The sequence below is a fragment of the Balaenoptera musculus genome, chromosome 2 (genome assembly GCF_009873245.2).
Source record: "Balaenoptera musculus isolate JJ_BM4_2016_0621 chromosome 2, mBalMus1.pri.v3, whole genome shotgun sequence".
Taxonomy (NCBI): domain Eukaryota; kingdom Metazoa; phylum Chordata; class Mammalia; order Artiodactyla; family Balaenopteridae; genus Balaenoptera; species Balaenoptera musculus.
In genome coordinates, this window is record NC_045786.1 from 59994999 (window position 1) to 60109893 (window position 114895).

Genomic DNA, 114895 nt, shown 5'->3' on the forward strand with positions numbered 1-114895 from the left:
CTGGACACATAAAAAAACAAAAAACAAAAACAAAACAAAAAAACCTTTGCAGTGTTTTGGAAATTAGCCAAAGGCAAACAACAAATTGAGAAGCATTTATTCATGAAAAAATGCTAGAACTTTGAGCAAAAACAGTGGAATTTTGCAATCTTTTTGCCTAGGGTTGCTCCCATTACCCCCCAGCTTGGTCATTGACAATGACAGTGTTACCAGGGTGTGGGTGAAAACCCGAAGTATATCCACAAGAGGGGATACACTTGAATTGAAATAGGCAAAAACAAAAATTTTTTAAATTAATTTATTCATTTTGACTGTGCCAGATCTTAGCTGCTGCACACGGGATCTTTGCTGCTGCATGCGGATCTTAGTTGTGGCATGCAGTCTCTTAGTTGTGGCATGCAGACTCCCAGCTGCAGCATGCATGCAGGATCCAGTTCCCCAACCAGGGATCAAATCAAGGCCCCCTGCATTGGGAGCATGGAGTCTCACCCACTGGACCACCAGGGAAGTCCCCAAATAGACAAAAACGTAAGCCAGCAGCATCGTCTGTAAAAGTAGGAAACAAATTGAAAAAAACCTGCAGTTTTGCTAGCCTGGTTGGGAGAGCAGCACACCAGCAAGAAACTTAATGGGGAGATCCTGGAAATCAGACAGCCATAGAAGGGCTAGATCAGCTCTCCGTACATGCCTGGCTGACTGGGAAAGTATGCACATTCACAGAGGAGATCTACAAGAGCCCTAGCAGAAAGTGAAGGCCAAGGCAGTCTTGAGAACTAGATGAACTTTGAATAAACTCTACAATCCACACACAGATCAACTGGCAGAATGGAAATCTTACAGAGTCAAGGTATTTGAGCACAATCTCATATAAGTGGAATCAGACAGTATTTGTCCTTTTGTGACCAACACATTTCACTTAATTTCTTTTAGAAAGCATAAAATTATATAAAGCAATAATTATAACATAACATTGTATTGTTAAGTTCATAACATATATAAATTACATATGAAACTAATAGCACCAAACAGGGGAGAAGAAATGGAGCTGTATTGGAGGAAAGTTGCTATATTTAAGCAGAATTAAATCAATATAAAAGTAGATAGTGGGACTTCCTTGGCAGTCCAGTGGTTAAGACTTCGCCTTCCAATGCAGGGGGTGTGGGTTTGATCCCTGGTTGTGGAGCTAAGATCCCACATGCCTCATGGCCAGGAAGCCAAAACATAAAACGGAGGCAATGTTGTGGCAAATTCAATAAAGACTTTTAAAAAAAAATGGTCCACATCAAAAAAAAAAAATCTTAAAAAAAAAAAGTCGATAGTGATGTTAGGATTTTAATCCTTAAGCAACTACTAAGAAAATAACCTTAAAAATATAGTTAAAACAATCAACAGAGGCATGAAGGTAGTACACTAGAAATATTTATTTAACACAAATGAAGGCAATAAAGGAGGAACAGAGGAACAAAAAGGACATGAGACATAAGAAAATAAATAGCAAAATGGATTGACGTAAATCAAATCATATCAATACTTACATTAAATATGAATGGTCTAAACATTCCAGTAAAAAGACATAGACTGTCAGAATGTCTAATAAAGCAAAATCCAACTCTATGCTGTCTACAAGAGGCACATCTTAAATTCAGAAGTATAAATAGGTTGAATGTAAAAAGGATGGAAAAACATATATCATGTAAACAGTAACCATAAAAGAGTGGGAGTAATTATATTAATATCAGGCAAAATTAGACTTTAAAGCAAGAAACACTACTACAGACAAAGGGATACTCCATAATGATAAAAGAATCAATGCATCAAGAAGATAAAACAGTTATAAACAAACAAATAAATAAGCAGTTAATAACAGAGCCCCAACACTTATGAAGCAAAAGCAGACAGAATTGAAAGGAGATATAGACAGTTCAACAACTATAGTAGGAGATTTCAATATGCCTCTCTTGGTAACTGATGAGCAAATGCTAAGAAAATCAGTAAGGCTATAAGAGACTTGAACAATGCTCTCAAGCAATTTGACCTAACTTTGACAGAAAATTCAAACCAATAACAGTTCAATACATAGTATTTCCAAGCAAACATGTAACATTCTCTAGTCTCTAAGACTCTCTAAATTTTAGGCCAGAAAACAAGACTCAAGAAATTTAAAAAGACTTAGGTCACACAAGGTATGTTCTCTATACACATTTTTTGGATTAAATTAGAAATCTAAAAGAGAATTGAGAAATCTACAAATATTTGGAAATTAAGACACTTCTCAATAACTCATGGATCAAAAAAGAAGACAAAGTGGAAATTAGAGAATAAATTGAACTGAATGAAAATTCAAACACAGCATATCTATATTTATTGGATGGCATTAAATCAATGCTTAAAGAGTAATTTACAGTTTTAAATGCTTAGGTTAGAATGGGAGAAAAAGTGAATATCAATAATCTAAGCTTTTGTTTCAAAGAGTTTGAAAAAGAAAAGCAAATCAAACCCAAAGTAAGAAGAAGGGAGGGAATAATAAAGATAAAACCAGAAAGCTATGAAATAGGAAAAAAAAAAAAGAAAGGAAAAAATAGTCAGTGAAACCAAAAGTGGTTCTTTAAAAAGATCAACAAAACTGATAAAGCTTACTGGTCTGACCAAGAAAAAAAGAGAATACACAAATTACCAAAACCAGCAATGAAAGAGGAGACATCACAACACACCATTTACAAAAAGCCTGCAGCTGACTTGATACTTAATAGTGAAAACAGAATGCTTTCCCCCGAAGATCAGGAATAAGGGAAAGATATTCTCTCTCCCTCCCTTCTGTTCAGCCTTGTACTGGAGGTCCTAGCCAGTGCAAACAAGGGAAGAAAAAGAAATTAAAGGCATGCAGATTGGAAAGTAATAAGTAAAACTGTCTTTAACCACAGAGGTCATGATTCTGAATGTAGATAATTCTAAGGAGTGTACTTTAAAAATTAGTAGAATTAGGACTTCCCTGGTGGTCCAGTGGTTAAGAATCCACCTTCCTATGCAGGGGACATGGGTTTGATCCCTGGTCGGGGAACTAAGTTCCCACATGCCGTGGCAACTAAGCCCACGTGCAGCAACTACTGAGCCCACGTGCTCTGGAGCCCATGCACCACAACTAGAGAGAAGCCTGCACACCACAACTAGAGAGAAGCCTGCACACCACAACTAAGAGCCTGTGTGCTGCAACTAAGAGCCAACACAGCCAAAAATAAACAAACAAAATAAAATAAATATTTTTTTAAATTAGTAGAATTGATAAGCAAGTTTAGCAGGGTCACAGTATGCAAGATAATTATGCATAATAAAAAACTTCCCATAAATAAAAGCCAAGGCACAGGTGACTTCACTGGTGAATTCAATCAAACATCTGAAGAAGGATTAACACCAATTCTCCACAAACTCTTCCAAAAGTTAGAAGAGGAGGGAACACTTACAACTCATTTTATGAGGCCAGAACCAAAGACATCACAAGGGAAAAAAACAAAACAAAACAAAAACAAAAAAACTATATACCAATATCTCTTATGAATATAGATGCAAAAATCTTCAACAAAATACTATCAAACTGAACCCAGAAACATCTAAAACAGATTATACACCATTACGGAGTGAGATTTTTCCCAAGAGTGCAAGGTTGACTCAACATATGAAAATCAATCATGGAGTGGCCAAGATGGTGAAGTGGGAAGACCTTAAATGCACCTCCTCCCACAAGCACACCAAAATTACAACTATTTACAGAGCAACTATTGATGAGAAAAACTGGAAAACTAGCAGAAAAGATCTTCTACAACTAAATATATATAGGAAAAACCACAACAAGATGGGTAGGAGGGCGAAGACGCAGTATAGTCAAGACCCATACCCCCAGGTGGGCACCCCACAAATGGAGGATTTACAATTGCAGAGGTTCTCCCCAAGGAGCAAGTGATATCTGAATCCCACATCAGACTCCACAGCCCAGGGGTCTTGGACTGGGAAGATGAGTCCCCAGAACGTTTGGCTTGGAAGGCCAGCAGGGCTTAACTTCAGGAGAGCCAGAGGGCTGTGGGAAATAGACTCCACTCTTAAAAAGTGCACACAAAATCTCACATGCTCCAGGACCCAGGGCAGAAATAGTAATTTGAAAAGAGCCTGGATCAGACCCACCTGCTGATCTTGGAGAGCCTCCCAGAGAGGCAGGAGGCAACTGGAGCTCCCACTGGACACAGACACTGGCAACAGCCATTTCTGGGAGTTTGTTCTACCACTTGGACATTGGTGCTGGCAAGCGATATTTTGGAATCCTCGCTGGAGCTTATTAGAACCAGGACCTGGCCTCACCCACCAGCCTTTCTGGCATTAGTCCTGGGATGCCTCAGGCCAAGCAACTAGCCGGGAAGGGATGCAGCCCCACCCATCAGCAGGCCTCCTGCTTTAAGACTCCCTAAGTCCATCCCAGGTCCTGGTTCTGTCCATCAGAGGCCCAGGACCCAGACCTGCACACAATGCACAGGCACTAGACCTGGGACCCCCAGGGTCCTGCAGCCAGAGACCCTGGGACTCAGTTCTGTCCACCAGTGAGCCGGTACTAGCCCCAGGGCCCCCTGGGCCTTGGCCCTGCCCACCAGCAGGCCAACACCAGCTGTGGGACCCCCAGGCCCTGCAGCCAGAGACCCAGGAAACTAGCTCCACCCACCAGTGAGCCAGTACTAGCCCCAGGAACCCCTGGGCCCCAGCCCCACACACCAGCAAGCCAATATCAGCTCCAAGACACCTTGGACTCTTCAGTCAGGATCTAGCTTCACTCATCAGTGGTCCAACACCAGCTTTGGGTCACCCCAGACTCCACAGCCAGCTGTGTCAGGAACAGCCCACCAGAGGGCTGACACTAGATCTGGGACCCCCAGCGCCATAACCACCCACTCCAGAACCGAGCTTCACATACCAGTGGGCTAGCACTAGTCTTGGGTCCCCCCAAGAGCCCCAAAGCCAGCAGCCTCATGGCCCGGCCCTGCCAACCAGTGGCTGGCAGCCTCTGCACAAGGCAGGGCCTGGCAACTAACCTGACTGGGGGCCAGCCACAACTACCATACTGCCCATTATAGTCAGCCTGCCACAACAGAAGGATCCATGCAGCCAAAATAGGGGGTACCCCTAGAGCATATAGCTCTGGTGACCAGAGGGGAGTGTGCTGCAGGGACGCATAGGACATCTCCTAGACATAGGACGCTTTTCCAAGGTTGGGAAACATAACTGACTTACCAGATATGTAGAAATAAAAACAACAAATTAGGCAAAATGAGGTGACAGAGTAATATCTTCCAAATGAAGGAACAAGATAAAACCCCAGAAGAACTAAGTGAAGTGTAGATAGGCAATCCACCTTATAGAGAGTTCAAGATAATGACAGTAAAGATGTTCAAAGAACTCAGGAGAGGATTGGGTGAACAGAGTGAGAAGTTAGAAATTTAACAAAGGGTTAGAAAATATAAAGAAGAACCAAACAGAGATGAAAAATACAACAAATGAAATGAAAAATATACTAGATACACTAGAAGGAATCAATAGTAGATTAAATGATACAGAGGAACAGATCAGCAAGCTGGAAGACAGAGTAGTAGAGATCACTGAAGTTGAACAGAAAAAAGAAAAGAGAACAGTTTAAGAGACCTCTGGGACAATATCAAGTGTACTAACATTCGCATTATAGGGGTCCCAGAAGGAGAAGAGAGAAAGGAGTAGAGAACATATTTAAAGACACAATAGCTGAAAACTTCCCTAACTTAGGAAAGGAAACAGACTTTCAGGTTCAGGAAGCACAGAGAATCCCAAACAGGATCAACCCAAAGAGGACTACACCAAGACACACTGTAATTAAAATGGCAAATATTAAAGATAAAGAGAGAATATTAAAAGCAGCAAGGAAAAAGCAACAAATTACATACAAGGGAGCTCCCATAAGGCTATCAGCTGACTTTTCAGCAGAAACTCTGCAGACCAGAAGGGAGTGGCATGATATATTTAAAATGATGAAAGGGAAAAACGTACAACCAAGAATATTCTACCCAGCAAGGCTTTTGTTCAGATTTTATGGAGAGATCAAAAGTTTTACAGACAAGCAAAAGCTAAAAGAGTTCAGCACCACCAAACCAGCTTTACAGGAAATGATAAAGGGAATTTTCTAAGCGAGAAAGAAAAGGCCACAACTAGAAACAGGAAAATTATGAAAGGAAAAATCTCATCAGTAAAGACAAATATACAGTAAAGGTAGTAAATTAGCCATGTATAAAGCTAGTAGGGAGGTCAAAAGAGAAAAATAGTAAAATCATCTATATCTGTAATAAGTTGTTAAGGGATACGCAAAACAAAAAGATGTAAAATACAATGTCAAAAACAGTAAATGGGGGAGGGGAGGAGTAAAAATGCATGGTTGTTAAAATGTGTTTGAACTTAAGAGATCAGCAACTTAAAATAATCAAATATATATAATGCTATGTACAGTGTGGGAAAGATAGTCAAAACTATGTAATATCTTTGTATGGTGACATAGCATATCTAGACTTATCATGGTGATCATTTTGACACGTATAGAAATACCAAATCACTATGTTGTGTTACAGGAACTAACACAGTGTTGTAGTTATACTTCAAAAAACAAACTCATAGAAAAAGAGATCAGATTTGTGGCTACCAGATGCGGGGTGGGGAGGGAGAAATGGATGAAGGTGGTCAAAAGGTACAAACCTTAACTTCCAGTTATAAGATAAGTAAGTTCTAGGGATGTAGTGTACAACATAATAAATATAATTAACACTGCTGTATGTTATATATGAAAATTGTTAAGAGAGTAAAGCCTGAGAGTTCTCATCACAAGAAAAAAATTTCTTCTATTTCTTTAATTTTGTATCTATATGAGATGATGGATGGTCACTAAACTAACTGTGATAATCATTTCATGATATATGTAAGTCAAATCATTATGCTGTACATTTTAAATTTATACAGTGCTGGGACTTCCCTGGTGGTGCAGTGGTTAAGAATCCACCCGCCAATGCAGGGGACATGGGTTCGATCCCTGGTCCAGGAAGATCCCCCATGTCATGGGGCAACTAAGCCTGTGTGCCACAACTACTGAGCCTGCATTCTAGAGCCCGCAAGCCACAACTACTGAGCCCACGTGCCACAACTACTGAAGTCCTCGTGCCTAAAGCCTGTGCTCTGCAACAAGAGAAGCCACAGCAATGAGAAGCCCGCGCACCACAACGTAGAGTAGTCCCCGCTCTCTGCAACTAGAGAAAGACTGCGCGCAGCAACGAAGACCCAACGCAGCCAAAAATAAATAAAATAAAATACAATAAATAAATTTAAAAAAATAATAAACTTATACAGTGCTGTATGTCAATTATATCTCAAAAAAAGGGATTAAAAAATCAATCAATGTAATACACTGTATTAATAGAAAAATGAACAAAAACCATATGATCATTTCAATGATGCAGAAAAAGCATTTGACAAAATCCAACACCCTTTCATGATAAAAACACTCAGAAAACTAGGAATAGAAGGGAACTTTCTCAATCTGATAAAGGGCATCTATGAAAAGCCCATAATTAGTGGTAAAAGACTGAAGGCTTTCCCCCTAAGATCAGGAACAAGACAAAAATGTTCAATGTCACCACTCCTATTCAAACATGTACTAGAGATAATAGCCAGGATAATTACAAAAGAAAAGAGAGAAAAAAAAAAGAGGATTCATATTGGAAAGGAAGAAAGTAAAACTATCTCTATTTTCAGATAACATGATCTTGTATATAAAAAATCCTATGGAAGCCACAGTAAAACCTATTAGAAATAATAAATAAATTCAGCAAATTTGCCTTGAACAAAACTCAAGTGCGTACAATAGCAATGACCAATCCAAAAGTGAAATTAAGCAAACAATTCCATAAAAAAGAATAAATTACTTGGGAATAAATTTAACAGAAAAGTACAAGACTTGCACACTGAAATCTACAGAACATCACTGAAAGAAATTAAAGAAGACCTTTATATATTTATAGAAAGATATCCCATGTTTGTGGATTGAAAGACTTAATATTGTTAAGATGGCAATACACCCCAAATTGGTCTACAGATGTAGTGGAATCCTAACCGAAATCCCAGCTGCCTTTTTTTGCAGAAATTGAAAAGCTGATTCTAAAATTCATATGGAAATGCAAGAGACCCAGAATAGTCAAAACAATCTTGAAGAAGACAAACAAAGTTGGAGGAATCACACTTCCTGATGTCGAAACTTACAACAAAGCTACAGTAAGCAGGACTGTGTAGTATGGCATGAGAATAGACATGTAGATAAATGGCATAGAATTGACAGTCCAGAAATAAACCCTGACATTTGTGGTCAATTGATTTTCAGCAAGGGTGCCAAGACAATTCAGTGTGGAAAAAATAGTTTTTTAAAAAAATGATACTAGGATACTAGATAACTACATGCAAAAGAATGAAGTTAACCTCTTCCTTACATCATACACAAAAATTAACTCCAAATAGATTATATTCCTAAATGTAAGAGCTTAAAAATCTAAAACTCTTAGAAGAAAACATGGACATAAACTTTCATGACCTTGGGTTAGGCAAAGCCTTCTAAGATGCGACAGCAAAAGCACAAGCAACAAAAGAAGAAATAAATAAACTGTACTTCATCAAATTTTAAAACTTTGGGCTTCAAAGGATACTGTTAATTAAGTGAAAAGATAACCCAGAGAGAAAAATTTTTTGCAAATCATGTATCTGCTAAGGTACTTGTATTCAGAATACTTAAAAGCTCTTTCAACTCAACAACAGGAAGACAAAAAACCCAATTAAAACTTTGGCAAAAGGTTGAATAGATATTTCATCAAAGAAAGCTTTTTAAAAATTAAATATGTACCTACTATAAAATCAAGCAATTCTACTCCTAGTTATCTGCCCAAGAGAAATGAAAGCATACATTTACCAGACAAAAACTTGTTTATGAACATTCATAGTAGCATTATTTATAATAGTCTAAAGCTGGAACAATCCAAATGTTTATCAATTAGTAGATGGATAAAAAAATGTGATATATGCTTATAATGTAATACTATATATCAATAAAAAAGGAACAAACTATTGGTAAATGTTATAACATTAAAGAATCTCAAAAACATTATGCTAAATGGAAAAGAACAGAAATAAAATATTACATAGTGAACCATTTTATTCATACAAAATTCAAATAATGTAACTCTATAAAGATATAAAACAGATCACCAGTTGCCTTGGGGTGGGAGCAGAGACTGAGAACAAATGGGCACAAGGGAATTTTTGAAGTGATGAAAATTTTCTAAAACTATATTGTGGTGATGGTAGTACAAATTTATTTATTTTCTTTTTTTCTTTTTCTTTTCGTGGTTGTACAACTTTAAACTTAAAATGAGTGAGTTTGATGGCATGTAAATTAAAAATCCTCAATCGCAAGACAAAAAAGCCCACAGCTTAAAAAATATGGAAAATATTTTAACAGAAGCCTCACCAAAGAAGATACGTAGATGACAATAAGCACATTTTAAATGCTCAATATCATTCATCATTAAGAAAATGAAAATTAAAACTACAATATGATACCATTACATATCTATTAGAACAGATAAAAGAAAAATGGAGAGAAAGGAGAGTACCTGGAATTCTTATGCATTACTGGGTGAGACTGTAAAACAGCGCAATCATTTTGCTGGGTGGAATTATACAATGGTACAGCCACTTGGAAGACAATTTGGCAGTTTCTCATAAGGTAAAACATATACTTACCATATGCCCCAGCAATCTGACTCCTAGGTATTTACTCATGAGAAGTGAAAATATACACATACCCCTCAAAATCTGTATATTAATGTTTATACCAGAGTTGAGGAGACAGAGTTGAGAATTCGGGAAAGAGAGGTGGATAGAATTTGCAGGGCAGAGTATTGGAAAGAGAAAACTTTACAGAGAAAGAGAGCTCCAGTAATCTGTAGTCTTCAGCTGAGTACTGAATAGCACATATGTGTGAGAATGCTACCAAGGCCAGGGAAAGAGCCACTGAAGAGGACAGGAGGAACAATCACCAGAACTGACAAAACTGGGAATAGTTCATGTTCCCAACAGCTGTGTGCAAGGACCTCCTGACAAAGTACACAACAGAGAGAGGTTTCAGAAAGGTATTGCCAATGAGCCCTAGAATAAAGACTACTCTGGAGCCATGTAGAAAAAAAGCTCATAAGCAAGTCTCAAAAGGGTCACATTGTTCCCAAATAACTGCATGTAAGATCAAAGATCAAAATAAAAGAAATACAAAAAACTCCAGAACACAATTTAAAATTACAATATCTGGCATCCAATAAAAAAGTACCAGGTATAGAGGAAGATCCTGGGAAGATATCAGAGTAGGAAGCACCAGGAATCTGTCTCCCCACCTGGAATTGCACTGGCAGAATCTGTCTGATGTAACTATTTTGGAAATCTGGAGTCTATTGAAGGCTTGCAGCTTCCAGGGGAAGACTTGGATGGTGAATTGTAGCTAATTTCAGCCAACTTCAGCTCTTAGCACAGTAGCAGCTACCCATCTTCCACCCCCCAGCCACATGGCAGGCAGCTGTGTACATATTCCTGCAACAGCTTATGTGCAGTATGTGGAAGCAAAGGGACGCAAAAAGGACCCTGTCCTCCAAATATCAGGGATCTCTTTTCTTTTTTTTTTTTTTAATTTATTTATATTTATTTTTGGCTGTGTTGGGTCTTCGTTTCTGTGCGAGGGCTTTCTCCAGCTGTGGTGAGCAGGGGCCACTCCTCATCGCGGTGCGCGGGCCTCTCACTATCGCGGCCTCTCCCGTTGCGGAGCACAGGCTCCAGACGCGCAGGCTCAGTAGTTGTGGCTCACGGGCTTAGTTGCTCCGCAGCATGTGGGATCCTCCCAGATCAGGGCTCGAACCCGTGTTCCCTGCATTGGCAGGCAGGTTCTTAACCACTGCACCACCAGGGAAGCCCAGGGATCTCTTTTCTGATGGCTGATTGTGGCTTCTGATTACAGAGGTGGAGACAAAGAGGTGGGCAGCCATTGTTGCTGCACCTCTCCCATTGTTGCAAGCTCCTCCCTCTCTAGCTGAAATGACTTCCATGGGATTTAAAGGGATGGCACTTTTCATCCACCCTTGATTTTTATCTTTTTCCCCTTTCAGGAACCAGACATTGAAGACTAGGACATTCAAAAACAAATTCATATACAGGGAAAATTAGAAAGTGACCGTGAATGCCCAGGGAAAGTCTCAGAAAAGATATGAGAAGACATTAAATTCATAACTCAGGCTGATCTTCAGCACAAAGACAGCCTACAACAATCAAAAAAAGAAAACAATAAAACAAAACCCAGTAAACTCTGGGGAAGGGGATAATCTGATTTCCAAAATTACCATATTATTAGATTCAAATATCCAGTGTTCAAAAAAATGACAAGCCATACCAAGAAACAGGAAAGGAAAAAAATTAAATCAACAGAAACTATCTCTGAAAAAGACATAATGGCAGATATACTACACAAATACTTTAAAACAACTGTCTTAAAGATGCTCAGAGAACTGAAGGAAGATGGGATAAAGTCAAGAAAACGATGTGTGAACAAAATGGAAATATCAGTAAAGAGATAGAAAACTTACAAAGGAACCAAAAAGAAATTTTGGAGCTACAAAGTACAAAAACTGAAATGAAAAACTCACTAGAGTGATTCAAAGGCAGATTTGAGCAGGAAGAAGAAAGAATTAGCCAACTTGAAGATAGAACAATGAAAATTATTGAGTCTGAGGAAAAGGAAGAAAAGAGATTGAAAAAGTAAACAGATCCTAAGACACCTATGGGACACCATCAAGAGGACCAAAATAAGCACTGCGGCAGTCCCAGAAGGAGATGAGAGAGAGAAAGGGATAGAGAGAATATTTGAAGATATAATGACTGAAAACTTAATAAATTTGATGAAAGACATAAATACGAACATCCAGGAAGCTCAATAAACTCCAAGTAAGATGAACTCAAAGAGATTCACACCAAGACTCATAATCAAACTATCAAAAGCCAGACAAAGAGAATCCTAAGAGCAGCAAGAGAGAAGTGAATAATCACACACAAAGGATCCTTAATAAGACAACTGTCAGATTTCTCATTAGAAATTTTTGAGGCCAAGATAGTGGGCCCATATATTTGAAGTACTAAAAGAAAAAAAATGTCAACCAGGAGTCCTATATACACCAAAACTGTTCTCCAAAAGTGAGGGAGAAATCAAGAAATTCCCAGATAGATAAAAGCTGAGGGAGATTGTGACCAATAGACTTGTCCTGCAAAAAATCCTCAAGGCAGTCCTGCAAGCTGAAAAAAAAAAGGATACTAGGCAGTAACTCAAAGTCACATATAGAAAAAAGATATCAATAAAGGTAAATACATGGGCAAATAAGACGCTAGTGTTATTGTAACAATGGTTTGTAACTGGACTTTTTGTTTTCTACTAAAATATTTAAAGAAAAAAAGCAATTATTAGTATAAATGCTAGTATTACTGTAACTTTGGTTTGTAACTCCAAATCTTGTTTGCTGGATAATTCAAGAGATTAGTGCATTTAAAGAATTATTAGTTTATGTTTTGGGGCACACAATTTATAAAAATGTCATTTTGTGACATCAGTACCTGAAAGGGGTGGGGATGGAGATATAAAGGAACAGAGTTTTTGCATGTTATTGAAATTAAGCTGGTATAAATTCAAATCAGAGTATTTTAACTTTAAAATGTTAAATGTAATCCCCATGGTAATCACAAAAAAATAGCTATAGAATATACACAAAAGGAAATGAGAAAGGAATTCAAACATTTTACTACAAAAAAAGAACTAAACACAAAAGACAAGAATGCATAAAATAAGAAACCAAAAGGCTATAAGGCATATAGAAAACAAATAGCAGAATGACAAGTAATTCCCTCTTATAATTACATTAATATAAACACTCCAATCAAAGACAGAGATTGGCAGAATGGATAAAAACACATGATCCAACCATGCTGTCTATAAGAGACTCGCTTGAGATCCAAAGACACAAACAGGTTACAACTGAAAGGATGGATGGGCTTCCCTGGTGGCATGGTGGTTAAGAATCCGCCTGACAATGCAGGGGACACGGGTTCGAGCCCTGGTCCGGGAAGATCCCACATGCTTCGGAGCAACTAAGTCCGTGTGCCACAACTACTGAGCTTGTGCTCTAGAGCCCGCAAGCTACAACTACTGAGCCCACGTGCCACAACTACTGAAGCCTGCACGACTAGAGCCCGTGCTCCGCAACAAGAGAAGCCACTGCAATGAGAAGCCTGTGCACCGCAACGAAGAGTAGCCCCCGCTCGCCACAACTAGAGAAAGCCTGCGCACAGCAACGAAGACCCAATGCAGCCAAAAATAAATAAATAAAATAAATAAATTTATTTTAAAAAAAAGATTTAAAAAAAGAAAAAACAAAACTGAAAGGATTGAGAAAAATTTTCCATGCAAATTGTAACCAAAAGAGAGCAAGAGTGGCAATACTAATATCATACAAAATAGATTTTAAATCAAAAAAGTTTATAAGAGCAAATGAAGGACATTATGTAATAATAAATGATTTAATACAGCAAGAATATGCAAGCAGTATAAACATTTATGCACCTAATGACAGACCATCAAAATATATGAAGCAAAAACTGACAGAATTGAAGGGAGAAATAGGCATGATTACAAGAATTGGAGGTTTCAATATCTTCTTCACAATAATGGATAGAACAACCAGACAGAACATAAGTAAGGAAATAAAGGACTTAAACAACATAATAAACCAACTAGATCTAACACACGTATACAGAACACTCTACCTAACAACAGAATACACATTCTTCTCAAACGCACATGGGACATTTTTCAGGGTAGACTATATGTTAGGCCACAAATTGTCTCAATAGATTTGAAAAATAGATATCATACAAAGTATCTTCTCTGATCAAAATGGGATGAAGTTAGAAATCAATAAAAAGGAAATTTCACAGATTGTGGAAATTAAACAACACACTTCTTAAAATAAATTTATTTATTTATTTATGGCTGCTTTGGGTCTTCGTTGCTGTGCGCGGGCTTTCTCTAGTTGCGGCGAGCAGGGGCTACTCTTCGTTGCGATACATGGGCTTCTCATTGTGGTGGCTTCTCTTGTTGCAGAGCACGGGATCTAGGCACACAGGCTTCAGTAGTTGTGGCACACAGGCTCAGTAGCTGTGACTCATGGGCTCTAGAGTGCAGGCTCAGTAGTTGTGGTGCTCGGGCTTAGTTGCTCTGCAGCATGTGGGATCTTCCCAGACCAGGGCTCGAACCCGTGTCCCCAGCAATGGCAGGCAGATTCTTAACCACTACACCACGAGGGAAGTCCCTAGACAACACACTTTTAAACAACCAATGTATCAAAGAAGAAATCACAAGGAAAATTAGAAAATACTTAGAGATGAATGAAAATGAAAATACAGCATACAAAAACTTATAGGAGGCAGCAAAAGCAGAGCTAAGGGGGAATTTGTAGCTATGAATAATTACATTAAAAAAACAAGAAAGATCTCAAAACAACCTAACTTTACAACTTAAGGAACTAGAAAAAGAAGAACAAACTAAACCCAAAGCTAGCAGAAGGAAGGAAATAATAAAGATTAGTGCAGAGATAAACAAAATAGAGAATAGAAAAATAACAGAAAAAGCAATGAAACCAAAAGTTGGCTCTTTGAAAAAAATCAACAAAATTGATAAACTTTTAGCTAGATGGACTAAGAAAAAAATAGAGGACATTCAAATTACTAAAATCAGTAATGAAAGTAGAGATAACTAACAATTCTACAGAAAAAGCAAAAAGGATTATAAGAGAGTACAATTACAATTGTATGCCAACAAATTGGATAACCTACATGAAATGGAAAATTTCCTAGAAACAGAAAACCTAACAAGACAAAAGCATGAAGAAATAGAAATCTGAATAGACCCATACCTAGTAAGGGGATTGACTCAGGAATCCAAAATCTACCAATAAAGAAAAGCCCTAGACCTGATGGATTCACTGGTGAATTCCATCAAAGATTTAAAGAAGAACTAATACCAATCCTTCAAACCTTTCCAAAAAAGTGAACAGGAGGGACATTTCCTAACTCATTCTATGAGATCAGCATAACCCTGATACCAAAGAGAGACAACAACACTATAAGAAAAGAAAACTACAGATCAACATCCCTTATAAACATTGCTGCAAAAAATCCTCAGCAAAATACTAGCAAACAGAATTCAGCAGCATATTAAAAAGATTATATATCATGAACAAGTGGAATTTATTCCTGGAATGCAAGGATGGTCCAACATAGCAAAATCAATCAATGTAATATCCCACATCAACAGAATGCAGGAAAAAAACACATTATCTCAATCAATGCAAAAGAGAATTTGAAAATATTCAAGACCCTTTTATAATGAAAACAGTCAACAAACTAAGAAACTACCTCAACATAATAAAAGCCATATATGAAAAACCCACAGTGAACATCATACTCAATTGTGAAAGAAAGCTTTTCTTCTAAGATCAAGAATAGAGCAAGGGGGACTTCCCTGGTGGTCCAGTGGTTAAGAATCTGCCTTCCAATGCAGGGGAGGTGGGATCGATCCCTGGTTGGGGAACTAAGATCCCACATGCCGTGGAGCAACTAAGCCCACACGCTCTGGAGCCTGCCCACCACAACTAGAGAGAAGCCTGTGCACCGCAATGAAAGATCCCGTGTGCCACAGCGAAGTCCTGATGCAGCCAAAAATAAAAATAAATAAATAAATATTAAGAAAACACCTAATATGATTAAAAAAAAAAAAGAATAAAGCAAGGATGTCTGCTTTCATCACTTCTGTTCAACATAGCATTGGAAGTTCTAGCCAGAGCAATTAGACAAGAAAAAGAAATAAAAGCATCCAAATTGAAAAGAAAGAAGTAAAATTATCACTGTTTGCAGATAATATGATTGTACATGTTGAAAACCCTAAAGATTTCACAACAACAAAAGAGATAGGTCTAATAAATTAATTCAATAAAACAGGATACAAAGTCAACACATAAAAATCAGCTGCATTTTTATACACAAATAATGACCAATCTGAAAAAGAAGTTATAAAAACAATTCCATCTACGATTGCTTCAAAAAGAATAAAATACTTAGGAATTTCCTTAACCAAGGAGGTGAAAGATGAAAACTATAAAACATTGATGAAATAAATTAAACATATAAATACATCTCATACTCCAGGATTGGAAGACTTTATATTGTTAAAAATGTCAATACTACCTAAAACAATCTACAGATTCAATGCAATTCCTATCAAAAATCCCAATGACTTCTTTGTGAAAATAGAAAAATAAATCCTAAAATTCATATGCAATCTCAAAAGACCTCGAATGCCCGAAACAATCTTGAAAAAGAAAACAAAACTGGAGGACTCACAGTTCCTGATTTCAAAACTTAAAACAAAGCTACAGTCATCAAAACATGTGGTACTGGCATAAAGATAGACATATAGACCAATGGAATAGGATAGAGACCCCAGAAATAAACTCTCATATATATGGTCAATGATTTTTGACAAAGGTGCCAACACCATTCAATGAGGGAAAGTACAGTCTTTTCAACAAATGATGCTGAGAAAATTGGATACCCACATGCAAAAGAATGAAGGTGGATCCTTAACACCATATGTAAAAATTCACTCAAAGTGGATGGAGGACCTAAATGTAAGACCTGAAACAACAAAACTCTTGGAAGAAAGCATAGGACCAAAACTTCACAACACTGGATTTGGCAATGATTTCTTGGATATGACACCAACAGTACAGGTAACAAAAGAAAAAAATAGACAAATTAGACTTCACGAAAATTAAAAATTTTTGTGCATCAAAGACGCTCTCCACAGAGTAAAAAGGCAGCCCACAGAATGGGAGAAAATGTTTGCAAATCATACATCTTATAAGGGATTATTATCCAGAATACATAGAGAACTCCTAAAACTCAACAACAACAACAAAACCATCTGATTCAGAAACAGGCAAAGGACTTGAGTAAACAGACATTTCTCTGAAGAAGATATATGAATGGCTAACAAGCACATAAAAGATGCTCAACATCACTGGTAATTAGGAAAATGCAAATCAAAACTACAATGAGATACCACCTCACACCCATTAGGATGGCTACTATTAAAAAAACAACAACAACAGAAAACAAGTGTTAGTGAGGATGTGGAGAGATTGGAACACTTGTGCACTGTTGGTGGGAATGTCAAATGGTACAACTCCTGTGGAAAACAGTATGATGGTTCCTCAAAAAATTAAAAATAGAATTACCATATAACCCAGCAATTCTACTTCTGGGTATATACCCAAAATAATTGAAAGTAGGGTGTCAAACATGAAAGAATGCTCAACATCATTAATCATTAGAGAAATGCAAATCAAAACTACAATGAGATATCATCTCACACCGGTCAGAATGGCCATCATCAAAAAATCTAGAAACAACAAATGCTGGAGAGGGTGTGGAGGAAAGGGAACACTCTTGCACTGTTGGTGGGAATGTAAATTGATACAGCCACTATGGAGAACAGTATGGAGGTTCCTTAAAAAACTACAAATAGAACTACCATACGACCCAGCAATCCCACTACTGGGCATATGCCCTGAGAAAACCATAGTTCAAAAAGAGTCATGTACCACAATGTTCATTGCAGCTCTAGTTACAATAGCCAGGACATGGAAGCAACCTAAATGTCCATTGACAGATGAATGGATAAAGAAGATGTGGCACATATATACAATGGAATATTACTCAGCCATAAAAAGAAATGAAATGGAGGTATGTGTAATGAGGTGGATGGAGTTAGAGTCTGTCATACAGAGTGAAGTAAGTCAGAAAGAGAAAAACAAATACAGTATGCTAACACATATATACGGAATCTAAGAAAAAAAAAAAAGGCCATGAAGAACCTAGTGGCAAGACGGGAATAAAGACACAGACCTACTAGAGAATGGACTTGAGGATATGGGGAGGGGGTGGGGTGAGAGGTGACAGGGTAAGAGAGTGTCATGGGCATATATACACTACCAAATGTAAAATAGATAGCTAGTGGGAAGCAGCCGCATAGCACAGGGAGACCAGCTTGGTGCTTTGTGACCACTTAGAGGGGTGGGATGGGGAGGGTGGGTGGGAGGGAGATGCAAGAGGGAAGAGATATGGGAACATATTGTATATGTATAACTGATTCACTTTGTTATAAAGCAGAAGCTAACACGCCATTGTAAGGCAATTATACTTCAATAAAGATGTTTAAAAAAAATTTACAATAGCAATGGAAAATATAAGGTCATTGAAAATAAATCTAACAAAAGATGTGCAAAATATTTATGTAGAAAACTATAGCACTTTATTGAAAGGCAGTAAGAAAACCAAACACAGCAACACCATGTTCATGGATAGAAAGATTCAATATTGTAAAGTTGTTATTTCTCCCCAAATTGTTCTATAGATTTATTACTTTTCCAATCAAGTCCTAACAGAATTTTTCACACATAAAGCCAAAAAAAGATTAGTAGCCAAATCCTATAAATCAATTAGGAAGACAAACAATCCAATAGAAAAATTTTCAAAACCACAAACAGGCATTTGCGTTTTTCACAGAAAACACAAATGGCCCATTAAATTTATGAAAATATACTTAACCTTGTTAGTAGAAAGGGAAATGCAAATAAAACCACAAATTACCATTTCATGCCCACTGGTTTGGAAACATTTTTAAAGATTGACAAAATGTTGGCAAAATGTAACTATTAAACTACTGTGGGACTAAAAATTAGTACACTCACTTTGAAGAACAATTATACATTATTTGGTGAAGGTGAACATTCACATACCTTTTGACCCAGCAATTCCACTCCTGCAGACATGAACAGAATATTCCCAGAGCACTGTTTAAAATAGCAATAAAAATGGAAACAACCTAAATGTCCATCACAATAGAATGAATAAAAACTTATGGTTCAATCTCACAATAGAATATTGAAGTGAAATAAAAAACTATACCTCCATGCAACATGGATTGTATTTTCTAAAGATGACCATCACAATATATCCCATCCTACATGTTCTTCTCTCCTTCTTAGATGCCAGTGACATGAATATTAGATCTTTTTTTATAGTCCCCTGGGTCCCTGGGGTTCTGTTCACTTTTTTTTCCAGTTTATTTTCTCTCTGCTGTCCAGATTGGGTAATTTCTAGTGTTCTATTTTCCAGTTCATGGATTCTTTCTTCTGTCCCCCTCCATTTTGCTGTTGAGCACATTCACCAAGTTTTTTATTTGGTTATTGAATTTTTCAGTTCCAAAATGTCCATTTGGTTCTTCTTTATATCTTATATTTCTTTGCTGAGACTTTCTCTTTTTTCATTTGTTTCAAGTGTGTTTGCAGTTGCTTATTGAAGCATTGTATGATGGTTGCTTTTAAATCTTCATCAGATAATTCTAACATCTCTGACATCTTGAGTTTGGCATCTGTTTCTTTCTTTTTTCCTTCAGTGTAAGGTCTTCTTGGCTATTGGTATGACAAGTAATTTTCTACCAAAACCTGGGTATTTTAGCTATTATGTCATGAGACTCTGCATCTTATTTAAACATTTTGTTTTAGCTGGCTTCCTCTGACACTGGTCCAGCAGAGGAAGGGAGGTGCTACCTCATTATGGCAAGGCAGGGTTTGACATCCAGGTTCCCCACTAAGCCTCCATATTAGTCATCTCAGGCTTCCATAACTAAACACCACAGACAGGGTGGCTTAAATGACAGAAATTTATCGTCTCACATTCTGGAGGCTGGAAAGTCCAAGATCAAGATGTTGGCATTTGCTTTCTAGTGAGACCTCTCTCCTTGGCTTGCAGTTGGCCACCTACTCCCTCTGTCCTCATATGGCCTTTTCTCTGTGCACTTGCATCCCAGGTGTCTCTTCCTCTTCTTATAAGGACATCTATTGGATTAGGACCTCACCCTTATGACCTCGTTTAACCTTAATTACCCCCTTAACAGCCCTATCTCCAAACATTGTATCATCAGGGGTTACAGCTTTAACTTATGAATGGGGGAGGGCTGTTCATAACAGCCTCCATTGACTCTTGAGTGGGGGGTATTATGTGTTATTTCTGGGAGGGCATGGGAATTCTGGCTCCCATTAGACCTCCCTGGCTGTGAGGAGTAGGTGTGTCTCCTACTGCCCCCCGTATGTATGACCTCTACTTAACACTATACTATTCAGGATAGTAGTAACCTCTGGAGTGGTGAGAGCAGATATGATTTGGGAAGAGACATAGAAGGCTCCAAGGAATTGGATGTGTTTTATTTTCTAGTTGGGAAGTAAGTATATTGGTATTAATTATACTATTATCATTTAAACTTGTACATATATGTTATATAAGGCATATTCTTTTGTATATATGATATATTCCAGAATTCAAAAAATAAAAAGATAGAGAAACCCAGCCACAACAAAATAGAAATATGGTCTCTGTACTTAGAATATTTATAACATAGCTGAGGTCCTCAGAAATAACAATCTACCATCTGTGGTATTAAGCATTATCTATGTGCCAGGCATTATACTAAGCACTTCATAAACATCACCTTACTTATTCCACACAACTCTCCTAGGAGGTAGATATTAATCCATTTCACAGATGAGGAAGCTCAGGCTCAAAGAGGTCAGAATCACAGAGATGGAATTCAAGCCCAGGCCTGTCTGCAGAGTCCATACTCTTCAGCCCCTTAGCCCCCTGAATGAGGTTAAAACTAATTAATATCATTCATCCCAGCTGTCATGTGCCATACACCTGCCACAGCTAATAAAATCTCACAGAGAACATTAGACTCCAACAAGACAGATAATGTCTCTTGAGAGAACGTTGTGGACAAGGTGACTACTAGTGGTGGCTCTACCGAAACTAGCCCAGGTTATGACCTGGAGTGGGTCAGGATCTGCCCAGGTGAGCAGGGGTAAGGACTAGCCAGGCAGGCAAAAGCTGTTGCTGAGGCCTGTCAAACCATATGGGCAGGGCCTTGAAAGTTTGCAGAATTGGGAGGAAGGGGAGCCAGAGATGGAGAACCATGAAAGGCATCTCACCTCCTCTTTCAAATGGAGGGATCCCAACAGTGGGGCAGGAGCAGTTGGAGCTGGAGGGATGGAATGGTGCCAGAAGGAGGCAAGTGCTAAAGATTAGAGCTAGTAATTGAGGCAGGAGCCAGGCATACGGCCACAGACAGACCCAGACATAGTGTGGCCTACCCTGTCCCACTGCTTTCTCTGTGGCATAGAAGGGAGGTCACAGAAATTGAGAGATGATTGTTTAGGTATATTAGCCATGAACTGTGGCCCTGTTGGGGAGCTGCATGTCCTGCCCTATGCAGCCTGCCCAACATGTTGGTAGCAAAGACCTGCCTGTCCACTGGGGTGAGGGAAGAGGCTGAGCCACAGTCATGAGCCCACATGGTCACTGTCCATGAGAACGGTGGCTAAGGCCAAATAAGATAGGATTTTCCAGGGACTGTCAACCCCCACTATAAGGCCACGGGCTCTGGGATGGGGATCCTGGCAGGACTGCAGCTCAAAGTCAAGCTTGGAGTGTTGTACACCCCAGATTCAGACTGAGATCCTAGTAGCTGAGCACTTGCCTAGGATAAGGGAAGCATGGTCAGTCACACCTGGGTACCCTTTTGGACATTAAACACAGAGAAGTTAGGAGCAAACCAGAAGGAGTGGCAAGGGGCCCACACCTTCCTCCTTAGAGCTGCTGAAAGGGCAGCTCTCCTTAGCACCAGTACATCCTGGGGATGGGAAAGGGCAGTCAGTTCACAGCTAGTGGTTTATAACCTGGTCTGGCTGTACTAGTTGGGCCAAATAGATAGTACCTTAGGAATTTGATTATTATGACATAGTCTTCTTTTTCTCTCATAATACTTATTAACTTAAAATTTCTAATGTTCATGTGTCCATATCAGCTTTTTTGAGGATTAGTATTTATATGACATTGCCTTCTAACCTTTAATCTTTCTGTGTCCTTCTATTTAAAGTGAGCCTTTGGAGGAGCTTCAAGATGGTAGAAGAGTAAGACGTGGAGATCGCCTTCCTCCCCACAAATACATCAGAAATACATCTACATGTGGAACAACTCCTACAGAACACCTACTGAATGCTGGCAGAAGACCTCAAACCTCCCAAAAGGCAAGAAACTCCCGACGTACCTGGAACACCAAGTTGCACCCACATCAAAGCAGCTAATCTCCTGATGTCCCAAGATACCACATACGTTCAGAATGGCCCTGCGGACGAGACCCTGACAAGGTTGGCTCCAAGTGGTCTGGTTTGCACAAGGCTTTGGGGTGGTCACAATACCTGAGAGGGGTACGTACTATCACAGGAAGGCCCCAGGCAGTGCTACCAGGAAGAGGGTTTCTTCCCCGGCTCGCAGCGTCTCTCAGCCACCGTCTTGCAGCTCCTTGTGTGGACACAGTCCACCTTCCGAGACTGGAAGCCCTGACCACAGGCTGACGTACAGGGCCTCCAAGGGCCTGTGCACCAACATGCGTCACAAGCCCCTGACGAGCAGTTCCTCCAAAAGGAAACTCATCTGCATTGTTCCTGGCTGACTAAGCAAAGTGGTGGAGGAATCACAACCTCAATAGAGGCAAGAAAACCACGTGTTTCCATGAGCCTCTGGCACCACATCAAGGCACGCACCTCAAAAGACACACTCTCCTGATGAGCTGGAGCAGATCGATTTAGGCAAGGAAGAGAAGAATGACACATTTGTTGACAAACTGTAAGCTCCGTTTATATAAGCACTCGAAATATATTCTGCTATGAGTATGAATTTGTTTGTGAGCAATCTTCTCCGCTATGAGGAGTGCTCTAGTTTACATTTAGGACACACTATAACTCGTAGTGAGAGCTAACAAAGACCTTTTGGGGAGAGGGATCTCTCTCTAGCCTCCTTACCCTTTAAAACAGAACAGAAAGTTAATGTCCTCTGTTTTGTTGTTGTCAAAAAGGGTCCACTGTATGTGTATATTTATTTGACAACCATGTGCCAGAGAATTTTCCAAATACTTTACATAGATTGACTCCTTTAATCCTCACAACTACCCTACACAGTAGCTACTTAATTTTTTTAATTGAAGTATCATTGATTTACAATATTATATTAGCTTCAGGTGTACAACATAGTGATTCAATATTTTTATACTTTATACTCCATTTAAAGTTATTATAAAATACTGACTATATTCCCTGTGCTGTGCATTACATCCTTGTACCTTATTTATTTTATACCTACTGGTTGGCACCTCTCAGTCTCTTAGCCCTGTCTTGCCCCTCCTCCATGCCTTTCCCCCCCTGGTAACCACTAGTTTGTCTCTGTATCTATGAGTCCATTTCTGTTATAGTCATTCGTTTTATTTTTTAGATTCCACATATAAGTGACAGCATATGATATTTGTCTTTCTCTGTCTGACTTGCTTCCCTAAGCATATATACACTCCAGGTCTATCCATGTTGTTGCAAATGGCAAAATCTCATTTTTTATGGCTGAGTAATATTTCACTGTATATGTACCACATCTCCTTTATCCATTCATCTGTTGATGGCTACTTAGGTTGTTTCCATATCTTGGCTATTATAAATAATGTTGCTCTGAAAATTGTGGTGCAAAAAATAAAAAATAAAAATAAAGTGAGCCTTTTGTAAACAGCAGAGTTAGATTTTGTTTTTTACCTAGTCTGATAATCCTTGTCTTTTAATTGACATATTTATACTATTCACATTAATTGTAATTACTGGCATAGTTGGCTTTACCTTGCTATTTGTTTTCTATTTATCCTTTGTACTTTTATTCCTCCCTTTTGATTTTCCTTTGGGTTAATCAAGTTTTTTAATTTTTATTATTTCATTTTGCTCTATTAGCTTTTTAATTGCATCTTATTTTATTATGATTTTAGTGATCATCCTGGATATTACAATATGCATCCTTGATTTATGTCAATTTACTTTAAATTAGTATTTTTATAGTTAGTACTTAATGCAAATACCTTAGAACTGTTAATTCCCATCTTTGGTGCTATTGCTGACATATATTTACTTTTATTTTAAAAATCTTATGAGATATTATTCTTTTTAAGTTGGTTTTTATTTATTTTAAAAATTAATTAATTTATTTATTGGCTGTGCAGTTTGTGGGATCTTAGTTCCCAACCAAGATTGAACCTGGGCCCTTGGCAGTGAGAGCATGGAGTCCTAACCACTGGACCACCAAGGAATTCTCTATTGTTGTTTTAAATAGTCAATATTCATTTATAATTATATACATTTTTATCTTTTGCTATGCCCTTCATTCCTTCCTGCAGTTCCCTCAGGGATCATTTTCCTTCAGCCAGAAGAACTCCCTTAAGAATTTCCTGTAGTGCTGATGTGTACTAGTGACAAACCAAATTCTTTGAATTTTTGTCCACTTGAACACATTTATTTTGCCTTCATTTTTGAAGGATATTTTTCTGGGCATAGAATTCTAGATTGGTAGGGTTTTTTTCTTTTAGCATTTTAATGATGTCATTTCATTGTCTTCTGGCTTCCATAATCAGCCATCAGTACTGTTAACTGATAACTAACTCTCTCTCCCTCTCCCTCTCCTTCTCTCTTTAAAAATATGGTTGCTATTAGGATTTTCTGCTTTGTCTTTGATTTTCAGCAATTTACCTATGATAGGCCTAGGTGTAGAGTTTTCTTTACACTTATCCTTCTTGGAGCTCACTGATATTCTTGAATCTGTGGCTTGATGCCTTTCATCATTTTTGGAAAATTGTCAGTCATTATTTATTCAAGTATTTGAGCATGTCCCGCATATCTCTTATGCTCAGCTCTGTTTATTCCTCAATTCTTTTCCACTCTTGCTTCAATCTGGATAATTTCTATTGATTGGTCACTAATCTTGTCTTCTGCTGTATACAGTTTCCTGTTAAACCCATTCAGTGAGTTCTTAATTTCAGATATTGTATTTTGCAGTCTAGAATGCCAATTTTTTTCATTCTTATAGATTCAAGTTTTCTGTTTAAATACTCAAGTTTTTCACCCATTTTGTCCATCTTTTGCTCTATTCTCTTTAACATATTATTCTTACTTATTTTAAAACATTTGTTTGAGATGTCACCTCCTGCTTGGTCTAGCTCCCTGCATCTCAGTTTGGAAAATGGCCTCAGGAAGAAAAGTGGGTAAATATGGGGCTCACCTTGTGTGCCCTCCATCTGCCAAAGATCATAGCCCTGCTTTGCCTGCTGTCTAGTCCCTGCAAACTGTTGTCATATATATTTTGCTCACATTCATAGTTGTTTACCATGGAAGATTCCATCTAAAACCAATGACCCTACCATGACTAGAAGTTCCTCCCTTAGGGATTTGAGAGGTTGAGGCTAAGTTGAAAGGGTGCATGTCAGAGAGGCCATGAAGCTATCTGGACTCTGAGGTCATGCCCAGCAAGCTAAGAGATTAAGAGGTAGAAACAATGAGTTTGCAGAAGCTGTGAGGAAGAGAACAGCTGAACATATGGTGTGGGGGTGGGGAGGGGGCTGTGTAAGAGAAGGGGACAGGCCGTGAAGGAGATCAGGGGGTGCCACAGAACCATCCACCATGCCCTGTTGTCCTGACTCCATAGTGCCCTGAATCCAGTGCCACACTCCGGCCCCAGGGTCCATGCAGCAGGGAGAGCAGAGTGGGCAGGCAGTGGCAGGGGGCCTGAAGTGCCAAGCCTTAGGGCTCCAGTGGGCCACAGGGGCCTCTGCAGATGACTGGAAGAGGGAACAAGGAAGCAAGAACAGCCTTTGGGCCTGAGTCTCCCAGCCAGAGGGGCCATGTGGCCCCTGGGAGGAGGATGGGGCAGCTCTCTTGGAACTACCTTCCAACCAGAGGAAGCCAGTATCCCATGTCTACCAGGAACACTGGGGCCCTCACTACTGTCCTCATTTATTTGCATCTTTTTGCATGTCATTTGTCATTTGCATGGGGTCTCATTTTATGTCAAATTCACAGTCTCTGCTTATTCCTCCCTATTTGGGTGTAGGGAAAAGTGGACCTTCAGCTAAATGCCCCTTGGGGAATTTTATTTTAACTCTCAGTATACCATCAGGGTCCTTTAAACCCAATTTTAATTTTTAAGTTTCTTTTTTGAGCAGTTTTAACTCTTCATAAGGATTGATATTTTATGACTTTTATCCTTTCACAGGGGTCTTCCAAAAACCAAAGAGAAATTTCAATTATCTTTTTAATAGAATAAAGCTTGTTCTATCTTACAATTGCCATAACGATCCATTGGATCCTTTATATATCCAAAATGTATCAATTACCATATTGATCCATTGAATCCTGGATAAATTCAAAATTTATCCTGGATCTTAAAACATTTTGCTATTTCATCCTCCTAGGAACTATTTTTCATCATTACTCATTAATTATTCTCAACCATGCTTTTTAAAAACAGAGACTAAAATAATAAAAAAAACAGAAGAATGATGGAATTACCTGGAAGGATGATTCAATAGTGATATGAATCATTACTATTCCACCATCTTTCAATTTTCTTATTGTTTTGTCCAAAGCATTAGACATCTTTCAAGAAGATGGAAACAAGAAGCCTGGAAACATTATCTTTGTTTGTTTGTTTTAGTTTTCATTGTAGAAGATGAGAATTCAGAATATTTCATTTTCCTACAAAGAAGAAAGAGAGAAAAACACACATTTCATAGTTACCGAGGAATCATTAGATGAATGCAATGTGACAGATAGCAGCCACTCTAGACTACAATGATGATGGTAAAATTATATATAAGCAAAGTTGTGGACTATGAGTTTTCAGATATCTTAGATGAATTTTCTCAAATTCAAGAGTTGTCCCCATTTTCCCAGAGAGTGGAGAGCTAGAGACCAGAGAGGGATAGTTCTTTTCTAGGGTCACCCAGCTCTTGCTCTGTTCTGTTGCACAGAGATGTGCCACTGAGCCAGCCTTTCTCATGGCAGGCATACGGTAGGTGCTTCCCTGCAGGCCTGAACAGGGCTGGCCCTTGAAGTAAGGAGGCTGTCCAAATCCCCGCTCCTGAGACCTGGCACTTGCCCAGCTCATCTGCCACCCTTCCTTGGGCCTTGGGGCTCTTGAAGCTGTGGTTTTCCTCTGGGTGGTGACTCAGTGCCCGCAGCCCACCCTGCATGTGAACCTCCCTTCCCCTGGGCCTCACTGACCGCCCTAAACCACAGGCAGCTGTGGTTTTCCCTAAAACAGCAACCACTAACTGCCAAGCCCACCCCACCTACCCTCCACTCCCCACTCCACCCATCAGTGCCCTAGCCCCAACCTCAGGGCATCAACTGAAAGAGAACTAAAGGGAGCTGCATACATCCATGGGACATGGTGTTTATAATGAGCTTTGCCTTTTATAGCATGAGTGTAAAAGATATACCCATTTAATAGATGGGGAGAATGAGGCCAAAATGTTTTAGGGGCTTCTTTCAAAGCAATCTATGCATTCCTTCAACTAGCATTCCTTAAAAGCCCACTAAAACACAGGACAGTAGACACTGAGATGCAATGCCCATTTTCCCCTTCAGGGAAGGACTTGGTACCCAGGGGCAGGAGTACTGTGGGCTGTCAGCCCCTCGAGGGATTGCTTCAGCTGTAGATACCTGCTTTACCAGAGGTCATGCCCTTCTCTGGGTGTTCTATACACAAAGACTAATCTAGTTGGGGTATAAAGGCCCAGCTATTTCAACCCAGTGTGGGACTGTGACAGGCCATTCTGCTCCAAGCTCCCAATGAGGCAACCAAGGCTGGGGTGGGGCCTGCAGTGCAGCTCTGCCCAGTTCTGCCTCTTCCCCCTCCCTTCTACAGGCATCAATCTCAAGAGCTCTCCCTAAAGAACATCCAGCATGCTAAACCTTGAGTCATAGTCTGCTTCCCAGAGAACCCACCCGCAATACTTGGCTTTCAAAGAGCTGCCAGCCTAGTGGCAGAGAGACACGTAAACAACCAAAGTGGAGGAAGGATGGCCCCAGGGTGACACAGCCACCAGAGGCCCCCAAAAACAGGCTTTGGTGCACAGGCAGGGAGGATCTGGGAGGCACTGGGTAGCAGCATTGAGGCAAGAGCCTAAGCACCTCTTGCCACCCTAAAGCGGCAGCACAGACCCTTGGCTTGGAGGAGGGACAGGGTTCCCACCTGCTACCATGATTTTCTCTGACCTAGTCTGCTCCCATAAGCAACACCCCCCAGGGTGGCCCTCTCCCAACTTTCCTCCTCAAATACATATTCTTACTATGGGTCCAGGTGCCTCTTACAGCCCCAGTGCCTTGTGGCCAGCCAGAGGCAGCTGCAGAGCTCCAAGGCTGCTCAAGGGAGCTGTTCTGGACCTTGAGGGCTCAGGAAGGAGAGCAGACCTTTAGGTCAAGCAAAGGAACCCCAGGATTGTGGGGAACACAACTCGGTTCCGGTCCCACAAAAAGAAACATGGACAAGGGAGCAAGCAAGCTCCCCTCACTGTGGGCACATCCTCATACCACGGTCCAGCCTGTGTTTGCTATGCTTCTGATGATGAGGAGCTCTGACCCTACGTCCCCTCCAACCAGAGGTCCCAGGGCTGGACAACTCAGATAATAAGGAAGGTCTTCCTTCCCTGGAGCCCTTCCCTCTGTCTCCCTGGGCCTTCTGCAAGAGTCCTCTTCTGGCCTTAGGGGTCATGGAGTTTGCCCCCTCTGCCCAAGGCTAATCTTCAGCACAAAAAATCCACAATTTGGGCCCCCAATCTGATCCCAAGTCATTGTGGGATCTTGGGAACATTCCTCTTCCAGGGACCTCATTTCTCCATCTGTTTGACACAGGGGCAGGAGAGGAAGTCTTTCAGATTTCTGACTGCCCTGACATTTGTGAGCCAGTGGTATATCAAGACCATGATCCTATGCCTGGCCCCCACCGCACCCCTTTGTCTTCTCCCCTCCAACTTTCCCAGACCCAGCATCTGCCACTGCCCCTTCCCTGACCTTCCACCTCTCCTGGGACTGACAAGAGATGAGAGGGTTAAAAGTCAGCCTTGCCTCCCAACTGACCCTAGAGGACTGCTCGGAGGGCGTGCCAGTCACTAAGCGCAGGGCAGCAGCTGCAACAAGCCAGTGTTCTGGCAACTCCTGGAAATCATGTTGGAGAAATGCTGCCCTGGTGAGGGATGGGAGTGAAGAGTCCAGGGTGGGAAACAGCCAGTTCAAGGTTGTACTTGAACATATGTGTTGGTGAGGTTACTCCCTTGCAGCAGAGAAGTCGGAAAAAGTGCTGTCCGTGCTAGACTCTTCTGTTGTGAGGAAGGATGACTCATCACAGACAATCTCTGCTCAAAGTGTACCATGGGCCCCACAATCCCCCACCCGCACAGGGAACAGCAGTGGGAGGGGACAGAAATGGACTGGGCACAGGCTGTGGCTTTGAGTCTAGTCCAAGATGGAGGGAAACCATGTCACAGACTTTAGCCAGGCCACAGCTGCACCAACCCTGACCCTGAGACAGCACTGGAGAGGGATGGAACCCAGCCATCCATGTCTTCTAGGCCAGGCCCAGTTTATGTTTGGTTGTAAATATTATTAAGGGATTTAGTGGCAAGGGATGAGGGGTTCAGTCTGCACCAGCATCAGGGATCAGTCTATGACCAGGATCAGGGCTCAGAGTGTGACCAGAATGAGAACTCAGTCCTGATGACAACAAGGGCCCTCACATTAATCACCCTCCAGGTGGGGCTCAGAGCCAGGGAAGCTGTGGAAAGTGTCTGAGGGCAAGGGTGGGGTCAGCTGGAAGAGAGGGGAGGTGGGGAAGCATGATTGCTAAGAGGTCCCTGGGCCTGATGCCAGCTGAGTGAAAGCCGGACAGGGAGTCAGAACTCCAGCTCCGCCAGCTGTGCGATTTGGGGGGCTACTTCCCTTTTGGGGTGGGGGGGGGTCTCTGTTTTCCTGTGTGTAACATGGGGATATTTCCTTCTGTCCCGCCTGATAACAACCTTTTAAACCACATGCAACTTCATGTTTTACGAAGCACCATCTTTTTTGGCCCTCACAAGAACCCTTATCATACCTGCCTCACAGGGTGAGAATGCACTTTATGAGATGGCTGAAAAGACGGATGGGGTTGTTTGTTCAATTTTAAAAGGGGAATTCAGAGGACAGAAGCATCTCAAAAGGTAAGACCCTTACTGTTGTCATTGTTTCTTCTCATCTGTCTTTCAATTAATTTTTATCTTCCCAAACTCATGTGCGAAAATTGTTTTCAGAGTCAAACTGTGCTAAAGGGTTAGAACAAAGACAGCACTCTCCTACGTCACTCCACCCTGCTCTCCAGAAGTGACCACCTCAACTCATTCTGTTATTTCTTCTGGTTTTTATCTCCTAAATAAAGCATTTATTGCTATTATTGCTATCTCCAGAGAGGTCCAATTTAGATACTGTCTATTGGCCTTCCTCTCATGATAGATGAGGTTCACTTACACCCTTTTCCCTCTCCTTTCAATATCATGACACCACATTTCTTGGTTACATTCACAATCAATCAATAGTGTTCACGGCTGAGCCAAGTAATATGCTGTAACTACCTTTCCTTTCTTTGTAAACTTCTTTCTCTCTTCAGGGTAATCGTTGACTCATTTTTTCATTTGCTTTTTTTTTTTTTTTTGACCCTTCCCACACCCTGCAAAAGCCCTGTAAAATGACTCTTGATACACATTTTCATTATCAGTTCCAATTCCTTATTTCTTTTTTCCCTCTGAGACACCTCTACTGGAGTCCCTGGTTCTCCTGCCTCCATCTGAACTAATAGCTCTAAATCAGCCACAGAGCTGTCATCCTGGGACTTCTCCTGGCCAACATACTGAAACTTCTTTCTTTAATTATCTCCGGTTTTCCTGGATTCAATTTCTTCTTTCTTGTTTTATGCCCTTCTAGGGGGTGGAGCACATCCTTCAGTAGCTTCCTGAGGAATTCTGCATGGGAGATAAGTTTTTCAAACCTTGCATATCTGAAAATATCTACATCCTACTCTCACATTGTATTGATACTTTGGCTGGGTATATAATTCTCAGTTGAAAATACTTTTCCTTCAGCATCTTTAAGGCATTTCTTTGAGGACTTCTAGCTGCGAATGTTGCTATTAAGAGGTCTGATTCTGATCTGATTCCTGATCCTTTGTATAAGATCTGATGTCACTTTCTGGAATCTTCTCTCCATTTAAAAAATAAATAAATTTATTTATTTTATTTTTGGCTGTGTTAGGTCTTTGTTGCTGCACACGGGCTTTCTCTAGTTGCAGTGAGCAAGGGCTACTCTTCGTTGTGGTGCATGGGCTTCTCATTGCAGTGGCTTCTCTTGTTGCAGAGCATGGGCTCTAGGCACACGGGCTTCAGTAGTTGTGCCACACGGGCTCAGTAGTTGTGGCTCACGGGCTCTAGAGTGCAGGCTCAGTAGTTGTGGTGCACGGACTTTGTTGCTCCGCAGCATGTGGGATCTGCCCAGACCAGGGCTTGAACCCATGTTCCCTGCATTGGCAGGCAGATTCTTAATCACTGCACCACCAGGGAAGCCCTCCATTTTTAAAAACAGCTTTATTGAGGTACAATTCACATACCATATGATTCACTTATTTAAACTGTACAATTCAATGGTTTTTTAGTGTATTCATAGAGTTGAACAACTATCACTACAATTGATTTTAGAATATTTTCATCACCCACAAAAGAAACTCTGTATATTACCAGTCACTCTCCACCTCCCCACAAATCACTCAGCCCTAGGCAACCACTAATCTACTTCTCTCTCTATAGATTTTCCTGTTCTGGACGTTCAAATAAATGAAATCATATAATATGTGGTCTTTTGTGACTGGCTACTTTCACTTAGCACAATGTTTTCAAGGTTCATTCATATTGTGTTATGTATCAGCACTTCATTCCACTTTATGGCTGGATAATATTGCCTTGTATGGATATACCACATTTTGTTTATTCATCTATCAATTGATTGACATCTGAGTTTTTCAACTTTTTGGCTATTATAAATAATGGTGCTATGAGCATCTTAGTACAAGTTTTTGTATGAACATATGTTTTCATTTCTCTTGGGTATATACCTAGGAGTAGAATTGGCTGGCTTATATGGTAACTCTATGTTTAACCATTGGAGGAACAGCCAGACCGTTTTCCAAAGCAAGTGTACCATTTTACATTGCCACCAGCACTATATGAGGGTCCCAATTTCTTTACATCCATCACAACACTCGTTATTATCTTTTTTATTATAAGTGGATGTAAAGTGGTATCTCATTGTGGTTTTGATTTGCATTTTCCTAATGGTTAATGATGTTGAACATGTTTTCATGTTGGCCATTTGTATACCTTCCTTAGAGAAATGTCTGTTCATCTCCTTTGCCCGTTTTATTTTATTTTATTATTATTATTATTTTTTTGGCCATGCCACGTGGCCTGTGGGATCTTAGTTCCCTGACCAGGGATTGACCTGAGCCCTAGGCAGCAAAAGCACAGAGTGCCAACAACTGGACTGCCAGGGAATTCCCTCCTTTGCCCGTTTAAAAATGGGGTTAAATTACGGACTTCCCTGGCAGTCCAGTGGTTACTCCACACTTCTGCTGCAGGGGGCATGGGTTCGACCCCTGGTGGAGGAACTAACATCCAACATGCCACATGGTGTGGCCAAAAAAAAAAAAAAAAAAATTGGGTTAAATTGTCTTTATTACTGGGTTGTAAGAGTTCTTTACATATTCTAAATACAAGTTCCTTATCAGATACATAATTTATAAGTACTTTCTCACATTCTATGGGTTGTCTTTTCACTTCTGATAGTGTCTGTTATGAGTTGAATTATGTTTCCCAAAAAGATCTGTTGAAGTCCTAACCCCCCAGTTTCTCAGAATGTGACCTTATTTGCAAATAGAGTCATTGCAGATGTAATTAATTAAGCTAGGGTCAAACTGGAATACAGTGAGCCTTAATTCAATATGACTGGTATCCTTATAAGAAGATGTTGTGAAGATACACATGGAAACCCTGTGTCCATTACCAGTCACTGTGATGCCAGAGAACACCATGTTATGACAGAGGTGGAGGTTGGAATTATGCAGCTGTAAGCCAAGGAATGCCAAGGATTGACAACTATCACCAGAAGCTAGGAAGTGGCAAGGAAGGATTCTCTCCTACAGATTTCAGAGGGAATGGTCTTGTCAACACCCTGATTTTGGACTTCCAGCTTCCAGAATGTGACAAGATAAATTTCTATTGTTTTAAGCCACTTAGTTTGTGGTACTTTGTTATGGCAGCCCTAGGAAATTAATATAGTGTCCTTGTAGTATAAATGCCTGACATTAAGGTTTTATTTATTGTAATGTAAGTGCCTGGCATTAAGCTTTTGATTTCTGAGGCATCCATTTCAAGACATCCATCTCAAATAAACATGTTGCCAGCTGTATGACATAACTTCTAGTTAAACAAACAGATAAGTAGCCAGGCGACCCCACCCATGAAGTTCCCCTTTCAGAAAGTCCTGGAGTAACTGACCACTTGATTGACTCTGGTTTTCCCTTCCCACACCCTAATTCCCACTCCTATGCTTTAAATTTGCCAGTAAAGAGTGAACCTACGAAATCCTAGGCACCCTACCCTCAACCCCAAGGGCAGAACCCCCAGTCCGCACTTTCTTTCTCTCTCCCCACAACTTCATTGTGTGATCCTTAGGGATGCCCTGTACCTGCCAGGACCTGTGAATAATAAACCTTGATTTTTCTAAGTTCTCTGATAGTTGTTGCTGAGGTGCATCTTGCAATCATAATAAGAACCACAAGGGCCAGTCCAACTTCAACACTGGCTCCAGTCTGGGAAATGTCTACCGGGGCTTGCCACAAGTAGTATGAGGCCAGGAGAATGCTTAAGGCATTTTTAGCCAACAGCATCACTCCTGATAGGCTGAAACCAACACAAAACAGTTCTTTGAAGCAAAAAGGATTTTAATTTTGATTAATGTATCTATTTTTCCTTTTGTTGCTCATGCTTTTAGTGTCATTTCTAAGAATACTTTGCCAAATTCATGGTCAAGAAGGTTTATCCTAAATTTTCTTCTAAGAGTTTTTTAGTTTTAGGTCTTACATTTAGGTCTTTGATCTATTTTGAGTTAATTTTTGTATACGGTGTGAGATAAGGATTCAACTTCATCCTTCACATGTGGATACTCAGTTGTCCCAGAACCATTTGTTGAAAAGACTATTCTTTCCCCATTGGATGGTCTTGGCACCCTTGTTGAAAGTCAGTTGACCATAGATGTGTGGGTTTATTTCTGGACTGTCAGTTCAGTCCATTGATCCGTATGTCTATTCTTGGGCCAGTACCACACTGTCTGGATTACCATTGATTTGTGGTAAGTTTTAAAATCAGGAAGTGAGTTTTCCAACTTTGCTTTTTTTTCAAGATTGTTTGGCTATTCAGGATTCTTGAATTTTCGTATGAATTTTATCATCTGTTTATCAGTTTCTGCAAAGAAGCCAGCTGAGATTTTGATAAAGACTGTATTAATCTGTAGATTAGTTTGGAGAATATTGCTATCTTAATATTTTCCTTCAATTCACAAACACAAATGTCTTTCTATCTATTTAGGTCATCTTTAATTTCTTTCAACAATGTTTGAGTATTCAGAATATAAGTTTTGAACTTCTTTTTAAAAATTTACTCCTAAATATTTTATTCTTTTTGATGCTATAGTAAATGGAATTGTTTTCTCAATTTCATCTTCATATCATTCATTGCTAATATGTAAATATACAGTTGATTTTTGTATATAGATACTATACTCTGAAAACTTGTTGAACTTGTTTATTGGTTCTAGCAATTTTTTAGGATTTTCAATATTCAAGATCATGTCCTCTGCAAATAGAAATTCCTTTTCAATTTTAACGTCTTTTATTTCTTCTTCTTGGCTAATTGCCCTGGATAAAACCTTCAGTACCTTGTTGAATAGAAGTGGTGAGAGTGGACATCCTTGTCTTGTTCCTGATTGTAGGGGGAAGTTTTCAGGCTTTTGCCATTAAGTATGATGTTAGCAATAGATTTTTCATAGATTCCTTGTATCAGGTTGAGGCAGTTCCCTTCTATTCCTAGTTTACTGAGTTTTTTTTTTTTTCTTTCTTTCTTTTTAATCATGAAAGGGTGTTGGATTTTGTCAAAAAATTTTTTTCATCTATTGAAATGATTGTGTGGTTTTTGTCCTTTATTATATTACCATGGTGTATTATATTGATCAATTTTTGTATGTTGAGCCTTGTATTTCTGGAGAATATTCCACTTGGTCGTGGTGAAAATCCTTTTCATCTTGCTAGATTTAGTTTGCTAATATTTTGATGATGATTTTTTTGCATATATATGCATAAAAGATATTGGTTCATAATTTCATTTTCTTGTGATGCCTGTGTCTGGTTTTGTACTGGGTAGTACTAGTCTCATAGAACAAGACAAGAAGTTTTCCCTCTTCCATTTTTTGCAAGAGTTTGTGAAGAATTGGTGTTAATTCTTCTTCAAATGTTTAGTAGAATTCACCAGGGAATTCTGCGTCTGGTCTCTTCTTGTGGAAAGTTTTAAAATTACTAATTCAATTTCCTCTTATAGGTCTATTCATATTTTCTATTTCCTCTTGAATCAGTTTCAGTAGTTTTTGTCTTTCTAAGAATTTGTCCATTTCATCTAAATTATCCAATTTGCTGGTATAAGTTTTTCATAATATTCACTTATAATCCTTTTTTAAAATTAATTAATTAATTTATTTATTTTTGTCTGCGATGGGTCTTTCTTGCTGCGCACAGGCTTTCTCTAGTTGCAGTGAGTGGGGGCTACTCTTTGTTGTGGTGCACGGGATTCTCCTTGCAGAGGCTTCTTTTGTTGCGGAGCACGGGCTCTAGGTGCGCAGGCTTTAGTGGTTGTGGCTCACAGGCTCAGTAGTTGTGACTCACGGGCTCAGTAGTTGTGGTGCACGGGCTTAGTTGCTCTGCGGCATGTGGGATCTTCCTGGACCCGGTCTTGAACCCGTGTCCCCTGAGTTGGCAGGCAGTTTCTTAACAACTGCGCCACCAGGGAAGTCCTATAATCCTTTTTATATCTCTAAAATCAGTAGTGATGTTTTCTCTTTCATTCCTGATTTTAGTATTTTGAGTCTTCTTTCTCTTTTCTTTTGGTCAGTCTAGCTAAAAGTTTGTTCAATTTTGTTTGTCATTTCAAAGAATTGACTTTTTGTTTCATTTATATTCTCTTTGTTTTTCTACTCTTATTTCATTAAATTTCACTCTAATCTCTATTATTTCCTTCCGTTGCTTGCTTTAGATTTGGTTTGCACTTCTTTTCCAGTGTCTTAAGGTGGAAAGTGGGGTTATAGATTCGTAATCATTCTTATCTTATAATAGACACATTTGAAGCTATAAATTTCCCTTGAAGCACTGCCTTAGCTGCATGCCATCAGTTTTGATATGGTGTGTCTTCATTTTTATTTACTTCAAAGTATTTTCTAATTTGCCTTGTGATTTCTTCTTTGGCCTATTGATTTTTTAGGAGTATGCTCCTATTTTCCACATATTTGTAAAATTCTCAAATTTCTTTCTGTTATTGATCTGTAACTGAATTCCATTGTAGTCAGAGAACATGCTTTTTATAATTTCAATCCTTTTACAATTATTGAGGTTTGTTTTATGGCCTAACATATGGTTTATATCAGAGGATGCTCTATGTGCATTTGAGAAGAATATGTATTCTGCTGTTTGAGTGGAGAATTCCCTAGATATCTGTTAGGTCTGTTTGGCTTATAGTGTTATTCAGCTCTTCCATTTCCTTGCTGATCTTCTTTTTAGTTGTGCTACCCATTATTTAGAGTGGGATATTGAAGTCTCTGAGTATTACTGCTGAATTTTCTATTTATCCCTTCAAGTCTGTCAGTTTTAGTTTAATGTATGTTGGTGCTGTCTTGTCAGATGCTTATATGTTTATAATTGTTATGTCTTCTGATGGACTGGCCCTTTTATCACTATAAAATGTTCTTCTTTATCTCTCATTGCAAGTTTTGTTTTAAAGTTTATGTTGTCTGATATTAGTAGAGCCACTCCAGCTTTCTTTTGTTTTGTTTTTTTTTACATAAGAGACCTTTATCTATACTTTTACTTTCAATCTATTAGTATCTTTGAATCTGAAGCATTTATCTTTTAGATATCATAGGGTTGGATCTTGTTTTTTAGTCCAGTATGACCTTCTCTGCCTTTTGACCAGATTGTGTAATATACTCACGTATAGTGTTGTATTGATATAGCTGGATTTATGTCTCCTATTTTACTTTTTGCTTTCTATATGTTTTATATCTTTTTTGTTCCTTTCTCCTTCCTTTACTGCTTAGTTTTACACTAAGTGAATACCTTCTGATATAACATTTTAATTTCTTTAATAATTTTTTCACTATATTTTCATTATTTTTTGAGTTATTTTCTTAGTATTTATCAGAGTCTGATTCAAATTTATTTTAATTTAATTCCAGTGAGCTGTAAAAATATTACTCCTACACATTTATATACTCCTATATATTTATTCCCTTTTCCTTGTGCTATTATTATTATAGTTATTTATTATTATTACTAATTTATAAAATAATAAATAGTATACAGTGTATTTGTGTATGTCTATATAAGTTATAAATCCAATAATAAATTGTTATAATTCTTACTTTTTTAATATTTGTATGTCTTTTAAAGAAGCTGAGAGAAGAAGGAAGAGGATATAAAATTATAGAGTTTGTTATTTACCAGTTCTGGCTCTCTTCATTTGTTCCTGTGGATCCAAATTACAATCTGTTGTCATTTCTTTATTCTAATACAAATTTGTTTCCACCCACCTCCTTTGTGCTGTTATTGTCAAATACACTGCATTTCTATATGTTATATAACCAACAATACAATTATAGACATATTGTTTTATATAATTGCTTTTTAAACCAGTTAAGAGAAAAAGAAGAAATATACACTTATACTATCTTATAAATTACCTAATTGTCTTTAACACTCTTTGTTTTCTCATATAGTTTCGAATTATTGTCTGAGGTCACTTGCTTTCAGTCTCAAGAACTTCCTTTAGTATATCTTGTAAGGTAGGTCTGCTAGCAACTAATTCTCTCAATTTTTGTTTACAGTAAGTCCCCTACATACGAACCTTCAAGTTTCAAACTTTCAAAGATGTGAATGTGTGTTCCATCAGTGTCAGGCATGAGTGAAATTGCAGCTTGCCCTCCATCTCCTATTGTGCTGATCCTTCAACTCCACTATCTCCCACCTCCTCTCCCTCTTCCAGTCAGTAACTCTTCTTGTCTCTTCACTCGATGCCAGCCCCTGTATGCCAGCTGTTGTACTGTACTACTGTACTTTTCAAGGTACCGTACTGTAACATTAAAAATGTTTCCTTTATTTTGTGTCTTTGTTTTTTATGTATTATTTGTGTGAAAAGTATTATTAACCTATTACAGTAGAGTACTACATAGCTGATTGTGTTGGGTACCTAGGCTAACTTTGTTGGACTTATGAACAAATTGGACTTAAGAATGTGCTCTCAGAATGGAACTGGTTCATATGTAGGGGACTTACTGCATTTGGAAATGTCTTTATTTCACTTTCATTTCTGAAAGCTAGTTTTGCTGAAAGAAGATTTTTGGTTGACAGTTTTTTTCTCTCAGCATTTTGAATATGTCATCCCTCTGCCTTCTGGCTTCCACTGTTTTTGATGAGAAGGCAGCTGTTATTTTTATTAGGGTTTCTTTGGACATGACAAATCATTTTTCTCTTGCTGTTTTCAATATTTTCTCTTTGTCCTTGACTTTCAAAATTTTACTACAATGTGTATGGGTATGGATCTCTTCATATTTACCTTACTTGGAGTTCATTGAGCTTCTTAGATGTGTGGCTGAATGTTTTTCATCAAATTTGGGAAGTTTTCAGCCATTACTTCTTCAAATATTTTTAAATTTTCTCTTCCTCCTCTCTTTCTGGTACTCCTATTATACTTATATTGGTACACTTAACAGTATCTCACTTTTCTCTAAAGCTCTGTTCTTTTTTCTTCATTCTTTTTTCTCTCTGTTCTTCATATTACATATTCGCTATCAACCTATCTTCAAGTTTACCAATTCTTTCTTCTGCCAGCTCAAGTCTACTGCTGAGTCCATCTATTGGACTTTTCTTTTCAATTCTTATACTTTTCAACTTCAGAATTTCCATTTGTATCTTAATGTCTTTCTCTTTATTGATATTATCTATTTGATGAGATACAAATGAAACTGAGCAGGGCCCTATGGGGTTCCCAAGTATGGAGGAATTTTTGTCCTCCATTTCTTGTAGGCAAGACTCCAGCCTCCATGACCTTCCCTGAGTTCCAAAGGGCAGATTGCAAATCAAGGGAGGAGCAGCCAGAAAACCACCTGAGGCAAGATTAAAGGGACCAGAGAAGCTCATCAAGATAGGAGACTGACCACCTGAGACCCTGCACACACCCTAATCTTGTCAGCAACCCCACCCTTTTGAAACTCTGCAGAAGAAAGAAGAATGCAGGACTGTTACTGCCTTGATCCTTATAGCATACCCTTGACCATGAGCCCCAACTATAAGACCTCTCCCTATTCCCCAGGGAGGGGGGCATAGTTCTTGAGGTGCTAGCCTGCTGTGTTCCCCTCTTTGCCTGGCAAAGAATAAAGCCACCCTTTCTTCTCCTCCAAAACTGTCTCCATATCTCATTTCGGCATCAGTGTACAGGCAGCCAAGATTTTGGCAACACTATCATCATACTTTACTTCTTTATGCATGGTTCCCTTTGGTTCTTTGAAAATATTTGCTGTGAAATCTTTGCCTGCTAAGTCTGATATCTGGACCCTCTCAAAAGCAGCTCTGTTGACTGCTTTCTTTTTTCTTGTGTATTGGTCACATTTTCCTGTTTCTTTGCATGTTTCATAACTTTTTGTTGAAAATCATGTGTGTATACACATTTTATTATATTTGTAATAAAATATTAGATAATATATTGCAGCAACTCTGGATACTAGCCATCCTCCTCCTCATCCAGCTTCTTCTTCTTGCTGTTTGTTTATTTATTTTGTGATCTGTCTAGACTATTTTGAAATTTACTTCCCCTGCAGTGTGTAGACTGATTTCACTCCTAAACTGCATAGCCTTGGATATGTGCCGTCACCCTGGAATGACAGTGGTTTTAAAAGGGCTCTGTTCATCTCTTTCCTTGACCATTCTGTTAAGCTGTCTCTATTGGTATCACACCCAGCTGTTAGCCTCCACTAATTGCTGACTAATTGCTCTACTGTTTTCAACAATGCCCTGGGGCATAAATTGCTCCACAGTCTGATCCAATGAAATGAAGACCCTTTGCAGGAGTAGTCTTTGAGGTCAGTCTCTGAAGTTTGTTCTGACCTCAGGAGGGCTCTTAGTTATCTCTTTGCCTGCTTCTCTCTGGCAAACTTCTACTTAGTCTAATTTTTAGCTTGTTTTTCTCAAAGCACTACCAGACTTTGCTTACCATCAATATCTCCATTGTTTTTGAGAGCACCCATGTGCTTGTATTTCCCCACACTCTGTTGCAAATAAGTCAGTTCCCTTGGGGAGAGCATCAGAGTTCTCATGTTCTTATGGACTCCCTCTTATGGACCTCCTCTCTCCCTGTACAAAACTTCTGTGCCACTGCTCTGAAGCTGGTGTCTTGGAGTTACACCCCTGCTTTACAAGGGTGCTGGGTTGTGGCAGTAGCCTTTGGTCTTCTAAACTGGCCTCTCTCAGAATGGAACCTCCACTCTATAAGTGAACCAGGGTGAGGGAGATCAAGGCCTCAGTATCCTCAGGCTTCCATGCCTAGGGTAGAGGTTCCACCCTATAAGTTGGGAATGGGTTGAGGAAGAGAGCCCCAGCCCTCTCAGCTACTCTTACCTGGAATAGAGCTTCTGCAACACAGAGGTGAGGGAGATAAGAAATGCTGGTGGTCTGCCACTCTCAGGGAGATACCTTAGCTCTCAACTGGGCCCTGGGGATAGAGAGAACCCTGTGTTCTTGGCTGTAACTGCCTAGAGCAGAGCTTCTTTCACAATGACCTGGAAGGGGAGAGAGAGAAAGAAGATCATAGCTCAAATGCCATGGCCTCTAACTCTTCTTACTGTTACCGAAAGCTCGGCCTCTCTGTACACCGGTGCCAAATCAAATCTCAGAGACAGAGTTTTGGGTGAAGTAGAAAAGGATAGCTTTATTACTTTGCCAGGCAAAGGGGGACATAACTTGTTTCTTATCTCTTTCATCCTATTATCCATCTCTGTTTCTTTCTGTTTAACTTTCTGAAAGGTTTCCTTGACTTTATCTTTCTACCACTTGGTTATCACATTTTGAATTTCTTACTTGTTTGCTGATTGTTCCCTTTTTATGGCATCCTGTTCTTGTTTCAGGATGCAATATCTCTTCCAGTCTAAGATTATGAACGATAGTTTCTTTGAAGTTTTCATCTGCTCTTTTCAGCATCTTTGTTTCTGAGTTCCCTTTTTCTATTGTTTTGGCCTCTCTTACATGTTAAAGACTCTCCTCAGGGACTTCCCTGGTGGTCCAGTGGTAAAGAATCTGCCTTACAATGCAGGGGACGCAGGTTCGATCCCTGGTCAGGGAACTAAGATCCCACGTGCCGCGGGACAACTAAGCCCATGCGCCACAACTACTGAGCTCCCGCACCTCAACTAGAGAGCCTGTGTGCTGCAAACTACAGAGCCCACGGGCTCTGGAACCCATGTGCCACAACTACAGAGCCCACATGCCCTGAAGCCTGTGCGCCACAACTAGAGGAGAAAAAACCCGCATTCCACAACTAGAGAGAAGCCTAAGCGCTGCAATGAAAGATCCCGCATGCCTCAATGAAGATCCTGCGTGACGCAACTAAGACCCGACGCAGCCAAAAATAAATAATTAAAAAAAAAAAAAGACTTCCCTCAAATGTCTGAAAACTGGCTCTTTATTTCAGGGCTGACATCCCATCCCGAAGGCGTGCTCATATCACCTGGAGATCACGTTCCATGGAGGAGAAAGGGGGCCAACCATGGAGCTGGACACACCTGGCTCAAAACCCATCTCCACATTTTTTTACTCTGATTGGGTAAATCCCCTGAGCATCAGCTTCCCTTTTAGTAAAATAAGGATAATAATATACCCTTGCAGATCATACATAAGCAAGTGCTGGGCACACCACAGATACTCAGGAAATGTTAAGATCCCAGCCTTCCCCATTCAGAAGTTGGTCTAAGATACCTCAGTCAGTCCTTATCCTCTGCATTGACCATTGATGTGCACTTCTCTTCCTTCTCTCTCTCCCTTCCTATTAACATCATATGCTCATGATCATGCCTCTACCAACCATGGAGGGACAGCCCATCCCTGATAATAAGACTATGCCACCATGCTGCCTCAAAACAAATTTGGTGTCAGGTGGACCTGGGATCCAAGCTCTGTACTGAGCCTTGAAATAACAGATATCATGTAAAATCAGAGGTTCACCCAGTGTCCCCAAGCCTTGGATGAGACCCCTATTTACTACAGTCAAAGAGATAAGAGGAGGGACTTCCCTGGTGGTGCAGTGGTTTAGAATCCTCCTGCCAATGCAGGGGACACAGGTTCAATCCCTGGTCTGGGAAGATCCCACATGTTGCAGAGCAACTAAGCCTATGCGCCACAACTACTGAGCCTGTGCTCTAGAGCCCATGAGCCACAACTACTGAGTCTGCATGCCACAACTACTGAAGCCCATGTGCCTAGAGCCCGTGCTCCACAATGAGAGATGCCACTGCAATGAGAAGCCCGCACACCACAACGAAGAGTAGCCCCCACTCGCTGCAACTAAAGAAAGCCCACACGCAGCAACGAAGACCAAACGCAGCCCAAAAATACAAGAGAGAGATAAGAGGAGACAGGAACAATATGGTCTGAGGGACTCAGAACATACCCAAGAGGAAGACCCTCAGTGACAACTGGCATCTGGACCTCAGAAAAGAGGTTCTTCTCTGCTTAGAGCAAAGAGGGTGTCTTCAAATCTTCCAATAGTCTGGATACACAGTTTTTCAGGACAGCTGTTAGACTTCATGTACCACATCCCCACACTACCCTGCCTCCCCACCACCCTCCAGCTCCTTCCTGCTGCACCCATTTTGCTGCTAGGCCACGGCTCTATTTCCTTGAGGATACCATCTCCTAAGCAAGGCCATGAAGTAAGAGGAGAAAAGGGATAGCCTCTCCTAAGCCAGCAGGGGAGGTCTTGGCCTCCAACTGAGAATCTGTGTGCTCTGGCCTCCTTCAGAGCATTCTGCACCAGGCATCTGACTTCAAAGGCTCCCTGAGCTGGGCCTGGCCCTATTCCTTCAGCTCTCTGATCCTGCCATGGTGGGTGCTTAAACCTGAAGTTCCTGGGGCCAGGATGAGAGCTTGGCCAGCTCCATGCTGTAGCCAGTGCCCTCTAGGAAGGGCATTCCACACAAGGAGTTCTACACACCTGAGCCCTCTGCTGGGAATGTGTGCCTCCAGGCATGCACACATCATCCTGGGGGTGACCGGTCACCTGAGCAGAACCAGCACACTTGGTGCTCAGGGCTTTTCCTGCACTCTGGTGATCCCATCCTTCATCTGTCGCCTCTCCTGCATTTCTGAGGGGCAACTGAACACATACGCTAAAACACACTTGGGAAATTCCACACCCTTCCATCTAATGGACCTAAAGGGGCACCTCCTATGGGCCCTACACTGTGCTAGGTCAGGTGGGGAGAGGCAAAAATGGCGCACAGGATGCTTCCCTCTCCTCCAACTAGCTGGCATGAAAGGTAACACCTGACAAGTGTCCAATAATAAAGCTGTAGGAGACTAGAGGAAGGAGCCATTTTAAAAGGATGGACCTGAAAGTGTTCTCTAGCTTGATCTGGGTGGTATAATATATGTTATTCTTCAATTAAAAAAAAAACTGTGACTGGCCCTAGCCCCCAGAACTCAGCAGAGACTAGACAGGCCAAGTGGAGAGAAGACAGAGATGATAGAAACACTGGGGGAGCCAGGTCTGGAGGCTGGTGGATGGCAGTGGGAAGTTGCAGAGGGCATGGGTTGGAGCCCTTGTCAAAAAAATGTCTGGGGACTAACAGAATGTCAGAGACAGAGGGGACCAAGAGTGAGAGTTCTGATGTATGAGAGCCAGGGCAGCCCTCTCTTTAGGGAAACCAAGGAGTTCTGGGAAGTCTCAGTCTATACACAGTTGATGGGGAGGTGGGGAGACATTTGTTGGCTTCTCCTAGGTTCTGATTGAGTGGGGACTCCATGATGGATGGCTAGAAGGTCCAGGGTACTAGAAAACACTCAAGATTCTGGAAAAGGTGCCCTGGGAAGTGACCTCAGATAGTGACCAGCAGCTGCCAGCCCACAGGTCCAAGACCTCCACCATTCCCAATGCCTGGTTTCCCCAAAGCAGTCTAAGCAGAACAAACCCAGAGCCCACCCCACGCTAGGCAGGGTCAGCCTCACCATCTGTGTGGCCCAAGACCCTGTGTTTTGGGGACATGTGTGGTGAGCCCCCAGCTCAGAGGTAGAAGGGAGAAGGTAGACACTATGTGCTCAGTCAATTCCAAGGACTGAATCTCGACCACACGTTAAGCTAAGCAGGGACCCTCTCCACATCTCTGGTCCTCTGGCATCTGCCCCCCAGCACAAGAGGCTCACTACCTCACATTTTCACTCCGTATTTCATAAGCCCTAACTGCCAGGATGTTTCTCCCTCTATGGGGTTGAACTTGGCCTCTAGGAGATTCCTTAGAGGTCTAGGACATAATCCTGTCTCCTGAGGCTGCTCTTCCCTGCCCATCCAGTCTGGTTTTTGTACACCTGTTCGGTGTGCTGGCTCTTCTTCTGCAGATGTTGGGCAGTGGGGGCCCTGAAAGGATCACAACACTTCAGGTGCAGTCTGAGTCAGAAGGAGGAATAATCTCCTCCTTTGACCTGCATGCTACGCAAATATTAATGCAGCTCAAACTTTTGGGGAAGCTACGTGCATTGTATGTTCACTTTAGCTCACGAGAAAGAAAGTTCTCATTTCATAGGCACCTGCCTTGGTTTCCCACAGTCACTTGCTGTGGCCCCCAGGCCCTGTCCCACTGGGCCTCTGCCCACCTTATCCCGCTTTACCCACTACCCTCTGCCTTATTCACGACCCTTCTTTCAGTTCCCCCAGCTAGCCCTCTCCTTCCTTCCTTTTCACATACAGTAGCCTCAGCCTGGAACGTTCTGGCTCATCTTTCCCTGGGCAACTCCTGCTCACTCATCTTTCTTCTGCTCACTGCCTCCAGGAAGTCTTCGCTTGAAGCTCCCCTCTCCCCCTCACTAAATTAGGCCCCATGGTTACCCCTCTCATAGCACCCCTTACCTTTCTTCCATGGTACTTATCAGAGTGTCTCCTCTTCCTTGTCTGATGAAGGTCTATCTCTCCCGCTAGACAGTTAGCCCTGAGAGCGGGGAGCACATCTGCTTCTGCACCTCACTGTATCCCCAACGCTGAGCACAGTTCCTGGCTTGGGGTATATGCAGAACGAAGTTGGATCAAGTGAATGAATGCATGACTGAGGCACAGGGTTATTTTGTCTAATTAGGCAAAGCCCCTTCATTACCACACCACTCCATCCTGCCCAAATGGAGCAAGAAGATGAAGAGCAGAGGGTCGGCTGTGGAGACAGGCAGACCTGGGCCTCAGTTCCAGCACTGCCACTCACCAGATTGTGCCTTTGGTGAGTCACTTCACCTCCCCCAGCTTCGGTTTACTCACCAGTAAAATGGGGATGGTAATAGTGGGCACCTCAAAGGATGATGGATGAAGTACAAATCATGTATGCAAAGGGCTTAGCACACAATGCTCAGAACATGTGAGTCTTCTCTCCCGGAAGCTTGTGAGAGGGGTGTGTTCACATCCCAAGACCTCTAATGGCAGGTAGGTTCTCATCACCTGGGTGGGGCTCCTCTGCTGCAGGCAGAGCAGTGGGGACAGGGAAGAGGTTTGTCTCTCACCACCAAATCGCTCCAGGAATTCTCTAATTGAGTCTGGGACCATCTTTGCTCTCTGATGGCCTCAGAGCCCCTCATCCTCATCCCACTTTCAGAGCCACAGGGAAAGGGCACACTTTACTGTCTCTATTTTCTAAACAAGCAAGCAGAGGCTCTGAGCCTCGGCTGCATGGGGCACCCTCACCTACTCCAGTCCTGGCTGCTGCCCTTCCCAGGGGGCTCAGGCTCTGCCTCTGGCATGCTGGGGTGAGGGGTCCAAGTCCTTGCCCTCCCTGTGCCTTGGTCAGCTTGTCTATTAGAAAAGGATTCCTTTTTCTCATACCCCTCTTCCCTTGGAACCACCACCAGGGATGAATAAATGGAGAAAACCTGACATGATCCGAGAAGCTCTTCTAGGCACAGACTTTCGCCAGGTGGGCCTCGTCTGCTTCTTTGTGAGATGTGAGACAGTTACCCAAGGCTATATCTGGGCAGAAGTGAAGCAGGCGTTAGCCCCCAGCCATCAGAAAAATGATCCTGTCCTCAAGGGCCTGGCACTTGAGGCATCAGTGAAAACCCCTGAAGCATCTTCAGGACACATTTAAAGCCATAACTGCACAATCCAGTACCTGAGCTTTCCAACTCCTTCAAGGGCCATTGCTGGCCCCGCCCACACTGGTAAGCCCTTCTTGCCTGCTCTGGCCCAACTGGACCCTTCCTCCTCAGACTAAACCCCTTGGCTTTGGGCTCTGCAGGATGAGGTTCCTCCCGCCTCCACCTACCATGTCCAACTTCAGAGCCAGACCCAGAACCTGGTTCAGGTGTGCCATCTGGCCCCAGGCCTTTGCACACATTGCACCCCACTCCTGCCATCCCTACTCTTTGCTAATGCCCACACCACCTTTAGAATTCAGCCCAGGTAGAACCTCCTCTGAGATCCTTCCTCGTTTCTCAGACCTCCCCTGCAGGGTGGGTGGGCTGTCCTGCTGGTTCACTTGGCACCCTAGGCCTACTTACCGCCATCCCTTCCTCCCTCCCTGGGCTGGTCTTTCTGCTCTGCTGTCTATTCACTGAACCAGAAGTGCCTTGATGACAGGGCTGGGCCTTTGGTCCAAGACACTGTCTGGAACAGAGTTTGAAAAATGTGAATATGGGGAGGTTGTGCATGTGTTGGGTGGGTGGTATGTGGGAACTCTCTGTATTTTCCACTCAATTTTTCTGAGAACTTAAAACTGCTCTAAAAAATAAAGTTTATTAATTAAAAAAATTTTTTTAATGAAGGAAGAAATATGATCAGCCCTTGATTATGCAACATTGGCTTGCAGAGGCCTCAGGTTACTGTATTTGAGGGAGGTACCCCAGGCAGACCTGTCATCCCTGAGGGCAGGGACTTCTCCTCCCTTATCAGCCCTGCCAGCCCTGTCAGCCCATGTCTGGGTGCACACAGGTGGTGTGGTCTCACTGGCTGGATGACCAGCGACTAATTCCCTGCCCATCCACCTGTGATGCAACAAGTTAAGGAACCTGCAAAGGCCATATGAGGTTTCAGCTGGGCCCTCCATTGTCAGTGCTATGGCCGCTGACCCATTCCTGGAAGGTCAGGCTGGCTGGTGAACGTAGCAGGAACTAACCCCAAGGTTCACAAACGTTCCATGTGTGTGTGACCTTGCAGACTTTCTGCCCCTGACCTAGAGTATTCCTGTATCCCAGACCTGCACAGTCTCTCCAGGAGCCCCAGAGGGACTGAGCTGGAGCCAGAACAGGCTCTGTAGACCAGAGGGGACAGTCCTGGCTCCAGGATGCCTGCCGTTCGATTTCTCAGTGTTCCTGTTCACCACTCATAGACATGGGGCAACACAATGACAATTTATTTTCCTAGAAATTCCCGGCCTTGGCCACTGCCCCCCCTGGAGGTCCAGGAAGATCAGAGAAGGCTGCAGAAGTCTTTGGAGCCTCCACCCTTCCCCAGCCCCCCGCCACACACTCACCCACCTTCCTCAGCCACTGCTCACATGCCAGTCCTGGGAGAGGCCACACAGAGACTATCACATGGCCTGCCACACTCCAGCTCTGTTTCTCCGTTTGGTCTCTTTCTCTGGTCTTCCTCCAAAGGCCCTGAGCCTGGGAGGCAGCATGACCCACAGGAAGAACCACGGCTTGGAGCCAGCCAGAGCTTCCCCACTTAAAAGCTGTGGGACCTTGAGAACATTAAGTAACATCTTTGAGCCTCAGTCTGCTCATCTGTCAAATGGGGATAATAAGCTCCCCCTTAGGGACTGCTACGAGGATTATGTTATAAATGGTAGCTGTTACTTCACAGAGCATGGCTTCTGAGCAGTACTCCCCTCTGGTGCTCTGTGGCAGGGTGGCAACACATCCTCGTTTTCCCAGGATAGTCCCAGTTGATGCCTATTCTCCTGGCATATTTACTGCCCCTTCTCACTCTCAGAAGAGCCCACTTTCTTTTTATTTATTTATTTGGCTGCATTGGGTCTTGGTTGCAGCACATGGGATCTTCGTTGCGGCATGCAGGATCTTTCATTACGGCATGTGGGCTCTCTAGTTGTGGAGCAGGGGATATCGAGCACACGGGCTCTCTAGTTGTGGCACACTGGCTCTAAAGTGTGCAGGCTCAGTAGTTGTGGCACACGGGCTTAGTTGCCCCATGGCATGTGGGATCTTAATTCCCTGATTGAACTCTCATCCCCTGCATTGGAAGGTGGATTCCTAACCACTAGACCACCAGGGAAGTCCCAGAAGAGCCCACTTTCGACAACAAAATACATGGTCAGCCTACCTGCACCTCTCTCCATTCCCACCTTAGGTCCAGCCTGTGTGAGCAGCACCATCACCCATTTCTACTCTCCCTTCTAAGAGGCCATGTCTTGGTTTATAGTTAGGAGGATTTTTATATCCTTCTCTCTGAGCTTCAGGTTATTTTTTTAAATGGGGATAGCAATGCCTATCTTGAAGGCTGCTTAGAGGATTAAATGAGATAAGGTATGCAAAGCACTTATCTGGCATAGGCCAGGTGCCAGATAAACATGAGTCCCCTTCCATGGCCTTCTCTCCCCGGTTCCCATCATGCTGGCTTCCCAAGAGTGGGGCTCCAGAGCTAAACTTCTCCTCTACCAAGACAGTGATTTTCAGAAGTTCCAAGTGACATATGAGCTCCCAATCCATGATCTCTCCCGAGAGCAAGAAACGATCTTCACCTCCACCCTCCACTGCAGGCCCTGAGGAGCATTCCAGCCTCTCCTTCCTGCGTGCATCCACGTGTTTCTGCTGGCAGCTTCCAAGCCCATCGCTATAGCTGGAAACACTTCAGCCCTCAGCTACCTTGCCCACATGAACAGAAGGCACCTTTGAACTCTCCCCCGCTCTTCCAGGAATCCAGAGGCCCAAAAAGGAGTCTGCTGGGCCTCCAATCCCCAGGGACCTGCTATCTGGGCCAGCAGGCAAAGGGTAATCATGTAATCTCAGCAGATAAAGCCACCATGAGACCAGCCTGTTGCAGCAAGGGGATAACATGCCCCCAGATCACACCTGGATTAGCAGCCTGTCCTGCAAAGACCCTGAAGCTCAAATCTCCCATCTGCCTTTTGCCTTCACACCCACCTGCTCCTGGCATTCCTTTGCTCTGAGACAGCTAGCAGTTCTCCCGGCCTACTCCTTCCCCTTGCCTTGCCCCAGGTGGCACGAATCCTGCCTCGAATATTATAGAATATTCTGTTCCACCAGGAAGCTCTCGGTGTAAACAACCTGTCAGTCACTGGGATCTGACTCTAGGGTTCTTTGTTCAGAGGCAGTTGCGTGACGTTTCAGAGTTTCATGCTGCCCCAGAAACAATATATGTATGAAGGAAGCTACAGGAAGAAAAACGTAATGAAGCAGCTGCTAAATTGGGACTAAAAAAAGGTATCTGGTGGTGGTGGTGTGTGGTGGAGGGGGTGTTTCAACAGATTCCGGGGAGGCAAATGCTAATGAGGGTGGGAGCTCTGGTTCTGCAGGGGCAGCCTATTTGGAGGTGGCTTTAGGGCAGAAAGAGAAACTGGCTGGGTGACCCTCACTTTCCCATCTATAAAATGGAATTAAATATACTAGTTGATTCTGTTATGAGGCTTTATGTTAGGAGGGTGAAGTGAAATCAAGGAAACTCTCAGCAGTATAAGAAACACATAACATATATACATAACCCAGATATAATCTAGGGCTCCATATGGCTCAGGCCTGCACAGAGTCACACTGCAAGAAGCACAGACTGGCAAAGGAATTTGAAAGACCTGATATTCTAGTGATTGCCAGTGGGGAGAGGGAAGCGGGGAGGGGAAAGATAGGGATAGGGGATTAGGAGGTACAAACTACGATGTAGAAAGTAAATGAGCCACAAGGATATATTGTACAGCACAGGGAATATAGCCAATATTTTATAGTAGCTTTAAATGGAGTATAATCTATAAAAATATTGACTCACTATGTTGTATACCTGAAACCAATATAGTATTGTAAATCAACTACACTTCAATATAATTAATTAATTAATTAAAAAGAAGACCCAATATTTACTTGGGTTTCTCGAAGAACATTAAAGTGTGTCCAACTCACAATCCTCAGCAACATTCCTCAAAAATCCTTTTACTCCCCACCCCCATCTTCTTGTACCTCTTAGCAGCTTGGAGACTCTATTAAGCCAATTCCCAGACTGTACCCCTACTTCTGGCCAGCCTGCATGGCTCTGCTGCCATTCCTCCACTCAGGCCCCTCTCAGCTCTTTAGGATGGAGTTAACCAAGTCTATGCCCCATGCTTTACTTTTTTTCTCCCTTTACGCATTACCAGAATTTGTCACAATAAAGGAGACTCTGGGACCAACCCAAAAAGTAAGAGTCCTTCCCTTTTCCTCCCATCTTCTCAGTTCTATATCTCAATCTTTTTTTTTCAAATTCTACACCACAAAATGTCCGGGAACCATGAGGGCAGGCTGAACAATCCTGAAAGAAAAGACTGTGGTAAGCAAAGCAAAATTCTTTTTAGTGGGTGGGACTGGGAACCATTAATAAGTCTTGCACCACCATGCACACAATTGTCATTAAGTTCTCCTTCCCCCCATTTGCCACAGGACTGTGGCTTTTACACTTTCTAATATTTTCCTTCACGTCATCACTCACTTTTGCATCCCTTCCTTTTCTAGAACCCTGGGTGTGGCCAAGGCCTTCAGCACAGCCTGGCTTCCTTGACTTAGCATCTGGCTTCCTCCCTGACTCCAGCTTCTCAAGTCTCCCATCTGTTCTGCACATACCACGCAGCTGATCTTTACTGCACTCCATACTCACCATGTGGCTCCCCTGCTGTACAGCTCCGACTTCAGCACATGGAGTCTAAGATCCCATCCAGGTATCCCACATCGAGCACGTGGCAGTGCATCTCCACCTTTGCCTGTACTCTGACTACGCTGGCCCTCCAGTGAGCACCAGCCTGAGTGCCACTCCCTCCAAAGGGCCCACCCTGGCTGCTTCTCAATTCTGAACCACGGCACTCAGAGAGTCTGTGCCACACAGTCTCACTTTTGATTTTCTCTGTCACTTGTTTTAATTGTTTTAAAGCCTTGAGTCTTCTTCCCATAAGACCATAAGCTCCTTGAGATCAGAGACCTCAAAGGCTTATAGGGAGCACCCAGGGATACTCAGAAGTCATCTTCCTCTATTAGCTCCTGACAAGAAAAGCAAACCATTTCTACCCCAAAGGCCTTGATGGAAATCTCCAGATGCTCCTGCCAAGTCATTCTTAAGAACTTCTGGATAAAGGGCAGAGGGAACCCTTTTAAAAATGTATGTATTTGTGGCTTTTGTGGTGGATAATATATTCATCTGGCTCAAAACTTAAAATGAAGTCAGCCTCCCACCTTTGTTTCTCAGCCACCCAGTTCCCCCACTGAGAGGCAATGACTGGATTCTTATTTATTTTTCAATAAGTATTCCAGCAAATATAAGCCAATACGAATAGATCCTCCTTTTCTCCCCTCATTTTTTTAATATACAAGCTAACATGCAATACACATTGTTCTCCATCTTGCATTTTGTTTAACAATGTATCTCAGACATCATCCTGTATCAGGCCTAGAGAACGTCCTCACTCTTTGTCTTGTGGCTGTGTGGTGTTCCAGTGCAGGGATGACCCTGATTTATTTAACCAACCTTCAGTTGTTAGATGGGGAGAGTGTTTCCAGTCTTTTACTACCATATGCAATGCTGCAAAGAATAGCCTTGTTCAGACTTAATGTCATATATGTGAGTGTATCTGTGGGACAAATCCCTAGAAGTAGAATTGCTGGGTCAAAAGGTAAGGTGAATACGTAATTTTGATTGTTCTCCAAAGAGGTTGTATCATTTTACACTCCGACAAGCAAAGTATGAGGGTGCGATTTCCTAACACCCTTACCAACCTAGTAAGTGAAAACTTTCATTTCAGTGTAGTTTGATTTACACCACTCTCCTCGTGAATGCGGTTGAATAGCTTTTATAGTCGTGTGAGTGTGTGTGTGTGTGTGTGTGTGTGTGTGTGTATGTGGACTCTGTTTTTATCCTCTGCTCACTTTTCTTTTGTGTTCTTTGCCTTCTTCTAATCAATGTAGAGGAACTCTTTGTGTATTAAGGGATTTAGCCCTTTGTTATATGACCTGTAGATAATTTCCCCAGTTTGTTGTCTTTTGACCTTGCCTTTGGGCTGTTGCTAGGTAGAACTGTTTATTTTTCTATAGTCAAATTTATCGATCTTTGCTTTTATGGCTCCTAGGTTGGGTGCCTGGCTCAGAAACGAGCAAGACACCCCCCAACCCCCCAAATACACACAAACACACACACACAAAGCTTTAAAAAATTCTGTCAGTACAAAAAGCTTAGAATGACTTGCCAGGTTTTGTGAGGAACAGGACAACTCCTGCCCTCCAGGAGATCCCAGTTTTAGGGAGACATAAACTGACTATTGCAATTCCATGGTATAATAAATAAGAGGGGGCAAAATGGGAGCCTGGGCTAGGACCACCTAATCCAGCCTGAGTTGGCCAGGCAGGGCTTTCCAAAGGCAGTGGCACCCAGGTATATCCGGAGGCATGCGTAGGAGGCAGCCAGGGGAAGAATCGTCTTCCAGTAAAAGCGGCAGCATGTGCAAAGGCAAGAAGCAACAGGGCTCGGTCAAAGTTGTCCAGTCCAGCAAGAAGACAAGGAGCCCTGCAGGGTTGGTGTGTGGTAAGGGATGGAGCTAGGAAAGTAGACAGGGGCCAGATTACGGAGGGCCAAGAGGATACTGCCCCGAAGTCAGGGCCTTACCCTGAGGCAGTGGGGAGGTGGCAGGGGGACACATCAGCCATGTGGAGGAAGAGCTGGAGACGATCCAGTGTGGAGGCTGGGCCCTGGCTCTAAGGCTTCCGCCTCTTGCCCAGCAGCAGCCACGGCAGCCTAGAGGCTCCAGGCTGCCAAACAAGAGTGAGAATTTCAGACCCAAATGTTCTGTTCTGTCAAACTTCCAGAATTCTATAAAAATCATCAGGGAAGCTAGCACCTTCTCTGAGAAACATTTCTACCCAAGATGATGACAACTACAAGAGCTCTGATTTCTACCGGGGAAGGCGGTGGTTATCACTCCCACCTCAGCACCCCGCTGGCAGATGGGGCCAGGTAAGTGCAGCTCAGACACTAATTGCCCTCTCCTCAGCTTCAGCCTGGCTCAGGAAATAGCTGGCCTCTTCAGGACCCACCCATTCATCCAGACCCGCATTCAGAATGGGCAACAGGATGCGGGACTGCCGTGATGGAGTGGTGGACCTCAGCTGGCCCATGTCCATGGGGACATCTCTTTCCTTCTAGCCAACAAGTCTCAGTCCCACTATGAGCAGCCAGAGACAGGCCTACGAACTTCTCTGCTCCTGTGACTTTTTAAAACAGGCATTTTGCAGCAGGTCTCCTGAGCAACTGTCCTCGCTAAAGTGCCCAGCACAGAGCCTCGCACACAGCAAGCACTCAGCAGCAGTTTCTGTTAAAACTGGAAGCCTCACCATTCATTAGGAGGTTGCTGAGGGAAAGGAAGGGCGATGTGGACAGAAGGAGGAAAGTTGGAAACCACTTAAACAGAACTTTGGGATTGCCTCTGGATTTCAGTTATCCAGGCCCTCACCACGCCCGACCCCCAAACCAGCCAAAGAAGTTGGTTCTTGATGCTACCATTTTAGTTATATTTTCTTTAGTGCCCTAACACGGTTTTATCCCAAAGGATCACTTGATTAAGTCAAGTGCTATAGAGATAAAGGCTCTTAGAGGCTGCTGGAGGCTTGGTTCCAGCCAGCAGGCTTCCTGGGCCCTTCTAAGGCACCTCTATCCCCCAGTGGTCCGAGGGCATGCAAGGGGTACCCACTCACCCCGGCCTGGAAGGCAAGAGGGCAGGAAGGCAGCCCCAACCTCAGCTCCAAACAGTCAAACAAGCCCCAACCCACAGCAGCCATCAAACAGCAGTAGGTCAAAGGCAGGGTAGCGGAGGGTTTCTAGGGCAGAGCATGTGTCTCTCTGGAGCCTACTTAGCCCTCCATGTGTGCCACTGTGGGGGCAGGAGGAGGTACAGACACCAAGGTCCCCATCTCAGGCACAGAAAAGCTGATGAGGACGACACCAGGAAGCAAGGGGCCTGGGTTCCAGGTCAGGTTCCAACCCTGCTGGCTATGTGCCTGTCACTTGTATAAAGTGCATGTCAGCTTAGGGTTGGGGATTTTATTTTTCCCAGAATGAGACAGTCTATTTCAGTAAACGTTAGAAAAGCTCACTGGTATGAATACATATCTAGCTTTAACTTCCATTTTATTTGACACTTATTATGTGAGAGGTAGTAGGGTAGGCATTTTGCACACATTATCTCATTTAATCCTCTCAACAACTCCACGAGGAAAGTGAGGGTCAGAAAGGCTGAGCCCTGAGCCCCAGTCCCACTGCTAGTATGCGGCCGAGCTGGGATTTGAACCAGGGACCGTCTGGCTTCCGAACCCTTTGCCCTTACCCGCCATACGATATGGGAACTAAGGAGTGTCGGTCAGTTGCCAGCCTAGACCCTTCCCCGGCCCCGGATCTCTAAGACCACAGAGAGGCTCTAAAGGAAGGACAGAGTCTCCCAAAGAGTCACTTTTCTTTATTCTCAGTACCCCCGATCTCACAGCACGGTCTGTGGGAAATCTCAGGGTCTTGCCAACTCGCAGTCTTCCTTGCACCCCACCAAGAAGCTGAAGCTCCAAAGGTCTGGGCATCTCCAGCTGTGGCTCTTTCTAAAAGCAGTTCCTGGGCACAACGTTGGATTGAGGTTTCTCGGTCATTCCTAAGTCCCCTTCCCAGAGCACAGGAACAATACAGCAGCTTGCTCCCCTGGCTTGCTGTGCCCATCCCAGGGAAAGGTGGGGAGGAACTCCAGAAAGCGGGTGTCTCTTGGTTGAAAGAAGTTGGGACCTGGGTCTTTGGTCTAGTTTAACCTGGGGCAGGTCAGGCTCCTGGGGAGGTTCCCGAGCAGGCCCAGGCCAGACCACTACTCAGCAAATGCGGAAGTCTTCACCATATTTTGCCAAAGTCCACCTTCTTCACCGACTTGGCCTGAAAACACCTGAGTTCAGAGGGACATGCGTGACAGAAATCCCCGGGTTCAATTCTGCTGGAAGCCACCGTGCTGGGAGAGGACTTCTTTCACTTTGTCCACAATGGTGCCCACCTCAGCCATGGCCCCCAGACCTAGGGAGCAGAGTTCGGCTACGACCCTGCAGACTGAGGCAGGGGACCATCCCCCACCCACCCTCACCCACTGCTCCCCGAGTGTCCCACCCAGAGCCCAGTGCCTGAGAAGGCCAGGACCAGGCCTGAGCCAGACCCAGCAAGTCCCTTCTGAGACACCCCCAGGACAGGCCCCAGGAATAGTTACAGCAGCCATCTTGAACTGTATGGGCTGCATGCCAGGGAGGGTACCAGGCAGTTTACCTAACAACTCTGAGAGACAGGAATTACCATTTCCGTTTCCCAGATGAGAAAGCTGAGCTGGAGGTCACAACAGGCTAGGATCTGAAGCTGAGCCCTGCCACGGCCCCAGGCTGTGGGAATGAGCTGCGAGCCTGGCCAGACACCCACCTTGGTCTCCACAGACCAGCTTCTTGGCCACACAGGGGATCTCGACATAGCCGAAGGCCTTGAGCTGGCCCACCTGCTGCTCGGTGACGGGGTGCTCCCACATGGCGGTGTTCATCGCCGGGCAGAAGAGCAGGGGCTTGCTGCGGTCCCAGGCCCGGATGACACAGGTCTGTGAGAAAGGTGGGGGGTGCCTGCTGCTCTGCCTGCCAGCCCTCCCCAGCCTTCCCAAATCCTACCCACCGCTTCTGGGCCACAGCCAGCTGAGGACTTGGGATGACTGGGAGCCACTGTCTGAAGGGAGCTGTCTCATATACTTTGGGGGTGGGGCTGTGTCTCCTGGTCCCTCTCACCTCCCCAGAGGCTCTGTCACAGGGCCCTACACACAGGTGCTCTACCAACGCTAGCAATGGCCTAGCCACCTCCAAGCAGACCTCCCTTTCTGTGCAGAAAGGGCTCCCTCTGCCCAAGCCTCTGTCTTCCTCACAGTCAGCCACACCTCACAGACTGAAGCAACCCTGGGAAGCAGGGGGCAGGCCTGTGGTTCCCACAAAGCTAAGGACCAGACTGCCCAGCAGGTGGGCTCATCGATCCTGACACCAGCTCTACTTGAGGCCAACTAAAGCTTGGCCATGAAAACAACATCTTCCACATGACAAAACCCTCTCCCACGTGTTGTCTCATGAACCCTCACTGCGACCCTATAAAGAAGTTGCTGTCCCATTTCACGGAGGGGAAGCTGTACTTCCCGGAGGTGAGCCATTACCCAAGGACACACCAGACGATGATCCAGGGCAAGGCTTTGCACACCGCCCATGTCATCCTCCACTGCATCGTGCATCCTCACTACCTCCCGATGTCCAGGCCATCCCACCAAGTCACATACCAGAGCAGCTATGAAAAGGACAGACCAGCTCACAGAGTCTTTAGCACTGTGAGCTTTGCAATCACATGGACCTGGGTTCAAATCTTGCTGTGCTATCTGCTGTTACTAGCCATGAGAACTTGAACAAGTTCTTTCATGCCGGGAGTATCAGCTTCCTCTCTGCAAAAGCCCTCTCACTGGGTGGTCGTGAGGGCAGAGGGTGAGAATACTTATAAAGCTCTTTGCACAAGGCCTGGCACAAAGTACAGGCTCCAGAAATAGTAGCTCCTGTTATTATTACAGGCATAGGCTCCCTGGGCCAGGGGCTGCCTCGGGGAGAAATAAGCTCTGGGGCCCGCAGGAGTGTGTTCCCCTGGGCTCTGACTGCTTCAGGCGCCTCCGCCTGGGCTGTGGGCCCCTCAGGGAGCCAGCGGCTGGCACACCCCTTCCCTGAAGTGGAGCCTGTCTGCAAAAAGAGGGGGAGTCCAGAGAACAATGCCACGAACAGGCCAGGGAAAATGCCTGCCCTCCTCAGTGCCCCTGCCCTCTCCTGGGGACAGGAAGGAAGTGGGTCAGCACACAGCCTCAGGATCTGGGGGCTTGCGTCATCCCAGACACAGCATTTGTTTCCCACCAAATCCTCGCAATGAGGCAACCTGGCTATGTGTGGACAGTTTCAGTCCACACTTCCTCTTGGCCCTGTGCCACCTGCTGCTTTTGCAGAAGCCATGAGCATACCTAGAAGAGCCCCTTGACTGCATGTGGGGTGGGTGTTGGCAGGGCTGGGGTTCTCAATGACCTCAAAGGAAGGCACACCAACCAGAGCAGAAACTCAACACCTCCATGCCCCACACCTCTCTAGCTTTTCCCACCTCATCTCAAAACTCAGCACTTCCTGGACAAACCACAGCTCCTCCAAACCTTCCAGCAGCAGGAGGGCTGAAAGGAGGCATCAGTTCCCATAGTCACTTCTGTTTGGCCAATGTTGTGTGTAGCACCTCAGGCTCTGCCCCTGGGAATCCGCTTGGGTGGAGAGAAGGCCTGGATCCGGGTCAGGAGACCAGCTGCCAGCTATACTGGTGACCCAGGGAAGTCACCTCCTCTTTCTGGATCTGCTTGGTTATTTAGCACAAAGAAGGGCTAGAGCCTGAGTGGGCCAGGGGGCAGACAGAGATGCACATCACCCAGGCCAAGGGCCCTGAGACTGGGAACACAGGTTCATACCTAGCACACTGCTCTAATGGCACCCCAAGTTCTGGACACTGGAAAGGGAGACGATCTGAAGGAGGGAGGAAGCAGGGCAAGCTTCTTTTGGGGAATATAAGGAAAAAACATCTTTTGAGAGAGCACAGAGCCACAGACCATGATGACAGCAGTGTAAGATTTGCAGTTCGTTGAAATACTTGCACCTTCAAGGGAAAGCTTTGAGGCAAAGGGCCTCAGGGCTGGTCCTGGGAACATATTCCACTGCTCAGCCAACTCCGTAGGAGGGAACCCCAAAGATTTCAGGGAGTGGTGGCAGCTTTGAAGAAAAGAGGGAAGCAGAGCTTTCAGGAGTAAGGAAGGAGCCCTCAGAGAAGTGGCCCAGGCCGGGGCTTAGCTCCTAGAGGTCGGCGTGCTTTGTCACATCAGCTGGCTACTGACCGACCAGTGGGAAGCCTGGAGATTTGGTGAGATGGTGCTGGTTACACACAACGCTGACGCACTTAGATGAAAGTGGCCAGGAGCCTGACCTGCTCCGCCGTCCTGTCAGCCAGGCACTAGCCCCACCAGGAAGCCTTCTTGATAACACTGCTCCTAGGCCTGCCCTCCTCTGCACTCCCCCACCCCTGCTCCTGCCACACAGTCTGTGTGTTGCTCTTCTTCTGATCACCTGTGCTCTATTTCAAATGATGCTTAAATCACTAGCAGCTTCTTCGAGAAGTTCCTTAAGCACCAATCCACAAGCATACGAGGAGACTAACCTCCTATCTAACCCCTAAAACCTTGACCCAGCTTCGTTAGTCACTTCATTTACTTTGGCTGTTAGCCAAAGTAAAATTACTGATTGCCTCATACATACAATAAGCATTTACTGAATGCCTACTACATGCCCAGTACTGTGCAAGGCGGTGACTCCATTGTCAAAGGACTGACTGTACCACACACCAGAGCATACTCCAAAAACCCTCTCCTTCCAGACTGTCAGCTCCCTGTGTCCTGTGTGTCCCTCCACACGGGGCCTGAAACATGGCAAGTTAAAGTTCAGTGGATGAGGGAAGAGGGATGATAAGGGAGAGGGAGGGGGATCACACCCAGTCTTCCCAGGATGATCATGTAAACAAAGGCTCTTTAAGGACAACAGCTCCCTGGAGGTCTCTCAGGCCTAAGACAATCTGCACTCGGTACAGCTGGACTTCTCTTCCTCTCCTCCACCTTGGGCCTCTCGTCTTTTCTCCTTTCTTCCCCTTTAAGCTTTCCATAATATACAGGAAAACCACATCTCAGCTTTGTGGCTAAAGCTACAGGAGAGATAAGTGTGCCTGAGAGATCCATGCGGAAGTAAACGCTCTTATCCGATTACCCATGTGGATATCCAGGTCCTGGTGGGAAGGCAGAGCTAAGGTGGGCAGGCAACGGGGCTGGGCAGGGAGACCAGCAGAAGAGCATGTTGAGGGCAGCCCATGAACTACGGACAAAGAAAGAGGAGCTGAGCATCGAGGGGCAGGTGAGAGGTGGACACCCTCAGAGGGCACCCGCAAGTCGAGTCAACCCATCAGGACCAGGCCTTCTATCCACTTGCTGGAGCACAGGTGAGGCCAGGTGGAGGGTTGTCCAGGGGACTGTGTTCCGAGCGAACAGGCCCACCATAAAGGGATTCCAAGGTGAGAACAGAAGCAGTCTGCAGCTCAGCAAACTGGGAGTGAGGCCCAGGGAGGGAGGAGGGCCCAGTGAGTCACTCACAAGCAAGTTGTCACAGATGCCACTGGCCACCTTTCCCAGCGTGTTGGCATCGAGAGGAGCTACCAGCATGAGGTCTGCCCACCTCCGCAGGTCAATGTGGAGAACCGGGTCGGATCGGCACTTCCACATCTGGCAGAAGGAAGGAAGCGGGGTCACCGGGCCGGCCATTCTCTCAGTGTGGAGGGAGGAGCGGCAGGTGGGGTGAGGGCCAACACAGACCAGGTACACTAAATCAGGAACCCAAGGGAGACCACCTGAGCGACCCCCGCCCAAGTTCACTGCCACCCCTCTTGCAGCTAAGCTGGTGAACATTGGCTGTGGAGCCAACAGCCTGAGAGAAACCAGGCCTGAGGAAACAAACGCCCCTTGTCTCTCTGAGCTATTCCCTTTATGGTTTGGTTTTCAAGAGAACTGACATCTGGCAGGGAACTCCTGGCCTGTCTGCTTGAGGCGGATGCTTGGGTTGTCCAAGCCAGTGGAAAGGCTCTGGGCGGTGAGAAATGGAGGGGGCGGGGTGGGGAAGACGGGCCAGCCAGAAATGTTCTAGGCTGAGAATGTTTAAAAATGCCTGGCAGGGCACCCCTGTGAGGCCCACACTCGATGTCTAGTGAATTGGCCAGTGCCCGCCCCTCTGCAGGAGAGCAAAAGCAGAGCCCGGCAGTCGTGGGAAGTGAGGCGCTCTCCACAGCCCCGACGCTGGGAGCCGCGTGGACAAGGGCGGTGGGAACAGAGCTCCTCTGTGGTTTCATCAGCCCAGATAAGTACAAGGACACTCAACCTCAGGCACAGGGCCAAAGCTGAGGTCTGCCTGAGGTGGGAGGAGACTGCGGGCCTCCTTCAGGCCAGAGCTAGACAGATGTTTTCCTCATCGCCTCTGCCCAGGGAGCCCTGACCGCTGACTTGAGCCTGGCCTGTCTGCTCCGGCCACCAGAACCATAGGCTGCAGGGAGGACGGTCCTGTCCTATTGGTACAAACACGATGGAACTCAGCCCTGGGGCCCCCAGCACTGACCTCCCATTCATCAGCGTCGCTGTAGAGGGTGACAGGAACATCCTGGGGACTGTAGAAATGCTTGGCTCTCTCAGTTGTGACCACTGCTACTTCCAGCTGTCACCAAGAAAAAGTGGAGTGGGGGTGGAGAAGGAAAGAGAAACTTACCAGAGCCACCGGCCTGGAGGCCACACAGGGCCAGGCCAGCAAGAGCTTTCCTCACAGCCTGGCTGTGGAGAGGACTTCTCCCTCAGAGGCAGCGAGCCCCATGTTTGCATAGCTACTTCCGCTGTCACCCGAAGGTCAGGCCTCACCAGGTGCAGCCGTTTCACTTCCCTATCTGAGGGGCTGCCGAGGAATGAGTCACCAACTGCCCAGCGTACATAAAGCTGCAGGCTCCTGCCGCTCAGGCAGAGACAGACAGGAAGGGAAATTAGGGCAAGAGGGACACGCAGGCCATGGCAGGCAGGAGGGGCCGCCCCAAGGAGCCTCGCAGGTCCTGAGCTCTGGGCCACACCGCAGATCTGCCCTCTGCAGGCAAGGCACTGGGGAGCTGGGGTCCTGCATGTGGTGTCTGCAGCCATGGCCCAGCGAGAAAGCAGGCAGAGTCCCTTGCCGTACTTCTAGGAACAAGGCTTCGTGGGCTCTGGCTGCAGACAGGCTCCAGGAAAAGCAAACCTGTGTGCCCTACACTCATGGGGCAAGAGTGATATTTACCTTCACACTACTCATTTAGCAGATAAATTAATAACGCAAACAAGAGGGATGGTTAAGGTGCTTAACAGAACAGAAATAGCACATGATAGGGTGACCAGCACTAGACCAGTTCCCATCGTTTGTAAAACGAGATGTCAGACTGACAAGCATGCAGATTAAAGGGGCCCAGAAGAGGTGGCTGGGAGGGGAGGGGTGTAGGAAATCACATCTTTGGGGGACATTTATCCAGGAGGGAAAAAAGTCAAGGGTGACAAGGACAGAATCATCAACTACCCAGAGCAAGGGTCATGGGTGGCAGTGTCTGGGCTAGATGTGCTATTTGACCTGCATGGGGTTACAAACTTTTTTTAAATTTTTTGCTGTGCCACGCAACATGTGGTACCTTAGTTCCCCGATCAGGGATCGAACCTGCGCACCCTGCAGTGGAAGCACGGAGTCTTAGCCACTGGACCACAAGGCAAGCCCCGGGTTATAAACATTTTTAAGCCAAAATATACAAATTGGGAGATTTCACACAGAAAATCCAATTTCCTGGCTCCTTTTAAAAAACTGAGTGCTCTGGCACTGCCGGGCCCACATTCCTGCTTGATAATGACTTGGTGGGACTTGGTGGGGCTGCCTCTTTGGATGCGCCGTGTCCATGCCATTTCAACCTAGTCCCTGCCCCTCCCTATCATCTCACCAAGGCTCCCTCTCCTCATTTGTTTCCTGCCTTTTGTGGGTTGTCAGACACTGTTCTGCACAGTACCTAGGAGTAAAGCTGGAACCAGGGAGAAGAAATCTCAGAGAGGCAGACTGCAGAAGAACTTCAGAAGGTCTGGTGCTCCCAGCTCTGCTAAAGAGCTCTCAGATTTGTCCATTCTCCCGTTCACTCCCCCTTGGAACCTACCATCCCCCAAACTTGCACAAAACCTGAGGGACCTTTTTAATGGTCGTTTAAACCAAACTCCTGCTGAGCAGGGGAGTCCCTTCTAGGATAGCCCTGAACGAGCCTGGTCCAGTTCTGAACAAGATGGCAAATGAACAGGGCTGCTGTCCCTCCACGGAACCCAGCCCTGAAGACGTCACAGGACCAGCACAGGTAGGGAGAGCAGAGAAAGGCAGGATGGTGCTGAGACTCTTAAGACACAAGACAGTAATGACGTAAGGTGTGGGGCATAGTAAGTTAGAAGTAACCACAAGAAGAAGAATATATAACTTTCGAACCAGCAGAAGAAAATTCAATCTACACAAAAAAGGATAGGGAAAGGAAAAAAAAAAAAAAAAGCAGAGAGAACACATGATAAGTGGAAAGCATTAAATAAGATGGAAGAAGTAAGTCCTAATAGAATAGCAATTATAGTAATTATATAATTGGCTAAACTCCCTGATCAAAATTCAGACTCTCATACTGGATGTTTTAAAATCCATCAATCACATCAAAATGTGTCTGAAAAGACACATTTAAGACAAAAAGATATATAAAGCTTAAATAAAAGAATAAACTTTCAGTTAAATAAAGTGGATTAAACTCTACTCCCTCTCAAAAGCCCACTGAAATAAAAGTAAAGGGATTTTTTTAAAGGTATGAATCACCAGAACAAAGAGAAGAGGACAAAAACATAAACAAAAACCCAGCAGTTAAGATATGTCAACACATAAGATATGGAAGTGGAAGGAAGCATTAACAGATCAGATTAGATCAGACAGGATCAGATTTTTTTTTTTTAATGAACATTCAGGGAACAAAAAAGAACTCTTGGAAATTAAAATTACAAATAGTCAAATAAAAAATTCAGTATAAGTTTAGAAGAAATTTTCCAAAAAGTAGAAGAGAAAGATAAAGAGATGGATAATACTATTAAAAAAAGATGAGGTGGTCCAGTGGTTAAGACTCCATGCTTCCACTGAAGGGGGCGAGGGTTTGATCCCGGGTTGGGGAACTAAGATCCCACATGCCGCATGGCACAGCCCAAAAGAAAAAAAAAAAAGGACTTCCCTGGTGGTGCAGTGGTTAAGAATCCACCTGCCAGTGCAGGGGACACGGGTTCAAGCCCTGGTCCGGGAAGATTCCACATGCCACGGAGCAACTAAGCCCGTGCGCCACAACTACGGAGCCTGCGCTCTAGAGCCCGCGAGCCACAACTACTGAGCCCAAGTACCACAACTACTGAAGCCCATGCGCCTAATGCCCGTGCTCTGCAACAAGAGAAGCCACCCAATGAGAAGCCTGCGAACCGCAACGAAGAGTAGCCCCCACTCGCCGCAACTAGAGAAAGCCCGCGTGCAGCAACAAAGACCTAAGGCAGCCAAAAGTAAAAATAAGTAAATTAAAAAAAAAAAAAAAAAAGATGAGATCAGAAGACCAACTCAAGAGGTCCAAAATCTGACTAATAATGAGTTCCTGAAAGGGAGAACAGAAAAATAGAGGGGTGAAAATTACAAAAGAAATAAAATGAAATTTCCCCAAACTGAAGAACTCAGAGGTAGGAGCCATCTCTTCTGCCTGTAGAGCTCTGAGAAGGTGGCAACCTGTTAGGCTCAGGGAACCTGAAGTCTCACGTCCCTGGCACCCACTGAGTGTAAGTCAATGGAGCCTGAGCCCACATCAGCTTTCCTGGAAGCCACATCCTCCTACTGAAGTATATGGGGTTTGCAATCAGCAAAACCTCACAAGTTCTTTTCACCCATGTTGCTACTAAACCACAAGCCCCAAACTGTACTTGCATTGTTACTTTCCCAAATGCAGTCCCTCACATTTCCCTGGTGAATTCCACCTTTCCAGAGTTGGCCCAGTGTTTGCTCAGTCTATGTAAAGAGCTCCAAAAATCTCAATCCTGTTCCTCCTGGCCTGTTCTCAGCCAGTATCACCATCAGTAGCCCCAAGACACAAATCCAAATGATGAAAAGAACAAGGTCAAGAGCAGAGCCCTTCGCCAAGGTCCACAGGTTGGGGGGCTGGGATGGGAAAGAATCAAGAATGAACCCTTTCCAAGTAGGATCTTTCCCTGATTATAAACATGCTGATAACATTACCAGGTGGTCCAGGGGGATGTCCTAAGATTCCATCAAAGGCCTCACCAAATCCAAAAATACTTTGTCCAATATCCAAAATAAAATAAAATAAAATTGATATGGCTTGTCCCCAGTGAGCCCAATCAAACCTCAGTAACAACCATTTTCTAAGTGCTTTTCTAAGGGCTCACAAGCTTTCGCTAATTTGTGGAGCCTACCTCTTCCGCCTTTTTGATAAGTGGACATTAGTCATCTCCAGCCTCTAGCCCCTCTGCTGTTTCCCACACATCCTGTAGGTCACCAACCGCAACCTCAGCACCCCAGGACAGAACTTGCCAAGTTCAGGAGATGAATCACCCAACTTGGGTTCAAGTCTCTTCTACCACCATTTGTCCTTTTTTGAACTCAAAAGAAAAAAATGGAAGCAAAGTGGACTCAAGAGTTCCTGCCATTTCTTTCTGTCCCCCTACTAATATTATACCATTGGCCTCCAGGACCAGGCATTGTTCCATTGCTCTTTTTCTAAATATATGTAACAGCCCTCTTGGTCATTCTGAGTTTCACTGCAAGCTTCAGCTCACTCTGGTGATCTCTGGACCATATTCTACCTTTATCTTTGGTTATATGTCCTCCTTTCCATTTAACTGCTTTCCAGTCTCCTTCAACAGACGGCTTCCCAGGTAGCCATATCAGTTTCTGGTCACTGCCTTCTTTTCCTTAAGAGGACTACTTTCTTTCATTTCTAAGCGCTTCCTGACCATCCTGAACAATTTGCCACTTAAGATCACCCCAGTTCATCCTCTCTCTATTCTGAAATTTGGAAAGCTGCTTCCTGAAGATCGAGTTCCCCTGCTCTCCCCAACTCCCAAACGACCTGCAAGTTCTCAAAGTGAGGATTGTGCCTAGGACCAGCCTTCAGAAACATTCCCAGTTTGGTGATGGCCCTGTTCAGGGGCTCCCTCCTCTCTCTCAGCTCTACCCTTTCCTTCCCTCTACATCTCCCTCATAGTCTCCCCCTGGTTCCCGGGGAGTTCCAACCAGGGGTCCAAGTAGGCCTCCCACCCTGGTCCATAGCTGCAGCTTGAGATCTTCCCTTTAAGCTCTTCCCCTAGTCTCTCAATCTATCCCTCTCTGGCTACCCTCCCAGGTTACACTGTCATTGTTAGGGAGCTTCTTGGTGTCAATGTCTTTCCTAAAGAGTAATGTGAAGAGTATGTAGTGAGCCCATCCTTCCCAATGTCCCTCCCTTGACCCCTATCAAGCAGCCACCTCTCCTTGGCAGTGACCCTGACCCCAGTGTTGTCTGGCAGGCCCAGGCTAGTTTTTCTGGTTTTAGAGGTATGTCACTTGATCTGATTCTTCAGCTCTGTGGGCTTTGTTCTTTCATTTTTATTCACTCTGTAAAAAGGTCCTGGGAGCCAAGAGCTAGGCCCTGGGTTGGCACACATTAAAAAAAAGAAGGCATGTTGTGTTACCTTCTGAGATACTAAATAACTTGGACTAGTCACTCATTCACCCTGACCTTTCCCTCAGCAAATGCTAAGGAGTCTTGGCAGAGCAGAAAACTCCTGAGGACAGGAACCCTCCTTGGCTTTCTCTTACACCCTCCTGGGTCATCGTAGAAGCGGGGCTGGACATTAAAATAATCTCTCACCCACATCAGAGGTCCTGAAAGGCAGCTCTGTGCTTGGCCCCCTGGCGAGACCCCTGCCAACAGTTTTTATGTCTTAATATTTTTAACCTGAACTTCTGTGTGATGTGACCAAGGCTTGGCCAGACCCTATTACATAAGCTGCCTGCATTTTGCTTAGCATTTATAGAGATTCCTTCCTGAAACCAGTTGGCAAGTCTGGTGTTCCTTTCTCTGTTGAAAATACATCAGCAATCCCATCTGGGGCTCCTGGGGAGTCAGGGAGGGGAAATGGAAAACAGAATTTGGGGCAATACTTCCATTTTTACTTTTAGGCCCCTGGTCTGGCCCAGGCTGCTTCTGGGGCAGATATCAAAGGGATCTGTGGAGAAGCACTTTCACAGCCACAGGATGAGATAAATCCCATGGCTTGAATGTCCACCTCCAACCTCATCTCTGGCCTCTATCCATTACAACCATGAGCCAGTAGCACCCTCTCCTCAAGTATGACCACCAAAATGACATTGTCCAGTGTTCCCTAGGAGGCAAAGCTGCCCCCGTTGAGAACCGCTACTCTACAGAATCATCCAATAGAACTCTCTGCAGTGAAGGAGACACGTGACACCTGTGCTGTCCAGTATGGCAGCCTCTAGCCACATGTTGCTATTGAGCACTTGAGGTGTGGTTGCTGTGACAAAGGAACTGAACTTTTGGCTTTATTTAATTTTAATAATTTACATTTAAATTTGAATGTGGCTAGTGGCTACCGTGTTAGATAGCACAGCTCTGGCATATACAAGTAAAGAAGAGCCCCAGCTGGAACCCCCAGCTCAGTGGCTAGAAAAGAGCAGGTGTTTCTAGTAGGGCATGTGATGGTGGCTCCACAGGAGACTGATGAGGACTCTAAAGAGGAAACACCAGCTATGACTTAACCTGGCACAAGGCAAGGAACCCAGAGTTTTAGTGGCTTAGTCCTCTGGGCTGATACACACAGCAGAAGACCCTGACATTGGGCCTCCCAGTGTTGACACTGGTAGTGCCCGGGGCCTGGGGGCCAGCCAAGAAGCTGGCATGACCCTGAGCATGGGGGTGGCGGGCATACTCTAGAAAAAAGGACTCCGGGTGCCGTCAGCACATGGGGTTGGGGGGGAGGGGAAGCTGTGGAGGAGGTGGCCTCATTAAATCCCCGAGGGAGTTCCGGTTGGCTGAGTGGGTGTCCCAATGGTTCACAATGATGTCTCCACTTGACAAACATTTACTGAGCCTACTACACACATGGGAGCCAGAGCTGGTAAGAGCTCAGTGTGTCTGTCTAACAAGTGGGTGGGGTATATATGACCCCTGACTATAAAGCAAGACAGACCAGGCAGGAGTCCACAACTGCCTGGGGATTCTCAGCCTCATGGCCGTGTTTAGGTGGACTAGAGAATGCCCATAATCTGAGCTCAAGTCCACTTGCTGATGGTAGTCAGGAAACCAGCCTTGAGCCCCAGTTCTGCCAGCCCACTGGCTGGAGGAATCTCTGGCGAATTCTTCCTCTCTGGCCTGGTTTCTCCTCCGGAGCCATGAGCCATCTGGACCACAGGGCCTCCAGGGACCCCTCCAGCTCACTGCACCTCCCAGCCCTCTTGTGACCCTTGTCCTTTCCCACCAGGCTCTGCCACCAAACCGGCCTCCTGGGGGAGCTGGTATTCTAGTCGCATGGCCCATCCTGCCATTCAAGCAGGGCATAGCTGCCAATCCCTCCCCAACTAGAGAAATTTCTGAAGAATGAAACTAGAGAAGCAGACTGCAGAGGCTCTCCATAGGGACGCTATTCTAGAGTAGCAGGGAAGGACCCGGGGTGCAAGAGCCCTCGGCCCAGGGCTGGCTGCCTCCAACCAGTGGCCTGCAGAGGTCACTCCCTAGGAGAGCAGGCCAGGGAAGGATGGGGCTAGCCAAGCCAGCACAGGTCCAGAAAAATGCCTCAGAGTGCTACTGCTGAGTAGACTAGTTTCCAAAGCAGGACCACAGAGCAGGCAGGTGGCCCCTGCCTGGAAAGAAAGAAAAACCTCAAACCAGGCCATGTTTCTCCTGCTCTCCTTTCCTCAGTGAGCATTATTAAAAAAAAAAAAAGGCATAAAATTACAAAGAACATTCCATGATATCCCCACTAAAAGCCCCACTGACTTTAAAAAATAAAATAAAATAAAATAAGATAAGGGGACTTCCCTGGTGGCGCAGTGGTTAAGAATCCACCTGCCAGTGAAGGGGACATGGGTTCGATCCCTGGTCCGGGAAGATCCCACATGCCACAGAGCAACTAGGCCCGTGTGCCGCAACTACTGAAGCCCATGCGCCTAGAGCCCGTGCTCCACAACAAGAGAAGCCATCGCAGTGAGAAGCCCGCGCACCGCAATGAACAGTAGCCCTCGCTCGCCACAACTAGAGAAAGCCCGTGCACAGCAACGAAGACCCAATGCAGCCAAAAATAAATAAATAAATTTATTTTAAAATAAAATTAAAAAATAAAACAAAATAAGTACACAGAGAGGTTAGAAAATCAAAATTGAACAGAATGACACAAAATGCAAGTCTCCCTTCCTGCCCCCATGTCTCCACAAGGGTAACTATCTCCAGGGGGAAGATCACAGGCAGTAACTTTGATATGTGAACACACAAAAGGAATCATACTATATGCCAGCAGTTGGCAAACCTTTTCTATAAAGGGCCAGATACTAGTTTAGGCTTTGTCACACTACTATACTCTGTAGTAGCAAGACTGTAGCCATAGGCAATACTTAAATGAATGGGTGTGGATGTGTTCCAATAAAATGTTACAGACACTAAAACCTGAATTTTATATAATTTTATATGTCACAAAATAATCTGCTTTTGATTTTTTTCAACCATTTAAAAATGTCAATAGTTTACATATGTATGGTTCACAGGCCATACAAAAACAGACAACAAGAATTTGGCCTGTGGGCCACACTTTACTAACTTCAGCACCTTGCTCATTTCACTTATATCTTGAAGACTGTCCCATATCAGCACACAAGATCCACCCATTCTTCTGAACTGCTGCCTCGGAATCCATGAAGAGGCTGAACCACAACTGCACCACAGCTCTATTGTTGGATATTTTGTTTGTTTCAGTTTTCTTTTAAAATTATAAACAGTGCTAAAATGAACATGCTTGTACATCTGGTGAACTTTTGTACCCTATAGCAGCGGTCCCCAACCTTTTTTGGCACCAGGGACTGGTTTCATGGAAGACAATTTTTCTGCTGGTCGGGGTGGGGGTGGGGGGGGGCGGGGAGAATGGCTCAGGCAGTAATTCGAGCGATGGCGAGAGGCAGGCAGATGAAGCTTCGCTCGGTCGCCCGCCACTCACCTCTTGCTGTGCGGCCCGGTTCCTAACAGGCTGCAGACCAGTATCGGTCCCTGGCCTGGGAGTTGGGGACTCCTGCCCTATAGGGTTCAATCCTATGGGTGAATCAAGGGCTGTGACCATTTTTGCTTTCTCTAGATATTGCCACAACAGTCCTCCGGAAAAGCAGAATTTACTTCATTCTGCATACGAGCAGGGCCCTCTTCCTGCACCCTTAACAGTCCTGAATGTCCTGACAGGCATTCTGGAAACAGCCTTCTCTAAGGCCAAGGCCTGCCAACTCCCTGGGTGGGAGATTTTTTCCACTTTTAGAAATCCTCTTCTGGCTCTCAGCCCTGCTGACACCTACCCGGCAAAAGCTAGAGAGGTGTTCTGTTTTCTCCTCCATAGTGAGGAGGGTACCAACCAAAGGGCAGAAACTGACTAAGCTAACTGCTCAGACGTAAGTGCCACTCAATTACATGACGATCATAGAACTGCAAAGCAGCCACAGCTCCTATACCCCAGGACCTTCTCTCAGGCTGCCTTTGGTCCTAGTCCTTTTTGTCCTCACATCTAGAATCTTCTACCACTCATGCCAGAAGAGGCCTTGGAGATGTATCATTTGGGTACCTGGCCCCCATTTTATTGCAGGCATAAGAAAACTGAGGCCATAAAAAAGACCTGATTTGCCCAGAGTTCCAGCATGAGAAGTCCTCTATGTGCAACACCTCTTTTGAGGGAGGGCTGGTCCCCACTGTCCAACTCCTCCCACCTCACACAAAGCCTCCAAGGCTTCTTTGCTGGTGGCCACACTCGCCAACTGCTGGTGAGTGAGGCAGAAAACCAAATCTACCCCTCCCCATCACTCCCCCATAGTCTCCCTGGTCTGGCTCCAGGTCAATGGTCCTCCTGGGAAGCCTGAACACACTGGTGGATCAGGAGTAATCCTGAGCCAGGTCTGCAGAATCACCCAGCTCCCCGCCGCCCATATCCCAGCTGCTTGTTTGCTAGTCAAAATCTAGGGATCCCTAAGGGAGCTCAGCAAAGCCTCAAGCATGTGAATCCATGACTTAGGCAAAGAGCAGAGAAGGACTGCTCCAAGGGACAAAGACTACTCCTGGGGGTGACCCAGAAGGGGGGCAGGGAGATCAGTACCATCAGGGAGTGTGGGGAAGAGCCAGGGGAAAGGCCACCGCCCCGGGGCCAACACAAGGCAAGCAGGGATCCCCCTTCGGTTACCAACACCTCACAAGGACTCCACTGAGCAAATCCAGGCTCTCTGGAGAGCTGTCTACCCACAGGATGAGAGGGATGCGGGCCCCTCCACATAAGCGGATGGACGGTGGCTCCACGGCTCTTCCCACATGGGCCGTCTCACCAACCCCAACACCCCACAGCACGTGTGGCTGCCCCAAAGGACACGACAACAAGGGAGAAGGAGAGGGGGACGGACAGGAAACAAACAGTGTTAAGCGCTTCCATGTGCCAGGAGCTGCGCCTAGTCGTGGGCACAAGATGGCAGTTTCATCTGTGTCCCCCTCCCCCAGCCTTGCAAACATTCCCAAGGGGATGGGTGGCAGCCATCACCTTTATTTTAAAACGAGAAAGGCAGGCTCCTAGAGGCTAAGTCAGGGAGTCCTCTCTCCTTGTCACCGCCCTTCTGGCTGCCTGACCTTCAGCTTCAACTCCAGCCAGAGACCGAGAGCCAAGTCCCATTCCACACGTGGCCTGTCCCCCACAGAGGCTGGGCTAAAAGGCCTAGGGCAGGCTGGAGAGCCTCCCTGCTTCAGGCAACCCTTTCCTCACACCCGCATAAATGCTGGCTGTGTGGGATGGCAGGAAGCGGTGGGGCTGCCATTTCCCTCTGCTCTGAGGCTGCTCATCTGTTTCCTGGGATAGGACTCCCTGCCCCCACCTACCCCAAGTCCGGAAATTCACTTGCTCTGGGGCTATGGGAAAAGGGAACTGCATGGCTCCCTCCCTCCCCAGAGGGCGGTGGCAGAGGCTGTTGCTGCAGCAACGCTTCCAGGCCTCCCGCCCTCAAGGCTCCAGCTGGCCGGCTCCTACCAACGGCTCTGGGCACATGAGCAGGGGGCAGGCCGAAGGCGTTACTGCCCCAAAGCACCAGTGCCCAGCCTCAGAGCAGCCACAACACTCTCCTCCCTTCCCTCTTCTGGCCTGACTGGCATCCCTGGCTGCCTGCAGGCTGGGGTGAGGGGGTGACTTTCTGGGTATAAGTTTGTGGAAAGTTAAAAAAAAAAAAAAAAAAAAAAGCAGCTTTCCCGCCCTTGCCTGTGACTCCCGACATAGTCATCTGCAAGTGAGCACTGCTCCCTGCTGGACACTTAGGGTACACCCGCCTGCGCCACCAAGTTAGGTGCTATGCAGATACAAGCAAGGAAAAAAGCACAGCCTGGGCCTCAACGACTTAACACTCCACAAAACTAGTGTCTGACAACACAGGCAGCGTCAAAGATAACCTATGGTTCCACAGCTTGGTCAAGATTCTCTTCTTAACCAAACTTTAGTCAGGCCCCTTTGAGCCACTTTTTCAACTAGGCCTGTCTTCGGGTTTCGTCCTCCAGAGCAAGATTCCTGCTAAGTTGGTTTAGCCAGAATCCCCTACCCTCGATATCTGATCAGCCTGGATATCTCATCAGGCTCCTCATGCTCCAGCAGCCCCCAGATCACCCTGGGCTGCCTTCAGCAAGAATCCGGTCAGGACAGTTTTGCCAAAATCTCCCTTACCCCTGATGTTTCCTCTTAGTAATTTTCCATACACACACACACACACACACACACACACACACACACACACACACACACTGCTCCTTGGCTACAAATCTCCACTTTTCCTTGTTGTATTCAGAATTAAACCCAGTTCTATACTGAGATCTATTTTCCCCTATTGCAATAGTTTTTCTGAATAAAACCTGTTTTTACCACTTACTTCTAGTTTTTCTTTAATACATCAAATGAGTTTTAAAAGGAAGGGAGCAAAACCACATGGGCTGAGGCAGGCCAGGAAGGCTTTTGCATGAAGTGTTTGTGGAGAATTTGAAAAGGCAGGGAAAAGTAGGCAGGGCAGCACAGCCTGGAAGGGGCTGGGCCAAAGCAAAGGCCATCAGGGTGGAGCATGGGGCAGCTGGAGAGTGGCAGACCAGTGAAGGGCCTAGGTTACCAGACGAAGAAGTGGGGTTATCACCTGCTGGCTTTCACATTTTTTAAAGCCTTGAACTTTTCCCACAAAAGAATATGCCCCAGAACCCCTACATATAAAACTGATCAAAGTTGAGGTGATCTGACCAAAGGCAGGGGGCTAAGCCCCCCACCTCCAACACACTGTGGTGGCCCCTGGGCATCTCTGAACACCGGAAGGAGCAGAGTTTGAAACCAGAGCTGCGGGCAGTGGGGAGCCCCTAAGGTTCCAGTGCATTTGGACTGACAGGACACCCATGGTGTCTAACAAGGAGGGAGGAGAGAGCTGCAATGTCCAGGATGGAGTGAAAGCAGAGGCAGGGAGCCCAAGGCAGCCAGGGGGCGCTAAGAACTTGCCGCACTTCTCCAGCCAGCTCTTCTGTCATGCTAGGACTTCAGGGAATTCAAAGCCAATGTTTGGGAACCCCAAACCTCCATTCACCATAGCGTTCCTTTCGCAGTCTCCCCTCACTCTCTGTCTACTACCTAATCTAGCTCCTGGTTATACTGTCACACTGGTCTCTGTCTCCTGCGTCCCCCGCATACCAATGCACACAGAGGACTTCCACAAACACCATGATTAAGAAAAAGAAAACCCTGTGCACTGCACAAAAACAGGCTGGCCCCAGAGCATCAGCCCTCTAATGCCCGAGGCTGTCTAGTAAGCATACTCACGCCAGGAATGTCCAAAAGCCTTGACACCAGAAGAGGCAACTTCAGGGCTGCAACACTCCCAGTGACACCCACAAGAACACGGAACTGTCTCTCCACCAAGGGTGCAGCAGCTGAACACGTGGCCCTGGGTTCCATGTGCGGTCTGGTGGCTTCAAGTCCTGGGAGCCTGCCAGAACTGGGCTCCATAAAGCTCTGCCAGGATTTAGGATCTAAAATCAGAACAGGGGGCGCCTGCTTCATTCATACATTCAACCAAAATGTATTGAGCACCCTGTATTAGACCCTGGGCCAGATGCTAGGGTTCCTGAGGGGTCAACAGTCCCAGCTTCTGGGAGCATACAGTGTGATAAGAAGGTCAGACACCCTCACCCCATGTGGGTCAGTCACAATGTAATGCGGCCAGTGCCATGAGGCTGTGCTGCCTACGAGTTACTGTCTGAGGAAGTCAGAGACCAAAAGAATAACATTCAGGTTGAGTCCTGCAGGACGAGGAAGTTTTTCAGAGAAACAAGGAAATAACTTTGCAAGAAGGAGCAATCTTGCAGAGGTGAAGAGGCCTGAAGGAGGGTGGCAGGTCTGGGGAACAGAAAGCAGCTTAGCAGTGAGGCTAAAGTGTGATGGAGGTTGCGGGGGTGGGGGGTGGCAGTGGGGTGGGCAGGAGGTAAGGCTGCAAAATCAGGTCAAGGACTAAGTGTCAAGAGCAGTGAGGGCTATGGTGCGTTTTCATTTTAGAAAGACGGTGCTGGTGAGAAGTGTGGAGGGGGTCTTGGTGGTGAAGAGACTGGAGGGGCAGACAAAGGAGCCACTGCAGTGGGCTAGGCTGGCTGAAGTGAACGGCAGGGCAGGGTAGGTTCCAGGGATGCCTTGTGGTGTAGAACCCTATGCAACAAAGGGGTTTGGGTGCTCCAGGGAGCTGAGAGATTTGCCCCTCTGTCCCTCCCTGTGGATCAGGCACTACCCTACAAATCCAAGGCCGAGAAGAGACAAGCATAAAAAGGATAAAGGCCACCCCATGAGATCAGCTGCTTGGTTTCTTCCTCTGGCCCTCAGACGTTGCTAGAAGTGAGTGTTCATAATATGGCTGATGAACACATCAAAACCTACATTCTGGCAGACTGGGCCAGCAAAACATACTCCATCAGCAACAATTACCAAGGACCAACTACATCTAGCACCGGCGAAGAAATTGTGGAAGAGACAGCCGCTGCCTTTAGGGAATCTGTGGATGAATTGAGAAGACAGGAGTCACACCTGAAATCACTTGAGATGGGTCCTTCTCTGGGATGCACCTTTTTGGTGATCACTGATTCAATCTGTACATCAGTTTCCTTGCCTTTCCCTCTCCACTTTCCCATGACCACCAACACCCCCAGCAAGCTCCCTGAATGTGTGACCCGGTCTAAACACCAACTGCCAGACAGGTATTGGGCCTGTAGTAGGTCCTGAATATCTGCCGAATGAGTAATAAACTGTACCCTCTGAAGCAGAGTGGGGCAGAGAACAGAAGCCTGGCCTATGAATCAGGAGCCCTGGGCCCTGTCCATGGTTGTGCTCCTGACCTGGTATGTGACCTTGGCTCAGGGTCATTCCCTCCCTGGACATGTCTCTTCATCTGAAAAATGCAAAGATAGGACCAGGTGATCTCTGAAGCTCCTTCCATCAGAAACCTTCTGAGTCAATGCATGAAAGACAGAGGTAAGGGACTCTCTCTACAAGGGGGTCCTGGGAGATGTACTCAAAAAGGGTAGAATCAACAAGGGGAAGGGAGACCAAGGCAGACCCCGAGGAGGAAGTCCAGTGAGTCACCCAATGGCTATCTATGTGGCTGCACACCCATAAGGGCTCCCTCTTCACTCCACAGGCCCCTTGGCTCCTTAGGGCCTCTTTGCCCATTTTTTGCCTTCAAGACTCAGGCACATAACCACATGAGCCGAGGATCATGTTTGGGTCTATTATTCCATTCCTACCTGGAAGGGTCTCCGAGGGGCCCAGACCCTTCTCAACAAGCGTTAAGCACAGGCCAGTTCCCTAGAACAGAACTTCCCCCAAAGTTCCATTTGCCAGCGATCTCAATCTCTACTCTACGTCAGGGCCTCAGCCAGGGCCATGCTTGCGCAGAGCAGAACTGAGTCTACACTAGGGCCTGGAGAGCCCTGTTAGCAACTGACAAGGTCTAGAGGGCCTATCAGCCAGCTTCCCAGAACTAATCAGTGTGCTAGTGAGCACCCACAGTAGGTGACAGAGGCACATTCTGGACTCTCCAGGGAAACCCGCCTGCCAAATCCCAAACCTTGACCCTGTCCTACCCCAGCCAACTGGTGCAAGGACATGGAGATTCCTGCAAAACCAGAAGCTGAATTTAAGACCTCCTCCAGGGAACTCCCCGGTGGTCCAGTGGTTAGGACTCGGCCCTCTCACTGCCGAGCGCCCAGGTTCAACCCCTGGTCAGGGAACTAAGATCCCACAAGCTGTGTGGTGCAACAAAAACAAAAAACAAAAAAATTTAAAAATTAAAAAAATAAAAATAAAACCTCCTCCACATCAAATTGATATCATTCCTAGGGAATAGGTTACTGAAAGCAATCAGTTAAACTTGGGGCAGGAATCCATGCTGGTGACTTCAGCTGCTTCCCCATAGCAGGTGGTACAGCCCAAGATTTACTACTTAGCCTGCTGAGCGATCTTTGTTAAGGACCAAAGCCTACCTATCTTTCTAGAAGAGGGGTGGGGGTGGGGGATATGTACTTGAGGATCAGAAAGTGGAAAATTTAACCAACATCTGAAAGCAAGGTCAAATCAGTTCAATCTGACAGTCCCATGTAGGGTGACAGTTGGCAGGAGTTCTTTCTTTTTTTTTTTAACATGTATTTATTTATTTTTAATTTAATTCTTTTTTTGTTTTGGCCATGCCACGTGGCATACGGGACCTTAGTTCCCTGACCAGGGACAGAACCTGGGCCCACTGCATTGGGAGTGCGGAGCCTAATCCACTGCACCTCCAGGGAAGTCCCTTTTTTTTTTTAATATTTATTTATTTGGTTGCACTGGGTCTTAGTTGCAGCAGGCGGGCTCCTTAATTGCAGCACGTGGGCTCCTTAGTTGTGGCAAGTGAACTCTTAGTTGTGGCATGCATGTGGGATCTAGTTCCCTGACCAGGGATCGAACCCGGGACCCCTGCATTGGGAGCGCGGAGCCTAATCCACTGCACCTCCAGGGAAGTCCCAGCAGTTCTTTATGTTTACTCTCAAAAAAAGATCAAATCCCAAACCAGTAAGTCTATTACCCTACCCAGTCCCTGTTAGAACAATCTATTTGCACAGCCAAGGTAGCTGTAGACAGCACCTCATTTTCCTGAGCTCTGCTCTACTCATAGGAACTCTTGAGCAGCAGAAAGAGTTGGCAGGCAGAGGTTATAGGGCTGAAGGCTGTGATTACTGAGCCTCAAGCTCCCAGGGCACCAGCCATGCAGGTAGCCACATGCATACAGTCACAGCCAGAAAAATGACAGCTTCTCTGTCCTTTAGAAAGACAAGGCCAGACAGAGTAAAGAGCCTCAGCTGTGGCAGACTTGTGATGTGTTAAGTCTCCTTCTCTGATGAGTTTAATTAGGGCAGAGTTAAGTAAAAGTTTCAGTAATACTTGCCAGTCACAATATGGGCAAGTGTGCAGCCAGGGCAGGACCAGGGCTAAAAAAAAAGCCAGACGGGGTATGAGCCCAGCACAGCACAGGAATGATGAGGAACTGGGGCCTAGGAAAAAGCAGAACCAAATTTGGGTGGGTGGGCAGGGATCCAGGATCCATTAAGAGCTTGAATCCTTTAGCCTGACGTCAAAGTTCCTACTACTGGCACCAAGAGTCTGCTCTGGCCTCATCTCCCACCAGTCAATACAACTCTGCCCCAGTAATAATGAAACACCTATAGTTCCCCATAGTGGCACTCTTCCCCCAAACCCAGTCATTACAAGGAGTCACGTGGCCACAGGGGCACTTTAAACCCCTTCCTCCAAGGAAAGGCAAGGAACTCTTCAGGGAGAGCTCAAGGTCTTGACATTCTGCTAAGACTCTTCTTCTCTCAGGACGTCTCTGGCAGACCAGTGGTTAAGACGCTGAGCTTTGAATGCAAGGGGCTCAGGTTCGATCCCTGGTTGGGGAGCTAAGATCCCATGTGCTGCCAGTGCGGCCAAGAAAATTAAAAACAAAAAACAAACAAAGAGAAAGACTGCTTTTCTCTCAAACCAGAAGCAGGCATACTTCCAGAGTCTGCTACTCCTGGAATCCCGTTAGGCACCCCTCCTCAAGGCCACATGTTGGGGATATATAGATATATATTACATTCACACGCGGTGGCTACTAGTGAGGGAGTGACTGAGAACTGCCACCTCTCAGTCACTGGGAGAGATGTGGAAAAGTCCTGCCCCAAGATACCCACCACTTCCCCAGCTTGGAAATCTCCCCTGCCTATTACCTGGCACAGGCCTCCAATGCTTCAAAGTACAGCACGAAGTTTTTCTCTAACAAAATTTGGCCTCACTTTCATTTTTAATGCCATTCGGCACTTTTAGGTGGAGCCAGGGGACAACTGCAATATCCCAGGGCTTTCCTTTTTCTATTTTACCAACTTGTAAAATACAGTTTGTACTTTGTGCCATCCCCATTCCTTTCTGGAGGCAGGCTCATGGATTTTGTTTTTGTTTCTTTAAGGCAAGAGGTTAAGTATGGGTAACCGATAGGACCACCTTTCAAACTAGATTAAATGGTACTGGTTAATTGCAGAGCAGCACAAAGCCGGGATGGGAGCGTGTATATATATATATATATATATATATATATATATATATATATATATATATATATATATATATATATATATATATATATATAAATGCCCCACTTCAGGATGGAGACGGGAAGGGGTCCATAGCGCTCCGGCCCCACAGGTTCCACAGGCCCTACACACACACACACACACACACACACACACACACACAGCCGCAGACCCGCAGCGGCAAGCAAAGCTTCTCGGGCACCGATAGGAGGGGGAGGACACACACACACACGCGCGCGCGCGCACACACACACACACAGTGAGGTCACACACAGAGCCAACGACCCAAAATCGCGAATGAAGCTTTTCCAGCCTCCCTCCTGCCCCACCGCGAGAAACCAGCCTCCAGAGGGCCCCCCACACTCCTCACCCGCGTCAGGCGCGTCTCGGGGCAGCTCCCATATATCGCGGTACCTCGGTCGCCCCTCCCACAGATTCTGACTGGCACGCAACGCTACCACAGTCGCCGGCAGCCTCCGCGACTGCGCAGACTTCTGGGAGTTGCAGTCAACTTCTCAGCCTTCTGGGAATTGTAGTCCATTCCGGGGAGTCCTGTCGGGAACACCAGCTCCCAAGTTCTTGGTATTTCCTGTGCTCATCTGGGCCTGGCCGATTGTCTGACCTACTTACCCCCGCCCCAGCCCCACCCCACACTGCTCATCACTGCAGCACTTAATACTTAACATTTACTGAGCCTCTTACATGTTTTAAGTGCCCAGGATACAGAGCTAAATCAGACTCTTCTTTGCTCTTGAGACAAAGAGGGACACAAAAAATTACAGAATAAGGTCCATGAGGAAGGAGAGGGTCCTAAGTAACAATCAGAGGCAGAGAAGCCCTCCCAGAGAAGGAGTCACTCAAGGTGAATCTTGAAGGATGACCAGGAGCTTAAATAAAAAGTGCCAGAACGGCCCTCCAAGTGGAGGACACAGCATTGGCAAAGGGAAAGCAGCAGGGGAAAGCACGTTGGATACACCTCCCTGCCTTCTTCATTCTCCAGCATCCACAGGCCCCTGGGTCCTCAATCAGCTGCCAGTCTCCTTCAATGAGAGCTGAGGTGGGGCCCTCTGTGCTCTACCCCTGCCCCTGCCTACAGTGACCATCTGAACCAAACCACCCCTCACCCACTGATCCAGCCTTCTACTTCTTCCTCAGGGAACTCAGAACTCATCCTCCTAACAGGCAGAAGGCCTCTGTGGCAATTTCGAGGCTGCCTCAGAGAAAGAACCACACAGAGGTGTGTGACTTTTGGCCTCTGGGAATGACAGGCCTCAGACCCACTCAAACCACCCTACCCCCATTGCCTACAGCCCATGGTGAGGCTCCACACAGGCCCACATGAAGACACATGACACAGCAGGACACAGAGGGCCAAATGTTCCCCTTTATTATGGTTCATTCAGTTACCACTGACAGACACATTGGCTCAGGCAGGTCAACTGCCAGTTGGAGAATGGTCTGTGTCTCCCAGAAACAAAGAGGGGCAGGGGGCACCAGCAGAATGCAAAAGCAGGTGACTGGCTGGCCAAAGACCTGAGGATTCCCAGACTGACCTGGGCCTTCTTCCACCCAACCCTCAAGCCAGACCATCCAGCAGAGATGAATCTGTGCCCAGCCCCCACTTCTTGTACTGGCTCCCTCCCCAGGAAAGTGCATAGTTGCCTGGAGATGCAGCATCCCAGGGCCTGGACAAGCTGGGCCACACACAGGTAGCAGGTCTTCCTAAGGGCAGAGCCAGGGCATGGCCATACAGGTCTGAGCCAGGAAAGAGAAAGGGCAGGTAGGACAGGAAATCGACTGGAGGTGGCATCCAACAGGTCAAGAATGCTGGGCTGGCAGCTGGACCACAGGCCTCCTGGAGTTACCAGAGAGACAAAGAGAAAGGGAGCCAGAGGGCTGGGAGGGGAGAAAGGAAACGGGAGGAAGAACCTAGACCTAGGGTCTCTTTTCAGGTACTAGGGGCTGTGACAACTGCTTTCTGCAGAGAAAGTGGTGGAGGAGAGAGCCAATCACATTCTGGCCCAAGCCTAAGGGACCATTAGGAAGATAACTTCCCAGAGGCCCTGGCTCCCCTTACAGGAAAATGAAGTACCTGGAGCTCAAAGCTCAGGATGGCACCTGGAAATCCAGGTGTTGGGTTCTAAGCTGGAGCCACCCAGAGTGGCCAGGCGGGGTTTGGTTTTTCAAGCCAAATAGCCCAGGTGGGAGGTGGGGGCAGTGAGTGAGAAATGGGGAGCTGCTCCTTGGGTGAGAACCCACTCCCCTCCAGGCCTCCAAGAGAGCCAGGGCCTCTACCAACAACATTCTCACAATGCCTGGGACAGAACAGGCCTGCAGTCACTGTCCTGGAAAGGAAAGGGGTTGCTGACAGGGTGAGGAAGGGCCAAGAATCAAGTCTAGTAGGCAGAGGGAAGCAAGTAATCTTGATTTGAAAAAAAACAAGAGCCAGACAATCTCCCCTCCCACCCCACCTAAACTGAAATCACATTCCAGCCATTGTGCTTCCACATAGGATTGGGCCTGTGCTTCTTCCTGGGCCTTGAGTTCAAGTGCCCAGAACTGCCCTATGGCCAAGAGTGAGCTGGGGTGGGGGGGATGCATGATCCCCTCTCACCGGGCCCTGCCTGCCTTCTCCTCTGATCTTCCCTCCAGAACCAGCCCTCTGAGCCTATCCCTTCTATCAGACCCAAACAGAACAGCTATTGCTCCCAGGAATCCAGTGGTCATTCAGAGACACCTAGCACCTGCCCAGTGGGCTTGAGCCAACCAAACGACACCCAGGGACCAGTACTTATTTACATACCCTCTGCTCCAGCTGCACCTTTACACCTGAAAATTGCCTGGACACTACCCAGCTCTTCAGGGAAGGCAGTGGAATCTGCCCTTATGGATGGCAGATGCCACCTAGAACACAGTAGGGGTAGGGTAGGAGAATCAGGCCACAGCCGGGACATAGGCAGACGGGGCTCAACGGGGCTCTGGGAAGAGAAGGAGGGGAAGGCAAGGCAGGGAAGAGAGGAGGCTGCCTTGCATTTCCATCCCCTGGGATTCAGGTACCCAGGTGGGCTCCGTATCTCCGGCTGTGGGCCCTCCCACATCAGGGCTAAGGCTCAGCTCCCCTGTCTGCTTCCTTGATCTGGGAAGGGGCTCAGTCTCAGGAGCAGATACAACTGGGACACTCAACCTTGGAGAAGACAAAGAAAAGCCACATAGAGAAGAGAGAGACCCTGGGCAGGAGAAGGGACCACAGGAATCTGACAGCAGGAAGAGAGGAGGGGAGGAGGAGGTTGGGGGTGGTGGCGGGGAGAGACCTGGATCAGAAGGAGCAAAAGAAGATCCTCTGCAGGTCTCCACTCTCCCCCCCTACCATCCCCATGAGTTCTAAATACTGCTGCTTCCCAGTAAGACCAAAAGTGGAAAGTTTCAGCTCATAACCCTTGGGAGGGGGCCAGGCTCTTCTGCTATGCCTCCCCCTGCCCCATGAAGGGTCCCTGGGCCAAGGTCAGAGGGGGCAGCCTGGTGGAGGGTGGGGGGCTGGTTTAGTTCTAAACATACATCTAGCACCACAACAACAGAGACCTTCACTGCACACTATTCACAAGGGGACACAGACACAGCTATCACCGCACGGGACAGCTCCACGTGAATCCAAGGGTGTGGGGGAGAGGATATACATATATATATATATAACTCTGATTCTTTGTACAAAGTGGAGGAGGAGAAAAAGGGAAGGGGGAACCCTGCTTGGTCACCACTACGTGTGGCTTGAGCCCCCGTTCCACCGGCCCCCAGCCAGCTTCTGGTAGGCTTGGCTCGTTCACATCTCATTGGAGTATGTGTAGTTGGGGGTGGCAGAATACTGAGTGTGCGGCTGACTCATGGCACCCTGCGCCGCCCCCATGGCTGCATTCTGGGCCGCCTGCTGCACGTGCGGGTTCTTCCATGCCCCTGTGGTCCACTCCTCCTGAGCTTTGCTGAAACTCCCCCCGCTGCCCCGATAGAATTTATGAACCTGTAGAACGAGGAGCACAAGGAAGGGTTAATCAAAGGGAAGAGGCAGCCCATCCAGAAAAGACATGGGAGCCAGAGAAAAGTCACCGCAAAAGCCAGTCCTCCCTCCCACCCATGCCCTGTGCACTGGGAGCAAAGTCCACCAAGCCATTCCAGAGTGAGTCCCTTGGAAGACCCCTGGGTCCTCTTGTAACTTGGGAGAAGGGTTGTTACAGATCACAGTCCCTTCCCAACACCACCCCCTAACCCTTGAGGTGACCACATACCATGCTGAGGGCAATGAAGGAAAAGACAGCCATGACCGTGAACATGACAGTGGGAATGAGCATCACCACCGCTGAGCCAACGTTCGTTCCGAAGAAGGAAATGGTAGCGATCCAGCCGCTGCAGAAATAGGCCAGCTGTGGGGCTGCCTTGCATGGTGAGGGGTACCCAGGAGCCACCCCACTAGAGTAAGGGACCATCTCATTGTCACAGGGAGAGACCATATCATTGGATGCAAAGGGCCTGTGTCAGTGGTTCAGAAAGAACCCCTGGCTCAGGAAACAAGCTCCTCAGACATAAGGCTTCCTTCCCTCAGTTTAATCTCATGATGCTTGATACCCATCAGCACTCCTAAAAACCACTGCAAGGTTCTCATTCCCCTCTGATGCTATGGCTCTGTCTACTATAAACTATCCTGAATCCTTTCACACTTCCAATAACTCATGGTGTTCCCACAGGCTAGGCAGCTTAGCCCACAAAAGTAAGCAAAGGACACACCCCAGGTGCCACCCTGCTAGCCCTGGGTCAGTCCCAGACACCCCAGTCTCTTACCAGACACCCCAGCCTGGGATGCCCACAGCCTGGATGATGCTGATGACCAGCTGGGCCATGAAGGTGAAGAAGAATGCCATGAAGCTGAAGGAGCTGTCAGTCCTGCAACAGAGGAGGTGGCTTCCATCACCTGGGTAGAGGGCCAGGGCTTCCCTGCCTTCAAGACTTCTAAGTCCTTCCAAGTTTAAGTGGGTACACAACAGACAGAAGACATTTAAAGGCCTTAGTTAAGGGGACAAAATAGGACAGCGTTTACCCATGGATCTTTGCAAGTTTCCATGTGTTAGGCCTGTGTGTACAACATTACATAGGGAGAGATCTCCTCATGAATGCACCACTCACTGGTACGTGGATGGTTGGCCCCATTGGCACAGAAATAGATGGGTCCATTGTGGCAGGAATAAACAAACCCATTGTCAAAGGTTTGGACAGCCCTACTGGCACCAAGACATCTAGGTACATGGATGGATGGTCCCATAGGATAGAAAGTGTCATTGGCACAAGAACGGACACACTACAGGCACCAAGATTATAGCCTAATTGGCACATACATGGATGGGTCCAATAGGCAAAGATATTTGAGCTCACACTGGCACTGAGAGGGACACTCCATTGGCACAAAGATTGAAAATCCCACTTGACACAAGGCAGACACCCATTGGCACTAAGACAGCTAGCCCTACTGATACATGGGTGGGTAATCCCTTTGGCACAGAGTTGGATGCCCTCATTAGCACATAGTGTCAGTGGCACATGGATGGCTTGTTCCATTGGCACGTGGATAGATGGTCCACTTGGCACCAAATCAGCTAGCCCCACAGGTACAAGGATGGACAGCTCCATCAAGACAGGTGGCCCCACTGGCAAAACTTATCATGCAGCTAGCTGCCTGGGGTAGGGAAAACAAGAACAGGCCCGGTTTCTTTGTTGCCCCCACCCAAGGGTAGAGTGAGGAAGGAAGGAACTAAGAGAAAGGTTCTAACTTCCAGCCCTCTCACCCCAGCCTAGAGCTCCCAGGAAGCCTAAATCCTACCTGGCAGTCTGAGCTGAGGGTAAACAAAGGGAAAGTGAGTTTGCAGGATGGGAAAAAAAAAAAAAAAAAAAAAAAAATTAAAAATATGTAGAGAAGAGACAGTAGAGATGGGCAAAGAGACAGGGTTAGGAGCTGGGGTTCAGCACCCATCACTTACTTGAAGGCCTTGTAAATGGGCCGAAACCAGCAGACGTAGGAGCAGGGTGTGAAGAGGATGAGCCAGAGAAAGGCGAGGCCAAAGTTGGTAGCTCCCCCGCCTCCGATCAGCCACGCGAGACAGCCCACCAGGTTCACGGCCAGCGTTACGCTATTCACTGCAGACCCAGGAGCACATGCACACACAGAGACAGACACCAGACACACACACAGACACCAAGGCCCATGCAGAAATATATGAGCACCCAGACACACACACATCCCCCACAACTCAACACAGACCCACAATCAAACACAGGCAAACAGCACAAGCACAGAAAGATGAAGACATACACAAACACACATGCAAACCGCATTTGTACAGATTCACACCCACAAGTCACATCAGTGAATACACACACACAGATACACAAGACACACGTATACATACACACACACAGGGAGTACAGACTGTGAGAAAGAAAACTGGGAGCTCAGACCAACCGCCTCCCACACCCGTTCCTGGGGATCTGAGAAATCCAGAGAACAAAGAGTCTCCAGATCAGGAACTCAGAGCCTCAGCCCAGCAAGCCCTGTTGAAGGGCCCCAAGGCCTCAGCCTGGGAGAAATGCTCTTCTCCTTATAAGAATTTCTCCTTATAAGAATGGCCTCAGCCCCTGGCCATCCCAGACCCACAGCAATCACCAAGCCCAAGGCACAGGAAACCCATCTTCCATCTTCTCTTGCAAGGTAGGGCATGAAAAGGGGAAAGTAAAAGGTAACATTTCTGTAAGCCATTGTACCATCCGCTCCACACTTAAATGGGGCAGGCAGCAGTGGCTGGGATCTGTCTTTCTTTAATCCATTTCTTAGACAACTATTATGCCACCTCCTCCAAGAAGCCTTCTTTCACTACTGCAGCCTTATTCATCTCCCATCCCTCTGACCTCCTGAAGACTTGGGCACTCTCATGCTTCCCCAGGTACAAATCCCAGCCCATCAACCAAACTAGAAGCTCCCCGAGAGTGAGACCCAGGCTCCCCCTCCTCTGTGCCCACATAATCTAGCTGAACCTCGGAATCACTGTATCCTTGAGTCACAGCCAGCAGGGACCTCAAGTCTCCTCATCTGATGCTGTCACTCACACACACCCAGGTCATCTGACAAAAGGGTGCTCCTTTCCTCGAACATTAGACTGAGTCCATTTAAGGCCCCACAAAGACTTACTGAATAAATAAAGGAAGGCAGGCTTAATCTTGGCCTCAAACAGCCAGGTATCTATGGTCTTGGCTTCTGAATAGAACCCTGAAGCGTCTCAAGGCTTATATACACTTCCTTGGGAACACAGCATCTGGCAGGCACCTAGTGAGGACTTAGGAAGATATTTATAGCCCTTAAATCCAGCTCCTGGATGAGATCTTCTCAGGGGCAGAGTTCCCAGAGCCCAGGGCCAGTGCTCTCCAAGTCTGGCCTGACAATGCTGTCACCTGTGAAGGTACACCCTTCTCAGGGCCCCTCACAATGAGGGTAAGCATTTCTTTCTGTGAGTTTCAGCTGTATTTCCTCTATCCCTGTTTATTGCCCCCAGATTTCCTGGAACTTTGGTGTCCTCACTGATTTTATTTGTTCTTTATATAGAACAGACATTAAACTGTTTTTATATTGGTTTACATCTCTCTTCCCAGTCCCACTTCTCTCCAGCTCACTTGATCTAGTACCCCGGCCGTAATTATTCTACTGCCACAGACCATGAGAAATCGGGGCTTTTAAACTCTAAACCTCAAAATCTTAGAACATTAAAACTCTAGACTCAACACAGAGCTACATGGAACCACAGCGATCACTGAGACAATACCCTCTTTCCTATAAATGAGGTACCTGCCACTTGGGAAGTGGGGTGACCAGCCCAGCCTCCTCCCATATCTCCTAAATCCCAGCTGAATGTTCTTTTTGAGCAATTTTCCAGAGAAAGCAAGAAAAATGAGGTTTGAGGGGAGGATTCCTCTCCAAATCCAGAATCCTGAGGCAGTCACCAGAGGTTCCCTGGAAAACTACTCCAGTGAAAAGGAGAAGGAGAGGAAGAAATGAGCAATTACACCGCAGACAGAGACCCCCACCTGGCTGCTCTGTGATTGGGAGATGGGGAGAGGCCTAGATGGGAGGTTGAGGGAAACTGAGGCTCAGCTGGGGAGTCGGCCCAGGAGAGGAGCCTGCAGGAGTCAGGCAGGGAAAGGCTTACTGGCCCACACAGATGCTGCAAGTGAGGCTGAAGGACACTGGGCCTGTGGGGACCCCGTCCCAATGCCCAGCACCCACCAGCCTTCCCCCTCCCCCACTCCCTAGCTATGGCCCACCCCCATCCCACAGCACTCACGCATCCAGAGGTAGTAGAGGCGCTTGGTCATGCTGAGATGCTGAGGAGGGATATCCGCCTCAAAGTCTTGGTAGAAACATGGCTTGAGCGGGATGAATTTGGGCAATGGTGGGAAGTTGTTCACTTTCTCTGTGGGCGAGGCACATCACATGGTATCACCCTGAATGTTCCCCTCCCTGATGATCCAATATGATCACTCTTTCCCCGGCCTGGGCTGCCCTCTTGGCCCCTGTGGGCACAGGCCACTTTGCTAACCCCACCCAGCTATCCCCACTGCCTCAGGTCTCCCAAAGTAGCCCTGAGGCAGTGTCACTGTCTCTCAGAAGAATAAAAACAATAAACACTGTCCATCAGGGGTGCAGCACCCTCTTCAGTGGGGGGCCAGTTCCGGGTAGAGGAAGCAGGATGGTGAGTCTGGGTACGTGGGTTCTAGCCTCCACTCCAACACTCATGCTCTTGGGTGAGTCACTACCCCTCTCCAGACCTCAGTTTATCCAGTGGGGTGGGGGTCAAACTAGATATGCCCTACAGGTCCCTCCAGCTCTGAGCCTTTGGAAACCACACAACTCAGAAACCAGAAGGAAAAGGTCTCAGAGTATTAGAGAGTAATGGTGACAGAGAGGATGGAGACTGAGCCACCCATGCCACTTATCAGTCAGACAGAGAGTAGGACGAGAGCATCAGGATGCACTACCTTGGTCCCCAGGGTCAGAGGTCTGACAGAGGGCTAGACAGTGAGGGTCTTGGATAAATAGGCCTCAGTGGGGAACCAGGGGAAATCCAGGGGCAAGAGGACAGAAATAACCTAACCTTCAAAAACTAGGGGGCGTAAAGGGACCCCTACCTTAAGTTCACTGTTACATCCTACCCAAGTGGCCCACCCTCTCCTTACCTGACATGATGGCACCAGCCGGCCCAGCGGCCTGTCCACTCCTCTTTGTCCTGAACTGGAAGGAAAAAGAGCCAGAGAAGGTTGAGGATCATGGCTCACCCAACCTAGTCCTTCTCTTAGTCCCAGCCAGGCTGCAAACTCCCTGGAGCAGGACTCATCCCACATTTCCACGGTGGAATGAACCGGAGGCAGCTCCCACCTCACAGAGCAGCAATGAAGACCCAATGCAGCCAAAAATAAATAAATAAATAAATAGGTAGATAAATAAATAGATAAATAAATAAAATCTGTCAAAAAATTAAAAAAAAAATACTGATATGGAAAGAACTCCACAATTACAAGTAGTTGAAAAAATGCAAGACACAGAATAGTTTATGCTACCTTTCATATTAAAAAAAAGAAAAAAAAGGAGGGGAGAGGAGAATAAAAATATTTTTTGCTTTTGTCCCCAGAATCCTACTTCTAGTTATTTACCCACAAGTAAGAAACAACAAATACATGTTATTCAACATGACACTATTTTGCAATAGCAAAATGTTGGAAGCAACCTAAATCCAACTGTTTGAATAAACTATGGTACATCAGTCAATGCAGTAATATACAGATGTAAAAAAGAATGAAGATGATCTCTATGAACTGCTATGGAATGATTTCCAGGATATACTGTTAAGTAGAAAAAGCAGGGAATTCCCTGGTGGTCCAGTGGTTAGGACTTGGCACTTTCCCTCACGGGACTGGGTTTGATCCTTGGTCAGGGAACTAAGAACCCACAAGCCTCGAAATGCGGCCAAAAACAGAAACAAACAAAAAAGAAATTGGAGAGAACCATTAAAATTGAAATAAAAACAAATGAAGCTATCTATACTGTGAATTGATAACACAATCACACAGGAAAAAGAACTGGCCAAGTGACTTGATCTCAGTACTCTGTGTTCTCTTAGAGGGATATATCTCAAGAGCAAAAACAACTGGAAAGAAATCTGAAATCTTAGCGGGTTTACTCTTACTGTTGGTACTAGTGTGGTGATTCTGAAACTCTGTCATGTGAACCGTAGCAGACAGCATATGAGAGAATGTGTTCATGTTGTTGGAACCTGGGTTCTCAGTGTTAGGTATGGAGACAGAATATGGAATATAGGAAGGTAAGACAGAGTCCTGTGATGTTGGATTTGAATTGGAGGCATCAATATGAACTCATGACTTTAAAAATATGTGGCTGGTCCCAAGCCAGGACAAGGAAATACAACGTTAGCCTAAAACATCTTGTGGTGCCAGAAGCAAGAAGGAATTCAACTAATTGGTGTCAAGAGGACACCAGTTTGAAGGAGCTACCACCAGCCAAATTTGGGAGAATTAAGAGCTTCAAAAATAATGACAGTAATATAACATTATTAAAAAATAATCCATGAGTCCAAAGTGACACTCTTATTTTTAAAAAGAAGAGGGAGGAAGGAAGAAAGAAAGCTATTCTTTGCAGAAGAATGCTAGCACTAAGTGTAGGAGTGACAGAATTAGAAAATCTCCTAATTTTGCAATCATGAATGTAATAGCTGATTCAGACAAGGATCCTCAGTGGCTGCTAAATCTTTCACTGGATGAAAGATTGTTGGGGAATCCCCTGGTGGTCTAGTGCAGCAGTCCCTGACCTCTCCGGCACCAGGGACCAGTTTCGCGGAAGACAATTTTTCCATGCACGGTGCAGGGGTGGGGGGGTGGGGGTGGTTCAGGCGGTAATGCAAGCGATGGGGAGCGGCAGATGAAGCTTCGCTCTCTCACTGTGTGGCCTGGGTCCTAACAGGCCTCGGGCTGCAGACTGATGGGGGAGGGGGGTTGGGGACCCCTGGTCTAGTGGATAAGACTCTGCACTCCCAGTGCAGGGGACCCAGGTTCAATCCCTGGTCACGGAACTAGATCCCGCATGCATGCCTCAACTAAGAGTTCACATGCCACAACTAAAGAGCCCAAGCGCTGCAACTAAAGATCCTGTGTGCCGCAACTAAGACCTGGTGCAGCCAAATAAATAAATAAAATATTAAAAAAAAGAAAAGCTACATGGCAACAAAAACTGATGTGTAAACCTTGACTGGATCCTGGTTCAAGAGGGAAACACTGGGATATCAGAGGAAACTTGAATATAGACTCTAGATAATATTATTATGTCTATGTTACATTTCTTGGGTGTGATAATGTTATTGAGGTTATGTAGGAAAATGTCCTTTTTCTTAGGAAATATGTGCTCAAGTGCTTAGGGGTAAAGTATCGTGATATCTGAAACTTGCTTCAAATAGTTCAGAAAAATAAGAAATAATGAATGGATAGATATAGACAGAATCAAAGCAAATGTGGCAAATGCTAACAATTGGTGAATCTGAGTGAAGTTATATGAGTGTCCCTTGTATTATTCTTTCAACTTTAGTTTAAAGTTTTCAAAATAAAAAGCTGGAGAAAAAATATGAGTAATGTCAGTAATGGATCATAACACACTGAAAAGAATGCATAAGTGCACTATAATACACAAAAGAAAGGGAGGAGGGAAAGAAAAGTTCTAATATAGAAGGAATGACATAATTTTTTACATCATTATTTTGCAACCCCTATGTCAGAACTGGTACAGGCAAGGATTATCAATGGCTGCTTAAAACACTGGGTGGAAGGTGGTTAGGGAAGAGGGGAGTCACACAGTCTGAGTGTCACCCTCCAGATTATATATTAATCACAAGAGAGAAAAGGTACTTCTATGAGAGGATCTGGCAGACCAAGTGACCAAACTTAGCATTTCTGATAATGGGACAAAAGGACATTAGGTGCCTCATGATGTGATACACACAGAAGGACATAAGATCATCAATGCAGTATTATTGCCAAAATCTTTAGTCTGAAAATAATTATTAAGAAAAAGAATCTGACAAATCCAGACTGTGGGAAATTCTCCAAGATAAACGTTAATGTCGTGAAAGATAAAAATTGGTAAAGGGACTCATCTAAATTAAAGGAGACTAAAGAGACATGCAACCAACTGCAATGACTGGTCCTGGATTTTTAAATCACAGCTATAAAGGACATTTTTAGGACAAGTAGAAAAATTTGAATATAGACTGAACAGTAGATATCATTGTTCAATGTTAAATTTCTTAGGTGTTGTGGTTACATAGGAGAATATCTTTGTTCTTAGGAGATACATGCTGACATATTTAGAAATACAGTGTCTTGTCTGCTACTTACTTTCAAATGGTTCTGCAGAAAAATCAGAGATAGGGAATTCCCTGGTGGTCCAGTGGTTAGGACTCGGCGCTTTCACTGCTGTGGGCCCGGGTTCAATCCCTGGTCGGGGAGCTAAGATCCCTCAAGCCACGCGGCACGGCCAAAAAAAAAAAAAAAAAAATCAGAGATATTGATAGACAAAGCAAATGTCACGAAATGTTAATAGCTGGTGAATCTAGGTGAAGTACCCTAGTACAAGCGTTCATTGCACTGTTCTTTAAACTTTTTGTAGCTTTGAAATGTTTCAAAATAAAAAGTTGGGGAAATAGACATACAGATGGCCAATGGGTATCAATACATGAAAAGATGCTCAACATCACTAATCATCAGGGAAATGCAAATCAAAACCACAATGAGATATCACCTCACACGTGTTAGAATGGCTGTTATAAGAAGGATGAGATACCAAATGTTGGTGCATGAAATCTTGCCATTTGTGACAACATGAATGGACCTTGAGAGCATTATGCTAAGTGAAATAAGTCAGACAAGGAAAGACAAATACTGTACGATCTCACTTATTTGTGGAATCTAAAACAAAATAAAATTTAAAAAAGCAAACAAACAAAAAACCAAGCTCATCCATATAGAACAGATTGGTGGTTTCCAGAGGCGGGGGCTGAGGGGTGGGTGAAATGGGTGAAGGGGGTCAAAAGGTACAAACTTCCAGTTCTAAATAAATAAATCACAGGGATGTAAGGTACAGCATGGTGACTACAGTTAATAACACTGTACTGCATATTTGAAAGTTGCTAAAAGAGTAAATCTTAAAAGTTCTCATCACAAGGAAAAGAAATTCTGTAACTATGTGTGGCGGTGGATGTTAACTAGCCTTATTGTGGTGATTAATTCACAGTATATACAAATATTAAGTTGTACAAATATCATTATGTTGTACACTTGAAAGTAATGTATGTCAATTATACTTCATAAAAATAAATAAAGGGACTTGGTGGCGCAGCGGATAAGACTTGGCGCTCCCAATGCAGGGGGCCCGGGTTCAATCCCTGGTCGGGGAACTAGATCCCACATGCATGCCGCAACTAAGAGTTTGCATGCCACAACTAAGAAGCCTGGAGCCACAACTAAGGAGCCCGCCTACAGCAACTAAGGAGCCCATGTGCTGCAACTAAGGAGCTGGCGAGCCGCAGCTAAGACCTGGCGCTACCAAATAAGTAAATAAATAAATATTTTTTTAAAATAATAAAATAAAATTTTAAAAATAAATAAATAAATACTTTTAAGTCAGGATGGGGATATATACAGTTGCATTTCGTAATACATACACAAAGAATCTCTAGTAGGACATCAAGAAAAAAATAATTGTGGTTCCTGGGGGCCAGAGGAACTGAATACATGCGGAATAGGGGAGTAGGCGGGAGGAAATTTTTACTATGTATCCTTATACCATCAAATCCAAGACACCATCAATTTTAAGATAGATCATTATCTTATTGAACAAAAGAAAGAAAAAAATGCCACCAACTTATAATGATAAGATGCCAAAATTTTAAAGACACAGACATTAAAATGTTTTCGGAAATATCAAAATGTTCATCTTAGAATTGATGAAATTTAGGACATCTTTTTGAATTATGAATCACGTAACTGTATTACCTGTTTAAAAAAAAAAAAGAAGTCAGGCAGAAGAGGATGAGCTGGCAAAGAATGAGTAGGAGCAGCTGATGAGGCAGGAGGAAAACCAGGACAGAGTGTGAAGTCTCCAAAGCCAGGAGTAGAGTGGACAAATATGACAGATGCCACTGAGAGGTCCAGCATGGAAAGGGCTGGACTGAAAAATGTCCAGTACGCTCAGCAACAGCAAGTCACCTGTGACCCCAGCAAGAACTATTTTGGTGGCGGTGGCAGCTGGGAGTTGGGGGGAGGGGTGGGAGGGGGTAGTAGCAGCCAAATTATATAGTTGAACACATAAGCTGAGAGCAGGTGTAGACAGCACGTTGAAGAAGCCTGCCTTGGAAGAGAACAGAGACAGGGTACTACCTGGGTGGGCTATGGGGTCCAGGGAGGACTATGTCTGAGGGTTGTTTGTTTAGGATGTTAATAAGCTAGAGATGTGAAAGATCCAGGGAAGAGTTGCAATTACAATAGAGACAGAGGTTAATTAATGGAGCAAACCCCTGAAAGGGGGAGAAGCATGAGGTCCAGTGCAAAGAGGTGGGACAAGCCTCAATCCTAACAGGTGGGAAGGAGAACATGACGCAAGCAGATCGGGGAGGTTTGAGGCCTTGGAAAGGACAGTGCACATCCCACATATCTGCTTCAATTTTCTCTGTAATAGGGGAGACACGTCTGAGTTGAAAGTGAGGTGGTAAGAGTAGAGGATGCAGCTAAATCAAGGGACAGTTACAACAAAGCCTGAGAAGTGCTCCAGGAGAGCAAGTACACAAAGCTGTGGGAACACAGAGGAGCACCTCCCTGGTCCATCCTGGAAAAGCCAGGGAGGGCTTCACAGAGGAAGCGACATCAGAGCTGAATCCTGGAGGATGAATAAGAGTTGGCCAGGAAAGGAAAGAACCAGGAAAGCACATGCAAAGGGAAGGTCAGGAGTAACAGCATGGCAAATTCAAGGAACAGAAAGAAGTAGAGCACAGATAAAGTCCAAAGTGGAAGGAAGGAAGAAAAGGCAACAATAGGGTTGAAAGGTGGGAGGGGCCAGTCATCCTGGCCTTGAAGGCCATGAGCAGGATTTGAGTTTTATCCTGAGACTTGCGAGCCACTGAAGGTTTCTATTCTTCTTCTTCTCCTTTTAAAAAATATAACCTCAAAGTTTCTTTTAATAAAATGAAATTATGTTGCTTTTTAGCAACATGTATAAAAATATCTGCAAGTTAAAAAAAAAAAAATCAAAGTGCATAAAGTAGAAAATACAAGTTCTTCCAAAATCCACCTTCTCAGTGGTCACCCCTTTAACAGTCTGACCTTTAGGTTTTTGGTTTTTATGTATACATAAGCATATATGACAAAAATGAGATCATTTTATACACGCTCTTTTATAACCTGTTTTTTTCCACTCAATACCTCATGAAAATGTTTCATGTCAATGAATACAGGTTACCTCAAACTTTTTAATGACTGGTCAACCAGGTCAACAACGTCCTTGGCCATAGAGTGGTCAGGTGTGACATGGGCTGATTTGGCAATTAGGAGGTCACAGCTTCAGGAAGTGGTGGGGTAGAGGCCAGCTGCCCAGAAATGAGGGAACATGAGGAGAGGAAGAGGGACAAGTCTAGCAGACTAATCTTTCAAAAAACTCAGCTGATGGACACCCCTGGTGGTCCAGTAGTTAAGACTGCGCCTTCCAGTGCAGGGGGTGTGGGTTTGATCCCTGGTCGGGGAGCTAAGATCCCACATGCCTCGCAGCCAAAAAACCAAAACTTAAAGAAACAGAAGCAACATTGTAACAAATTAAATAAAGACCTAAAAAAATTTTTTTTTAAATCAAAAAACGCAGCTGAGACTCTAATATAACATAGAGGATATTAGTGTCAACAAAGAAACACCATACACTAAAGGATTAATAGTAGCGATCTCTTGATAGTGACATTACAAGTTATTTGTTGTCTTTCTTTTATCTTTATTTTCTAAAATTTCTGCAACAGTCATATATCACTTTTCTAGTGAGACAAAGCCACAGGTTTAAAACAGCAGCAGCTAGAGGAAGACATACAGTTAGAAAGGTTTTTCCAGATAGGAGACTTGAGCATATATATAAGCTGGGAGGAAGGTATTATTAAGGAAAATGGTGGAGAGGCTGAAGATACAGTAGAGGGGGAAAGAACTGACAGACACTGGTACCTCAGGAGATAGGTAGCGCCAGCATCCATAGCACAGAGCAGGTATGTTAGATTAGGAGCCCTCCTTCTACTGGGATTCAAGAAGTGGAGAAACATAAGTGTGGTTCCAACTCCCACATACAACCCCCCTCAACTAACCCTCTCCATGAGTAAAGGGCTTTGGGATAATAGTCCAAGTTTGGAATACTCCTCCCATGGAATAGAATGGAAAGCTGATGGGAAGAGGAAAGGGGTTTCTAGAAGTGATGGAGGGACAGCTGAGGCTGGAGACCCTCCACGGAAGCAGAACCAGACTGCCCTGGTATGTGATGGCCACCAGAAACTTTCCATATTCTGAGTATAGAATCCAGAATTGGGGGGTCTGCTGCTGGGGTGGGACACACGGGCAAAGTGGCATGGTCATTGAGGGCATGAGCCAGAGAATGGTTAAAATCCTGGACCATGGAGTCCAGGAAGGACACAGAAGGTGTCATGCTCATGAGACAGAGAAAATGGAGGTGTCAGAGAACTTGAGGTCTCCTTGAGGTCCCAAAGTAGGTAAAGCAGAAATTGGACTGTGGTCAGAGAATGATACTGGAGTTTAAGATTTTGGAGGTGGCAACATGCCAATGATGAACAGACTCAGGTGTAGCTGGTAGAAAGGGTGGCCAAAGGAGGCATTGCCCCCCATGAGACAATGGGATGTGGAAAGGGAGACTGTGGTCCAGCACTAATGTCCTCCAGGGAAACAAAGAAGAGAGGCAGGGGGAGACTGGGCAATAACTAGATTGTAGGAGCCTCAAGGAAGGAGGCTCTAACCCTGGCTCCAGCCTGACCCCCGTCTGGTCCCAGGCTGTCTCCCAAAGGTGTGCCCATGGTTACAGAGAAGTCAGTGTAGCAAAGTATGGATGGTGGGAAAGCCAGCACTCAGGGCCAGAGCACAGAGCAAGGCTGCCTTGTTTGTACATGGTTAGCCCAGAGAGAATTTAGGCTTGGGAGGGCTACAGGAGACTGAGGTCACAAGAATGGAAGGTTCCAGGCTCTTCTGCTCTTATAGCAGGGCTTAGCCTTTATACTTGTATTGGGGGAGAGGGGAGCAGCAATGACTGGCCTCTGCAAACCAAAGTTCTTAAACTGCAAAATGGGAGAAGTAGCAATTTATTCCTCCACTGAGAGTCTTTCATAACGCTGGGAGGCACTGGGGGTGCTACATATCCCCCCAAAGATGTAGGCCTAATGAAGCACCTCCTTAGTTATCAATAAGACAGCAAATACTAACTGAATTTTGTTCAAAAAAACCAGACTATAATTTATTCCATTTCTAACTGTGAAGTTGGGAGGACAGAAGGTCCCACAGTAAAGAAAGTGAGGTCCATGGCAGAGAGAAGGGAGTCAAGTCTGGCCTCAGATCAGGACAGGGACCTGGGGTTAGTTCCAGGACTCCCTACTCACCAGCCCTCCCTCCTCCCCAGCATGAGCCCCCATCCTTGGCAGAGAAATGGTCATTTTCTTGCTGTCTGCCCAGAGCCTATCTGCTAAGATGGAAGTTTCCCCCTCTTGCTCTACCTCTGGTCCCCTTATCCCACACCCAATCCCATATCTCCAGCCCTGATGTCCCCAAACTATGACTATTCCTCAGAGAACAGTACACTCCTAGCATTGCTATCACTGTCCTATGATGACTCTTCAGTAGCCCCTACTGATCCTGTGCTTGGCAGTCAAGACCTTGTGTCTATCAGCTACAAACCTCCAACCCACCACCTTTTGCTTCTCTACCACAGGCTGACCTGCTTTCCACACAACCCAGCTTCAGGCAGATCATATCAAGCCATCCTGTCTGCTTCCAGTGACCCTAAACCAGAGCCCTATCACCTCCTCTGAGTCCTACTATTTTTCTCACACCCCACCTCTTCTGGGAAGCCCTTCCAGACATCGCTGCTGTGCCTCCCACTGCTTAAATTCTGAACCAGTTATTGGGCACCAAGTGCTCACTCATTCTCATCCAATCTCTTCCTCGTTCCATCATGGATGGGGCTTCCAGGAGGGACCCAGCACAGGGCAGGGCACAGAGAATGGGCAATTATGTTCTTGCTTAAGCCTTGGACACCCTCCCGGGGTAGGAGTGGAGCAACTGATGCCCTCCCCAAATCAGGCTAAGCCCACAGCTTCTGTGAACCCTGCTGTACCACACTTCCTCCAGGAGACCTTCAGAGACTCCGGGCTGTCAGCAAGGAAGGAAGTGCAGCCTGTAGAGGAACTGCTGTGGGGAGGGGGCAGGGACAGGGAGAGGAAGGCAGAGGGAGGGGGGAGAAAAGGAAAAGGAAGAGGTAGAAGAACTGAGAAGGACGCTCTAAACTAGAACAAGCAGCTTCCTCAAGGGAGGTCAGTACTTAGTCCTATTATTTCATCCCTAGAGAAAGGTGCTGGCAAAGAGATACCCAGAGAGAGGAATCAATTTGTTCAGAGGTGGCCAGCCAGCCCACCAGAGAAAGGGTTAAAGAAACAGGAACAGAGCCCAAGGCCCCTAACCAGAGCTCAGCTCCCAGGACCCTGCTAACTCTCCATGGGTTTGCTAGACCTAAGAAGACCCTCTTTCTGTGGCCCATGACCAGTCAGTCCTCTCTCAGCAACTCAGGCTCATCAAACCCAGATCAAATCTCAACTAGCACCATCTGTGCAGCCCCAGACAAAATCTCTTTGCCAGTCATGCCCCTGCAAGAACCATTTCCCTCTCTCAGAGGCCTGCCCCTTGGAGGCAGAACAGTTAGGGCACAGGCTGCAAAATTCTCCAGACTTCTCCACCCCATGCGCACAGTCACGTGGCTGGACTCACAGGCCAGGCTCCCCAACAGCTATGCTTAATTCCCACCTCTATGCCTTTGCCCAGACTATTCCCCGAAAATGCCCTCTGTTACCTCTCCTCTCATCCCAATCTCACTGCCTCCAAGAAGCCTCCTATTCACTGCCTCTTGCCTCCCTTTCTCCTTGTGCTCCTAGTGTCCACGGGAAAGTCTGCCCAGCCCTCCCTAAACTCCTTATCCTGGAGCTGGGGCATTGCCGGTTTGAACTACCTGAGATAGTGAATTCTCAGTCCAAGACTATACTTGGTTTTCCCAACCTTTAGATTAGGAGCTCCCAGAGGCAGGGGCAGAGACGGGTTCCCAAACATCTCACCCCAACCCTCGTGACTGACTCCGGTCAGCGTTGGAAGGAGCTTCATCTGGCGCCCCCAACACACCACCCCAAAGCCCTGGTGGCCCACAGGCTCAAGCCAATGCACCCATCCCATGAAGCACTGAGGTGGTTCAGACGAGTTGTCCAAAGGTCCGCCGCCTCGCTTAGGCGGGGTCTAGGAGGTGGGGAGTACAACCTGCATCCACCTGCAGGCGCCTCTTGTAAGGAAGGACTCAAAGGAGGCCACAGTCAACCCGCCTCCAGACGCCCCCATCCCAGGCCGCGTGCGCCATCCCCAGGAGGAGGAGGAGGCCTGTTTCCAGGGAACGCCAGGTGGGGCTGAGGGGGTATGGAGGGCCCAAGGCCCAGGCTCCAGAATCTAGGGGTCTGACGTCATCCAAGACTGGGTTCCTTCTGTGGGAGCCGGGAATGGGGATGGCGGGGGTTGGGGGGGTCTGGGGCACCCGAGGTTCTCTTTCCCCGCCCCAACAGGGAAGGTCACCTCGACTCTGCGCCTCTCCAGCTCGACCTGCCCCCGGCATCCAAAGGTGAAGCGTAGGGGGTACAAAGCTGGAGATGGGGTGACCCCTTCCCGCCCTGCGCCCAACTTCCCTACAAAGCCCTTTTCTGGCCCTTTAGGCCCGGGACTCACCCGCTGCTGTCGCTCGGCTGCGGAAAGGCCGCCGCGCTACGAGGCTATGCACCCAACGATGCGGCGCGGAGCCGGCCGCGAGCGGCTCCGGGACTGGCGACGGGGTGCGCGAGCGTGCGCGCGCCTCGGGCCAGTTCCTCGCGCGCCCGCGCCGGCCTGCCTGCAGCAGCCACTCTCGCGAGATTCCCGAGCTTCCTCTAGGGCCGCTCCTCCTGAACTCGCGAGAAGGAAAGCCTGGCCATGCCCGCACCTTACAGGAGCTGTCCGAGGTGCTAAGTTCCAGGGACAGGGCCCGATCAGGTGGTCGGCAGGCACGGCGGGGACAAGAGCAAGGCGAGAACGTCGAGGAAGAGACCAAGAAATGGGAGTCTGGTACCAATAATCAGAGCCTCAGCTTCCAAATCTGTAAACTGGGGAAAATAATAACCTCCATGCCAGTCCCAGAGCCACTGGGACGTACCAGAAAGGAAGAATGAGAGGGAGCTTTGTGAGCAGGAGTGTGATGACTGGTGAAGGCCCTTCAGATCCACAGACCCAAAGTGACAGAGAGGGGATGGAGGATGGAAGATCAGAGATGAAACATAAAGAGACAGAAACGAGACATAGACAAGGACACACAAATCCAAAAATGATAGACATAGAAAGACAAGAGAGGAGAGCCATGAACACAGAGACATAGAAACACGAAGAGACAGAGACATGGAGAGATCAAGATTTGGAGAGGAACAAGACAAAGAAAGAGGGGGAGAGAGCATGAGGAAGTGAGAAAGAGATAAGAAATAGGGACTGACAAACTACACAGAGGGATAGAAGGGAGAGGCCTAGAAAGAAAAACAGAAAAAGAAAGAGAGAGAGAGAGGAAGGGAGAGATAAAGAAAGAAACTGTGTTATGCAGAGATGAACACTGAAAGTGAGTAGAAATCAGGCTAAATGTTTAAAAACCCAGAACCAATGAGGGTTGAGAGAGACCCACTTGGAGATATGGGGCTGGGAGTGAAAGACAGTCTGGCTTTTATTGTGAGTGATGTTTACATTGTAAACCTCCTGTGGGATATCTACAACCAGGGCCACCCTCTGTCCTGCCAGCCAATGGCTCCTGCCCTCCACAGTGCCCTCCGCCCACACCATCCTGGGCCTGGAAGGGGACCTCAGTGGGTGGGAGACACTGAGGGGATTCTTTGCCCAGAACAAGGGCCCATTGTCTGGTCTCAGCCTGCTGGGAGTGGGGCCTCACTCCCACAGCTGGGATAGAAAGGGGGCCAGAGTGAAGGAAGGCAGACAAGAATTAGTGCAGGAGAGGCAAGGAAAGGGAGGGAGCCTCAGGGGCTATGGAGTGTTGTGCAGGAAGCATAATCTATGCCAATCAGGACAGAAGAGTCATGGGCTACAGGGCAGGACAAAGAGGTTCTGCTTTTGATCCTGTCCCTGGTTCACTTGCATAATAACTGCCCTCTATCGTGCTATAAGACAAGCTTTAGCTGACTTACAGAGTTGTGAGAGGACCCAATGAAATGAACATGACCCTGAGGAGGTTTTCAAACATGGCTCCTGCAGGAGAGATGTTGGGAGTCCATGTGGGCCTCAGGAAAGATATAGGGTTCACATCAGCCTCCAGGAGAGGGGACTGAGGTCCATGTTGAAATCTACAGTGGAGATGTCTGGGATCCACAAGGAATTTACAGGAGATATCTTGTGGTCCGTGTGGGTCCTACAGGAGAAATATTTGGGTTCCCATCTGATATCCACAGATGACTTTTCCCGAATCAAGAGAATTAGAAGGGCCTCCTATTTAGCTAACAACTGAGGCAGGAAAAGTGCCCAGGTCCAAAGTCAGAAGCCCATCTTTGTCCCAGGGGATTGTACGTTCAGAATCTGGGTAAATAGAAGGAAACAATGCTTCAGGAGTCACAGTCATTTAAACAAACTTTTACTTGACAAGCATTTGTTGAGTAACTATGAGAAACAGCATAGTGCAGTCATTAAGAATATAGACCTAGGGCTTTCCTGGTGGCGCAGCGGTTGAGAATCTGCCTGCCAATGCAGGGGACATGGGTTCGAGCCCTGGTCTGGGAGGATCCCACATGCCGCGGAGCAGGTGGGCCCGTGAGCCACAGTTACTGAGCCTGCACGTCTGGAGCCTGTGCTCCGCAACAAGAGAGGCCACGACAGTGAGAGGCCCGCGCACCGCGATGAAGAGTGGCCCCCACTCGCCTCAACTAGAGAAAGCCCTCGCGCAGAAACGAAGACCCAACACAGCCATAAATAAATAAATAAATAAAAAATAAATTGAGAAGAAATGTACCACAATTAAAAAAAAAAAAAAAAAGAATATAGACCTAGAGGGGCTTCCCTGGTGGCGCAGTGGTTAAGAATCTGCCTGCCAATGCAGGGGACACGGGTTCGAGCCCTGATCCGGAAAGATCCCACATGCCGCGGAGCAACTAAGCCCATGCGCCACAACTACTGAGCCTGTGCTCTAGAGCCTGCGAGCCACAACTGCTGAAGCCTGCGAGCCACAACTACTGAAGCCCACATGCCACAACTACTGAAGTCTGCGTGCCTAGAGCCTGTGCTCCACAACAAGAGAAGCCACCGCAATGAGAAGCCCTCGCACCACAACGAAGAGTGGCTCCCGCTCGCCGCAACTAGAGAAAGCCCGCGCACAGCAACGGAAGACCCAACGCAGCCAATAAATAAATAAATAAATAAATAAAATCTCTCTCTCTATATATATATGTATATATAAAAGAATATAGACCTAGAAGGCAGACTGCCTACCCCTCCCCAATTGTGTACATTTGAGCAAGGCACTCACCCTTACTGAATCTTAGTTTTCCACGCATGTAAAATAAGGATGATGATAATAGTACCTATGTCTTAGAGTTCCTGTGAGGACTAAATGAATTAACACGTGTAGACATAGGTAACAATTGAGACATTGCCTGGTACACAATAAGTGTCTAATAAGTGCTGGCTCATACTGTGTGCCAGGCTCTAGGGACACGTCTTTCTCATGGTGGAGAGCAGGAGTAAAAGAGCCAGAGCCAAACCGTGCAATAACAGTTAAAGCTTCTTCTCAAATGTGGTGACTGTCACATCTGCTCACATGCCACTCACCAACGCATGTCCTATGGCTAATGCCAGGGCAATAGGGAGACTTGCTCCCTCTAGAGGATGCAAGACATGACAAACAGTGGGGATGTTTACTCCTATAACAGGGAGAGAGCAAATGACCGGGAACAGTAATCCAGTCACCTACAGGGCCAGTTGCAGGTTGCTTATCTTTTCCTGCTCAGCTATGGTAGGAGGCATGTTGAGGCATGTCCACCCAACAGTCTCTGGGAGAATATCTATTTACAGGACAGTAACAACTGGAAAGAAAAGAGGATTAGCATTTACTGAACCCTATATATTTCTGAGTGAGATGTTAAGCCTCGTGACTATCCTATGAAGTAAATCTTTTTACCTCCATTTTGTAGATAAGGAAAGTGAGGTTCAGAGAGATAAGGTGATCTGCTCAAGAAAATAGAATTGATGTATCTAAGAAGTGGAAGAGGGGCTTCCCTGGTGGCGCAGTGGTTGAGAGTCTGCCTGCCAATGCAGGGGACACGGGTTCGGGCCCTGGTCTGGGAAGATCCCACATGCCGCGGAGCAACTGGGCCCGTGAGCCACAATTGCTGAGCCTGCGCGTCTGGAGCCTGTGCTCCGCAACAAGAGAGGCCGCGATAGTGAGAGGCCCGCGCACCGCGATGAAGAGTGGCCCCCGCTTGCCACAGCTAGAGAAAAGCCCCTCGACAGAAACGAAGACCCAACACAGCCATAAATAAATAATAAATAAATAAAAAATAAAAAAAAAAAAAAAAAAAAGAAGTGGAAGAACCAGTATCTTTAGGTTGGGTTTCCCCAGAAGCGAACACTGCTGTATTTGACAGATAATCCAGGAAGCACTAGTAGAGGAGTGGAGGAAGTTGAAACAAAGAAATGAAAAGGAACTCAGTTCAGGGTGGCAGTAGTGAGCAGGTTACGACTGTGGGCAATTCTACTGGGGACCTCCAAGGCACAATGCAGAATACAGTGAGTTATCCCACCAAAGGAATGAGGAAACTAAGTGTTGAGGGCTGCTCCTGGAACTTGCAGATTTCCTTGTGTGCCTTCTAAGCAGAGAAAGCCCTTAGGCAGAAAATCCCAGGGGCTCACATACAGTAAGAATACAAGAATAAGAATATAAGCATATATATGGAAAGAAGATAAGAATAAGAATATAAGAAGCCATCAGGAATGGCTAAAGGGACACTATGTAGTAGTATCGACTACAGCCAAGATCTAAATCCAAGCCTGTCTGGCTCTTAAGCAACTCTTGCTGCTTCTAATGTCACCCATTAGTCCTGTGGAAGTTTGCAACATGGAGTCTCCTTTCTTAAAAAAGAGCTTCCTGCTCCCTCTACCTTAGTCCATGCTCCTGGTCTTACAAGATGACAAGTCACTGACACTTACGTAAGTGTATATGCCTGATAGCACAGCACTGAGTATACAGTGACGCACATTCTTGCCTGCGAGCCATGGCAATGTCAGTGCAGCTCATCCACTCACTACCTAGGTGGGCAACCTGAGGCTCAGAGAGTTCACCCTAGACCTCCCCTACAATGCCTCTCCCTTCCACACCACCTTCCCACCACCTCATGCCCCCATGTTTGTCTTCTTTCCCCAAGCAGACTGGAACCTCCCCAAGGCAACCCACAGAATGGGAGAAAGTATTTTCAAGTCATATATCTGATAAGAGACTTCCATATAGAATTTATGAAGAATTCTTTTTTTTTAAAAGGATATTTATTTATTTATTTTTGGCTGCGTTGGGTCTTCATTGCTGCGCCACCAGGGAAGTCCTATGAAGAATTCTTACAACTCAATAATAAAAAGACACACTAAAATCTCTGGAGTGCCAGCTGGGAGGCCTCTGCTAGTCGCCCCCTAGGAGGAAGTGAAATCAGACCAAGCGCAAAGGACCAAAAAAAGGTGAATTTCTGAAGGCAGGAATTGTGAGAAACTACTTCTCTCTTGTTCTCTGTGATGCACTGCTATGGTCTCTAGAAACTGCACAGAGAAAGTGAAAACTATGAGGGAGGAAAGATTCATACAAAGAAGAATTACTATAACATGAAGGAGGATGCAATTAAACACCTGATTTAAGTGGAAGAGAAGTGAACGCATCAGGAGCTCAAAGAAAAAGACCCCATACAAGGCATGGAGTAGTCATCAGGGTTTTCCAAGGAGTGGGATTTTTTTTCCCCCTCCTCTCTCCGTGTGCTCTTTCACCCCATCACAGAAATTTGGGAAAGTGGAAATGAAGCAAAGGCGTAGAAGAGACAAGGGCAGTGTCAGCAGGGGCTATTAGCAATAAAAGTCTGAAAAAAAATAATAATAATAATAAAAAGACAAACAATCCACTATAAAAATATAAAAAGGATCTGAATAGAAATTTCTCCAGAGAAGATATACAGATGGCTGATAAGCACTTGAAAACATGCTCAACATCTTTAGTCATCAGGGAAATGCAAGTCAAAACCATAATGTGATACCATTTCACATCCACTAGAATGGCTATAATCAAAAAGACAAATAATAATAAGTATCAACAGGGATGGGGGGACTTCCCTGGTAGTCCAGTTGTTAAGAATCTGCCTTCCAATACAGGGGACTCGGGCTTGATCCCTGGTCGGGGAACTAAGATCCCACATGCCGCGGGACAACTACGCCCACGTGCCACAACTACTGAGTCAGAGTGCTCTGGAGCCCTCGCACCACAACTAGAGAGAATCCTGTGCACTGCAACGAAGATCCCACGTGCTGCAACTAACACCTGATGCAGCCTAATTAATTAATTAATTAATTTAAGAAAAAAACAGGGATGGGGAGGGGCTTCCCTGGTGGTCCAGTGGGTAAGACTCCATGCTTCCCAGTGCAGGGGCCCAGCTTTGTGGTCAGGGAACTAGATCCCACATGCATGCATGCTGCAACTAAGAAGTCCACATGCCACAACTAAAGATCCCGCATGCCACAACGAAGATCCTGCTTGCCACAACTAAGACCCAGAGCAGCCTAAATAAATAAATAAATAAATAAATAATATTTTTTTAAAAAACAGGGATGGGGAGAAATCGGAACCGTTATACATTGCTTGAAGGAAGGTAAATGGTGCAGCCACTTTGGAAAACAGTCTGGCAGTCCATTAAAAAGTGAAACGTAGTTAAACCTATCAGTTCTACTCCTAGCTATATACCCAAGAGAAATAAAAACATATATTCACAAAAAACTTGCAAATTCATTGCGATTTTATTCGTAGTAGCTAAAACCCAGAAACAGCCATCAACAAGAGAATGGATAAACAAATTATTGTATATTCAAACAATGGAATATGAATCAAAAATAAAAATGAATGAGCAATTAATAACTACAACACGAGTGAATCTCAAAAACGTTATGTTGAGCAAAATAAGGCAGATCAAAAAATACATGCTAGGAGGAATTCCCTGGTGGTCCAGTGGTTAAGACTCCAGGCTTCCACTGCAGGGGGCCCAGGTTCGATCCCTGGTTGGGGAACTAAGATCCTGCAAGCTGCGCACACAGCCAAAAAAACAAACAAACAAACAAAAACCATACTATATGATTCCACTTATATGAAGTTCAAAACCAGGAAAATTAATGTGATAGAAAGCAGAATCGTGGTTCCTGGTTGGCGATGGGGGTAAATTAGATTGACTGGAAAGGGACAGAAAAGAAATTTCTGGGTGGTGGAAATATTCTAGATCTTGTTTGGGCTGATAGTTATAAGGTATATAAAACTGTCAAAACTTACCAAACTGAAAACTTATTGATTATAACTCAGTAAAGGACTGTTAGCTTAAAAAAATGGGGATCCCTGAGGCAGCTTGAATCTAGAGAACAAAGGTGATTCCGGACCTCCAACCTCTTGCCTATACATGAAGCCCAGGTCAATGACCACCTCTCATTGCTTCTCTTCTACCAGCAGTGCCCCCCATAGACCACTTGGGGGCGCCCACGCCTGCACTTGCACTTGGCATCCACTAACACTTGCAGAGCTAATTCTCTGCAGGCAGCTAGAAGTGCTGGGCGTTGGGTAGCCTGCTGGCCTACACACAGCTCATTTTCATCACCACCACCTCTTGCAGCCTTGCCAGCAGCTCTGAACATGCAATACCCACTGCTCACTTGTCAAGTTAGAACTGGAGTGCCTCTCCCAACCTGCTCCAACTAACTGTCAGAGAGAAAAAATACCTTTCACAAGTCCCAGCTTGGGCCTGGCCTGGTAAACAGTGGCCTTGGTCACTGGCTGAGCCCATGGATACCAAAACCACAGGACATGTTCCAGTCCTCACCTGCCTGAAAAGTTATATTGCAAAGCCAGTCTTGCTTCTACCTCCTCAGCCTGATACCTTCTTCCCCTGGCAACATTGCCCCCTGCAAAGTCCTCCGCTACCTCTAAGGAGCCCAGGGCTCCCAGAGCTCTGTCTCTGGTCTGAATTCTCTTCTGCATTCCAGCCCCATCCCAAGCTGGAACCCCGGATATTTTCCCTATATTTGTTCCTCCTCCTGTGATCCTGCCTCCAAAAATGGCGCTATCATCAGTGATAAGACATGTTGACATCATGTACCTCCTGATAGGCTTCACTGACTTCTGTGATTTTCTTGCCCCCCAAAATGCATAACCTCAATTTAATCATGAGGAAAACATCAGACAAACCGAAGTTGAGGAACATTCTACAAAATAACTGACCAGTACTCTTAAAAAAATGATTGTGTCAACCCTCAGTTACCCAAGCCCGACCCCTGGAAATTAAGTCCTATCAATTCTGTTTCCCCATACCCACTACCCAATTCCATCACCACTGCAATAGTCTCCTCAAAGACATTACATCCTTTAATGCAGCGGTCCCCAACCTTTTTGGCACCAGGGGCCGGTTCTGTGGAACACAATTCTTCCACGGAAGTAGCAGGGGGAATGGTTCAGGCAGTAATGCGAGTGATGGGGAGCAATGGGGAGAGGCAGATGAAGCTTTGCTCGCCTGCCTGCCACTCACCTCCTGCTGTGCGGCCCGGTTCCTAAGAGGCCGCGGCCTGGTACCGGTCTGCGGCCCGGGGGTTGGGGACCCCTGCTTTAGTGTTTCCCCACCTGACACCCTCTCGAGCCATTCTCCTCCAAGCAGTCACAGGAATCTTAGTTATGCCACTCTCTTACTTAGGACACTCCCAAGGCTCCCCACTGCTGCTGTCACCCAGCACAGCTTGTAGTTCTAAGAATTCAGATTCTCTTTTACCTCCTTGCTTTTGCACATGCTGTTCCCTCCTCTCCTCTCCTCACCTGACTCCCATCCCTTTCCCTTTGTCCAGAAATCCTTACTCTTTTTAGGACTGGGGTCCAGAGGACCCTCTCTAGTAGAAACTGCCCTTACTCCACCCTCCAGGGACCACAAGGCCAGATGGAGCATCCTATAACCTGCCGGTTTCTCCCTGGCAGACACACGATGGCCTGTGTCCCTCGACTTGCCACTCTCTGTCCTTCATTGTTGCTGTCAACAGCTGGGCTTAGCTCACATTGTTCCTCTGGCTGGCTGATTCCTACTCATCCTTTGAGTGCCTACACGAGTCTCACTCCTCTGGATGGCTCCCTGGACTAGATACCTCTGCTTCGTGCTTCTCTCCCTGCCACCCAGTGCTGTGTTGTTATCTAGGTGCCTGACTCCTCATGAGCCTGTGAGTTCTGGAGCAGGAGGGAGGGAGCAGGTCCACATCTGAATTGTTCACCATCACCCCAGTGCCAGTCTCAGGGGAAGGAGACCTTAGTTGAGAGGTGTGTTTGCTAAATGTTTAACAACTGGCTCTTTAGGGGGAAATGTGTACATAAATATACACATATATTTATTATGTTTTACTGATATGTATGTGTAACAAATAACTTAACACATAATAAAATATACAATACTCTTTATTGTAAATTTCATATAGCCAGTTGATTCTCAGAGAATGTTTTCATTGGTTTTTCCTTAACTCTTGTATCTATAGCCAACTTCCAGTTACAATTGATGAAGGAGTGTAGATAATCAACAAAACAATAAATCAAACTCTAATTATAGTATCTCTAATTTCTGTGATGTAAATATTTTCACCATGGCTGATTTTGAGCTACCAGCATGATGTCACTGAATGCAGAGTTGAGAAAAGATGTACCATAGCACACCATTATGTCATAGTTCCACCACACAGAGACAAGAAACATAAATAACTTCAAGAGCATGAACAGTAAAATGTTGTAAAGTTATTAGAAAGTGATGAGGGTTTTTTTTACAGCTCAAAAAATATGATTTATTACTAACATGTTTATTTTAAAGTCTATGGAAAAGCTTCTCTAAGGTACGGTAGAAAGTGAAACAACATTATTTGTTTTGTTTTTTCATAATTGAATTTGGTTTTTGCAAGCTACATGTTCTCACAAATTCTTGGCACCAGAGTAATGTTGATAGAGATCATTCCATACAATGAACTTTTTAAAAAAATAAATTTATTTATTTTATTTATTTATTTTTGGCTGCATTGGGTCTTTGGTGCTACGCGTGGGCCTTCTCTAGTTGCGGCGAGCGGGGCCTACTCTTCGTTGCGGTGCGTGGGCTTTTCATTGCAGTGGCTTCTCTTGTCGCGGAGCACAGGCTCTAGCTGTGCGGACTTCAGTAGTTGTAGCACGTGGGCTCAGTAGTTTTGGCTCGCGAGCTCTACAGCGCAGGCTCAGTAGTTGTGGCGCTCGGGCTTCGTTGCTCTGTGACATGTGGGATCTTTCTGGACAAGGGCTCGAACCCGTGTCCCCTGCATTGGCAGGTGGATTCTTAACCACTGCGCCACCAGAGAAACCCCATATACAATGAACTTGTAAGCAATACCTTTTCCTGGATCATCTATATTTTTATAAACATAAAAAATATATCATCATGAAAATTATTAAGCAGTTGTTTAAAGCTGAGACATGAAAAACATTTTCTACCTTTAGAGCTCTGTATCTTAAACACAACTTGTTGGAGAAGTAATAGTGTGCAGTCATAAAGAGACAAAGTTGGATTTGATTTCTAGCTCTGCCATTTATTAGCTGTGTGACTTTAGGCAAGTTACTTAACTTCTCTGAGTCTCTTTTTCCTCATCTGAAAAATAAGGCTAAAAAAATATTTTTCTTTCCATAGGGTGGCCATAAGACATGAGAAATAATGTATGAAACTCACTTAGCTCAGTGCCTGGTACAGAGGAGCAAAAGGAGAACACACAGAAAAACGTGTGGGAAGCTGAAATTCACACCCTTGCCTCATCCCCCTAGGGCCTGTGCTTTCTTCTTCCTCTGTGCCAGCACTACCTTACATATAACTCTACCACACTCAGAATTTAGGATTGTTAACTGTTCTTATGTTTCTTCTCCTTGAAGACAAATAACAAACATGTCTGAAAGTGATGAGTTTTGAATATTTATTACCTTTGTTTTAATATAGTTGACTTCGTTGTAAGGTAATATAATTAAATTTTTAATAATGGCTGTGTTTACCAAGCAGATCACAAAATTGAAATTTTAACAATTGGCTCTCATGAGCCAGTACAAGCTGCTTCCAGCACATCACTGGCCCCCCATTTCTCCTCCAGGCCCAATCTTGCTGCCAGTCTAGAAGACTTCTGAGTTCACTGGGTGACCCACCATACACCCTGGGCTTATGACTCCTCCTCACTCCAGTGACCTTTGTTTCTCCTTCAGCCATCACCCTGTTCCCATGGTCTCACTATGGGACTTGTCATCCATCACCAGGAAGTTTTGCCTAAGAATCTCATTCTCCCCTCTTGTCTCTTGGGCTATAGCCTGCTCTTCTTCCAGTCCTCTCGGCACTGCCAGACAGGTCCTTCAATCTTGAAGGACATTATTCCCTGAGCCCTGTTTATCAGCCTCTTCCTGATGCCTGAAACGTCCTCCCTTCTCTGCTCATCCTTCTCCTGTAGCTATACTCAAGCCTTTCACCCTGGGTATATAATAATTGTGCAATAAAGCAATTCACATTTACTATCATTATTTCAGTAGAAGCCCTCTTATCTGATGCAATTGAAACCAGAAGTTGGTCAATTCAACAAAAAAGTCAGCTTAAAAGGAGTATCATAAAAAATGATATGTATTTGGACATGTTTTAACTTAAAACATATAAATGTGTATTAACTTGCCAATCTTTTTTTTTTTTATAAATTTATTTATTTATTTTTGGCTGTGTTGGGTCTTTGTTTCTGTGCGAGGGCTTTCTCTAGTTGTGGCGAGCAGGGGCTACTCTTCATCGCGGTGCGCGGGTCTCTCACTATCGCGGCCTCTCTTGTTGCGGAGCACAGGCTCCAGACGCGCAGGCTCAGTAGTTGTGGCTCACGGGCCCAGTTGCTCCGCGGCATGTGGGATCTTCCCAGACCAGGGCTCGAACCCGTGTCCCCTGCATTAGCAGGCAGATTCTCAACCACTGCGCCACCAGGAAAGGCCCTTGCCAATCTTTTGATGTAATGCTAAGGCTTTTTTTTTTTTTTAATATGGATCTGCTGATTGGAATTCCTCATTTCTTGTAGAACATACCCATAACAAATTGTCTAGACTTCCAGATTCTATAACATGAATAAGAGTTTTAGGACAAATGCAAAGCAATTTGAGTGCAGACTCTTGAGTTTTTATAGTTTCCCAAATCTTTTACAGTGGTTTCCCCAAGCCAAACTCAAAAGCTATTTTTTTAATTTATTTTTCATTGTGGTAAAAAAAAAATCCACACAAGATAAAATTTACCATCTTAAATTATATGTGTGAAACTTTTGAAAATTGTAAAGCACTGTAGAATTTAAAGAATCTTTCACTCAATTAAAAAAATTTACTAACACAACATTGTAAATCAACTATACTTAGATAAAAAAATAAAAAATAAATTTACCATCTTAACCATTTTAAAATACTCATTTAAGTAGTCAGTGTTAAGTATATTCACATTGTTGTACAAAGAACAATTCATCTTGCAAAACTGAAACTTTTTACCCATTAAACAACAATTCCCCATTTCTCCCTCTGCCTCAGCCCTTGGTAACCACCATTCTACTTTCAAAACCAAAATGAATTTGATTACTTTAAATACCTCATATAAGTGGAATCATATAGTATTTGTCTTTTTGTGAGCAGCTTTTTTAAAAAATGACTATCTTTTCCAAAAGTTTCCAAAGCAGTAAAGTTAGTTTTCATAGAAATAATAACTCACTTTCCTTTTGCACTCATATTTCTTTGGTTTAGTTATACTTTATTAAATTATGTATTTACAATAATGAGTAGAAAAGACATAAATAGGTTTGGGAATGTGTTAGTCTGAGTTCCCAGAGAAGCTGACACCAAGATGGGATTAAATACCCAAGATATTTATTAGGGGAAATGATTTGTTAGAGAAAATGAAGAGGGAGCCAGGTGAGCCTAGGAGAACCATCAGACCATGCTACAAGTCTGAGCCTGAGTGAAGGAGAGAGGGAAGGAAGGAAGGTGGGTGGAAGTATTCTAGACTGCGGTGCAGGAAAGTTCAGCAATGCAACTGGGGAGTCCTCCAGCAAAAGCCACCCATCATCCACCTTTTCCCAGGAGTGGGCCTGCTTTAATATCCCATCTGTGCTCATTCATCAGCCAGGAGTAGCCATGGGAAATTTGGCCTTGTAACAAATGCAGTGATGGATTTCAGAAAGCAGCATCTGGTTCCCTTGGTCAATTGCACTCCCTGTCATGAAAAATGTGAGAAGCCATTCTCATGGCCACAAACACAGATGATTCTTGGTGTATCATGTATGGATTTAGCTTGGCTACATGTAACAGAAAACTCAAATAACAGTGGCTTAAACAAGATAAGTCTTTTTCTCACATAATGAGAAGTCCAAGAATAAGTGAGTTGGCTTGGTGACTTTAAGATTCAGGGTAGAATTCCCTGGAGGTCCAGTGGTTAGGACTCTATACTTCCACTGAACTGGACACAGGTTCAATACCTGGTCAGGGAACTAAGGTCCTGCATGCTGTGCAGTGCACCCCAAAAAAAAAAAAAAAAGATTCAGGGTAGACAAAGTGGATATAGAGGGAACACATCTCAATGTAATAAAAGCTATTTATGACAAACCCACAGCCAATATAATACTCAATGGTGAAAAGCTAAAAGCCTTCCCACTAAAATCTGGAACAAGACAAGGATGCCCACTCTCACCACTTCTATTCAACATAGTATTGGAAGCCCTAGCCGTAGCTATCAGACAAGAAAAATAATTAAAATGTATCCAAATTGGAAGATAAGAGGTAAAATTGTCATTATATGCAGATGACATGATATCATACACAGAAAACCCTAAAGACTCCACACAAAAACTACTAGAACTGATAAACAAATTCAGCAAGGTAGCAGGATTCAAGATTTTTTTTTTTTTGGATTTAAGATTTTGACATACAGAAATCATTTGCATTTCTTTATACTAACAATGAAATATCAGAAAGGGAATGTAAAAAAAAAAACCAATCACTTTTAAAATCACATCCAAAAAAATTAAAATACTTAGTAATAGACCTGACCAAGGAGGTGAAAGACTTATATGCTGAGAACTATAAAACATTAATAAAGGAAATTGATTGCTCGTGGATTGGAAGAATTAATATTGTTAAAATGGCCATACTACCCAAAACAATCTACAGATTTAATGTGATCTCTATCAAATTACCCAAGACATTTTTCACAGAACTAGAACAAATAATCCTAAGATTTATATGGAACCATAAAAGACGCAGAATTGCCAAAGTGATCCTGAGGAAAAAGAACAAAGCAGGAGGCATAATCCTCCCAGACTTCAGACAATACTACAAAGCTACAGTAATCAAAACAGTATGGTACTGGCACAAAAACAGACATATGTATCAATGGAACAGAATAGACAGCCCGGAAATAAACCCTCACAACTACGGTCAATTAATCTTAGACAAAGGAGGCAAGACTATACAATGGGAAAAAGACAGTCTCTTTGGCAAGTGGTGTTGGGAAAGTTGGACAGCCGCATGCAAATAAATGAAGTTAGAACACACCCTCACACCATTCACAAAAATAAACTCAAAATGGCTTAAAGACTTAAATATAAGACATGACACCATAAAATTCCTAGAAGAGATCACAGGAAAAACATTCCCCGACATAAATCATACCACTGTTTTCTTAGGTCAGTCTCCCAAGGCAATAGAAATAAAAGCAAAAAATAAACAAATAAGGGGACTTCCCTGGTGGTCCAGTAAGACTCCACGCTCCCAATGCAGGGGGCCCAGGTTCGATCTTTGGTTGAGGAGCTAGATCCCACATGCATGTCACAACTAAGAGTTTGCATGCTGCGATTAAAAGATCCCACATGCCGCAACTAAGGATCCCACGTGCCACAGCGAAGATCCCATATGCCACAATGAAGATCCCGCGTGCCGCAACTAAGACCCAGCACAGCCAAAATAAAAATAAATAAATAAATATATATATATTTTAAATGGGACCTAATCAAACTTACAAGCTTTTGCATAGCAAAGGAAACCATAAACAAAATGAAAAAACAACCTATGGAATAGGAGAAAATATTTGCAAATGATGCAAATCCCTGACAAGGGATTAATTTCTGAAATATACAAACATCTCATACAACTCAACAACAACAAAAAACAAATAATCCAATCAAAAATGGGCAGAAGACCTAAATAGACATTTCTCCAAAGAAGACACATAGATGGCCAACAGGCACATGAAAAGATGTTCAACATTGCTAATTATTAGAGAAATGCAAATCAAAACTACAATGAGATACCACCTCACACTGATCAGAATGGCTATCATTAAAAAGTCTACAAATAACAAATGCTGGAGAGGGTGTGTAGAGAAGGGAACCCTCCTACACTGTTGGTGGGAACTTAAGTTGGTGTAGCCATTATGGAAAACAGTATGGAGGTTCCTCAAAAAAACTAAAAATAGAGTTGCCCTATGATCCAGCAATTCCACTACTGGGCATACATCCAGACAAAACCATAATTCGAAATACATGCACCCCTATGTTCATAGCAGCACTATTTACAATAGCCAAGACATGGAAACAACCTAAATGTCCGTCAACAGATGAATGGATAAAGAAGATGTGGTACATATATGCAATGGGATACTACTCAACCATAAAAAGGAACGAAACAGTGCCATTTGCAGCAACATGCATGGACCTAGAGATTATCATACTAAGTGAAGTAAGTCAGAAAGAGAAAGACAAATACCATATGATATCACTTATATGTGGAATCTAAAATATGACACAAATGAACTTATCTATGAAACAGAAACAGACTTACAGACATAGAGAACAGACTTGTGGTTGCCAAGGGGTAGGGGGTGGGCAAGGGATGGAGGGGGAGTTTGGGATTAGCAGATGCAAACTAGTATTATAGAATGGATAAACAACAGGGTCTTACTATATAGCACAGGGAACTATATTCAATAGCCTGTATAAACCATAATGGAAAAGAATATAAAAAAGAATGTATAGGGAGTTCCCTGATGGCCTAGTGGTTAAGACTCCATGCTTTCACTGCCGTGGCCCGGGTTCAGTCCCTGATCGGGGAACTGAGATCCCTCAAGCTGCACGGTGCAGCCAAAAAAAAAAAAGTATGTATATATGTATAACTGAATCAATTTTCTGTTCAGCAGAAATTAACACAACACTATAAATCAACTATACTTCATTTAAAAAAATGATTCAGGGTAGAAATCTCTGCAAATCTCTTGGCCTTTTCCTCAGACTTTTGAGATGGCTTCTCAACTGCAGCCACCACGCCTGCATTGCAGGCAGCTGGAAGGAGGAAGGGCAAGGGGCCAAAGGGCATGCTAGCTGAGTCTGCACCCCCATTTAATGAGCCTTCCTCATGAAGCCCTACCCAACAATTTCCATTTATCTCTCATTGTCCTGAACTGCCACATAGTCACTCCTATTTGGCAAGGAAGTGACTGTGTGACACATTTTAAC

The 114895-nt window shown here is 45.1% G+C and overlaps 2 protein-coding genes across 4 annotated transcripts; both read right to left on the bottom strand.

Moving 5' to 3' along the window:
* Window positions 1-55469: 55469 nt before the first annotated feature.
* On the bottom strand, window positions 55470-79092 carry PPCDC (phosphopantothenoylcysteine decarboxylase). 3 transcript variants are annotated; one of them, XM_036845186.1, is made up of 6 exons: window positions 79023-79085; window positions 73827-74035; window positions 61279-61374; window positions 60267-60395; window positions 56462-56630; window positions 55470-56071 (listed from the first exon to the last, which is right to left on the bottom strand). In XM_036845186.1, the coding sequence occupies exons 2-6, from the start codon at window positions 74010-74012 to the stop codon at window positions 55986-55988; spliced, it is 666 nt and encodes a 221-aa protein (XP_036701081.1). In that variant the 5' UTR covers window positions 74013-74035; window positions 79023-79085; the 3' UTR covers window positions 55470-55985. The 3 variants fall into 3 exon arrangements, with proteins under 3 accessions (XP_036701081.1, XP_036701082.1, XP_036701083.1); XM_036845187.1 differs by having other exon boundaries at window positions 55470-55946; window positions 79023-79076; XM_036845188.1 differs by lacking the exon at window positions 73827-74035 and having other exon boundaries at window positions 79023-79092.
* A 920-nt stretch (window positions 79093-80012) lies between these two features.
* Window positions 80013-98922, bottom strand: SCAMP5 (secretory carrier membrane protein 5). Its single transcript, XM_036844094.1, has 7 exons — window positions 98795-98922; window positions 87914-87968; window positions 87022-87150; window positions 84670-84826; window positions 83480-83581; window positions 82930-83047; window positions 80013-82664 (listed from the first exon to the last, which is right to left on the bottom strand). The coding sequence occupies exons 2-7, from the start codon at window positions 87918-87920 to the stop codon at window positions 82470-82472; spliced, it is 708 nt and encodes a 235-aa protein (XP_036699989.1). The 5' UTR covers window positions 87921-87968; window positions 98795-98922; the 3' UTR covers window positions 80013-82469.
* Window positions 98923-114895: the final 15973 nt, after the last annotated feature.

Coding starts and splice junctions, on each gene's coding strand:
- PPCDC (XM_036845186.1), bottom strand. CDS start 74,012: ATGGAGCCCAGTTCTGGCAGGCTCCCAGGACTTGAAGCCACCAGACCG. Junction 60,396..61,278: donor GCGACGCTGATGAATGGGAG/GTCAGTGCTGGG, acceptor TCCTTCTGCCAG/ATGTGGAAGTGCCGATCCGA. Junction 56,072..56,461: donor GCTGGTCTGTGGAGACCAAG/GTGGGTGTCTGG, acceptor TCTGCTCCCTAG/GTCTGGGGGCCATGGCTGAG.
- SCAMP5 (XM_036844094.1), bottom strand. Junction 83,582..84,669: donor CCCATTTACAAGGCCTTCAA/GTAAGTGATGGG, acceptor CCTCTGTTGCAG/GACTGACAGCTCCTTCAGCT. Junction 83,048..83,479: donor ATCCCAGGCTGGGGTGTCTG/GTAAGAGACTGG, acceptor CTATTTCTGCAG/CGGCTGGATCGCTACCATTT.